The sequence below is a fragment of the Etheostoma spectabile genome, chromosome 1, assembly GCF_008692095.1.
Source record: "Etheostoma spectabile isolate EspeVRDwgs_2016 chromosome 1, UIUC_Espe_1.0, whole genome shotgun sequence".
NCBI lineage: Eukaryota > Metazoa > Chordata > Actinopteri > Perciformes > Percidae > Etheostoma > Etheostoma spectabile.
In genome coordinates this window covers 5,712,501-5,853,940 of record NC_045733.1, presented here as the reverse complement: position 1 = coordinate 5,853,940, position 141,440 = coordinate 5,712,501, and the positions used below count along the sequence as shown (strand labels likewise).

The following is a 141,440-nucleotide window of genomic DNA, read 5'->3' as shown; positions in this document are numbered from 1 at the left end:
AGATAAGCAACATGTTATGGAAGGTAACTAACATTACTCAAGTTCTTTACTTGAGGACAAATTGGAGGTACTTGTACTTCAATTGAGTATTTCCATTTCATGGCACTTTATACTTTCAGTCAACTACAATTCAGAAGGAAATATTGTACTCCATTACGTTTATGTGATGGCTGTAGTTGTATTTCATATTATTATTCTACATGATATGAAGCTTTGTTATAGATTAAACTGACTATTTCAAATCTCATTAGATCATGTGATGATTTTCTGTTTTCCCTTTGTCTTAAATTATCGTAAACTGAGTAATTTGGGGTTTGACAAATATGGTTTATATTTTAGATTCCTCAAAGTACCCACCCTTTGCTTTTTTGATAGCGCTGCAAACCCGTGCTGTTCTCTCAATGAGCTTCATGAGGTAGTCACCTGAAATAGTTTTCACTTCACAGGTGTGCCTTGTCAGGGTTAATTAGTGGAATTTCTTGCCTTATTAATGGAGTTGGGACCATCAGTTGTGTTTTGCAGAAGTCAGGTTGATACACAGCCAACGGCCCCATTGGACAACTGTTAGAATTCATATTATGGCAAGAACCAATCAGTTAAAGAAAGAGAAACAAGTGGCCCTCATTACATTAAGAAATGAAGGTCAGTCGGTCAGGAAAATTGCGAAAACTTTCAATGTGTCACCAAGTGCAGTCGCAAAAAAACATCAAGCGCTACAACGAAACTGGCTCACATAAGGACCGCCACAGGAAAGGAAGCCCAAGAGTCACCTCTGCTGCTGAGGATAAGTTCATCTGAGTCACCAGTCTCAGAAATCGCAAGTTAACAGCAGCTCAGATTAGAGACCAGATGAATACCACACAGAGTTCTAGCAGCAGACACATCTCTAGAACAACTGTTAAGAGGAGACTTCGCAAATCAGGCCTTCATGGTCAAATAGCAGCTAGGAAACCACTGCTAAGGAGAGGCAACAAGCAGAAGACATTTGTTTGGGCCAAGAAACACAAGGAATGGACATTAGACCTGTGGAAATTTGTGCTTTGGTCTGATGAGTCAAAATCTTTGAATCTGAGATCTTTGGTTCTTTGTGAGACGCAGAAAAGTTGGATTCCGGACCGGATGGATTCTACATGCCTGGTTCCCACCGTGAAGCATGGAGGAGGAGGTGTGATGGTGTGCTGTTGGGGATTTATTCCAAATTGAAGGCATACTGAACCAGCATGGCTACCACAGAATCCTGCAGTGACATGCCATCCCATCCGGTTTGCGTTTAGTTGGACCATCATTTATTTTTCAACAGGACACTGACCACAAACACATCTCCAGGCTATGTAAGGACTATTTGACCAAGAAGGAGAGTGATGGAGTGCTGCTCCTCCACAGTCACCGGACCTGAACCTAATTGAGATGGTTTGGGGTAAGCTGGACCGCAGAGTGAAGCTAAAAAGGCCAACAAGTGCTGAGCATCTCTGGGATCTCCTTCAAAACTGTTGGGAAACCATTTCAGGGGCCTACCTCTAGAAGAGAATGCCAAGAGTGTGCAAAGCAGTAATCAGAGCAAATGAAGAAATTTGAAGAAACTAGAATATAAGACATGTTTTCAGTTATTTCACAGTTTTTTGTTAAGTACATAATTCCATATGTGTTCATTCACAGTTTTAATGCCTTCAGTGAGAATCTGCAATGTAAATAGTCATGAAAATAAAGAAAACGCATTGAATGAGAAGGTGTGTCCAAACCTTTGGCCTGTACTTTACACAGCACTAAAAAAATCTAATAATATAGTTATAATAAAGTATAATTATCTCCTGTGTGGGAGCAGTTGCTTGTGTAAGATTTTGCTGTTAAAACCAACAACAATAGCTGTGTTCCTTTTCAGGATCCCTGAAGCTGTGGATTTCACGTTTTTGTTGACGTTTTAGCAATCGCTTGACAGATAAACACCACTACAACTGTTGACAGACAAATGTGCTGTGATGAAGTGACGCAGCTTCCCAATGCAGCACTGCTTTCAGAAATGTGTGGCAACCTTAAAAAGCAACAGACTGGGTTGCTCAAAAAGTTGTGTTCATGTACAGTTTTTCATTAGTACAATTTTAAAGCTACTTATTTTTACTTAAAGTAGGAACTTTCTCACATGTATCGAAGCTGCTTTACAAACAGATATCTGTTTGAAAGCAATACTAACACATACAATATGTACATAGAAAGTGACATTGCGTCTCTTTTCCATAGTGGCTGCAAATAGATTCACTCTTAAAGCAATTTATCATGTAAGTGATCGAGGAAAAAGTCCAAAGTCCTCATTCTGTGTGAAAATTACATATAATGTTCAGATTAAGAAGTTAACATGAAGCTTTAGCAAGTAGGTAAATTGCAGTCTTTCCCACTTTGGTAATCCACCAACAGAGTTTCCTTGCTGAGCACCAGCAGAGGAATAATAACACTAAGGGAATTTGGTAAATTGGTACCATAAACACAGTAAATTTTAGAGATGGTTCGATACCATTTTTTGCTTCCCGATACCGATTCTGATACCTGAACTTGCGTAGTGGCCGATACCGAGTATTGATCCGATACCAGTATGTTATATATTTTATTATGTTTTAACAACTGTATGCTATACTATCCCTGTATGGATGTGATATGATTTTTATCCTTGTTGTTGTTCTGGCTCATGTTAAACTCTTTGTAAAACATGAACAAAAAAACAATGAACGCCACAGAATGTTCTTTTATTACTAAGTTTGACAGTTAGTTATAACAGAAAAAAAAAAAAAGAAACTACTTTAACGCAGATTTTCTTTAGGGCTTTATTACACAGTATCGGATCGGTGCATGAACTCCAGTACTTCCAGTTACCAATACCAGCGTTTTAGGCAGTATCAGAGGCAATACCAATACTGGTATTGGTACAGCTCTAGTAAATTTAAAATATCCCACTTTGAGTTTTGTAACTGCTGAAACCTCTGTATATTTGGCTGAACTGCACAATGTGGATTTTGTCCCCTTAAGGTATTTAAGTTCACATTTGTTGAAGTGGATCTATTAGTAGATACACTTGAACAAATGTAAACCTATTTTTTTTTAAACTTCTACTTCTAACACAATGCTGGAGCAAAATCTGAGTTTTTTCCGATGGAAAGGTTTAATGCCAAAATTGATATGGAAATGATAACAGCTTTATGGACCTATAGCCTCTGATAAGTCATTGATTCAGTGTAAGTGACCTCATCCAAAAAGGGAGGGTCACATTGAACTGGCTTGCTGACATTTCAATGTAATATCAAGTGGATTTTCCTGTATGGTAGTTACGGGATGGTGCCCTTTTTTTAAATCGTTGCTGTGTAAGGGCTGTACTGAACATTGCAATAAGAATGTTTTCATAACAGTGCTAATATTTTCTGACACTAATCTGATGATCTTTTAGGTTATTTCATTTAAATCAATGGATCTGTTTGCTTGGCTGGAAGAATTTACTGACATTTATGTTGCCAATATAATTTAAGAAGTCCTTCATTTCTGAAAAAAAAAGCTTCCTTTGTTTGTTTAAAGAAATTAACTCAGCTGTGTAAAATGCTTTCAAAAACTATATGTTGATCATGAAAGAGTTGAGATACATTATAGTGACTCAAAACAAACAAGCCCGGAAAGCAGGTTTGTCCTGCTGGTCTGAGGTTTTCATCGCCTGAGGCAAATGTTAAGCTATGGTGTTATTGTGCAGAACCTGAGCAGCGTTACTAGTATCACTCAAAACACGAAAACTAAATACAAACTTTGTAGGTGTTGATCTACAAATAAGATTTGAGGATATGAGGTCAGACCATACCGTGTAAAGGTCACTGAACATCTATTTTTTATCTTTGCATCACATTCAGTACACCAGCCATAAAATATAATAATAAATAGTTATAACAAAAGTCTTATAGCAAACTATACATCATCAAGATGGAATTATTTAAGAGTTACGTAGGTTGTTTGAGTGGGAGACCTCCTCCTTTATGTCCCTCTGGGTCTACAGAGGTCTGATAGCTCAGCTTGGGGATAAAAAAACATTTACACTTTACTTTGTTATCAATGCCAATGCTTGTAAAGTAATGGAACACAGAACAGCAAGTCTTTTCATTGATAGTGACCACTTTTGCACTCAATTAAAAAAACCTCCAAAGGTACTAATTATCTTATATTTACTGGCAAAATAATGTTTGGATCTTCATTGAATTTATATGATTGTTTCTGTTCATTTTGGGTCTTCTACCACATTTTAGTTTTTAGGAAAGCTTACTTGTTGTTGGAAAACCAAAACCATGAAACCAGGTAACATTATTACAGCTAGGGGGCACCATGGCACTATGAGATTTTGAACAAATATGTTGTTTCTGTCCACCTACACTTAACCGCCAGAAATAGACTTGTTGAACTTGTATGGTTCCTATTTAGAAGTGTGAAATAAAGAGCTCCGTGTGACAAAGAGCAGGCTTTTTTTTTTTTAAATCCTGTACATCAGAAAACACAGTTCCCTCCGAGACTCTCAGCTGTCTATCTCTTTATTTCTCAGCAGTCACTCTGGTTGCACTCACTCAAGCACATAAAGGAATCCCAAGAATGATCACCCTGTTAAGCATACACAACTTTCCCCTCTTAAGCCGTCCAGCCAACAGCCCCTATTAGTTGAGACTTCACAGAAAAGAGAGAGAGATACTGGTAATACTGTGGCACTTGAAAGCCAAAGGTTGATTTGTTTGTTCCACACAGAATAGCAATAAATGAAGGTCATGCCCTGCCAACAATAGCCAGTGTGAAAAAAAGAAAGCTTAGTCCATTCACCTCCTTGTCCTGCTGCAGTCAGCTGTAGATACCAGTCTAAAGAAAGAAAGACTGGGACATCTACACCCCTAGTTTTGTTTAAAACATGAAATAAGAGTAGATTATTGTGGCTTTTTTGACACTGATTATTTAATATCAAAGTAAAAGCAGACATCTGCAATGTGACAAAAATTCATACACTTCCCACTGTACTCCAGCTCGACACCAGGAATTATCTTTTCCCCAGAGACTGAGGCAGGTCAAAGCTCTGTACTGAGAGGGGGTCAGGCCCAAACACAGGATTCATTTGCTTCATATGTTCGAGCAGGAAGAATACTGACCCACTGAGCACGAAATTAAAGATAAAGAGCCGCTCTTGTCACAGCTGCTTTGATCCCACAGATTTTATCACAGAGGCTGACTGAAGTCAGTGTACAACTGTGTACATTTTTTCAGTTGCTTTGTAGATTTCATATTTTGCATTGTGCAAACACCGCAAAAAATCTCATCTCCTCAAGTAGTTTGTATCTATTATTGAATTTTAAAAGTCATATTTTCTTACACTTTATGTCAGAAACAGGCTGAAACAATCAAACTAGAATGGCAGATTCTTTCACCTATTTTAGGAAGGAAATTTACAATATGATCATCACATGAAATAGTTTAAATCAACGCCACCTTGATCAGTTATTAAAAAGCTGCACACAAGTTAATAAACAGGTGATACAAATTCAATAGCTTGTTTAATATTAAAACAAAATAACTTCTAACGTAGTTGGATTACATTTTGCTGATACTTGAGTAAAACTTAAAACGCAGGATTTTTACTATTTTCAGTTGATTATTTCTACTTAAGGATCGGAATAATAAATTATATCAGAAAAATTATATTTGCATATTCATATAGTTTGATTTCTATAATGAGGGAGGAGTAGATGCGAGTCAGTTATTCTTCTCAAGAGTTCTTAAATAGGAATACCTTTTGTGGAAAAATGATAGATACAAATCATTATTCAAAGCAGAATATGTTTAAATATTTTATACATGTTTATGCTAAAAAATGTTTGAAAGGGAGCTTTACGTGTTATAATCAATGTCCAGGAATATTGAAAAAGAAAAGACACATGTAAGAGTAACTGGAAGTAACTTTATTTTAGTCTGAGTAGGATTTATGAATATACACGTGTATAGAGAGGTAGTGGCAGCAATTTGTCTCCATCCACTCTCCCTCCACAGGTGTCAGACTTACATGTCAGCGTTACATTCTGTGCCGAGCCAACAGAGTGCAAATCATCACAGTGTAGCACAATATCAAATGTCAGTTTCTCATCTGAAGAAATTCCCTCATTGAGTTCAAGAAAAATTAGAGCACACGTACATGGCATTGCAAGGCTTTATATGCAGTGGCACAAACACACATAAGAAGTTAAAGAAAAAGATTGAAACCATGTCCAGTTATCCACACTACCTCTTTCTGGAAAGAAATCCCTAAGATAGATTTTAGATCAACGTGTTTCTAATATATTATCTTCAGAGATGAAATTGTTTTGATATGTGTATCTTTGTTTGGTGCTGTAACTCTTACAAGTCTGATTCAGAATCAATAATCAAAGAAAAGACTAAATAATGTTAATTTAGGTTTTATCACACATGATTGCATTAAAGAGCCTTTTCCATTAGATGTAAAAGCAATTATATGGTGTCACGAATATTTGGAGTAACTTGTGATAAAATTGCAACAAATGCCTGTTGATAATATTTGAATGAATCTATTATTCCTATCAAACCATATAAAACTGTCTAAAAATGGATGTGTACAAAGTCCCTCATTAACTGTTCCCTAAAACCCTCAATGAGCCAGGATCTTGTGTATCCAACCGTGAATAAATATTTTAAAAAAACATCCTGGCACTGGTCACTTCATACGCTCAGATATAATCTTCAATCATAAAATGTAAAGATTTTCTTTTAAATGGAATGATATAGAACTTTGATACGTTTAACATATTTGATAGGCATAAAACAGTGAGGATTAATCACCTCATGTTGTCCACAAAGGCAGTACTGGTTGTATTGTTTTACAGTGAATTAATGAGTGCGTTTTTAAGTTTACTAATGCTAGGATAATATTGTGTTATATTAACAAAGGAGAATCCACTCAGGAAAAAAACTGAATCATTTACATAAGAATTAATGTGGGAATGTAACATTACCAAATTAAAACAGTATATACATTTATTTTCCATGGGACAGGCTAAAACATCAAAACTTTAACGATTTAATCTATTCATCTCAGAGCTGCTCAAATAATACTGATTGAATTTGAGATTGAACCCAGAATGAACCACACCGATATTTGTGTGTAGTCTTTTCAAAAAGCATGTGGCACAGCTCTCCAGCTGTTTGGTCCAACAGTGTTGTATATAAAGCAGCTTTATCATCCACTTTCCGTCCCAATTGTTTACAAAGTGAAGGTGGTCAAGATGTTGTCCTGACTTGAGGAGCGCTTGTACCCCAATGATGAGCTGAAGTACGTCTCCCCGTCGGTGCTGATGTCGTCCTCGTCGTCCTCGTCGTCCAGAGTGTTGAGCAGCGGTGCTGAGGTGCTCTTACGCCTGGATGAGAAAGAATAATATTATAGCAATTCATTACATTTATATAGCGCTTTATCATATGGCGTTTTTCCATTACATGGTAGCTGCTCGACTCGCTTCTACTTGCCTTTTGTGAATTTCCATTATAAAAAAAGTCCCTGGTACCTTCTAACAGGTACAGTTTTTAGTATCATCTCAGTCGAAGTTCCAAGCCAGCTAAGGTGACACCAAAACGTGACATGAAAACCCGCAGACTACTAATAGGTCGGAGAGAATCGTCACTAAACACTGCATTTTCATTGCTAGCAACAGACGGGGCTGTCCTGAACAAACCACGGGCATTTTTAAAAAGTTTAGCCTGCGTTATTTATTTATTTTGCTGCCTCCAGCTTCTTTTGGAACAAAATTTGTCTTCTGGCTGTGGCCAAGAATCAAAATTAACACCCTTTGGCGTACGGTGTGTGCGTTCACGGCAGTTTCCTGCAGCATCGCAATGATGACCAACCACGCTGAGACGGTACTAAAATCTGCAATGGAAAACGGAGACGTCGGGGCGTCGAGTCGAGGGAAGTTGAGCTGTTACCAGCAGTGGAAAAACATCAGTAGACACAGTAAAAGCACTTCAGGGAGGGAGGGACTACTCTCTACCACCACCAATTGTAGCACCCACTTGGATGATGTACGGCAGCAGGAGGGGAACATGTTTTAAGTGGTAGGGGAAACAGGAGCACCCAGAGAAAAAACGACGTACACACGGGGAGAACATGTAAATGCCACACAGAAAGGCTAGGGACGACCAGGGTTTGAACCCGGTACCGTGATGCTGTGAGGCCACAGAGCTAACCATTGGGTATTGTGCTGCTTATAACTAGGACAATGAATGTGCATTATTATTTTGTTTTTAAACCTTTTCTTATATTAGTCTGTAATGGATGACAAATTGGATATAGTTTTTATGAGTTTACCTGATCTCATTTCGCAGAGCTTTGAGCTGGTCCTGGAGCTGCTCATTGGCCTCCTGTTGCTCATCCAGGTCTCTCTGCAGCTTCTTCTTGCTGTGCTCCAGTCGGTCGATTTCCTCTTCAGCCTCGTCCATCTGCCGTTTCAAGGCCTTTAGACGCAGATTCAACTTCAAGAAGAACCAACAAGCACAGGGTTAAAAAAAAAAATCTACAAATATTTTCACTAGATGGCTATTAATTTAAGTAGAGTATGTAGTACATTTAGTTTAATAACGGTTACTCGGGACATGAAAGTGTGAATTACGTACTTGGTCCTTTTGATCTTGCAATGAGTTATGTTCTTCTTCACCTTGCATCATCATCTCTTTAACCTTCCTCTCTAGCCTGCGGTTCGCCAGCTGCAGGTTGGCACGCTCCCTGAAACCCATGCAACGCGATGCATCATCATATTGTACATGTAGTGCAACACATCATATTGATGTGCATAAATCTTTGAATTCTAATAATTAAGAGCTGTTCAGATTTCCCCCTGAGGATTTGATCACCCAGAATCTGATTTTTTTCTCTGAATAAGGAAATGATTCTAAAAGTCATTGTATAGTCTGATTTAAAGTCCCAATTCCAATTGATATACATTATTTACAGCAATATTAAAGTTATGATCTCCTTCTCCTATATAGGCTCCAATGTTTAATGTCTAAATCCATCAGTGTCTAAGTATAAACTTGAACTTAGTCACTCCCAGGCTGTCATAGCTAACCTAGTTCTCTACTTTCCAAGTAACTTTCCCCACTAACGCTCTCCTCTTCAGTCACCTTGACCACAGCACACCTCAACTCTATTCCCCTTTGGACCCTTCATCTCACCTTTCCTCCCCCTCCAGTCTCCCCTCCAACTCCTGTATGCGATCCTCCAGCTGGGCTACCAGGCCCTCTTTGTTGGACTTGTGGGAGCCTTCTAAATGAGCCACTCTGCTCTTCAGGTCTTTGGTCTAGAGAGGTCACAAAGACAGAAGTAGTGAGGCACATAACTGGGCAAATGTATGTGTTTATCATAATATACAGTACAATAATATTAGTGTTTTAAAAATAGATGAATGAATTGGAAACTCAATGAAAATGATGAAAAGACATGAATGAAATGAGTTGGTGATTTGTACTGAGTTTGTAGGGTTTTCCTCCAGACAGGAGAGTGTGTACCTGTCTCTCCAGAGCCATCTTGTCACACTCCAGGTCCTGCCTGCTAGCCCTCTCCTGCAGGAGTTCATTCCTCATCTGCTCCACCTGTCAAGCCGAGTCCAGACACTGTCATGGCTACAGTCCCACAGTCTGATGACAATTATTATCTGATACAGTCTCACCCACACCAGAAACTACTTAATGCTGAAAGGGCATCAGTTAATTAGTAAGCTGGATTTTCTTGTTTGGCTGCATTCCACTTTTTGTGGATCTTATGTCAACTCCTAGTTACACAGGATTATAGTAAAGACATGTTAAATAAATCAATGACAGTAGTTTCTGTGTAGATATATATATATATATATATATATATATATATATATATATATATATCTGTGGGCTTTTAGACTAACATGTAATTAAAATTAAATGTTACTTATTTAGACTTTTTTTAAACAACATTTTTGTGTAAAGTGTGCGGATTTACAACATTAAAGTAATAGTTAAACATTTTGGATTGCAAATATGAGTTGTGGATTTACACTGGCATTATGTGAACATAGGAGGATTTTGTTACCAGACAGCTGTATCCGTAGCAGTATTTACTCTAAGCTAGGATAACTGGCTTATATTTAAAGGACAGACAGATATCAGAGTGGTATCGTCTAACTCTCAGCAAGAAGGTGAATAAGCATATATCTCAAAAACTATGCCTTTAATATTAATCTGATGTCATCAAATATCCACTCACTGAACATAAAATCAACTCAACTCAGAGAGGCCTTACTGCATGAACATGACTTCTCAGTAATAGCCTGGTTCAAAAGAAGGGAGGATGAAAAGAAATCGATACAGCCGTGATGGTTCTTGCTTTGTGAGGGGAGCTTAGAATTGGTGATATTTTATGCCAATTAGTAGGTGACAGTGGGCTTCTCTGATGAACGATGGCCTCTATAACTGGTGCACCCAGCACAGTGCTTGAGGGAGCTGAATCAGCAGACTGGAACATACCGCGAAACTAATCTGCTTTGTGAAAGACGGCAGGAGAGGAGAGGGGAGATTACTCTCATTTAGACAGGAGAGCAGCACCTGGTGCCAGGAGAGACGCAGGTGTTCTTCCTGCTGCCTCTGCTGCAACCCCAGCACCCCTCCATCCCATAGCCATACACCCCCCGCCCCCCCAACAGACATTAGAGCACACACACCAGCACATACCCGCGGGTTTGTTCACTGACAAACACACCGCGAGCACTCAACCTACTCCACTCTGACACAAAGCACTAAGCTCGAGTGTTGCCCTGACAACCAACATCAGCCTCATGCCAAACCAATGTCACTTTGTCACGACGCCACTCTTTCCTCCCCGCTAGGGGATTTTTTTAAAGGAAAACCATTTAGGGAGATTTTAAATACTCTACTCAACACACACTAAGCTTCTCTTGTTGTCACTATGCACATTAATTAAACCTTGGAGTCTGTCAGTTCCACACTGAGAGGAACCTGTAGCCAAGCATTATAGGCCTGTGTTAGGATCTCATAGATTTTACATTTAATATTAAGAAGATCCAAAGGTTCCATGAAACTCCGCCCACAAGATATACACATTTGCATTTAAACAGTAGTTGCAATAAAGCAGTGTTATTTCACAAACTCCAGAACTAACATCCTCCCTCTGATTAGTAGGCACTCTTCCACAAACAAACAATCCTAAAAGCACATGTACTTTATCTAAATCTTACTTTACTGTGCCTCCGTCAGCAGCTTTAACAGGGAGGAATGAAAACTGGAGCATTTGCTTGTGAGGATATAAAAACTGACTTCAAGCACAAGAACTGGATTTGTTCTCAAGATGAAGTTACTGAGTTTAATTTCCAAGTGAACTCCATAACCTATAAACTCGAGACATTTGGCAACTCGCATATTTTGGCCCGAGCAGCGCATTAAGAGGGGTCTTTTGTGACTGATGCATGAAAATTGGATAGGCACTCTTAGACCACGCGGGCAGGCCGCCAACATGAATGATTATGCAAGATCACCTTACAAAGCAATAACACATCCCCTTTATCCAGACCAGAAATAAACTGGGAATCCTGCGGTGTGGATATTATATGTAAAGAGCACACACCTCAGAGTGAGCACATGCACCAAACACATCAACCTGCATGTAAACCATGTGAACTTACTCTTTCAGGACTATAATTGAGACCTGAAATCGTTTGGTAGAGATCACATGTTTGTTTTGTTCAGAGATTAGTAACTGCGGTCATGATGTTAGAGAGGTGGAAGACAAAGCAGCAGGTGATCTGGACATCATTCACAGGTTGAGATGGAACAGAGACATGTCTGTGTGAACTAAAGTGTACATGTGCAGCAGGTAACCGACACAGGTGAGCAGGGATAATGAGAATGTGTTGAGAGTGTGTGTGTGTGTGTGTGTGTGTGTGTGTGTGTGTGGTGTGTGTGTGTGTGTGTGTGTGTGTGTGTGTGTGTGTGTGTGTGTGTGGTGTTGTGTGTGTGTGTGTGTGTGTGTGTGTGTGTGTACCTGCTCTCTTCCTCGGTCTATCCTGTCCATCAGCTGGTCTCCACTATGACGCTCCTCATCCAGGTCCAACTCCAGCTGAGCGATCCTGTCCTACAAAAGGAAGCCGACGTCCATACGGTCAGTGAGTTTTGCTATATGAATTAGTTTTTCTATAAATAATTGACAACTGATGTATACTAAGATGTTTGAGTATCCTAAAATGACGGCCATAAGGCCTTTTGCAACGATCTGACATCACCATGTAACCTAATAATAACCATTGTGGTGTGTGGCTTTATTTGACATTATTATGTACCTCCATGAGTTTGATGTGTCGAACTTTATCATCTTTAGTGCGGGCCTTTGTCTCAGCCTCCACCTCCAGATCATGAACCTTTTTCTCCAGCGTCGTCTCCCTGAGCACAGCCTCGTCCCGTTCCCTCTGACACTGCCGCAGGTCCTCCTCCCGACGTGACAACTAAAACAAAATGCATCAACATATTTCAACACCTGAAAAATTACTGAAATAATTGCACATTGGTAACACATTTCCTTGTACAGTGTAAATATCTAGACCAAATCCTTTAACAGATTTTGAAGATCAGTGGACCTGGTCTGGTAGGGGGTTCAGGGTCTCATTAAAAAGACCCTCAGCATGGTTGTAAATACTTCTTCCAAGTCCATCACCCTGTTCAATATGTCATCTTTATTCTTATCTTAAGTAGCCTAAGTATCTTAAGTATCACAGCTGTAGCAATGACCAATAATTTAGTTGCTGCTTAGGGAAAATATTATACAGTTCCCTGAGAGTGACTAATGAATCCGGTGCAGCTAGATTCCCCCACTGTGTTCACTCAGCAGCAGTGCCCCCCACTGCTGTAAAATTGCCCCCATTGCTTAATGCCAAGACAAAGAAAATTCATAATTTGCCCTTATATCTCAGCCAGAACAAATATTTGGCCATTAGTGCAAAATTATTCCATATTTCATTACGTTAATAGTACTTAAGTAAGACCTAATTTAAGCCACAGGACTGAAGCGGAGCATACATAGACTTATTAATAAGTGCTGTTATGTTCCCTAATGTTACTGTTGCTTCTTTTTGGAAGAGAGCTGCTTGTTTTTGTGATTCAGGTCTGCCACACCTGAGTGTTTGGATCATCCCCAGCTGTTTTCCATCTGGTTATCAGAGAAGCTGCATATAAGCTCCCAGGTCCAATGCCCTGCCCTTTTTCTCTCACCACTGAGCTTCTTGTCATGCTGGTTGTAGTTGGTGAACTACTCTTTGTTGGTGCTTATTATTTGTTAATGTCTCTTAAATATCTGAAGCTGGTAAGGGTTCTGCCATTTGTTTTGACCTCCTTCTTCTCCTGTTTTGTAGACAGCCAGGGAGGTTAGCACTGTAGTTTGGTTTGACTCTGTAGCTCAGTTGCTATTTTCTTTCCGGGTAGTATGGGTTTTTATGTGTTGTTTTGGCCTTGGCGACCCTGACGCTTTTCAGTTTCTTTAATTGGGTTGCTGTTTCTTACCCTTTTTGTTTAACATGATTGATCTATCTATCTATCTATCTATCTATCTATTAAACCCTGAATAGCAATAAGCAAGTTAAAGGATGAATAAATTACTATACTAACGAATTAACAAATTAGGGAGTAAAAACCTGCTGTGACTTACTGCTGTTTTCTTGGACAGGCCTCTCTAGAAAATAAAGACTTTTAAAGAAGAAGCATGTGTGTGGCCTGCACTTGTAATTTTAGTGACAGTCAGCCAAGTCCACTTGGTTGGAGATGGATGGGGCAAGCTGGGAAAAAAGGACTCACTAGGCCCAGTCCAAAGTAATCCATTTCTCTGGAAAGGGCAAGGAGGATGTGATTCCTGCTACCACAGATTTCACAACAATGATATCACAACGCTGACATCCTCCTCTTCCTGTACACCAGCTGGACAAAGATACTTCAGCATGGATGTGGACAGAAAAAGAATGTCCTATACACTCCACTCAAGCACACATACATACAGCTGAAGGCCCATACCAGGAACATCCAGATCAGTAAATATGTAAAATTGAGTGGCAGTATGTTATGCATGTCAAATAAAGGCTAAAAGTAATGACTCCAGTAGATAGTTACTCCCAGAGAAGAAAATGTCAATATTCTTATTTTTCTTTACTTGTAAGTCTAAAATCAGCTTAGCCTGCCAAGTCCTATTAAAAAGGTACCCAGTAGTGTTTTGTTTACAGGGTGGGCGGTAGGGGACATTGTCTGTATCCTTTAAGCCTAACAAACATGTGGAATGCATTTCCTACCTCGAAAAACAGTTTCACACACCCCTTCTTTAATGTTTTGAAATCTGCAGTGTTTACATCTGCTTGTTTACAGTTGTCATCTTATCCTTCTTTATTGGCCCACTGCTTCTTTTTGGGGCACATTACCTTAAGCAACTGTGCAATCAGCAGTACTGTATTTCATTACTGTTGATTGCACAGTAATGTAACATTACTTCACAGCCCTACTAGTTTTTTTTTTTTGTTTCATCCTCTTTTCTTTTACATGACCACATCCAATCTAAACACATTAAACTTTGAACTCACTACAATAGGAAGTGTCGGGTTTATATTTGATGTGCAGCTCTAAACACATATGTTCTTGGAACAAACCAGTAGAAAGGCAGTATAATAACATTGGTTCATCACACCTACAGAAAAGCCAAAAACAGCGCCAAAGAAGCTCATTCTTTTACATTTGCTGAGTGGCAATTAGTGCTATATTATTCACAGACCCTATAACTCACATGGTCTCAGAAAAGTACAGATGGAAACTAACCTATAGGCAGCAGTGAAACCAGTGATCTTTCATGTACTGTTATCTGAATTACACCTTTGTTGCTATGGTCCTTTTCTACATAAACAATATATCTCACACCTGAACTATAAACTTGTTTCTGTGTGCTCACCATGAACACTAAATGGCACTGCCTAGTTAACTATCTACATAAAACAGCATAAGCCTTCCTCTTTATAACAAATTATTCACATTCATTGGTTCATACACTCAGCAATAACATTTCTTACATTCTTAACTTCTGAAAAAGAAATTGCTTGAATGCAACAATGCAGAGTGGTCTCAGGTTGTCAAGTTTCACCATAATGGTGCTGTGGCCACATTAAAGGATCAATAAGGAATTCTCCACATTTCCCTTTTAATTCTAGCTCGAGTGTAAACATCAATTTTAATAAAGAACAGCGATTTTCTATGGCTTTACTTGGCTCAACTGCTCACTTTAATACTATGTTTTGGGTTTAGGAGGGAACAGAAATACCTAAGTGATGACATTGCTCTCTGAAAGGAGAGGATGATGTTGGCTGGAGGGGTCAAACTAGTTGAAAAAAACAATGGCTCATAATCTGCTGTTTTGCATGGGAGGGCTCAGTTTGGCTGACTAATGATGGCCTTGATTTGACCAATCTGACCATGACAGCGGTGTCAGGATTCAAATCTGTGACTCCTTTCTGAGGGCCCATTACGTTAGATGAGGCTGACGTAGCACAATATACCTCCTCTTGCAGGGTGTTGGTAGCCAGTAGACACTTCTCCAGCTCCTGTCCTCGCTCCTTCAGAAGCTTCTGCAGATCCGTCAGCTCCCTACGGTTGTTCTCTTTATAAATATCAATCTGTTCCTGGAGCTCCAGAGTGGATGACTGGGACGCCACCACAATATCATTCATCTGCAGGCACAGTAAGGTAGAGTGCAGGGCAAGAGACCGAAAGAAATGTGGGGGAAAAGAAACAATGAATCCACATATCCAATCTAAATCCTATAGAATCCTTTAATATTTTAATGGTCCCAGAAAAGAAAATGTTCTTCAATCACTATTTCTGCCCCAATGAAAACACTGATGTTAAAACAAGTTGGCATTTCAAACCAACATGATTGACTCTATAAACATTTAATAGATAATTTCTCCTAGCTTTGCCCAAAAGTGCCCAAAGAGCAGTTTATTTTGATTTTTCATCTTAAAGAGCAATATAATTTTCTCTGGACTGACTGCATGTGAAACTGAAGGAGCACTGGCCTCTGCATTTTTAAATAACCTTTTATTTAAGAACTATTCAACAACGCTTTGCTACAAAATATGCCATCTGAGAACTACTCTACCTGCGTTGCCTGCTGGGATAAATCTTACTGTACTATAGACTCAAGTACGCTCACCTCCCTCTGAAGTTTCTCCACTGTGCGATCCAACAGCTTCCTCTCATCCTCCATGTCATTCTTCATGTGCTTGAATTGCTCCTTCTGAATCCTCTCTTCTTGTAACCTCTCCTCTAACTCCTTGTGTTCAGTGCTCAGTTTGGAAAAGTTCCTCTACAGAAGGATACGATATAAAAAATGTCAAAACCGTCGATGTGATAGAAATTTCTCTATGTGCAGTGTTGTGCAGTGTTGCTGATCTCACCTGCACATCCTCCAATCGAATGGTCAACGCTCGATTGGCACGCGACACCTCCTCTTCTTGCTCCTTAATTTCAGCCAAAGATTCTACCAATTGCTTTTTCTCTCTCTGTTATACAGACATTAAAATATAAGACTTTCATATAGTATAGTATGAGACATGGGCATTCTAGAATGAAACCAGATTATAATAAAATAAAACTAGCAGTAGTTGAGTGATCGATTTCCTCATCTTGACCCCTCACCTCCATTCGACCAGCTCTTTCCCCCTGCCTGCTCTCCTGTAGCTTGGCATCATCAATGATGCGGTTGAGTTTGGCCACCTCATTTTCCAGCTCCTGTGCCCGTCTGCGGAGCCGCTCTGCCTCTTGGGTCAGCCGTCCAGCTTGGCCCTCCACTGCACCCTTGGCTGCCTCCACTTCAGCCTTCTCACGGACCACCGCTGCGCTGCTCTGCAAATCAGACCAAGACACAAGGCTTCAGTACAAAGGAAGCAGAAGTCTGTGACACTCATCAGAATGTGGAACAACAATGCATGATGGAACATTTGAGACTCTCTCAAACACCTCATGCAACAAAAAGCTTTTTGAAGCGCTCAGTTTCTCATTGAACCTTTGTTGCTGTGGAGACACAGAGTAACAATGCCCACCTGTTATTCTCTCACACTTCATAATAAAGCACAAATGCAAGCAACTAAATCTGAGCTTTCATTAGCCTCTGTTAATTGAGGTCCATACAAAGTCAGGAGGCTAGCAAGGCAGATCTGCCTGCTCAAGATTCCAATTTTTTCCACCTGATATACTGCTGTGAGGTGGCATTTTAGACAAGTCTTGAGACAAGCACCTCCAGTGGCAGAGACAGAGTTAATGAGGAGTACTGTGAGCTCTTCCTGTACTCAAATATATGAATGAAGAGTGTGCTTTGGCTCTGACATTTCAGGGTGGAGTGTTGCGTAGGAGGCAGACGGAAATACATGTCAGTGCAACAGGAGACAAAGAAAACTGACAACCATGTGACTCAATCAGTATGAAAGATAACAAGTTTCAGTCATGATGACACCCTTCCAGTGAACTAAAAAAAACTGGTTTGTTATTCTAATAATTTGTAGAACAGCACACTGTCCTGCTAAATTACATTGTAATCAGCAGGAAGAGTAAATCCTAAAATGTGGGTTCCTTTGACATTGATATATCATATGTGTCCTTTTTTAAAAAAGCACACAGAAACAGGTTATCATAGCAGACTTTAAACTGCAGCAAATAAAAGTGTATAGTTAAGATATCTTTGAAATGTTTGCGGTGTACTTTAAATGTGTCCTTTTTGGGTGCCCAAGCAGCTCAGTTGGTAGAGCGGGCGCCCATATATAGAGGTTTACTCATCAACACAGCGGGCCCGGGTTTGACTCCTACCTCGGCCCTTTGTTGCAGGTCACTCCCTCTCTCTCCCCCCTTTCATCTCTTCAGCTGTCCTGTCAAATAAAGGCCTAAAAATGCCCATAAAATAATCTTTTTTTTTTTTCTTTTTTTTTTAAGTGTAGAGTTTTGTTAGTTATAGCATAGTGTAGTAGTGCCACAGGGTATTTATGGGTAGGTAGATAGATAGATTATGAAGATAACTTATTTACAGATGAAAAACGTAGTTTCTGCTGAAAACCAAAGTTCGCTACACCCCTCAACTCCATTTGGGACTAATTTGAAAGGAGCTCCTGGATCAGCTTGCCGTCATGGTGTGTAAATGCAGGAACCTCCTGTACTAGCAATGTGAAGAGTGCCTCCCTGTTTCAGTAGCAGCAGGCCAGTCAGACCGGTTTCCCCTGTCTCCAAAGAGCCCTCATCTCTGCCTGACTAGGTCATTTAGTTAGGTCAAAGTAGCCAGGAGCCCTGTACAGACTCAATACTGCCAAATACAGAGATAAACCTGTCAAGATTACCCAAACAAATGAGAATTCATGCTCAACAATAAAGTCAAATAATGTAAGACTTTATGGTAACTAAAACACAATTGCAAACAATGTAGATCTTAAATAAAAGATGCTGTGAATATTAGAAACAACTTCACAGTAGCAGTAATATTCCTCAGCACCACTAACTACAGTATTACAGCCAAAATTACCATCAAGTTCAATCAACACTTCTAAAACAGTTTTAACAAAAACTGAAAAGTATTAATATCAAACTCCATTAAAGTTTAGCTTGATATACCCGTTTACTTGTACAAACTGCCAACTGACTGAGGAATTACGTTTGCGCTTCCATATGTTTTTTTTTGGAGGAATGTAGCTGCAGTTTGGGCCCAGGCACGTGGGTCTCTTGTGACATGTTGAGTTACAGCAGCTTCCTCTTTTTGCTTTGAGAACTTGAATATCAAAGTGTTGGTTTCCAATGAGGTTGGGCGGGATGTAGCGCTAAACACTGCTTTCACTACAATAATATGTACTGACAGTGTGTGTCAATGCTCCATTTTAGTTCGGCCCTCACACCTCCTTGCCTGTCCCACTTCCCACACTGTGTCATACCAGTTAAAAACATGGGCAAAGCCATCCAGCCAAAACAAGGAAGACCCTACTGCTGCCTGTGAAAAAAAGCGGGAGGGGATGCAGTGATGTCAGCATCTTTTTATTAGATGTTACCTTCTGCAACTCTGATTTATTTGGAGTAATTTTAAATAACCTGCATTATGATATGATATATTTATGACAGAGCATCGGCTGTGGAAAGATCTAAGACATAAATGTCACCTCTAATATTACAATCACATACCTGAGAACCACTAATATTGCCTATTAGCTGGCTAATTTCTTATACATTAAATTTTTTATGAGGCTATACTATCTTTCTTGTGCACTCCTACAAAGTTAATCATTCATTAAAAGTGAACTTGTTATTAAAGGTTACCTAGCAAGCAATGAGGGATATGGACTAACAAAACAATCACTTTATCATCATTTGTCCATTTAATAATATTCTTGATTACTTCTTTAAATATCAATTTAACAACACAATCTGACTGTAGTGTATTATTACAATATCATAAAAAGTGTGTCTTTTCACCACTCTACACACTAACTCAAAGTTTGACTTGGTCTCTTGTTTGTATTCAAACTGTTTGTGTAAAGTTGCACATTAACTAACTTTGTTCAGTCTTTGAAGCGCTCCATGCATGCTGAAGTATGTGTCTCAGGTTGTGTGCTGTGGTGAAATCTTGGCACTCGGTTTTTCCCACCAAAGAAGCTCCCAGCATAACAAAATAGTGAGCCATAAATATGATGGCCTAAAGATAAATACATTTGCAAAAAATCTGCAACCAAATAGATTGTAGATCATTTTCCTGCACTTGTTCATTCCATATGTCAGAGAACTGTATTTTCTATAAATGCCAGCAAGATTAATCTCTTTATCAGGTTTACAGGCCACAGCATACTACTGCACATAAACTTTCATAGACACATTTGAGCTACAAATTCAATTCTGAGAGACCCACTATGAGCAGGTAAAGAAGTAAATATTATTCAGATATACTGCAAACAGACAGGTAGTTTATCCACATTAAGACATTTTTCCAGAAAGCCAGCTTCTTACATGTTGTCATTTTCTTTCCTCCCCATTCGTAATGTTGCTCTGCTTGTGCTTTGTTTTCCTTTTTTGAAGACAAACATGTTGAATGCCCCCCTCCCCCCCGCTAAATAGTATAACATCCATTGCAAAATAGGTTTTACATGTTACAGCAGCTGCAAAAACACGCTCACTGGGATTTCACTTAGGAAAAGGGCCCCACAGCATCAATGATACATTGATTGATGACTGATACCAAATGAATCTTCTGGAAAGGTTTGATGACAAAAATCTGAAATCTCACCTTTTTTTTTTGTAACACAACTGGTTAATTCCTTCTCTAAAGCTCTGACACTTTTCCACAAAAAAATCACCAATATCTGTTCATTTAACGTTCCTTTTGCACACTACAAGCCAAACTATATGATTCTCTCTTTTTAGACCAATTGTTGAGATACCATAACCTCCACCTTGCCATCATCTGCAAATTGCACTACTGATTCAACATAGGAAGCCTCAACATCCACCTGTTGTCTCTGCACTACCACAAGCATCTATAGTTTCTCTGTTTTTAGTTGCCCTCTCATTGAAATACATGTTATTACCTTACAACTTCAGTCTAAACAAAGAGATTATAGCTTTGCACAGGTGCAAAAATATGCATGGCAGGCTGTAATGAGTCTTTTAACTCTAGACCAGCAGCACTCTAAGTGTTGTAGACATGTATTTTATGTTATTGGCTACTTAGCAGCTTACTGTTTGGGTGGCTGGAGATAAAATGTCACCGATCCTGTTTTTCTCTTAACCTGGGTTTGAGCTGACAGCTGAAGCAAAGTAGCCTCGTCAAAAATTCCATTGACGCAAAGAGGCTAAAAATCTAAATGTGACATAATAAAACTGTCAAAGGTCATTCAGAGTACACGTCATTTCATGTACGGTTTCACATTACCTGAACTTAACCCTCATATCAGGAGAAGAAATATAAAAAAAACCTCCTTGGCAGTGTGGAAGACTTTATTTGCTTTGCCAGCACAAAGTGTGTGTTACAAATACAACAGCATTCCTCATTAAAGAATGTACTCAGACCTGAGGTTAACTGAACAGAAGGCCTGTCATGGAGTGAAAGGAAGGATTAAAGTAGAAATGAAAACTCAACAGTTGATAAGCTTTGGTATCTCAGGACAGTAACCAAATCTTGTCATGTACTCAGAGAAATAGAATCAAAAACCGGCTTCTAAAAGAGTCTCTGTGCAAAGCTAAACTGCAAGACTGCAGAGACGTTTGGATGTAACAGGGTATTAAAGAGACTAGTGAGATTGTGCCGTAAGAGACACTGATGTTTCTGAATTAAAAATAAAAAAAGAATTTGGGAAAATTGCTTCCTAAAAATTATTTTTGTTTTGTTTTCTAAAAGTCCCAAGTCCTCCTTAAAGTGTCAAATTTAACTCTTTGGGATCCACCTGTTGACACCACAAACACTATTTCTGCAGTCTTCAACTGCAAACGTCATATAAATAAGCATTGCTTTAAGGCATAAACATGTTTGATGTGCCTTCATCATAGTGCACCTTGCTTGCAAGATTAGTAAACTACTAATAATTTAGAAAAAAGGTGAACACAGCACATTGAAATCCTTTGAGGAAGTGGTAGAGCAAATTGGAATCCCTAGGTCTCAAATATTTACATATTTGCAATTTTGCCATCTGTTCTTCAGCACCAAAAGCACCAGAATGTTTAGCGAAGGTGTTGTTGAAAGATGGAAAAGGTCATGAGGCTTATGAGAATCATTCTATGCTTATTGTATGCAGAACCCGGGGGATAGAGCCTGGAGCCTTCAAAAAGACACGAAAAAGGGATTGGAGTATTACATTGGATGATGCAGAGCGGAACAGAATTTGTAGTATTACTAAAAAGATGTCATGTGATGCGAAGGTGCACCTCATTCTGTTCAAGATTATGCATCGCTTCTATTGGACTCCCTCTAGATTGTTTAGAATTGGTCTGAAAGACACACAAAAATGATCCTGTGATAAGGTCCAGAAGTTTTGGACCGGGATACATGATTCAGCCCAATATTATTTGTTCTGGGAGATGGGTTAATTGTAAGTGGGATGGATAAGCACATGAGAAGCTGGGTCCAGTGATATAGCTAGAGTGGCAGTGTTTGAAAAAAAAGGCTTATTTGCCAGATTGTCTGAATATACTAGAAAATGGATTGGTTTATTATTAAATATTATAATTTGGTTTATTTTCTATTTTGTCTTTTGTTGAATGGTCTTCAATATTGTAGTTACTGTGTCATCTGTTCTTGATTCTTGTATGGGTGGGTGGTATGCTGCCAAGTGCATGTTTATAAAAAAAAATAATAATAATAAATCACAAAAAAGAAAAATGTGAACATCCTATCAAAAGTGATCTGGAGCTGAGGGTATCCATGGTCTCAGGGCTGAACACAAAAGCCCATTTCACATAATTTCTCCAGATGTAGCACTTCTTAAAACTAATTGCGTTTTACAGAGTATTTATCTAAATTAAGAATGTCAGTTGAGCGTGGCTCAAGACTTTGACTTTCAGGCTTCCAATGAAATAATGTACCGCTATCCTGGCTAAAACTCCATCAACGACAAAAAGGGGAGAAAACTCCTTTTCCAATTTGTCGGGACAAAGGCCAAAAAGGACAAGGTTTGAAAAAACATGTGAGCAAGAGAAGGAACGCCCAAAATCCACATCCCCCACAACAGTTCAAGTATCAAACAACTCAAAAATGGAGATTTCAGCCCATGTTATACACATTAACAGTGTCCAAATTCATGTTCTGAATCTGCCAGCTGGCATAGTTAAAAATACAAGATGAAAAATGTAATGTAATATGATAAGAGACCGCTGGATTCTGGTTCATTATTTCATGATCATGTGGATCACAAAAAAGGCAGAACATCAAAACATTGTTAAAATAAATAAATAAATAAATAAAACAGAGAAAATAAATAATTGCCTACAACTTCACAATAAAACACACTGACTGCCTTTAAAAGCACTGCTTGATAAATGCAACCACTCAGGTTTTAACCAGGGCTGGTATAAAGTATACATTAAAATCGCAATATGGACTAGTGCAATATCCAAGTCTCAGGGGGAGTGGAGCAATATTTGTTAAAGGCAAACGATGTGTCGATTGTGGTGCTACCGAGACGGTTTAGCCTACAAATCCTATCCTGCAGACTAAAAAAAAAATGTTTGTTTGGTACAAATCCTCGCCAAATCCCATTTACATTTTCATATTTTTTAATGAAAATGAGAATGATCCAAAAATGGCAATTCCCTCTAATATCGGTAATCCTAACGCAATCGTAATATCTGTCAAAATAATCGCAATTAAATATTTTCCTTATTATGTGCAGCCCTAGTTTTAACTACTAGTCTCAAATGTTCTTGGTCATCCCTATGGGAGATGTGTATTTAACTCCTGCAAGTTGTTTGGGCATATTATGCTTCCACCACATCAGTGGTCACAGGCAGTGAGGTAAAGGAACAACTAGTCTTGCGTTGTCAGACCTCCAGATCTCCACAGCGCTGCAGAGTTGGGAACAACAAACGCTTAAATCAAGCCACAGCCTGGTTTCACACGAATGTGACCATCGTATGGCCTGCAGCAAATGCTACAGTACTTAGTTCCCCTTTTTTAAAAGTGTCATCAAACCACAAAGTTATCATTAAAGCTATTTGAAAACCAAGACGGATAAATGGCTAACTCCTTGCCAAGATGAAGAAAGATCCAGAAACTCTCTCCATCATTTCCTTTCACTCTCTTCCTCTTCTTTCCAGTCGCCTGCTAAATCACCTACTAAGGCTACACCAAGAAATATAGTGCTATCATCAAACGCACAGACTCAGAGTCTTTACTTTCAAAACAAGCCCGAGGGGGACGTCATCTCTGGGCCACGTCAGTTGGATGATCAGACAGTGAGACTTTAGTTCACACACTGGCAGAGATTGCTCCAGGGGCAGGCTGAGATATGGCCGAGAATGGCACAGGCCAGAAAAATGTACAGCGTTGGTGAGTGCGGGATCACCGCAGAGTCTTCTGTGGAAACTGTGGAGTTAGGAAATTAAAAAATACGGCAACTGGGATTGAGGTTACTGATGAGAGCGTGATAACAATGTGGCTGTGTTACACACTGAGACTGTGTAGGTGAAACATATCAAGAGCTGGAAATGGTGTGATAAGCACAAGGCTCTGTCTTTACAGTTAGGACGGGAGAGTACAGCTGAGACCTATTAAAACCTCTAACACTGAGAATCAGGAGCACTGCGGAGATGGAGATGCAACTGCAGCACCCTGATGGGGCAAGAATGAAGAGATCCAAGCCTCTCCCGCAGGTCGGAGCGGGTGCACTGTAACAGAGGTCTGCAGGGTGCACATTCTCCACTGTGAACCTGACATTCCTGGAAAAAGACCCTTCTCTCTACTCGCCGCACCTCATCTTTCCACATTCTTTGCATACCAGCACATGCTGACAAGAACAAATCTACTTGTAAATGTGCAGACGCCTTTTGTTACAGAGCATTTAAGAACTCAAGTAAGTATTACTTAAAATCAGCAAATTCATATCTCCTCAAAAAAAAGACTGAACAACATTTATCATTCTTGATAAAATTCCAGATTTGAGCTTACTGAAAACACAATGCAGCTTTCAATTTAAGACACAAAACAGGCCCCCGCTCCTTTCAGGGGGTCAGCCACGCATCCCCTTTTCTACAGCACACTGACCCACTTATTCAGCATGTCCCAACCCCCGCTGCTATTATTGTGTGAAACAAACTCATCATTCATCATCAACTGAGGTTCGCATTTACCCCCTTTTTCAGGCCACAGAAGGAAGAGGGGACACGACGCAACTCAGGAACAGCAGCTCATTAGATTAGTGATGGCTTACCACTGCAATTAACTAGTATACAGAGCAACTCAGTGCTCCAGTTTCCAGCATTCTTCTTCGCTTGGGCTGCTCTGGTCAACGGAAACACCATGGACACTCAAAGAGGGAAAGCAGCCCTTTGGTTCGAGATGGGGCACAAAAATATAAAGATGCAGAGTTCACTCCAGCTCTCACATTCCTCTATCTGACACCTTCATACAAAGTAGAAGCCTATATGAGATAATAAACAGTTTTAATGTCAGGCGTTTTCACACGCTGCAGTTTAGACTATTGGCCACATGCTGTGACCATTTGAACTTCAAAAGGCTTTGGGTTTCATGGTGTAATTTAGCTTACCATTTTGCAAGATTTCTTTTGGTATTTGAGCCTATCATGCTGTATGTTCATTATCCAGAAAACCATGTCTTGCTACTTCCAATACACTTATTTTGCAGATATGACTACAATTTGATTTATAATCCAAAATTAATGATACACATTGCCCCAACATAAAGAGCATATGTAAACAGGTAAAGCATAAATGTGCCACTGTACAGATGAATTTGAGTAAATGTTTCTGCAAATGCCTTGCAAAGTCTAACCTGAGGACAGAACATTAATCCAAGGACATACATTTAAGGCTCCAACGAATGAGAACTCTTTTACATCTTAAAAGAGAAACAAACAATGACTTCATCTTGCCAAGTGTATACAAAACACTGATGACTTACTCCCTCAGGGGAGCAGTACCTCTGTTCAACAAAAGGAAATGTTCTCATAGACTGTTGCTGCAGAGCGCTCTGTGGACCCCCAACAGGCCTGCAGGAAGCTGAGAACAAGGACAACTTCCACTCTTTGAGACAAACAGGACACACGTGGGTTACACAGCGCCCTACTGGAAACAATATGTCATCAGTCCTTTTAGTGTGCGGTCTCCTGCTTGTTTCATCTTAACTCACCTTCCTCCGTTTTTGAAACAACAGTTTAAAAACCCTCTCGGCTCTAAAAGAAAATGTCCTTCTAATCATTCTTAAATCACTCTTAAACAATGACTGGTTCATTACTAGTTGAATAAGGATAATAAATTATGATGTGCACTGTTTCGGAAGTTTTTTTCTTGGCAATGTGGTGAAAACAGAACTGTGTCCAAGTCTGTTTTGGAGAATATCAGAGACTTGCTAGTAAGCTATGGTGACCTCGCCAAGGCAGCTCTAAATATGTCATACAGATAAATGTCTCTAAATGTTATAACGGCACATCATTCTTCCTGTAAAATGTTCCTCCCTAGTGGAACAAGCTGAGATAAGAAAACACCTCCCCTCTTGACTGGCGAAAAGGACTTTCCATTAAAAAATGATGATGAGCTACATTTACCGGTTACATAGTGTTTCGTTTTCATTTTATCAGTTTGCTCTGTTGACGCAGCTCAAGTGTGTGAACTCAAGCTGAGCTCAATTTCCACTTGCGTCATTTGAAGAAGAAAAGAAAACACAAAACACAAAACTTCGTGCTGCTTCAGGTGAATATCCTATTCTATGCTGATCCTTGTGTTTAAACTACTTTGTTTATGTGTGCGATTACATCACCATCAAAAACTGGAACGTTTTATCATCAGCATTTCTCTGCAAGCCAGCAAAACCACATCATGGAATCAATGATTTGTGACTAGTACAGCAAGATATGCACAAAACATCTGCGCATGACATTATGAAATTTATTTATGTACATGGAACTTACAGGGTTAACAGAACTGGGAGCTCTGTAAATATTGAAAAGTCAACTGCCAACTTGTCTTTAACTTGTCCATGTACACAAAGCTACAAAGCTCAGTGGGGCAACTAAGGCAGATTTGAGAAACTATTATTCATCGAAGGAGACTGGAGTATTATGCTATGCTAGATGCAGGTCTGTGAAATAATGTTGTTGGATGATAATATTTAAATAAAATGTTAAAATATAATTTTACTCAGGACTTTTCTTTTCACTCTGATAATTGCCTTGTACAGTAAATGGACTGCATTTATATAGCACTTTTCTACCTTACCGGACAAAGCACTTTACAATTTGCCTCGGTTTTACCTATTCACAAACACACATTCATGCACAGATTGTAGCGGACCTGCAAATTGTATATTGCCATCTTTAATTCTACATTTCTTAGAAATTGTAACGAAGACAGTGAAACAAGGCCTCTTTGCCAGCTCTTTTTCACGCACCCACACACCCACCCCCACCCACCCCTATACCCACACACACACGATGCACCGCTTATCTCCAAACTCCTCTGTGACAGGGTGTTTCTGGAGTGGGGGAGGGCAACAGCATAAGGAAATGAGGAGGAGGGAACACAGGGAGTCAAACTGGAGGGGAGGGAGGGAGGTAGGGAGGGGAGGGAGGGGAAACAAACGTGAGGCTGATTACCTGCTTAGCTTCCACCAAAGAAGTCTGCAGCCTGCTTATTTCTTTTTCATATTGCTCCCTCATCTTGTCCACCTCCTGATCATGAGCGGCCACTTCCTCCTTCAGGGCTCCTTTCAGAGCAGTCAGCTCCCTCTCTCTCCTCCTTAGCACCTCCTCCTGCTCCTCCTTAGCCAGGAACATTTCCTGCATCTCCATCTTCAGTTGCATCATGTCCTGTGGAAAATGAAGACAGTTTGCTAACTTTTTATCACTTCAGAATTTGCAGAATCAGACTGGAGTTGACCTGCCGACTTTGACTGTAAGTTTGCTCTTGCCTACACTGACACTTCTCACTGCAACCCCATTTATTGAACTGTTTATAGATTACAAATGTAGAACTAAAGACAATATGGACTTTTTGGAAATATCAATAACAGCAATGTGGTTATTCTACCATTCCAATATTGTATTCAGCTGTATACCCATTGAGAGTTTATTCTTGTAGCGTCTCCAGAGAGAAATCTTTAAGATAAAGTCATCACCACATGGAGTTGCTATGGTTTTACGGAAATGTTTTTGGCAGACTAAAATGTATTCAGTGTTATTTCAGTGTGACAAACAATATCAATTTTGCCGTATATGATGTAACAAATCATTGAGCCCCTTCCCGACAGGCTGGTCTCTACACTGGTTGCATGAAAGTTAAAACTTTTAAATACAGTGTCAAACAAACAGGACCTTAATGTTACTCCAAAGCAACATTATTGCCATATGGGTCATATGCATGGTTTTAGTATTCAGGAGGCAGAATAGATAAGCTTTTATCTTCCATGGTGGTTTTGGTGAGGTAGTTGCCATCAGCTACGTTCTAAAAGCTTAGAGCAAAAATAGTTTTCTTCTTTTAAAAACAATGAACTGTATTACCGCCACAATGATGTCTTTTTCTCCATCTGCAGCTGACTTCTTGGCTGAGTCAAGCTCGTCGTGCATCTCTGACAGCTGGTCCTGCAGGTCTCTGATCTCTGTCTGATGTTGCTCCCTCTCCATCTTCACCTGGAACAGCCTGATAAACCACATGACATTTCACAAAATAGTACAGGCACTCTACATAATGTGTATATGCACATACACACCCGCACTTGAATTAGCACATACAAATGGCAGAACCTGTGCTGGGTCTTAATGTGAAGTCTACAGAGCACAGGGGTTAAAACGAATACCTGAACAATGGCAAACCAATAATGTCTAAACTGCCTCGACACAACAACACTGAGGGGAAGGGTGATAGTTGATGTGAGGCACCTCAAACAAATCACCACACAGTAATGTAGACTGAAGCAGAACATCTAGTCCTGTTGTAAAAATAGACTAATGATGTTGGGTAGTGGGCCTTTTGTCCTGTGAAAGAAACAGTGAAGAAGAAACTAAAGATGATAATCAACTGAAAAAACAAAACTTAGATAAGTGAAATATCCTCTACTCAATACTTTTTTGTTCATTGAATACAGGTTATTCATTGAATACAGTACAATATCCTGTATTCAATGAGCAAAAAAGTATTGAGAATAAAGGCCCAACAGAAGAAGAGGCAGAAATAGTAGATAGAGCAGCAAGGAAAGTCCCAAAAGAGTATCACAGACAATTTAAAAAAAACCTTTAGCTCAAACATAAGCAATGTTCCTTCTATTCCATCTAAAACACTGAGAACAAGCTAATGTAAAAAGGGCATAAATGGAGCCGGACAGTTAGCAAGTAAATCAGTCACCAAGCACACATTAGCGTGGAGGGAGAAAGATAAACCGAACAAACCAGAGGAGACACAAAGGGCGGTATAATAAGACAGAGGTAACCACTTCAGTAACTATCAACAGTCCGAGTGGTTTTATAAACAGACATTCTACACTGTTTTCAGGGTGACAGTACATGGAAGTCAGGTTCAGAGCAACTTTTACTTCAAAGCAACAGCTAATAAAAAAAACACATCAAGCTATTTATTATCCCTATTTATTATTATTATTATTATTATTATTATTATTATTATTATATTATATTATTATTATTATATGACCTGGGGAAGGTGTTAACAGCAGCAGGGTTCTGCTCAGATCTTGGCTGTTAACCACTTACTTCTAGCTAAGTTTAACAGAAGTAAAAAGTAAAGTACTGGCTTTGACAATGAAAACACAATAAAGCTACGCCAGTTAATTAATCTTTGCTTATCATTATTGACCTGTCATTGTCCAGAATTGCCACTGTGAACTTACTCTTCCACTGTGGTCTGGAGCTCAACCTCTGTTTTTGCTAGTTTTTCCTTCAGACGCTTGCATTCCTCCACACTCCGCTCCAGCTCCTGCTGCAGCTCCTTCAAATCAGCTACTGTCCTCTTGTCAGCCTGATTCTTCTGTTGGTGAAACACACAAATATTAATGTTGACATTTCAGTTTCAGTGTAGATACACACATGTAGTCTGTTACATCTCCTGCACCAAGCATTTGGACCTTGGACTGAATTGATGTCAAGAATTACCTGAAAAGTAAATTCAAAGAAAACCACACCGTTTTGAATTCCCACTTACTTTACTTAAACATCTATTCACTACAGAATTACAGGTTTTCAGCGTACCAATTCAAACCAGTAGTCCAAAAATATCTCTTTAAAGTCAACAAGTTGAACAGTAATCCCTACTGCCCAAACAAACCCTTTATTAAAGGATATTCTCAAATGACAAGTTCAGCAATAAACCGACACGCCAACATAAACAGGCTGGTGTCAGGCTGTTATTACCGTGGTTTGGTCCTGAAGTTGTCTCTTCAGTTCGGCCATTTCTTTCCCCAGTTCATCATTTTGCTCCTTCAGAGCTTTGGTCTGCGAAGCAAAGTCCAGGGACTGAGAAAAGGAGACAGAGGTTTTAGAGTTGCTTATTGATCCATTATGAATAAAAATATAAATAGAATATTTGGACTCCGGCATCAGCACTCAGTTATTTAATAAAGGGTAAACACTCAAAAGCTGACAGTGCAAAGTAAACAGTTGAGAGTGCTAAAGTCTCCGAGAGATAACTTGCACACAGTTTTAAAAAAAAAGGTCTTTTCTTCAGTGGTTTGAATCAAACAGGATGTAATGGAAATATTTACTCTGGAAATTCATGTTAGCACATGTAATATAACTAAATAATACAAATAACTTTGTTTGTTAACCAGTTGGGCTATACTTTGGGAAACTAAACCCTAAACATACATCTCTCACCCAGTTACTGGTAGAAAGCTAAATCATGACAATAAAACTGCACTTTTACAACCCCAACATTATGATTTCAATATAAAACAATATGTAAAGATTGCAGATGAGACCTTTTATAGATTCTTTAACTGTTAGTTGTGCACAGTTAAGATAAAACAATGTCTCACTTTGTTGTCGCCTTGTGCGCTCGCCGTGGCTCGAGATTTCAACGTCTGTATCTTCTCAAAGACAAGGTTGACTTTTCTCTTTGTTGTTTCATCGTTATCGCTGCTTCTGCGCGCACACACACACACAAAAAACAAAAACCTATCGGTATTTGGCGGATCAAGAATTAATTTCAGACTGTTCTGGGAAAAGAGTAGGTCATTCCCAGCTTAGACAAGGTCAGAAAGGATCAAATGCTTTGATGTGTCACCTCACAGCACAAACAGCTTCATTAGACCCATCCAATAAACTATGAGCCACATGAGTGGAAGAATTAAACATATGGGTAGTATACATATAACCCTAAACCAAAGCTAAACATGTTGCAGCAAGCATAAAGGGGTCATGTACTGTAATTATGTATGTCCTATATTTAAAAAAAAAAAAAAAAAAAAAAAAAAAAACACATTTAAAGTTTTGTTTTGGTCAGTAAAATCCTTCCTAAACCTAAACATCAACTTCTTTGGAACTAAGAAAAGCAGCTTTGTGTTTAGCATTAAAGACTGAGCATTTCTGAGTTTAATGCCAGACGTTTAAAAGCCCAAAGACGGGAGGATTTTCTCAAACCACTATTAATCCTTCAGTTAAAGTGAAAACATCAAAATCCACAAAAACTTAGTTACACCACTTTCACATGACAGCGATATATTATTTCAATAAATTACATGGCTGACACAGCCCCCCCCCCCCCCCCCAAAAAAAAAACTTCTCTTCCTACATATGATTTTCATTAAACTTTTATAACCCCTTTTGGTGAATGTTTGTCTTCAGAGGCCTTGGGAATGTAGCTCAGTTTCAGCTCCAGCCCTTCCATCTGGGTTTCCTTTCCTTTGTCCTGTGACTCCTGACCTGTGGCCAGACACACCCAAGCAGTTTCCTGCTCTCTTTCCACATTGTCACAAATCTGTAGCACATGCAAGATTTGTAGAAACTTGCAAATTGTTTCTAAATGTAAAATCACAAAAGTAATACAATGACTGCACAGTACCGTGTAACTGGCATTTGTCTTTCACTTTCAACATTCTCCAAAAACAATTCCTGACAATCTCTTCTACCATAGTGTAAGTAAATGACTGCAAATAATGCATAAACCATCATATCCTTTCAAATCTGAACTGCATGTAACCTAACCCAATATGCCTTTCCTTGACAGGCAGTATGTCTGATTACAGAGGAAAAAGGAACGTTTTTACACTGCACTAATGAGAAAGCAGATAGAGAAAGTGGGATTCTGCAACAACAACAAAAACCTCTAGACAGCTGGATCTCTCGCAGCCTGGATGGGAGGGTAAGAACACATTCCTTAACTTTCATCACAAACAGTCCAACTCTGATAAAAAAACAAAAAAAACATGAAACAGTCTATTCCGTTATGATGCATTGGCTTATGTTGCAATATGTTGGATTTGGGCTTTAGAGAGAATAATATGCTTAATTCATGATTCAACTGAGAGCCAAGGATATTTTAACAACATTTGGTCTTGTTCTTTGTTTTTTATCAATATGAGCAAATAAAGCTAAGACCGTTGATAAGAACAGAAAAAGTCAAGATAACTCACCCATCCTTGAGGTAATTGAACAAAATTAGTTTTGCGGTCTCTTCGTGTGTTTGTTGTGAAAGCTCCCGTTGATCTTTCAGGAGATCAGGTGTCGCCTGAAAATCAGAGGGAGAAAATAATGAAATAAGAAAGATCTTAAGAAAGCAAAATAATGTGTTCTTTTTTTCACAGATTCTTATGAGACTGAACAGATGGTCATCTGCTGGAAAATATACTAACAGTATATTTGAGGTAAAATAAGACAAGTTAAAAAAAAGTAAAAGCCAATCGTAATACTACAGCAAAGATATATTTTTACCTGAACATCTGCTTCTGTACTGGGCTTTTTGTCTGCAGTGGAAGAAGGCTTGGATAGCGATGTTGACAGCAATGTTGTCGAAACACTTCCAACGGAGGAGGCACTGTCCTCACTCTCCTTGCTCTTAAATGGTTGTGCAGAGTTGCGAGTCTGTGGCTTTTTGTAACCCTGTATGGTGCTGACACCTTTGGAGATCGTGCTCTGTGGGGAGCCGGGCGCACTCTTGACACAAGTTGTAGCCTTACCATCTACAGCCATGAGCCAGGAGTCCTGACTGTTGGCTGTTTTCTGCAGCCGCAGTTGTGAGGGACGCAGAACATGCTCCATTGATGTGCCTCTCTGGCTGCTAAACCCGTCCACGTAGCTAGAGCCATCTCGCAGGCCGAAGGCGCTATCCACACTGCGGGAGCGCTTCCTGTCCTCGGGATTGATCCTGTTCCTGCGCCCCGCCCTGCCCCTGCGCTGGTGGCTGCCATCTTTGCCATCAAACTTATCAATGAGCTCATCCACACCAGGAATGGAACCTGTGTCAATGTCTCTGCCTGAACCTGGGAGGAAAGGGATGTAGCGGCGGTTCTCGTGACGGTTGATGGTGTCTGCGTACAGGGCATCCATCTGTTCATCCACCAGAGCCTTAGAGGTGGAAGATGAGGAGGAGTGGCGGGAACGGGATGAGGACTGAAGAACTGGACCACTGGAGTCAGTCCTGCGAAGAGGAAGGACATCAGGCTCACGCCGGCTGCGCTCAAGGCTGGAGTTGGTGCTGATCATAGAAGTGGGGGATCTGCACAATGTCTTGCTCTGCTCACTTGTGGGACTCGACAAGGTGGAGGCCTGAGGCGGGTCGGAAGGCACTGGTTGCTGCTGAGCTTTAGAGCCTAACCTGGACAGAGGGGGATTCAGGTTGGCGAGACAATGGTTGGACTGCAACTGAGCCACTTGTGATTGTGGCCTGACCTGAGGCTGAGCGAGCTGGGCTGTAGGCAAAGACTGGGGCTGTGACTTTGGCTTCGGAAGGGCTTCCTCACTCCGGATCGTTGATGGAAGTTGCCTTTTCTCTTGCTGCACAGGAGCTTTATTTCGATCCAGGCTTGATGACTTGCCATTGGATGGTGCAGGTGCAGCAGATTTGGAGGAAGAACTCTGGTGTTGGTTCCCAGTCTCAGCCAGAGGAAGAGGCCTTGAAGGCAGGCTGTGGAAACTGTCAAGGTTCAGGGAGTTGTTTGCTGGATCATAAGGCTGCAGTAACTCAGGGTGCTTCTGAAAGTTCAGAAGGGAGGATGGTTTCTTTCCTTGTGAATCTGCTATGCCATTTTCAGGGCCAGAGTAATGTGTCATCTTCTGAGACCTGTACTCCATGAAGGGGCTGTTGGATCCAGCCTCCTTTCCTCCCTTGAAGTCATACTCCTGGTAGTTCTCAATGAAAGATCCCTCTGTGTCAATGTAACCATTACTGTTAGGGTCAATAAAGGATTGAGGACCCCTCTCCTGGTTGTTGAGAACTACGTAGGGATGTCCATCTATACCCTGGACACGAATGCTGAGACCGTATGTACCAGCTCCATTACTGTGGGGCCTGGAGGGACGGGACGGCTGAGTGTGGCCCCGCTGTGGTCCACTATTAGGAATCCCAGTCACTCTGTAGGACTCCATCAGGAATGCAGAAGAAAAATAAATTCCTCTCCCTGGATCAGGTGGCCCACCTCTGCAAGCAAAGATACAGACAGTTCATTAGACAGAGATGAGACACTATATAATTCAATTTTATATATATATATATATATATATATATATACACACACACACACACACACACACATACATACACACACACACTCAATAATGAAAACATTAAAGCCTCGCTGAGTCCCTGCATTTAATTATGTTGTCTGCTTTCTTTTTACTTTTCTTGTTTTGTCACAAGTCATAATGTTCCATTTCCCTTCTTAGCTAATGTGCTCTGACCAAATGAAGAATGAGACAGTAAGCTCCCTATGTTCTAACGTCTCAGAATCTATAATATCTCTGAAAATATGAGTCAACATCAGCCACATTCTTTGCAAAAAATTACCAGTTACTGTTTAGAAAACACAAGTGTGTGACTAAGAGGTATGCAGAAGGACAGTTTGTCCATGACCAATATAGGTTTCACAGTTGAGACAAAGGTAGAAAGATAACACTACGATGAGTTAGTCAGACCTGAGAGAAATGTGAGAGCTTTGTCATCTCTACAAAGCTTTTGGAGGGTGTTTATTTTAGTGTGTGTGTGTGTGTGTGTGTGTGTGTGTGTGTGTGTGTGTGTGTGTGTGTGTGTGTGTGTGGTGTGTGTGTGTGTGTGTGTGGTGTGTGTGTGGTAATTGAGCTGGTAAATGACATTGTAATTTATAGCTCATGGGATACGTCATGACAAGAGAGCAACAAAATCTTATTCAGCTCACTTTTGTCACATTTATAATATTTGCGGGGTTGTCAAGGGTTGACAGATTTGCAGCATGATTGCGAGAACACAGTTGGCAATGAATATCACACTGTGTACAAATATTTAAGTAAGCTGCTGAATGTTCTTCAGACAATTTTATGCTTGGGAAGTCAGTGAAGACAAAGCCATCAGCAGCCAACATGTTTTGCTGGACAATTATCTTTGAACAGGTTCCTGTTAGCCTTGCTGATAGTGTCCCATTCTACCTTATGTTACAATACAAAGACAGACCGAGATGGGCCTGGAAGAAGGACACTGATAAGACTGGCAACAAAGCGTCAAGCAGGATATATCACATTAGCATGAAATGGGTAAAGACAGACCTACGGACAACTGACAACTGAAAAAAACACCATGTATTGAGGCATAACAATATGTACCATAAAAGGTTTACATTTGTTGACTGACAGACTTTGCCATACTGGTTGTATTATGTCATTTTGGGGAATTTGAAAAACAAATTATTAAAAGTTTTATTATTTTTTTGAATCCATATGATAAAGACTCATCAGGTATTCCATTTGCTAGATTATTCAACACAGACATCAGTCAGTCTACACTGATTTCCCATTAATGTATGTCAGGATGTATATATCAATATTGCAATATAAAGTGACATGCATCCTGATAGAAGATTTCAGGGTTTCCCTCAGGATATTGGTTAGCTAAGGTGTTAAGCCACTCAGTTCCTGACACATGGCATTTGCTGCATAAAATAGCACCTCTACTGTTTTTCACTAAAGGTAAATGAGTATATAAATCTAATTTAATATAATGTTAGCAGAGGATGTTTTTGCTTAAGGTGAAGTGGCCAGCCTCTGCCATAAAGCACAGCCAGAAACCATTTATTGTGTACATGTCGGCTACTCTTGGCACCACATGAGAATAATTCACCTCAGCTGGATTTTAAAAAGTCAATGAGTAGGTTGACTAGTTGATCCTTAGTTTGAAGAGTGGGAAGCTGACTAATTCAGTCTGTAGAGGAAGGAAGATGAAGGCCAATGTAAAGTGTCCTGTCCAGGAAGAAGAGTGCTGGCAAAGCCAGATTAAAGCTAAAGAAAACACACAATGGACTCTGTCATCTTAAGTGTCACATGTATGCTCCAACAAGTGTGCAACTGTCTTCCTCTCATTGTATTTGTCACTGCAAAAGGTGGAAACCGTGACCGAGCTGTCCCTCATGGAGGCAGTGGCGCCTTCACTGCAGAACAGAGTAGTCAGCACAGGGCACAGGTTGGATGTCAAGGCCATGGCTTTGATCTGAAGAGGGGACACTGCAGAGATTTAACAAAGCAGATTGTATCTCCTCATGTGAACTGGTTAATTTTCTGTGTCACAGAGAGTCCAGACATTGTGGAACTATAGCTGGAGTGATTCACATGACTGTGAAGAAAACACAGCAGTTAGAGCAGCAGCTGAGGCCCGACCTTAAAAAAGTGAATGTAAAAGGTTAACTAAGTCACTCAAGACAGCAAAGATTTACACTGTGGGAAAATATGCAGTTACGTAATATGAATGGGAGTTCACTAATCTGGAGCGTCAGGTAAATGCAACGTGAGCGTCCAGGAGCGCGAACACAGTTAAAATGCACTAATGTGTAAATGACAAACACAAACAGAGATTTGGAGTTAAGTAAGTAAACAGCTAACGTTAGTCGACTGAAGTGAACAAACAGCGGCAGTTAGTTGACGCAGTTTCTGGACATTTTACATCGCGGCACAGTGCAACAGGTGGCATGAATCACACCACCAACCTGAGATTTGCTGTAAAAACGTATTTCTTTTTTCCACGAGTCCCTTAATTAAATTGTCCTTTTTGCAGTTAAATGTTCTGTTTGTGCCCCTTGTTGAGTTTAACGGGTAGTAACGCTCTCCCAGCAGACATGTAACGTTACTATGAACACAGTTAGCTTACGTTAGTTACTCACCAGCGTCGGTTTTCTCTCTCGCTCAGTTAAAGCAGGTTTTAAAAGTTTGTATAAAAGGACTTAAAAAAAATAAACGGGTTGACCAAAGTGCCCACGACACTTCTTCCTAACTTATTTGGCTACCTAGTTCTGTGTTGTTTTCTGAGTGAGAGAGTAGGACAGTTTCAGACGGACGTCCGACCCTCCGGGCCGCCCCGCCTCCTGAAACAAGCGCACAAACCCGCCCACCGACTCAAAAACCAGCCGGCTGGTCCAGGAACAGATTGCACATCACGAATCCTCCTTGAAGCAAGAAACCTTGGAAGCACCCAGCCCAGCTCAGTTTGGACCTCGATGCTCGGCTCAGCTCGGCTCGGCTCGGCTTGGCTCGGCTGAGTTTAGCAGGGTAGAGGCTCCGCAATCACAGGTTGTTGGTGAGACCTGGCACCCACACCGTTAATTATCTTGGGAACTCATTATTAACTGAATAAACTAAATAATAAACGTTTAGGCCAACTGAGAAAGTAATGAAAGGATGCTGTTTGCTTAAGTGTGTGGAGGAAGATGGCCCAACATAAAATCAAGAAATAGATCTCAAATAAAAAACGACTGAGCTCATACAATCAAAGTAGCCAACGTATGAGTAGGCTAACTATTTTTCAATGTAAAATGGGGTGGACCCATTACATATATCTTTTGGAGATATACTATACAAACAAGCCAAACACATCCTATTGAAATGTTTCAGCAATATTGGAAGATTAAAATCACAAGTTAGATAAATGGATATTAATTTCTTGAACAAACTAATTTATGAACTAGGCTATGTAATTCCCTGTGAGAACTGTACACATATGCTCCCCTCAAAGTCGATGTCAGTTTAGTTATTTGCGCTCTGTAAATGCAATTGTGAAGCTGCATGTCTTTAAAAACCGAGAGCGTCATCTAGTGGATAATAACCTAAGCTGATCTGAATGCGGTGAGTCATTAACCCTCATGTTGCCCTCGGGTCAAATTGACCCGTTTTCTAACATCAACGTTCTTTTTAATTACCCAAAATAACATGATTGATTCCACACAACGCTCTTTGGCAAGTACAAAACTCTACTTTTATAAATTTTGCGGTGTCTCTTTCAATTTTATAGCATTTGAAAAAACATTGAAGTGGTTTTGAAATAGTGTTGAGTAAAAGTTGACATATTGCAGTCTGTGATTATCCATCAACATACATTCCTTTAACTTTAGTCTAAATAATTCCTAATTTCTGCTTTTCTAACTCAAACATTAGGTATAATTTCCTATAAATAAGGTTCATTGACCATAAATTCCAAAAATAACTGTAAAATAAATAAATAAAGTTATTAAAGTTAGTTAGTGTTACGTAGTGTTGAAAACATCCAAAAGAATTGACAAACATTGGGGAAAAAAAGTGTCAAAAGTGTTGAAAAAAGGGACAAAAATGTAAGAAAAAGTAAAAAAAAACGATAAAAAGCGTCAACAAAAGTGTTGTTTTTTTGGGAAGACAACACAAGAGTTAAGAACTTAGAAGAATAAGAAGAAGAAGAAGAAGAAGAAGAAGAAGAAGAAGAAGCTGCTGGTGGTACTGGTGAATGGTTGTAACTCACATAGACCGTGCAGTAAACGCATCACCATAAGTATACTCTGGATGAGGAAATGTTGAAAAAGGCTCTTGGTGAACTGGCGAATGAGTATTATTTTAGAAATAAAACGTCTGCGGTGTGTACTTTAAGGGGATGTGCAGGACTAAGCAAACAACACTGAGCAGTGATAAATAGTATCTAGGATGGCTTGGGAGGACAGTCAGCTTTAGTGATGCTGTAGAGTAGGTGCACTGAGAGATGTATATGTACTACTGTGGCCCATACTGTGTATAAATATCTTCATAAAAAAAACCTTATATTTACTTTTCACTGCATCTTAAAATGACCATACTCCTATACCGTAGAATACATAAACTGTTAATTAAAATAAACTATTCAATACAAATTGATTAATAATAATTAAAAAAATCACATCTGCTTTAGGCAGTATCTAGTTTGTATTGTCACAATTAAAAGATTACAGTTTATGCTATACACTGAGTGAACTCCTACTAAGAGTTGGGACAGATATAGCAATGATCCATTATTTTATACAGTAAATTGATCATGTTTTGATTGAATAATCTTAATAAATCATCAAAGTAACGGTAACCATAGTTATTAAATATATGTAGTCAAGTAGAAGTATACAGTAGAATACAATTAACATACTCAAGTAAGTATCTCAAAACTGTACTTAAAATAGAAGGGTGTCTTGTTACAATTGTCATTGTAATGTTGCACTGTACACTGTATCATCTCTAAAACAATAAAAATTTAGAAAAAAAACTATACCTAAGTGCAGAACATTCATTACTTTCCAGCACTGTCAATGACAGAAAAACACAATTTGTAATGCTTATTCTGATGTACACTGAGATTTGAAGAAATTTGATAAACACAAAGTTCTTCTAATAGATCTTGCCACCTCAGCATAAACTGCATTAAAGTGGAGGCTCAGCCGACCCTGTGCCTTTGTAGCAGCCCGCTGTTTATATGTTTACTGAACTAAATTCTAAACGCATATTTTTTTTTTTTGACCCCAGTTTTCATGAGCTGAACTCAAACATCTTAGACTTTTCCTATGTACACAAAAGACTTATTTCTCTCAAATACTGTTCACAAATCTGTCTAAATTTGTGTTAGTGAGCACTTCTCCTTTGCCGAGATAATCCATCCACCTCACAGGTGTAGCATATCAAGATGCTGATTAGACAGCATGATTGTTGCACAAGTGTGCCTTAGGCTGGCTACAATAAAAGGCCAGTCTAAAATGTGCAGTTTTACTGTATGGGGGGGAGGGGGTGTAAACCAGTCAGTTTCTGGTGTTAGGGTTAGGGTTAGGGTTCATCCCTCTCTCTCGCTCTCTCTTTAGACCTGACAGCTGTTCGTTGTTGTAACCGACTTGAGTGGGCAAATGCTCACATTTGCTGGCGTCTGGCACTTTAGAGAGGTGTTCTCTTCACAGATGAACCCTAACCCTAACCCTAACCTTGTATGCAGCAATCGGCAGAGACCTGTGCAGCACCACAGCACTTAATCTGAGCTCTGTGCCACTGGGCTTGGTTACAGCAGCACACAATGAGAGCTCTGTTCTCCGTTGAGGTGCCACAGCTGGGACCTCTGGGCATGCTCAGTACATAACTCAGTCTTACCCCCTGCAGGCTGCCCAGCAACAAATCCACCTAACTTACATGCACCAGAGATGTCATAGAGGCTCTTTCGATTTCATCTTTTACCTTTATGTGTTTATGACAGGACAAACGGTGAAAAAAGTTGATGTGAATTTAATCAGCTCTGCCCCAATGTAACAGGCAAAGCCAACACTGTAGACAATGTGGTGGGGAAAGTACTGTAATTTCCCCTTGCGGGACTAATAAAGCATACAATATCATAATTATCCCCCACTCTCAGTCTGTTAAGGTGATGACAACGCATTTATAGGTTTGATTTCTAACAATGAGGCGGCTTACAGAAATTAGGTTTCATCCTTGGTGGACTGGTGTGCAGCCAACAACTTGGAGCTGAATGTTTCCAAAACAACGAAAGTAGTGGACCTCCATAAGTTAACTATTGATGGACAGAAAATTCAGCTGGTGGAAAACTACTTATCATTTGATGTAACCGTCAATTTCCTCTTCTTTTTTTTTTTTAAGCAAAGACTTTTTTTTTTTTTTTTTCATTCCAAACAGGCCCGTTTTGAACAGACACTGAACAAGTTATACTAATTTCAACAACACAGTGAATAAAGTAATATAAGAAACATAAGAAAGCCTGAGATGTAGGTTCTAACCCTTTTCTAAAGCAGAGCTGTTTTGTTGTTTTGGTTGTAATTGTGTAAAAATTATAGGTAGAATGGGAAAGTCTTTAAAGAAAAGCCTATTTTAAACCCATGTAGTTATTTAGTCCAAAACTCTGAAACAGCTTAATGGAGAGAAGATAAGAAGCATGTTTAGTCCAGCGTGCATCCTGAAATTAGTAGAGAGGCGGAGGATCTTACTGTGATCTTACTGTTGAGCAGGAGGAGCAGCGGGCTCTTTGGCCTGGATTCAAGGATGTGAGCAAAGGACTCTCTGTCAGCTGGCCCAACAGCCATGACAGGAAGTCAACCTTCAGACATGGTGGTCCCACTCCTACAGAAAACATACATCACCCCCACCAGCCCAACTCTCACACGTTTCCCCCTGCAGAGAGTATTTAAAAAAGGACATGTCATGATTTAGGTTGCATCACTGAGCTCACCACAGGCAGAACAGCAGTCAGCAGTTTTCCTTCAAGTGTCACCTCTTTCAGAAAACTGAACCGGTACCAGACCTCTCAAAACGTGATGCGCTTTCTCATGCTCACATCTGCACAAGGATAATTCTGTGCAGATGTAAGGAGGGGGTCTAAGATTTACAGCACAACAGTCTTCCAGGTTTAGAGCAGCATGCAACACTTTGGGGATTTATTAACTTCAGTCAAAGTGCAGGATGTTTATTATGCAATACAGGTTTGTTCTTTTCATAATGGCTACTTTAATTTCACGCCTGCACTTTGGTTTCGGTTAATCTATTTGTTGTTATTTAGTTTAGTTTTTTGCCTCTGCATGTCAAAACAAATTGTAAAAAATATACCATTTTGAAATTCCCACCCAGTGAAATAAGCTTTACCAAAGTTCCTAACAATATACATTCATAATCAATTTATATACAGTATGTAATAAAGATAAAATACATGTTCAAAAATTCATTTAATTTCCCCTGTTAAATTAAGTTATATGCCCAGTAATTGAATTATCATTCCCACCAGTCACAGCCATTTTTCACATCAGGTGGTCCGTTTAAATGTCTCCCTATTTATCACTGCTTCCTGCTACTCCAACACTGCTGTTGCTGGCAAAGCTTGCCCCCCCTATCCCAGCTTCCACCTTCCTGGTTTAGAGTGTCATCATAACTTAAGTCTGAAATTGTTTTAATGTCTTTGATTGGGCCCACTCTTGTGTACAGGGGGGGTCTCAGCGGTGTGCTCCCTGTTTCAGCTTAGCATGCTGCTTGGCCGATCCAGGGAGCATCATTGGAACAGAACCTTCATCGCCAAGTATGACGGTATTTCCATTTCTTGCAATAAATGGTTAAATCTATGATGAGAGTGTTCCTGAATCAACAAATATGTGTGCATTTCCTTTTTTGCATGAGTGGATTTCCTACAGAATGTGTGGCTCTAGCTCTTCTTCATCCTACGTAAATCCAAATGTGAAAAAAAAGTAGGACCACAGCACACGTACAGTACACTGCTATCACACTTTATTAAAAAATAGAAACATATATTCATAGTACTTTTCATACAGACTGCAATGGCCCACTGGTATTGTTTTCAAAAATGAGTTACATACTATCAAACACTCATTTGGCCTAAATCCACTTTAGGAATGTCTTGTAAGAAAATCTAAATGAACTCCCATGTTTCTGAGCTCATCCTACTTCACCCTTCCTCTGCCTTTTCATAAAATAAAACTTTATGGAGAGGAGAAAAAGCAAATATGAGAGAAATAAAATGCACATACAATTGAGTGTAAAAAAAGATGGCACATTTATTGCAACATAAATGTTATATACATTGTGTTTTTCTGTTGGAAAAAGACAGAAAATTCAAATTCTCGTGTTTTTGATGTGCATCCACAATAGCTTTTCATTTGACACAAGAACAAATCTTTTATCAATCAACAACGAGAGACTGAAAAATAAGATGGAGGTTGCACTTTTAGGAATCTGGAGCTCGTACGAAGCCTTTTGAAGTACTAGACTACGAGCAACAATTCAGCTATGCTCACAAGATGCCATTTGTAAATGTCTTGTAATAATGGACAGGCTATTGTGAATAACCGTACGTTTTACTATCTAATATAGTAAAATAAAGTAAGAAACTTTTTACTCAAAACTTTTGCTTTCAAAAATCTAGAAAGAGTAATATTTAGAATTCAAGAAATATTCTTACAGTATTATTGTATAAAAGACTAACTACAGTGAAAAATAAGCCAAATGTTTTTTTTCTTTTGATTTTCTGTTTTTCTCATATATTATACATGGGAAAGCATATGGAAATACAGAAATAAGTCTAACTTGGCAAACAGAGGAGCAAAGAAATACAGGAAGAACAGGAATTTAAAAAAACAAAAAAGAGAGAAGGAAGTGACATACATTATAGCCTCAATCAAAATCTGCCAATATTAATACAAGCTCATGAACACTGAAATGAAGAACAAGGCCAAATTCAGTCAGCGATTACACAAAAATGGTTTAGGTTATTTTTCTTCTTCACAATAACATAAATCTTTTATGTAAACTCTTGGTGTGACATCCTTCATTCTGATTTAAGTCACTTTTTTGTACAGAAAACTCATTCCGAATGCCTTGTTTAAGGTGTGGCTAATGACAGAAGACAATATACAAAGAAATAAAATGGATACAAAGTCTTAAGACCAAAGACATAAAACATGCACACTGATAGGGAAAACAAAATAAAGCCATGAACAATGTCTTCAAACATAAATGAAAATCCTGTTATGTGTTTTTGTTCATTGTGGTACAGTTCTATGATATTCACCAAAATAGATGAAGTACCCAGTCTGGCTTACAGTATATTGAATAACATAATGGAAAAATAATTTAGAAGTACTCTCCACTGACTGAAACTGGACGTTATAATGCTGGAAGAAATGACTTGTTACAACACAAATAAGCATAACTGAAACTTTACTTTGTACATCAGGCCAGAAGAAAGTGTGGTCGTCATTTTTCTTATTAAAACTAGGTCTTAATCAAGCAATCTTTGATTAGCTGGTGGCGGGAAAATGACGAAAAAATCCACTTCTGTGCTGATGTCAGGAGAATGTAACGGTCAGGAGGTTAAACAAGAATTTGCAAAAATTTGTCACTGCTTACATTTAACACTATACAAGAAGGACCCTTTCTTTTAGTTAAGACACTAAAAATATGCAGGGGTTGCTCATTATTGAGGGAAAAAAACAACTACATCTGAGCTTTCAGTAAACCTAGAGTTTGCCATTCGACTCTAACCTTTGTAGACAATTCCGTTAATGCTGACTTACTCGAGCCAATTCTTCAGCTGGTCAGAAAGTGATCTAAACTACACAGAAACAAACAGGTAGTTTTGGTTACACGTGTGGCCAGTGGCAGAATGAATAAAATATATATATAAATAGTATATCCTCTGTTTTTTAAATGGGGAGCTCGCGTCTTAATTTCTAACAGCTAATGAACATTTTCAGTTAGAAATAAATATCACTTTGAACTAGCCAATAAATTAATCTTCTCAGTGCCCAAATATTTCCCCTCATCTCGGACTCGCCAAAGATTTACGAGGGGGGAGTGCTCTGTTTTACGGGTGACATTGGCAAACTATAGATCAACTGAAAAGCCGCATACTTCTCTTTGAAATGACTCCACTTTCCCTTTAGACATACACTTTGTAGCTCAATGACATAATAAATAGAAGAAAAAATAAACAAAACAACAAACAAAAACAAATTGCTGTTACAATGCATTCGTCAATTCAGTTTAGGCACAAGGCAATATCCACGTACGGTTGAGAGGAGATTGCGAAGTCTCTGATTGTTCAGAAGCAACAACACTTCTTACAGACGGTGATATGTGCTGAAGATTATTTTCATTGTGGGGAGAAATTTGCAGATGGAAACTGGGAGCTGGACACTTAGCTCTTCTTCAATCTTTTTAGGATTGGATTGTGTTAGTCTCGTAGTTTTGCTTCAAGTGGTCTGCTCCGATTGGTGTCTCAAATTGTGAGTCCTGTCTGTCACTGGGAAGCAAGGTCACTGACTCAAACGGGACAGAAATGATGTGGATCACTGATCTGCAGAGAGGAAGGGGGAAACAATCACACACGGTACACAACTGCTATCGATACCTTTGGCTCAACATCATAACAAATGGTTGATTTTAAAGTGCTATTGCTACTACTTCACATATTTATAGACCCATTTCCTCATTCCAGTGAGCTTAGTAACGCTAAAACTAGTCAATTAATCCATTAAGTTATTGGTAGATCAATCTGCAACTAATCAATTCATCACTAAAGGCGTTTAATATATATAAAAATGACATTATGTAATTCTAGCTTCACCAGGAGTAAATGTGTGTTCTTTATTTTATTTATTATAATAAACTTTATGGGTTTAGACTGTTGGTTGGAAGAAAACAAGCAATTTGATAACAATAACTTAGAATTTAGGAAATCTTTTACCATCTTATAAACAAACAAAAAGTAAATGCAGTCCTAAATGTGAAAAAGATTCGTTAGAGAAAGCCATAAGGTAAAAAGGACTGACTTGGCTGAGATCTGATTAATTGTTTCAGACAATCAGCAGATTAATTAATATTGAAAAAAGTGTGTATTTGTGTAGCCCGTGAGGGGAGAGTACCTGTCTGCTGCTCAGAGGTGGCCCATGGGGTTAGACGCATCAGTCAGGCCTGGATGGACCCCCGTGTGGGCTTGTTGGGCGTCACCGGAGCCCCCAGACACTTTCTCCTCCTCCCTTCTCTTGAGGCAGGCTGCTTTGGGGTTCAAATTACGCTCTGTGGGTTCAGAGAGACGGAAATCAAGCTTTTCTGCCACTTTCACTTTTGGGCGTTTTTTCCTTTTCTCCCTTTATTTTAGATCGACAGTGGATATGCAGGGAAGGTGGAGAGAGATGGGGGATGACGCGCAGCAAAAGGCCGCAGGATGGATTTGAATCCGGGCTGCTGCAAAGGCCTCAGCCTACATGGGGCAAACGCTCTTACTGGGTGAGCTAGAGGCCGCCCCTTATGTGAAGCATTTTAAAGAATTGATTTGATGTGATGTAACATTGACATATCAGTAATTTGCAACAGTGCTCAGCTTTCACTGACCTCTGACTTGCTGCTCCAGGTTAAGTATGACGGCCACAGCCTGATGGAGGATGAGCAGTTTAGTCTGGGGCTTCTCGCTCTTCAGGTGCAGCTGGCACATGCGACCTAGCTCCTTGAAGGCCTCGTTGATGTCTCGCACCCTCAGTCGTTCACGGGCGTTGTTAGCCATCCTCCTCTCACGTTCACGCTCCGCCTTCTGCTCCGGATTCAGGTCCTCGTCCTCAGTGATGCTGTGGGAGAAAGAACTGTTTCAGAGTTAAAGTCACATAAAAAAACAAACTAACGTATGTTGTAACAGTCACTCCCACCAGCTAAAAACACTTGAATTTTAATGTATTTATATCTGACGTCATTCTTCTTTAAAATGAACTGATGACCTAAACCTGGATAAAAATAACAAAATAAATTACAGATTACTGTCTGTACTAGGGCGACTACCGCAGAGAGATGACAGGAAAAGACGTGTGAGAGAGAGAGAAATAGAAAAGAGAAAGGTTTGTGGTCAAACTCAAAGCAGTAGGGGTAGGAAAAAAAAAAATATATATATATATATAGATATATATTTTTTTACTTTTGGCCATTTTTGTATTCATATATATTACACACACACACACACACACACACGGTCTAATCACGCATGGAAATGTACATAAAAAAGTTGTTGCATCGAGATGCATCGATATTATTTAATAATAATAAAATTGTTGGCCTCTGAATGGGAATCGAATCATGAGGTGTCAAGAGATTCCCACCCCTACAAACCAGTAAAGCTGGCGGGCTCATGTTCAGCACCTTTAACCCACAACAGGCCACCAGGGTGCCACAGCCTAAGAAAATGAAAACTAATCTTCGGTGAAACAATCAACTGGTTGCATGCAGGGGCAGCTGAAAATTAGCAACCGATTTTGCAATAATGAAACCATTACACTGAAAGATCAGGTAGCAAGCTATATTAAACACTACTACACTTTGTAAAAACAACGTTAACATGTGTCAACTTAATTAACCAAAATGAATGACACACATTCATGTTAATGACAGCTTATATAGCCTAACACAGATTTACTTTTTGACCTGTGGCTATATGTAATTAAGTCTGCTTCCCTATTTATTGTTGCTGCAAGATTAATAACAAGTACAGGAAGGTTCAACTTATCAGTGTATTTTGTTTGTATATTGTGTAATATATTGTGGCAATGATCGGAAATTCAGCATTTCAATCCAAAACATTTTTGCAGCAATTCGGCACTGATGTCAAAATCCATCGTGCAGGACAAACATTTTGAGGTGTGTAGTGAAATTGTCTTTGAAATTATGTAATGCACAAATTAAGGTTATTGTTAGGAGACAACATTTCTCTACAACAGGTAGGCTACCGCTCAGGCCTTATCCTGAGAACCACAGGATCAATCCTCAAGATGAATTAGTTTAAACAGATTTAAGTTCAAATCATTTCCCCCCCCCCCCCCCCCACACACCCTAACCAACATCAGTTCTACCCAGATGATCTCACTTTTGAAAAATATTTTGTTGGTTTGTGTATCAACATGTTTTTACCTCGTGCGTGTGCCTGCTCTGGGTGTTCGCATTTCTCTTCTGTCGCTCTCATCATCAGACTTGTCATCGGTGGAGAGGTTATCGTTCATTTCATCCTTGTCCTGTTTCTCCACCTTCAGCTCCAGGGTGGCGGGCAACTGGCCAGCCAGGGCTGAAGCAAGACCTGTATTAGACAATGTAAATGTAAAGGTAAGACTGTATACACAAACTGAGCCATGCCCATAGTTGGTCAGCCATACAATGAGTTGATAAGAACGAGGGGTGGGGTGCATCAGACCTCGGAAGGTTTCCAATTGGTGGTGGAGCTCTGTGCTGGATGTGGAGCTGACGCTGGCCAGGCCTCCCTGGCTGTTGTTCAGGCTGGCAGCATCGTCAGTGTGGGCACCCCCCTGTTGCAACACAGACAGGAATCATTGTCAAGGAAGGAAGCAGACATTATCTGCAGACAATGCATAAAAATATATTTTTTGGCAGGAGGAGAGCTCTTAGTAAGAGCCTAAATTAGAGGAATAAACTTCAGGTGCCACTGCAGGTCAGATTCTGTATTATGATAGATTCCCACAAGTCAAGTAATTTAAATAAGGTTTTCACATGCTTTTTAATTAAGATTAGATGCTATTTGAAAGCCTGTATATATTGAAAGATTTAACTATTCATATGAAAAGCTATTTTTTGCAAACAGAGCATCAATATATCATATTCAGCCTGTCATTCCCAACACTGGAGGGTGCCTGAGTGATTTGCTTTAAAGTAGTTTGATGTAGAATGCATAACAAAGGGTGAAAAAAATACAAAATAAAAGCCACCTTTGTAACAATATGAAAATATATGAAAACCTCTTTGCTCCCACATGCTCAGGCCTAGCTCTCTGAAACCACAACTACGACCACGTCTGTTTCTCATGTCTTAAAGGAGACAAATGCTTCTGTGTTCTGTTTCAAAAGATGTCAAGCTAAACCCACTCAACAGTCTGCACATTTCCTTCATATTTTGTCCACATTCATAGCATAAAAATGGTCAACTCCCACTGTATCGTACCACAAAGTCCCTCCTTCCTGAGGTTCACCACATGTTCTGGAGCTATTTAATTTATCCTCTGAGAACCAGGGAAAGGCGGGGAAGTCGTCGCTGAGGGTGGAAGGTGTCCCCTCCTTTTCTTAAAGGAATGTGATCCCCAGTCACTGTTGGCCTCTGTTAACCCCGCCACCCCGAGACCCTCCCAGTCCTCAGCTCTACGCTAATCTTTGCTGTGCTCTCAACAGATGTCCAAACAACTCTTTGTCTGGAGGAGGAGGAGGGAAGCCGGGGCTTTGGCAAGAAAAGAACGCTGCCATTTTCATGGCTAGGCCTGATTACCATACAGCTGAGGAGCTCTATTTGGGTGGAGGCCATGGGTTCAGACACACGTTTCCAACGATTCAGATTTCCTGGGTTGTTAAACAGAAGTGATGAAAAGGGGTGGAAGGGGTATAGGGTGGGGTGTCAGCCAGAGTAAAAAGCCTGTGGCTGTGCTGTGCCGAGGCTGTTGAGCTCCGTCTGAGGGGACCTCTTCCCACACAGGAAGTGCTGTGTTAGTGCAGACACAGTATGTTCTATCTCACAGTCACAGTCGGTCAACATCAATGCCACAAATCAGCTCTCTGTAACAAATACATCAAACTGAGCTTTTCTGACAACCACAACAAACAGAGACAATTCAAAATATATTAATGTTGACAAAGAATATTTGAGTCCACAGACCAGAGAGGCATGGCAGGCATTAAAAAAAACCTTGATTAAAAGTTGGACAAAAATACAGTGCAGCTTTGATGATCATGCCAACAAAACCAGTGAAATCTTTTTGGTGAAAAATAAACATTACAATGTCTAAATGGAAATGTGTATTATTCTCCTTTGTGTTGCACTCAATTTGAAATGGGCATCAGAAAAAGATATTTATATTGAATATGCATTTCATGTCAACTGGATGCTTGGGCCTCGGTTATCAGGGAAAATATAACAGTACTACAGCTGAAAAAATAGTCGATTAGTTGATTAGTCCATCGACAAATTTATAATCAGCAGCTATTTAGATAATTGATTATCGTTTAAGTCACTTTAGAAGGAGAAATGTCAATTATTCCACTTTCCCAGTTATGAGGATTTGTTGCTTTTTGGTTAATGTGACAGTGAACTAAAAACGTTGGGGTTGATTGGATAAAACAAGCAATATAACAACATTATCTTTGGTTTAAGGAAGTTTTACAGACAGAACAAATACTTTTGTATCGCTTTACTTCTGGAAAACCAGATAGATCTCTGATCTTCATCTGAAGGTAATATCTAACTGAATATTAATCATGGGAGGATATTATTTTCATTCATAAAAAAATAAAATAATTAAATATGTTGTTGAATGTGTTTATGTTGAATTGTGACTATGACTTTTTCTTTCATCATTCACACATTAAACTAAAGCATCAGTTCTAATCACCTCTGGATTACAGAGCATTTTATTTTCCACTGCAGATGTGCCAAATCACTTGGCTCTTTAAAATGAAATACCTTGGATGGAGGATGGGTGAAGACATCATGATTCATACTTAGACCTGCATTCTCCTGTTTCTCAAAAGGTTTGGTGCAACACACATTGCATCCTATACCAAAACACATATTCACTCCATTCCGCCTGTTTTTCTCATTTCTCTTTTACCCATGTGTATACAGCCGCTCTCAAGAGCAAGGTGAGCCTTAGGCCAGCCATGACACTTATGGAAAATATGTCAGTATAAATTCAACTGTCCATGTGTGGAAAATGGCTAGTTTTTACACATGGCAGCAGACCTGTTTGGAACAAGTGGTTTGGGAAGTTTAACAAAAAACATTTTCTCCCTCACTTAATGAAATATCCTAAACGCAAATAAAATTAAAAATCTAAACATTTATATGAAGTTCTCATACCATCGCTGCTGTCCGACTTGGAACCAATGCAGAGGCAGGGAAGTTTGCTCCAAGGGCTGCTATTGGCCCATTTTGTGCCTGTCCCAGCAGACTGTGTATGTCGCTGGGCAGACTGGCGGTGGAGCCCACTGCATGGTTCCTCAGAACAAGGATTGCATCATCCAGTCTGTCCAGACGATCCTCCATTCGAGACTGGGAGGACCAGAGACGTTGAAGAGTGAAGGGTTAGGGAGAGGGAGAAGAGAGGAAAATAAGGACAGAGCAGCTTAGTATAAGCACATTAGGACAAAAATTGAAAACACTGATTGTATGGTGTGGACTTAAAAAGAAAAAGAAAACGTCTGAAACACAAGATAAAAAGGCAATTCAAATTCAAGATCAATTGAGCCGTTTAAGCTTGAGTCGTAAAAGTCAACAAATGCTTTTATTTCAGATCAACTGAATAAAGGACAGATGCACATCAGGAGTGCTTCAACAATTACAGTTTAGAATATAACATTTAAGCATTACTTAAGCTGATTACTGCAAGCTGGAGCGGCTAAAACATAACAGGACAATATGGCAACAAAGGCAATAAAAATGAAACTGCATTTCACTGTGAGGTATGTGGACTGCAAGTCCAAAAAAAAATGACCAAAGACGTATGGAACAAGTAATAAGTAAAGACTATCTAACGAGTACCTCGCAGACATCCTTTAAGAAAGACATGGCATCCTGGAGATGCTCATGTAACTGCTGATGAACTCTGTTTTTCTGGCAAAGTCAAATAAGAATAAGACAGGATTATGAAAAAGATCAGCATCTATAAATACTGGAAACACACTGTGGATAGAGATTATTTTTCTAAAGACACAGACAATAAGGGCAGGATTTGGAAGGAAGCACACAGATGCTGACCATTCATTTTGTAAGGATGTTTGCACATTTAATAACCCCTTCTACCATATTAACCATAAGTTCAAATCCTCCACATTTTGTTAAAAACAAAAAATGTTTCTTTACACTGTTGGTTCCAAAGTTGTGTATAATTTCTTTGTCAAAAATAAATGTAATTGTTGGTAAAAGCTGCCTTCTCCATTGTTGAGTATCAGCATTGAGTGATTTAACTTATATATGTATTATTATATTCATTATATCACAATACTCAAATGATACAAAGCCAGCTATTTTACAGAAATTTCTACAGATAACCAAATAAAACATATTCACTCACAATATGTAATTTTGACTGTAATCTGGATCCTAAACTTACATGTTTAGACAGTTCATCACGAATTCTTAGAACTAGGCTTGAAGCTTTCCAAATTCTCTAGTTCTTGAGTCAACTATCAGGAAACTGTGATCCATGCTTTTATCTCAAAACACTCTTAAACGGATCCTGAGATTATAATATTTGAACTGCTGCCAGTGGAATTATTCATTCATTAAAAATGAAAAAAAGAGTAATTGTGCATAAAGGTTACGCATTCTTCAGACTCAAAGGTATTAATTTTTACAGCTTAGACTTGAAAAAATATAAGTTATAAGTGACTTTCAGACATATGTAATGGCCCCACACATACAAAAGTTGTTGTTTTTCTACCAGCATTTCCATCACTGGCAAGATTTTTGAAACAGCTTGCCAGAAAGAGTTTTTTTCAGACTACTACTGTTAAAAAAAACTATCTCTTACCTCTTACTACTGCAAGTCTACAAGTTAAAGAAACCTATAAGATACAACATTAAATATATATAACTATAAGCACCACCTACTGCAGCGCTGCGTTGATGTTCCACAACATATCAAACAGGACATGAATTTAATTTTGTGCCACATCCCTTTTATCAGCAACAGCTAATTTTCAGGTTATCTGATTTTGTTGATTCGCATAGTTAGTTTCACTTGTGTCCTCTCATTTATCTTTGGTGACCATGAAGAGACAAAACAATGCTGGAGGCAGAGTGGGAAGAAACATCTAAATTGACTGGATGGGACTATTTGATAAGATCGCAACTGGAATGATTTTCACCTTTAAAAGTCGTATTCTGTATTTTGAGTTATTTTAAACAATGCAGCATCAAATCTTTATTTTGTATTTTAAATGATTGTAAATTGTTTTGCTACGACATAGACCATGGTCTGTATGTTTTGTTGTTTTTTGTCTTATTTGGCTTTATTGCTACATTTATATTTATCACGAAAAGCTGTTTGTACTTATATCTTCTTATACACGTCTTTTTTTCTTATAACTTACTGTTATAATAATATATTATAATTCAACACTTTTCTTTTATAATAAACCTCCAAACAGAAAATGGAAATTCATGACATTTTGCATCAGATAGAAGGCTGGATGAAAGGGGATCTGTAGCTCTGGTCTCATGGCAGCAAAGGAATCCTGGATAAGTTGATCAGCAAACAGCTGCCGCCCCCACACAAGCCCCCTAAACTAAACCCAACCCCCAACTGTCATCCCGTTCTGACCCATGACGTGGAGGACAGATGGCAAGCCCCAAGGGACAGGTATTGTTCAGTTTGGTTATTCCTTTACCCCCACCTTCCTCAGCAAAACATTTGTCAGACAGGAATCTCCCTGTAATGCAAGCTCAGTCCTTCATGGGTAACTTATCCAAAGTAAGCAACCATCATTTAAGACAGAGACATACAGGGAGCTTACCAGTGAGTGAAGGGAGTTCTCATAATTTGGAGAGGAGGGGCTCTGTCCACCAGCACGGGGCCACTGGTTAGTACCTGATAAAGAGAGGAAGAGATGTAGCGGAGGTCAGCATTAGCAATCCTCTGATTCAGTTTCCTACCAATATGGCTGATAGCTGTATCCTGCTCCACTGGGTACAGCAATACAAAAGCTAACTGACACACACAATAACAGGCAGTCATAACACACTGACATCCTGATTTTCTGGTTTCTTGTTGTTCTATGTGGGATATTTTTATCTTTTAGGGCTCAATTGCATCATTTCCTGATGGCTGGACTGCATCCTGACACATGAGCCAGCGGAGGCTTCGTCTAATACCCATTTCCACCCTGAAATGTACGCTGCATCTGCACATCAAAAAGCAAAGCAGTGAGAGGCTGGAGAACAATATAAGAGATCTGATTTTAGACATTTTCCTTCACACTGCCTCTTTCCCAGAAACGTTTAAGTCTCAAAAAACACATCAGGGGGATCAAAAAAGCAGTGTGGTTGAATAGTGTTTTCACTCATGGCTTTCATCAGTGTTCTTGATGAATATGCATCTGGATTTAAGTTCATAATCTTCCACAACAGTGTTGCTCAGTTATCTTTCTCTTCAGTTTTCTGTCAGTCAAACATCTATTTTACTGGTGATGTAGTGGTAGTACAGTCAGTTTGTGTTCATATATTTTCCAGCACTTCTGGAAATATCTGAGTGTCATTCATACTAAAACGACCCATGAAGCCGAATCTACTGCTGCACTTTTCTTCTTCTCATTCCAAATGAAAAATCATGAATTTGAATCATGTAATCTACATATATAGAGAAACCTAATATACTCTGGACTAGAGATTACAATTTACCTTTGGCTGGAAGAAGCTCACCGTGGACTTTCTACATGTACTTAAGCCAAAAAAATAAAATTTACGGGCCAGTACAGGAAAGCAAATCAAGCTGATTTGATCCGGTGTAAATTAGTGCTAAAGGAAAAGGAATCCACATCTGCTCATCACATTTCCAGTTCTGCGTTTCTTTCTTTCTATTTTCCAAAGCACAATCTTCCAAGGAACCTGCCTGCCATGTGCAACAGGAGGCATTGCATTATTTTTTATATATATATATATATATATATATATATATATATATATATGTATATATTATTTTATATTGCATTCTATCCTTTAGGGTGAATCGAAAAACTCAATAAAACATGCAGACCAGGATGAGTGGAAGCATTTACAGTATAGCAGAGGGGGCCTGGGGATTGCTGACTGTGATCAAATGTTATCTTTGCCTAATTTAAATAGTAATTAAAACGCTACAATGGTCTGAATGGCATTCTGAGTTCCACGTGTGAGTATACTGATGCAAAATTTGTACTCCTAATTGTTCACCGTTTCTTTTTACAAATCAAGGTCTGTGTGGTCAGACTAAACATAGTAATAAACCACTAAACTTAACATTATGGTTTTTAAAAGCATTACACTGACAGAGAAAGAGTAAACACCTAATGTATATTTTAGACACACCCTCCTTTAGCTCAGAAAAAAAAGTTTAAAATGTGCTTTTGCATTAAATCCTCACAATGAAATGTTTTACTAAACTTTCCCACTTAAGTTTTCATGTCTCTTTACTCTCACAGCCGCCTTGGCTAAATCAGACTTTAATTAAAATACTAGTAAAGTGACTTTGGAAGAGGAAATGAAAAATTCTCTGTTCTGCTTCGGCTTTCTCCCAGGTGAGTGAGACAGACACTCCACATGAGCCTCTGCTGGCTGGTGGCTATGAAAAATTAGCCCAGGGCTTTGGCTCCCACGTGCACCAGAGAGGGCTAATTGAACAAACCAGTCTTGAGTAATGTGCTGTATATTGGTGTTATCCTAATGATAAATGGATTTTTCAACAGCGAGGCAAATTTTGGGCCAATTTCAAAGTATCCCACTTTTTCTAACCCCAGAAGCATAATGAGGGTGAATAATTAGCAAAACCATATCCATTTCCTACAATACCAGACATATTCATCTTGCAGCATGCATTTTATTTCTTACATATATATGAATCCCATTAATTAAAAAAACACTGAACTTGTATACTTTATTTTTTTCCTATCATAAACAAATCTAGTAACATCACATACTGTTATAATATAATAGCACCCGTTCAATTTATGCACATATTACATGATAAACTAGACTATGAATTATTTTGTTATGCTGCCAGGTGTAGCATGCTGTACTGTAAATAGGTCAAAAGGGATGAACTCCCTATGTGAGGCCGTCATAGCCCTGATCATCAGCTGAGTCACATCCACCCTCCTTCACCCAGTGGCAGATAAACAAGGCCTTTTGCAGCCTGGTCTGGGTGTATGTGTGTTGGGGGGGAACAGCTGTCCATGGGGCAGGGAAACAGCTGAGGATGAGGGGGGCATACGTAGAGACAGCTGTCGTCACTCCGTTACCGCACATGACACAACTGCCTGCTAAAACAACACACTGGGCTTTCCTCTACTGTCTCCCCTGATTCACTTTCCATTACTCTCTCACCTCTGACAACACGTCTGACATATTCTTCTTATACACTTCTTTTTTTACGGTAAAAACCCAGTATATCAAAAACAGGAACCGTCTTTTTAACTACGGGTTGAAAGACAGGCTATGCACGGTTTTCCCCAGTTTGTACCATAATATTAATATAATTCAGGGGGAGGATTGTCTGTCCATAATCAAAAACCAAGCTGACATAAAAACACAAACAGCCAAGCACTTGTGGAAAAAAAAAGATTTTGTAACAATAAATCTACTCCTAAGAATTTGAGACCCACTTCAAACATTTTCATTACAAGATTTTCAAATCCTTCTGTACCCTAAAAGCCACAGCCATAGTCTTTTTCATCTACACTGTCATTCCAGGGCTTGTCAATAAAACTTAATTTCCATAACTTAAAAAAAAAGTCCTGTTTGAGTAAAAAGTTAAATGTTATTACATAACACTTGTCAGTTCAATTTATGAACATGAACAAAGACCCTCCTAAAAAGCTAAGAGCCAAAACTGGTCTGTGATGTCACTGGGAATCTATGTGGAGCAGCTCTCTCGGCCATGAAAATAAAGCCTATATCGTGGGTACAGGACCAGCAAGCGCAGATGTGACTTGCAATACTGATTCCATGCTTTTAGTTCACTTTGTTAACTCAAGGAGTGCAGATAGAATGCAGCTATTATAAATCTGGTACAAAGCGACTCTCTTTGCTTGAAATTAATGTTACATGGTCCCAGAAAAATACATTTTTTTTTAAATACTAAAAAATATGTTGGTACCTTTTAAAAGACTTGCCAGACTAAACTAAGCTTTCTTTTACAAGATCCCTGTTAAAAAATGGCATTAACTACCCTGGCATAGATAAAGCATGAAGAATGATTAGAGCTCCTTCACAACTAAAAGGGGTATTAAATTAAGTTTTAGGGAAATTTCACACTTCACTATTCTTAGGCTTTTATTAATACAACTAATGCACTGCATAGTAAAAGTAATGAAAATATTAGAAAGTCATTTTCCTGAAAGTCTCTGAATTAGTTTAGCTATTCTAGGTCAACGCCTAGTTCTAACACAATCTGATATAATTTATAAAGTATTCTATTCTACTGTTAATATCTGCACGGGAGGTGTGTACGAGATTAAAATCCAACATTGGTGCTCTACCTTGCCTTCCAGACGGGGTGCCGGCACCAGTCACCGTGGTACCTGCTGAGGCAGCACCTGCTGTGGCTGTTAGAGGTGAAGGAGAACCGACAGGTGTCGATGGGTTGGATGGAAAACTACTACTAGTGTGGTCAGGTGAGTAAATCTGGGGGAGCAGAGAGAAAGAGATATAAGTAAAATTCCTCATTAATGCACCATCAGGAGAGCAAAATAAAATATAGACAGTACATATATATATATATATATATATATATATATATATATATATATATATATACACTGGTTGCTGTTCTTTATATCTTTAACAGCTGTTACCATCTTCCAGCCAAAGTGTATCATTAATTATGGAGATTTTACTGCCAGGGATGTCATAAAAATGCTAAGTGCATACACATGAAACGTTAACAATGCCTTAACAAAATGATAAAAAATTTCACCTTTCACCTGTGTCTTGTTTTGTATCCACTTTGTAGTCAGTGGCAATCAACACCAAAAGTGAATACTGTATATCTTGATAGCACCTTTTATTTTTTTAATTAATGTTGCTGGATTAAAAAATGTGAACCTGAACTTTTAAAAACTGGACATTTGTTTTATTGTCTTATATGCAACAGTTATTCATGTCAACAAGTGTCAATTTATTGAAAAAGGTTTAAACAACCGTATGTGCATGTAACACAAATTAATGCTACACTGACACTTTACTTGGCAAATTAAAATATGTGGTTGGCTTTGTTTAATCTCCCTTATCAAGACAGGAAAAAGAGAATTGTATATAAAATGGACATTAATGATTAAATAAACATGCAAATAAGAAAATGCAGGTTGAATAACAGGTTGAATTAAGGTCACACTGTTAAGAGGTTGGTGTTGAACTGGCTCCAATTAAAATATAAGAGTAAAAAGAGAGTTTTCTAATTTTGAAAAAAAATGACTCATAGTTAGTTATAAAACTTTTAGTTGTTCTTTTTTGTTTCTTTTAGTTTTTAGTTAGATTTAGAGGGAAAATGTTTGTTTTTCACTTGTACAGAGAGTCACTCTGGTTATTATTCCTCTGTGGTTTCAAAAAGTGCAGACGCCCAACCTGGAAACCCTGTTAAGCCAACAACAGTAAATCTCAAAGGGCTGCATTCCAGCCTGCACCAGATCTTGTACTGTGGACCATATATCAACATCTAGTATGATTCAAATGCTGTTTATGTTTTCATGTTTCTAAACTCTATGAAGAGGACAACTGGAGACAAATGCCTTGGTTGATTTTGAGTTACTAACAGACAACTCACAATCACTTTATTGTGTCAATGTATCCTCTGCTAGGTTACACCGAGGTCAATGAGCTTTAGGATGACATGTCAATCACAAGGGAACGAGGAGATTATGTCTTCAAACTACCACAGGGATTTCATCTGTTTAAACAAATGCTGGATTAAAGCACAAACACATCCCTGATTCTCTGTTCCTCCTGTAAAAAGAGGATATTGTGCCATAATGGACCATGTCTCAGAGAACTCAGGGTATTACTGCTGGATCCTGTCTAATTAGCAGAGGAAAAAAACAGCAGATCCACAGAGATTTCTCCTCCAAGTTAAAATCAAATTTAGCTTGCAGGAAACCGTTCGACTTCTGCAGGGATGATAGAATGCACTCATTATTAATACTCTTCTTGTTCAATCTTGATCTCTGGGCTTTAGTTTTTCAATCAACTTGGAGTATCAGGATGGATGTTTCATTTAAGTGTGGAGGAGGGATTGACTGTTGTATAAAATTGAGGAATGACTATTTATGCTTTTCTATACTGAAATGTATCCAAATATTTCTCAGTTTCTCAAAAGCAAGCTGTTTATAACCGTGACGTCTGACCCGACAATATATATGACTTTCTTTTCTTCTCACTCACTGGCTACTAACACTGCATTCAAAGTGAAACATGGCTCATTTTACTGGAATAAATGAAAGCTCCGCCTCATCATCAGTCACGCTCCCCCAGGCGGCATGGAGCCAATAAGCACGGCCAATTTAAAAGGGCGGACAACAAAAGCTCTACAAAGGGTGGCCCGTGGAGTTGAGCCACAGCAGTTATAAACTCCCCTGTGCCCCCTGCTCCATCGCCCACCCCCACCCCAGTCCAACCGTGTCCATTTCACTCCAGCTTTGTCATGCTAATAGAATTGAGTCTGCAAATATAAAGGACTTAATTTGTTATTAACGTCCCTAAACTCTCATTTTTGTCTAGTGCAAAATATTCTTCCTAAACCTACAGCTTGTGCTAGGGTGTGTGAATTTAAAATTGTCTATACAACATTTTTAACAGTTTCTAAAAAGATTTTGGTGACATTGTAAGGTTTAGACTTGTAAAATCAAAAGCAGCTTGTAATAAAGCAGAATGTAGTCTGGTATATGGAAAGGCAGAATTGCAAATACAATCCTAAAGAAAACATGGTTGTTTGTCATATTTGAAGACATGTAAAGGCTGGGATAAGATAAGTAATGCTCATTATGTTATGCTACCTTGAAGTGAGGGATACTTTCTACACTTCTGTACAATTCAAGACATTTATTTCCATTTTGTTCAGCTGAAAGAGTTACCCTGTGTTAAGCTCTGTGTTTAGGCTAAATGTTAAACCTGTTGATGGTTTCTCCTAAATTTCCATTTTCATTTAATGGGCGAATTTCCGTCTTAGGTAAAAAAAAATTGAAGACTGAGTTAAGTTCTTTCCAATCCTACTTGGAAGCAAGTATATTGCTAAATAGTTCCTTGTGTACTGTAAATATGATATGAAGGAGCTTTAGGTCTCTGTTATACAGAATAGAGACCGAATCTAAGTAAAACCAATAGATAATCTATCAACTGATGTGTGGACTACTGTATGCAAGACATATTTCCTTCCATTATGTGAGCTACAGCAAATTAAACACTTTGATACTATGATATATTACAGGATGTCACAGATATTCATGGCTGGTTTTCCAAAGTGAAGTGTAATCCACTGGCTTTAGGAGTATTTTTTATGTACAATTCCCTTTCTTGAATGCTCTTAGTTTAAGCCCACAATTATCCGGGCTTAGCCAAAAACAAGTACAAACATGTCCTCTGGGCTTTTTTTTTAATCAGCAGTTAGTATAGCACTTAATTCCTTGCAGGAATACTGAGGTCACCTTCTTTAGAAAATAGAGATGGAAACATGCTATTGTTTGCGCTTCACACCCTGAGAGGAGGTCAGACTTGAGGGGATAGGCAGAGACTTCTGCGTGGTAGACAGACAAATCTGAATGTGTGTCCTGGTTATGATCAGGCTTTTAGAGTATGCTGGTTATGTTGCGCATATAAGCCCCATGTCATGGTTTCAAAAACCTGAATATGCTACCTGGAGTAGTCCAAAAGAAACCAGGATACTGTGGCAAGTAAACAAATTATCCAGGTTTCAGAACGTTTTTTGTTGGTACAGAACAAGCAACTGCACAAAGATTATCAGAAACTTGGATAATGTTAGATTCACGTATACTGGGATGTGAATGACCATGTTTCTCATGTTTGATGTAAACATCATTTCCTGAACCAGGACAAGACACAAAACCAGGATACTAGTGTGCTTGGAAACGCACTCATTGATGCTATGAATGAATAGTAAAATAAACTGAAGTCCAAGTTAAACTCACGGAGGCTAAAGCCTTGCCCAGTGCATCTCCAGTCTGTGAGCTTCCAGTGGCGTTCCCCCGATTTGCTAAGAAAACACAGAGGGAGGCTTTGTAACAGCAAACTCAAACAAATCACAAGTGGTAACGATATAGAAAGCAGCTGTCTAACTGCCTGCATCACTGTTTTTACAGAATCGATGTTCAGCGCTGATTGCTGTACATCTGAGGCCCTTCTGAGCAGGTAGCTGAGCTGTCAACACAAGAACGTACCCATGGCCCCGTCGGCTGAGTTGATGGACGGGGTGTGCGCTGCGTTGACGAATGGTGAAGTGCTGGCATTGCTTCGGCCGAAGCTGGACATGGGAGGAAGACTGGCATTCATGTCTGGAGAGACTGAGTGTGCAGGGTAATTCTGGAGAACATATTTAAAAAAAACAAATACATAAACACTCTATTTTCAGTCACAAGAACTTATTTATTCTCTGAATTCTAAATTCTCCTTGACATCTTCCAGGCTGCGGAGAGAAAAACGTACTAGGGCACAGGGATAAAGAGAGGGCAGGCAGCATCTGCTGGCTCCCCGGGATGCCCAGCCAGCTGAGGCAGGTGGAGATCAAACCCTGACAAAAAGGGTCAGCGGTGTCTTCACTGATAATAACCAACAACTTAAGACACACCCAGTCTGACTATGAGTGGGTGAAGTACTGAAAAACAATTGACATGCTGTATGTGCTTACCAATACCTACGTGTGATACAAGATTAAGCAACTAACAATCATTTATCACCTGTCTATATGCTTAGGTATTACCAGCTGAGAGGTGCTGCTTACCAAACGGTCGTGCGAGTGCAGGCTGCTGTAGTTTCCTGACTGTGGCATGTGAGATGAAGATCCGGCGAGCATTCCCCCATAGCCAGGCTGACTGATCCCATTGGTTGAGTTCCAAGGGTCAGATGAACTGTGGGTACCATCTAATGATAATAAATGAATAATTTAAGTGTATTATTGTATACAACATGCCCTTTAGTTTTGCCACAATGCCAGACAGCGGCTAACCTCCGACCCTACACTACTAAAGTTGGGATCCTTTGGCTCTTGGAACTAAAACATGATCCTCATCCTGAACACAGCTGAAATAACACAAAGACAAAAACCAACAAAGAAGTCACAGTGAAATGGATACTAAACACAGGCTATGTATTACTAAATACTAAACAAAAGCGGTGTGGCAACATCAAAATGTCAGTATTGAAAGTAGTTTGGTTCAATATTCTCGCCTTTGGTATGTCATTGTGATAATTGACAAAATGATAATAAATTAACGATTGAATGATTAATGATATTCTTAAAAACAAGCCCCATGAAAACAAAACACAACTTTAAACTTTGCACAGACTGGAATTTTACCTTGTTAATGAAACACAGACTTTACAAACTCTAGACAAGACTCTAGAATATAAGAATATATTTTTGGAAACCACTGCTGTATGAATAAGATACTCCTATGATCCAATACTCCATAGTAAACATGGCAACTCGCTTTTGAACTTACCAAAGAAAGTGCTTGCAAACATACTGCTGGAGGGTTTAGGAGAAGAGTAGGAAGGTGAATCTCTATTGAAGTCTTCCGAGTTTGGAGATGGTGCGTACACCTGCCATGAGAACATAAATATTAGTAGAAAGTATTATCAAGCATAATGATGCTGAAACCGATAAACAGCACCAGCTTTCAAATCTTAATTCCTATAAAGTATCACAATTACGATTTTGGGTATATAAAGGTATGTGATCTCCCACGCACAAGTAAAAACACATGTGCAGATATGACCCTAAAACAACAAAAACACTTTAATGACTAGCAAGCAATCAAGCTCATGATGCGAGCAGTGGATTATCCGCGGTATTTGCATTTCAGATCAACTCGACCTCTAATGGAAGTATAATGATACCCGCTTACATGCATAGAGTAAATGCCTGGCAAATTAAGCATTCCCAGAGAGGCAGAAATCAAATAGGTGGTACAAAAACTGCCTGCTTTGATTTCTGTATGTTTGTTGGTGGTGGTACAGTTAAAGGAGAGGCACAATGGACATGCTCTGTGTGTGTGTGTGTGTGTGTGTGTGTGTGTGTGTGTGGTGTGTGTGTGTGTGTGTGTGTGTGTGTGTGTGTGTGTGTGTGTGTGTGTGTGTGTGTGTGTGTGTGTGTGTGTGCGCGCGCGCGCGCGCACGCCTCATGCTATGCGAGACGATCAAAGAGACTGGAAGCCAAATACCAGTGATGTGGTCCCTGACTTCATCCACTCCAGATGGAGAGAGAGAGGTGAGGTTAAAGGAGATTGACAGAGCACGAGAGAGAGAAGGTTTGAACAAATTCTCCCTGCTGCAAGACAGGACTGGATGATGATGACCCCACCATGGTGTAACACTAATCAGAGCCAGACCTGCCAGCTCGATTACACCTGCACATTTCCAGCCTGTGTCTCAAACCGAAAAAAAAGATGAATCCCTCTTTTAATGGCCTCATATTGCACTCAGATGTTGGCATCATTACAGCTCACTACTCAAAGGTTGGTTGCGGATGTGAGGACAGTCACAAAAGGTTGTTTACTCGCTTAAGTTGTTTTTATGACACAGTGCTAATGGAAAATATGCCACACAAGCAAAGTATACAGTATAAATTCAATCACTTGCTCGCACACACAGCACACATGTGAACACAATATTAATATAGAGTGTAGCTGAAGTGAGATTCAGTGCTGTTGGGCTTTGCTGAGAGAGCTGGACTCCAGCATGTTGTTCTCTGGGTATGTAATTAAAGTGCTCTGGGAGGGGTGGAGCTCTCATGGGTCTTCTGGATTACACATGTGCCCAGGGTTGATAGTAGTTCCATGGAGATCTCAAGTTAGCCCCGCAGAGGAGGCTGGGCTTTTGTCTTTTGCCTCTGTCAGACACTCAATGGGCAGCATATGGCAGTGGATAATGCTAATTGTTCTTTTTACCCTGGGATAACCAGTCAAAGCATTAATAAACCATACCAAACACTGGGTGCCTCATTCCGCCAGCCTATGGAAGAGAGGGCCCACCTGGGTTTCCTTTTACAAGGCCATTAATTAAAACCCGTCACTCACACGGATCAGCACACCAGTTGTTTGAGCATCAGCAGATTTTTAATCAAAAAATAAAAATAAATTCCCTGAAAGCTTTCTCTCACCAGGGTTCACATATACTAAATGCTCCCTAGCATAACATGTGTCTTTGTATTACAAATGCACAGCAATAAAATCAGTCAACACCAAAGTTGCATTAAGTTAGCTGCTATTGCAGGCCCAGGTTTGACTCCAACCTGCAGCCCTTTGCTGCATGTCCTTCCTCCTCTCTCTTCCCTTTCATGTCTTCAGTTGTCCTGTCAAATAAAGGCCTAAAAAATGGCTAAAAATATATAATATATAATATAAAAATATATGTATATAATAGCTGCTATTTATGCATCAACAGTTATTCACATTAGGGAAAGATATTGCAGAAAAATTAATGACAATAATTGAGACTATTCTTAATGTCTCAGTGAATCTCTTTGAAGTTCATGTAAACAAGCAGTAAACTTACAATGAGGATGTAACTTAATAACAAGAAAGGAAGGGAAATTTATAAAATAAATGAAAACTGAGGAAAAATCTGGCTAATGGCCAAGAAGTTTCAAGAGAAGAGTTCAAAGGCACTTTTAATGGTGTGTCCTGTTTTTGTGCTGTATGTCATTATTTGAAATCAAACCATATCTCTGGGGCATTTATGTTTCAAGTCCAAATCTAATACACTTACGAGGCTTACTATGCACAACAGACACAATGCCTCTTCAAACAACTGCTCCGCTCAGCCTGTTGGGAGGGGCGTTGTTCAACATTTGTGTGTGATACTTGCCAATGCTTTATGCATGCATTAAACAAAGGTCTCAGGGAGAAAAGACCAACATTCACTGATGAGACGTTGTTGATCAATGAAGTTAGTTAAGTTAGTTTGGTATTAGAATGTGTTAAGCAAGATGCAATTGTTCCCAACGCTATGAGCTCGACAGGAACATGTCTTAGTTGGTTGAGTTTGAAAAAACGTCCCTTGTAAAAATCTTACTGTCCTAAAATGATATTAGCAATGAAAGGCAATATGTCACATAAACATATAGAGCTTTTAAAATTACAATTATTCAGAATTTCAAAAACCTGTTTAGTTTACTTTCATGGAACTAGAACATTTTTAATTTAAACAGTTCACAAATATAAATACAGATTAGAATAAAATAATAGATTATATAAAAAAATGTAAAAAAAATAAAAAATATATTTTATTAACTAAAGTCAAATCACATAAATATGCATGTGGATACTTTAGTAGTGTTATAATAGAAACAGAAGATCCAACATGTTTGGTTTCCTTCTTATTTAGCAGTGCAGTAAAATAAGTTATCCAAGTGCACATTTTGACAGCAGAGCAGCCTGCTGGGAGTCAGGTTCTCTAAAAATAGAGCAACCACACTGCAGAATAACACCTTCCAGTCGTTAATACCAGTATGTGTGACTGATGTGTACATATTGTATAGAGTATATACTAGACCAACACACACGCACACACAGCAGCACCACCACCACCACTCTACCCCTACTCTGACTTTCTGTTGCATATGCATATGGATGTTTCAGTGCATGTGCAACACATTTAAGGATTAGCTTCTGATTAGCTAACTTCCACAAAGCATGGTATAACCTGTTGCACTACAAAACAACAACAGGCCCCTTAAAGAGCATATTTTGTCTCTTTATTTTATGACATTCCACTTATGGGGGAAAAGCTTCCTGTTTAGCAACACAAGGGGAAAAAAGGCTCTAACAATCACTGCAGCGCTTTCATTTTCCATCTTTTTTATTTCACTAATGGAAGAAACGGAAGAAAGATCACTGAGCTGCTCCATCTGTATTGGTTCTGTTCCACCAGCTCACAAGCCAATAGCACACTGCAAATTCTCCCAGTGCTCCAGATGGTGAGCTTGCTATTAGAGCCCAACCGATATATCAGCGGGCCAACATTATCGGCCGTTGTTAGGCCTTTCTACTATTGGTATTGGCATTTCTAATGGCCAATAAAAAAATATATATATATACACATATATTAGTATATATAGTGTATGTATACACACATAAAGTATATATAATAAAGTATTTCTGATTCTGTTTCTGACACACACACACACACACACACATATACATATTTAAAACATTTATTTATCAGAATTTTGATTCTGATAAATGAATGTTTAAAAAATAAAATAAAAACAAACGGTCAACCATGTTATGAGTGTTGGTGTTGCATTGTTTGTCCATCAGAGGGCGGTTTGCAATGTCCCTGTTGGCAAAACTGATTAATTTTTTTTGTGGTTTTGTTCAAAGGACTTTAAGTTTCATATCTTATATTTGTATTTTTATACATTTTATTTATCAGAACTTTTATGTATTTTGATGTGCCTCTGTTCTGTTGTGACAATAAAACAAATTATTTTAGTACAACTAATAAATAACTACAAATAACTACTGTTAGGGAAATCTGTTTATGTTTTGTTTCTGTATTTTTTTTCTCAATATATATCGGCCGATATTTCGGATTTTTAAATCACCAAATATTTGTGTTGGTATTGGCCTTAAAAATCCTTTATCGGTCTGGCTCAACCTGTTATGCACCTCTGAATTATAAATTAATGAGAATGAAGTGGATGCAAATAATAAATGCCACCTTTTCTTTTTTTCCTTGCAAGGAACACAGAAAAAAGAGTGACTTCCAAAGTGCTTTTGATGATTAAGTTTGCCCGTTCTGTCCACGTGCTATCAATTTTCTCCGCATCACCAACTACAACACAAGCCTGTTAATACTTAATATGAAAAAGATCAAAGTTATCAGCGGGAACAAAGAGGAAATGCTGTAACAGGTTATATATAAGAGTTGAAAAACAAGCATGAGTAAAATTACCTTTTCAATACAATATCATAAAAAGTCTATCCTCTTTATTATTCCATCATGTACCCTTCATATAAAAACAAAATTGCACATGCAATGACAGGTGGCAATCTGCCTGTGTAATTTGCTTATGGCAGGCTCATCACTTAAGGATTACTGAAATGCACTACAGAGCTCATTCAGCCATTGTCAGAACTGTGTCCTTGAGCAGATTCATAGGCCCACTGGATTAATTTTTATGATAACATTGACCAAAGAAACAGGAGGAATTATTTCAAAAAGAACACATTCTAAAAAGTTTCTGCATCACACAAGCAACCTATCAATAACTTAAGTTTGATTCAAAACTCATTAAGTACAAGTGCAGCGCGCACACGCACACACACGCACACACACACACACACACACACACACACACACACACACAGAACATTTTGAGAGCAACAAAAATCAAAGAGATCATTACAGAGAAGTTCAGAAATCACATTAGGCTTCCTGTGGTGTCAAAAATGCGAATGTGATTAAATACAGATGGAATAACAGCAACACTGGTGCTTAGAGCTCAATCTGCAAACAGAAAAGTCTAACCTCAACAGGCTGCCTTTTTCCCTTAATCATTCCCAGACTCCCACTTGTTATTATTTCAACCCAGTCTCAGAACTGAAGCAACAAGCCAGTAAAAATAAATCCAAGGCTGCAAAAAACTTTTTCTGCCAAAACGTTTAATTTCTGTGTATGAGAAAAAAGTTTTTTAAATGGCATAACTTTTCTTAATGCGTTGTCCAGAATATGAACTTGTTTGTGCACAGCTGGGGTATATAGCAGCATACCAAGTTTAAAGCAAAACACTTGAATTATTAAATTCTACTGTCACAGAGCTTTAACTGATGTAATAGAAATGGAGAAAGGAGCCTCAGGCACATGCACTCACACACACAAGAACACAGTGCTTTTATGTTCAAATAAATCAAATACTAAAATGATAAACAGGACAGTCAGATGAACAAGCAGACTGAGACCAACAGTCACACACACACCACACTTCTTCTAGGTCTTCTCTGTATAATACACACACATTCTTAAAGAGACTACTCACCGATTTCCCGTTGTAGTAATACATTAAAGAGTTACTGCCCATTCCTGGGACAGGGTAGGCGCAATACATTATAGCTTTAACAGTTTAAGTGATACAAATACACTACAGCAGCACACTAGCTTGCTCTCTCATACATCCAAGCCGTTCAAAAAGGTCTAATAATTCTTCCAGTACTGGCCTCCACACAGACCCACTCAGAGGAAACTTATGCAAAGTAGGGCTGTGCCATTCCACACTGTGTGAAGGGGGTGGCTGTCAGAAGGAGTGGCTCATATGGTACATCCCTCTCTTAAAGCCTCTAAGTGCTGAGGCAAAGAGGAAAAGGAAGAGGGGGAGGGGAGGGGAGTGTAGAAAAGATAAAGCAAAGGGGGCGGGACAGAAAACAAATGTGTGAGCGGATTTTAAAAAGTAGCAGAGTAAAAAGAGATTAATTTCAAGCATAAAATATTTCTGCAGGGAAACCCCAGCAAACTGAAACAAAAATAATTTCATTCAAAGCTGGATTTCATTAATAGGTGAAATTAAAAGGAGTCCAAATGAGTGCATAAATAGTGTGAGCCTGTTCTCTTCGACACAGTTTAATCCTTCTTTGTGTCTTTGTGATGATTCAACGACTTTAGAGGCAGGGAGGAAAAATATGTCTTTTTGTAAGAACGTAAACTTCTGGCAACACATTTAACCTGTTTTCACACGTGGCTCACATGCACATCAGGAGTCATTAGTAAGAGAATGTGAAGTCTCAACATGGGCATAAGGCCAAAAATCCATGAAGCCAAATCCAAATCAGAGGAAACAAAAGATGAACAAACTGTATTTATGAAATGGGAAATGAGTTTTGGTGTTGGCAGAGTGAGACCTTTAGCTGAAGGGCCTGTAAACACAGAGTTGTAAAGCATGCAACAGCTGCAAAGGGAAGCTGGCTCGTGACGTTGAAACATGAAAATAATGCTCCATTTCCTAAACCCTGGGGGCCTCAGACGGGGGGGTACACAGGGGGCAGAACATCGACAGCCATTTTACCATGGTTTACTGTCACTGTGAGCCACACCGCTCCCCATTAACTTTATCATGTAGGAGGAGGGGGAGTAGAGGAGAGCAAACGAGAGGAGAAAAAAGGAGAGGAGGAGAGGATAGATACCATATTCCAGTGAGAGCCCGGTCTGTCCTGTCTGACTGGAGCCTTTCATGTCTGCCACTCGAAGCTTCCTGGACTAAACACAGGCCTGTGGACTCATTGAGAACATTATTATAATAGAGAGATGAAAGCTTCCACTTCCCGAAGAAAACTAGGCCTTTATTATGCTTTCCCTTTTAGTGCTGTTATTATTTATCCCTCTTTCTTCTCTAGGACTCTTTTAAACTCGTCCAAAACACAGGCTCTACATGCGGTTACTGCTTTATATCTGGCGCTGTTTCAAGTTGAGGCTTTAATGGAAAATGGTCATGATAGAAGTGTTTGAAGGGGTCTAAAACAAGTCCAGACATACACCATGGTGTTGCAAGGAAAACACATGAAAGTGGGAGAAAATAAGCATTCATTTGGGAAATGATGTACATATACTGTATCGTACCAGTGCTGGCTGACTCTGACACTGCGCCCATTCTTTTGATACTAACTCTGCAGGAGACAGAGAAAATGTTTTATTTAATCAAACTGAATGAATCTCAGTGATGGATTCAGTGCTTCAGTCTAGGAGGTTTTCCGACTGTGAGGCGAGAGTTGAAGAGGGGCGTGGAGGGTAAGGCGTGAGGCAAAATAGTGTGGGAGGTGCAGGGTGCATGCTGGTGTTGTAAAAACAACAGCAAGTAAGTTATTGTAGTGCTTTGGCTGGTTTACCAACACGGTCAGCAGTTGGAGCAGCAGCAGTGGCTGTGACACAGCTCATAGAGGCTGTCAAGGTACTTTGAAAGCCTTAGCAGCTTGACAATTCATTTGCACTCCTTGGAGTCATAACTCAGTCAACTCCGAACACACAGACATGATACACATATTTCTAGATTCAGTGTGACTGTAAATGTTCATGAATGTCATTATACCTGATGTCTATTATTAAAAAAAATCCATAAATCTGCTTAGAAAGAACATGTTTATAACTCAAGTACTTCTGAGAATCATCATGTTTTCAAGTTTTTTTTAATATCAAAGTAATCCAGTGATAGTTGCATACAGGAACTGCTTATAGCTTATGGTGGACATAGTTGTCTGAATTTTGTCTGAGGGTGGGCTCACAGGGTCAGACTTAAAGAAAAGAAAAACTCGTTTAGGAGATGAAGGCTCAGCTCCACCCACCTGTTCACACTACCCTCTCTAAAGACACTCGAGTCATCACAAGGTGCTTTTCTTGGGATTTGTTTGGGTGTTAAAAAACACAGAGCAAATCCACAGGCTGAGGTCACCCCCATCTCATCCATGGATTTAGGGATGATGTCATCAGACAGGAAGATTGTTTCCTGTAAGCTCTGGTTCTAATTAGAGAGGGCTGACTCGGAAAGTGAGGGGGGTACATGGGGATGGAGCCCCGCCTCTCAAACTGTATCATCAATGGAATAACTTAGGGTTCCTGAATGGTTCATCAAGTTAAATTTAAGATGATTGTAAGACATTCTTATTACACATATAATGCAATTTAGCTTAGTAAGAATATTTTCTTTTTTGGAATAAGACCAGAATTTTGTGTGCATGTAAACTTAGTCACTACTGTTTCTCTCAGAGAGCAGACATAGAGATGTTGTGACAGAAGATGAAGTAAAACACAATGGAACCCTGTCTGACCCTGCTGACTGTCACACACTGCATCACAGGGCATCTGAGTTTAGACATGACTGCTCTAGAAGAATGCAGTGATGTCACAGCTGTATTCATTAAGGTTATTGCTTTTGACTGATTGACGGTCAGAAAACTCCTAATTCCCCGTATATAAACGCACACAAAGACAATGCTGAGCTTGTTTGGATCCACATACAACAAGTGAAGAAACATTATGAACTTTAATAACTCTCGAATTTAAATGAACTTTACTGACTGCCACCTACTTTAGGATTCTGAGACTGTCGACCACAGCTGGCAAACACAACATCATCCCCCCTCCACCCACACCCACACACACACACACAGTAAAGCAATTATGCAGGAAAAAAAAAAGAATATTCTAAGAGTGCCCATGTTTTTAATTACACATTAAGCTTAATAACTTGTAACTTTAAGTTTTAAAAGTCATGTAAACAAGAAACACATGTTTCCATGTGCACGTGTTTGATTTTTACAAATAGCTTCGTCTTTTTTAAGACAATGGACAAGCTTTGGTACAACATGTCCATGTTGTGGATATGGTGTCATATAAATTACATTTTAGGACAGATAGTGCTATGCGCCAACGTCTTACCAATCTTGCCCCCTGTAATTTTGCTTTGGTATATTTATATATTGCCTGCATTTATGTTTTCAATCATACTTATAAGGCTGCAAGAAAAATATACACAAATTAATAATTGGGAACAGCACCTTCAAACAACGGATATTAATCCTCTAAATGTCTGAAGGCAGTAAATGTACAGTACGTAGCAACACTACTAAATACATCCTTTTCCCATGCATTTGTTGGACATCTTTGTTGGAAAAACTAAAAACACTGAGACCGGATTCTCATTCTTTACACTAACATATTGCTATTGTTTTACATTACAGAATACATGTGACAATGAAAATCAGAAGTTCATAAGAGAGATGGAGATTCAGTAGTAGGAAAGTGAGGATGTGTTTCAGCTGATTTCAAATGATGAGAAGTGATTGTTATGTTGTGGCAGAACCAGGACGGTCACTCTGTCATTGGGAGCCGGAAATGACAAGACTGAAGTCTGAGGAGCAATGACCAGGGTGATTCAAGAAAAGATATCTCCGTTTTGAAATGAATATGATTTAGTCATGCATTGTTCAAGCTTGATTTATTTGTCTACCACCTACCTTTTGAACACATTCTCTCATCTTCTTTGACACTGAAACCATTACACCATTCTATCTAGCAGAAATTAAATTCATTGCATTTTACAAAACCATAACAACCTCTTTTCATGGAAAGCTCATTAAAAAAAATATCTTACCTTCAATATTCGAGCCTATTTACAGTACAAACCTTGCCAATGAACTATGAGGAGAAAAAAAAAATCACAAAAGAATTATTAACAATAATTATTATAAATTATTGTTCATTTATCATTATCAAGTTAAAGGTGCCAGTTATTGCGATTTTGATTTTAGGTCATATCATGCAGCCCTAACTAACAAGCATAATGTTTGCATCATTTATTTCTGAATCCTAAATACTTCCATTTTGAAGTATATCGGAGTCTGTTTTTATGGAACTAGAATCAGAAAAGAACTACATGATAAGGCTCTTATGGTTCACTGGTGCTGATAAACTATATTTTTTATTTGAAAAAGGGAAATGCAAAACAAGGGAAACAAACTAACGGACACATCCTGCACACTGAGCAGGATGGTCACCCACTATCACCATTACATTTACCCCTCACACACGCCACCTTCCAGGAGTTAAGAACCTCAGGGACAACATGAGCCTCATGTGGTCCAATGATGTACTCGGTCACAGCAGCGTGGCTTAGATGGCCTCTAAATTACAAACACGGACTCTACCTTAGTGATTGTTGACAGACTGTGTTCTGAGCCTGCCAGCGATCTAAAATCAAGGTTTGCATTAATGCTGTAAACTCACGCAAGCCCTGCATGAATAATTTACAACAGGCCAGAATGTGAGTAATGACTTTAATCTGTGCATTATTTTTGTACTCTTTGTCCTTTAACTCCTTGTTTTCCTCGCAGATGAAAGGGGTCAGGCCTCTGGCTTGCTTGCCTGTTCCATTATCTGGAGCCTCTAATGTCAGTGGTAAATTTTAGCAACCCAAAACAGATAAACACAAAGGCCAGGGTCCCAGAGGTGGCCAAGACTGTTCAGCATCATCCCTGTCAAACCAAGAGTGTCTATCTAATCAGCCATCTGATGAGGTCATCTCTGGGGAGCTTACTAACTGAGGTCAGGTCGGAGCCTAACATATTGTCCCCTGCCAGTTGAACAGACTGAACAAAGAGTAATAACATGTAGAATACGCATTATAGACTTTGTAATACACAGTGTAGTCCCATTAACCTGTGTTTCTACTGCAAAACTAACCCACACAGAACAGAACCTTTTGGATAAATGACCTATCAAAAAATGTATAGTTCACCCGCAACATCTCTGAAATTCCAAACAGGCTTACTGTAAAATGAATTCCAATTAACTTACAACAGCATTACACATGGTAAATCCATCCAAAAGGAATAAAAAAAACAAATATACTTAGGTCTGCATAACAGCCACCATGTACAAGCAATGCACTATGCGAAAGCTTATGTACACTATCTAGGACCTTCCTGCCTACTTACACATCCAGAAAACACAGAGCAATATTGGTAAGTTTTCACTCAATGACAGGAAGCACAGCACTTACTTACAGCTCTGGTATGGTGTGTCATCTTGCACTGGGCAGGCAGCAAATATACTTGGCTTGTTTGCGGCCTATGATTTTATATGGGTGGACTCGGTGAAAGGAGCGAGACTCAACCACGCGGTTTCTGTGTGGACCAGATAACCAAAACAATGATCTCAAGGCAGGTGAGCTGCTTAGAACTGCAGAAGTGGCTGTTAACTTTTTGTAAGTGTGGCATGTAGTTGTTTGTTTTGAAGTTAATATCAGGTCATTCTGGCACTGACACAGGCAAGCAAGCTAAAACAAAAATGTCAAAACGTCATTGTACCAAGATCATTCTTCCCATTTTCAGTTTTCTAATTTCATTTAAGTGCTTTTCTGTTTTTTAGGCAAATTTACATTAAATTAAGTACTACTGCATAATGTTAATGTTTAATAAAACAGGACCTTTGTACTTGTACTGATAAAACAAATTGTAGGCATTTAAAAAAGACACTTTGGCAAAAGTTTAATACTAAAATAATTCAGATTAGTATGCTAGAAAATGCATCTTCTTTGCATCAGCTGAAATTATTTACAGACCAAAATAATGTAAATTTCAATCCAATATTGATGCACAAAAAATGCTATTTAAAAAAACATTACAACCTGTGCTGCAACTATTGTAGTCATTTTTTACACATTGGTTCAACGTCTAACAAAGACAGGTCAAACACCAAAACAGAATGTAATTTCTGACATTATTAAAACAAAACTGCTGACATATAAACATAGTTGAGTTTACCAGGCACTCATAATGACATAACCAGAGTAATTGTAATTTCCACAAGCCGTGGACAATCATTTTCCATGGCACAACTATTAACATACTGAACAGAACATACACTGTCGTTTCAAAACAGTTTGGAAAGTTTGACCTCCATGAAGGCACAAAAGTGCCTAATGTTTTCCTAACCTACCTGCTTTGCTTTATCACATTTGTGTAAGAATTGGCTGCACTGTGAAATAATGACACTGGACATTAAAATCACTCATTAACAATTATCAATACACTTCAATCAGTGGACTTTGCAGGATGTAATGTGAATTGCATGCATGTACAATTTCTCCCAGTGTTGATGTTAAATGCATTTGTTGTGCATGTGTAGCTTTACACCACTGTGCTGGGAGGCCCTAAAATCAAATTCTGCCTGGAGACTTATAAAGTCCTGGAGTGATCCTGGATGTTTACATAGGGCTTTACTGATGCATTTCATCCACAGTCTATTCACCAAGTCCTATTACTACGCCCTGTGGTTCAAAGGAAACAAACAAAATGCTGTGGTTCAAAGGAAACTTACAAAAAGAAGCTGCTTTCTCAGCAGCAGGAATATTAGGTTACTGTTGTAGTACAATATTATGATTGATAGATAGATAGATAGATAGATAGAGATAGATAGATAGATAGAGAGAGGAGAGAGAGAGAGGAGAGAGAGAGAGAGAGAGAGAGAGAGAGAGAGAGAGAGAGAGAGGAATATATCTTTTGAATGTCAAACACCAGGCAGCATTGCAAGAAACATCTCTTGGTCTTAAGATTCAAAGCCTAGAGCAGAATCCCTTTCGAACAGGTCACACAGAACAGATCTCTGAGAAACAAGGGTGTCTGAGTGATCTGTCAAAAGCAAATGTCAATCTATTTTGTCATCCACACTCAGGGTTCGCGCTTGAAAAAGTCCCTGAGGGGAGCTGAATCTCAGCCCAGCACTTTCTTTCTCTCATCCTGCAGCCATATCGTAACCAAAGCCAGGGAGGAAGTGTCACATCAAGCTGCCTCTGACAAGGGTGTGTGTGTGTATGTGTGTTATTTACACAAACAAACTGGCGCACGCACACACACGCACACACACACACACACACACACACACACACACACACACACACACACACACACACACACACACACACAGCCCTTGCAGCTTCCCATAAATATCCTAGATGCAACTTTCCCCCACAAGCCACAAAACCCTCTCTTTTTCTCTCTCTCTCTCCATCTTCAGTCAGGTGCCCACGCAGCTGCCCATCAGCATCCCTTAGCGTAGCAGCCTGTCTGTCCAATGACAACATGCTCTGTCCTTTGCTCTCAGCGCTCAGATTATACAGTCAAATAATGCAGGCAGCCAATTATAGCTCACGGGTCTACTGTAACAAAAATAAAAGCTTTCATGCCTTAGCCCTTTAAAGATGTTCTTCTGTCACACAAGGCGGTAAGCGATATTCCAAATTTGTTAGAAAGCACGTTTTTTAATTACTGTTCCACTCCTGCATTTGGCACGGCTAAAAAAACTAGGTTAAACAATTATTAGAATAATGGTAGAAAATAAGAATTTCTCAAAGCATGTGCATCACACAATTACAACCACATCTGCCGTATCCCATGTCTGCAAGCACACATCCAGCAATCCACAGAGGAAGGTATGTGTGTGGCTGAGGGAGGAGGGTGTCTGTATATATGATGAAGAAACATTTAAATGTTTGCAATCAGCCAGCTGGCCTGTCTAGATAGCCTTCACATCCTGGTGCACTGCAGTGTCAAAGCCTAAATGCACAGAGGATGTGCTCCTGTAAATATTTTGATTCAGCTCCATCATGTAGTGTACACAACACATCATGCTTGGGCTTGCAACTTACATTGCCAATCTGATTTAAAACTCTGAAATTTATTTTTAGAATACAAGCTGGAGGCAAAAGGGGATTTCAGAATGAAATAAATAAATAAATAAGAAAATTCCCAGCAGTAGACATAATGATAGGATGCACTGTTGATTTTTTTTATAAATCAAGCAGCTATTCAGGTCTCTGGGGAGGCTCTCACACTTGCTTACACAAGCAAAAGCTTTCTATGGCATCTGCAGCTGCATTCAGGGTTTACAGGTACGCTGCTGGCTCTTCACACAGCTGCCTCTGGCAGAGTAGCTCTGACTCCAGGTGCGCCTTCCCCTCGACACTTCTTCAACATCACCCTCACAGCTTCCAGTGCCTGTGCCAGCGACACAAACATGGATCTTGGCTGATAGCCATCCTTAGACATACAGCAATCTGCAACAGTCACTTTACATATTCTTAAGGGCCACAAGTAGCTCTTTACACCATCGTATAGGTCATGCCACCCTACCTCACCTATTCCTCCAGTACCAATATCCTAACATGTCCTAAAAGCTGCCAGACAACCTCCTACTCAAACATTTTCCACATAATACCACCTAACAAAAAAACGGCTTTATGTTTTCCTTTCTCTGTCAGCAGGTTATAAGACACTTATAGCCCTTTATTCAACACTACCATCTTTATTCTTTCAAATGGGATCAAAGACTAGCTGGGATAATTCCTCTTGAGCTCCAGGCTTTATCTTCTGTGAAGCGCTGAGTGACAAGAAGAAGCTGTATTTTATCCCATGCTCTGTCACTATTTTTCCCCACATAGCATTGTATTGCTTGATTGTACTCTTATGAGTCACAGAACCGCACCTGTGCCCATGTGTTAAGTACTGACAAAAAAAAGCCCAGCGTCCATTTACACAACAAAGAAATGTAACCCGCGAGGCAACCATTTTTTTGCCTCTCTCCCTCCGTCTGACAAATATATCACTTACTTAAGAGGAAGGCAGCACACGCTCCTGCTGCTGTCAGAGAGACTGCTTCTCTCCCTCATGCTCTGACAAACTTCTTTTCAAATACAAATCCAGAAACAAAACACATGCCAAGCTTTTATGTTGAGCAGCCTGTTCCATATTTGATTTCAGAGTAACAGGAACAGAGGTGACGATTATCAAAGCTCTGAAAGGCAAATCCAGTCTCAGACTCTCTCACCCCAAAAAATCTGAAAAGAAACCCCTTTCCATTGTTTAAGGAAATAAAAGAGTGGGCTTTTGGTAAACCAGTTGCTTCTTATTAAAAAGAAAAGAAAAAAAGAATTGTCTTTTACCAGTTCTAGGAATTTTAAGCAAGGCTTAATAACCTTTGCTAATCCACCAGGTTTTTAACAATGAACATCTGACTTACTGATTTATGCATATTAATGAACTCCAACACACCCTGTCTAAGCGAACGCAAGCTGAGCTCGACACTTCTCTGCATCCTAATGGGTCCTGCTCCACCGGGATCATTACCAATAGAAATTTCAGATATTCTGTGCTATTAATCTCTGTCTGTCCTCCTGTTCGGCTACGTAATGACTAATTAAACATCAAAAGAGCAGAGCTGGGGATTCGCTCTGACAGCCTCTCTTTCTCCCAGGAGAGGTTGTGAGGAGGCTAGACTGTGACAGGGCAGCACTGAAAATCAATCACCTCAAAGTGCACGCACACACATTCATGCATGTACACATACACACATACAACCATGAAAAATGTGCTCTACAGAGACATGTACATATTAATATGAAACAACAAACATAAAAAGTCAAAACTTAAAATAAAAGGCATCACTGGTGTCACTGAGCTTCAAAAAGCAACTGAATTCCCATCCAAGAAGTGTGTTAGTGATGTCAAGAGTGTTCTCTGTGTGCAAGTGTTAAGAGGGAGGGAGGGTGTGTGTGTGTGTCTGCATAAGTAAGCTCACTGTGAAATCTATTTATATGAGAGGTAGATGATCTTCCACTCACGGATGAAGGCAGGCCAGGAGGGACCTTGCGAACCTTTTTTGTTTGTAGGGGATCTGTGGAGAGATGAAAGCACATATAGTCATTTGCAGGCAAAAAAAGAGGTAACTATGAATCTGCTGTAATCTAAAACTCACCAACAAACTCTACTCTGTGGTATTGTTCTGTATAAAGTAAAGTATTACTTGTGATTAAGTCATGATTTTCACATAAACAACCTTTAAAAATTCCAACTTCAGATATTTACAAATTACATTTTCATTCTGTAATGGAGGGCTGAAATGTGTCTTTATATACACAGTTTCACTTATCTATCTAGTCTAATTCCACTTTGATTATACTTGTTTTTCACTGCATTTACACCGTTGACCTGGAATTTAATAATAGTTCTGATTGAGAGTAGGGCCAGTGACTATCTCAACCCCAAACCGCGTTGTGTGTCGATATTGGTAAAAAAGAAAGAAAGTGTGGTCAAGCAGTGCACTAAAGAGAACTAGATTTTTGAAAGACTTTTTTTGCTGGGTTTTTCCTGCGTGGAGTGTTTAGGGTGCCAGCTTTGCTGCCAGCTTTACCAAAAAACTGACCATGTGTGTGGTAATCAAGGCCGCTTCAAGAGGCCTGTGTCAAATGCATCCCTGCCAATTAAACTCATTCCACAGTGGCACTAGGTAAAAAGACAATGTATCAAGATTATCCAATTGCTAACATGAAGAATGAGATAATATATAAAACATAATGTCCTTTTTCCTTAATATAAAAAAGCATACATTTCATAGTTTTTTGGAGTTTAAACCTTGAGTGACTGTGTCACCAACACAAGTTCAGTTGGATTCTGTTTATTGTGAGGTTCTGATTCTAATTACATTTACATTTGAACTTATAGAGAAAACTATAAAAAGTGATTTTCATTGCATTTCTTGTTTTAATCCTTGAGATGGCACTGACCGATGGACAGGGGATCTTGTAGAGGACGTCTTCTAGGATTGGCTGCAGTGAAGGAGTAGAAAGGAGCAGCTGACTTCCCTGATGGAGTCACTGGACTCGGACTCACCAACCCCACGTCCGACCTTACAGAAGACTGAAAGAGAAAACCAACACCCAAATGCTTAAAATTCAAGGATAATATTAGCTTTCCTTGTCAGAAGTGTGTTTACTTCACCTGTTTATGGTAAAAAAAATAAAAATAAAAAATATAATCTTGTGCTCAGCTAGTAATTTCAACCACCATCGACTACATTTGTAGTGTGTACTTAACCTCAATAAAACAGTAAAAAGCCTGCAAGCATTGACATAGTGTTTACTGTAAATATTTTAAGATCATTATAAAGATGAAATAAGAAAAATGTTTTGTGATTAGGTGATATGTGACCTGTTGTTTATTCTGTGCCAAAGGACCGACTGAGGCAACCTTTGAAAGAGCACCACGTAATCCTATCACCAATATCTATGTAACCTCTACAACCCCAACAAACTGGGCTAAGAGGCCCATTAGTTTGGTCTGACAAGGGTAATTGGCTGCAGACCTAAAATGTAGGTCAAGAAAAACTGTTACAGGCAATGTAAGACAAATGTAATGTAAAAATATAAATAACCAGGTTCTGTAAAATGACATGTGTCACTGGTGCCAACAGTATTCACATGACACAACAGACGCACTTTTGCTGTTGCCTTTGTTCAATGGTTTTGAATCCCTGCAGCAACATTCACTAGCTCTGGCCTCTTTTACACTATTGTAGCTATTTAGGAAGGAACCCTTAAGGACACGTGAAAATTTGGATGCTTGTGACTCTTTTTGTGAATATATTTTATTACTGCAAGAACGAGAGAATCAAACTCTATCTAGCTGGAACAAAGGGGTGGGGGGGGGGGGGGGGACGCTATATAATACCTCTACCTCTGTCTGTAGCTGGTACCAACTCAGACGTTGGGTCTTTTGAGCCCTAACTGTTTTATATTAACACACTTTTTGATACATTCTTGCTAAAATAGGACTACCAATATATAATACTTGAGAATGTGTTGCTTGATTTGTTTTCAGATCAACACGTTTTATGGTATTGGAGAATATAGAAGCTAATTTATGACTTAAAAATTGCACATAGCTCTGCTTTGAACTCACCTGGCCACTAGATGCTCCAGGACTCTTCCCATAGACAGGAAATGGAGCCCTCTCCGATTTACCTGTAATAAAACACACAAAAGACCGTAGACAGACTGTTATATTTTATGATAGTTGAGCACACACCTGGATGTACACTGAATAATAAAATGTACATACACTGTTTTGATTGGTTTGTTCTGCAGTGCTTCTTGCAATATGAACACTTACTTTGCTCTTGTAAAGTGTTCTTAACTTTATTGATAATGATTGGTATGTAATTGTGCCTATGGGGCTGGAGGTTTTTTTTCTACACTAATAAAATACCATTGGAATATCTAAGAGGTGTGGTTCTTTTTAAGCTAGGTAAGCAGCTGAGTTGTGTTTGTTTTTTTGGATATCATCTGATGCTGGGTGGAACCAAAGAGACCCCCACAGGTCCTGTAATAATGGACCATGTCGTACTAGCCAGCAAACATACGGTAGTTCAGTTTCGACCTTGGCTCTCAAGAAAAAACAAAACCTTCACTTGTGTAAAAACAGTGTCATGTGTCACAAAGTTTTCAGTATGCAGTCAATTTCAATGTGAATTACTAATAATAGTGTCAATTGTCAGGGAGTCCTATCCTAATGTGTCACAGTCCCTGTGCAAAGCTGAAAGGAAGGCTCACAAGCAGCCATCAGGGGAAGAAAAAAAACGTACAGCACACAACACACATGAATCATACACATCACAATATCCAAACTCAGCAGTTTTAGTCCCCTGGAAAAACAAACAAACAAATGAGAGCTCCTTGGGGAGAATGATGAATAACTTTAACAGCGGCGTATATTATTTTTGTCACGCTTCCAAATGTTACAAGCACAGACACAAGCATTGAAACTAAATTCTGTTTACTCTGGGGAAAAGGTAAATATTTCTTTGCGAGTTAAAAACTTGCATACCCTGGATCTTTTGTTACACCATGGCTGATCTGTTTGAACGTTGCGTTCAGAAGCGCAGGTGAACAGAAGCAGATCTAAGAGAATTCACTTGTGCTTATCTGCACAGTCCTGCGGGAGACAGTTGTTCTGCATCTGTGCAGGCTGCGTCTAGAGACGAAGAAGCTGAGGAAATCAGGAAAGATGGTTCAACTGGCAAAGCTGCTTCTCTTCTAACAATAATGTGATACAGTTCTGAGCCATCGCTCTTGCAAAAAGAAATAGGATTAAGTTGTCGGTTACCACCAACGTTCACTATCGTGGCAGCATGAAGAAACATTTCCTTTGACGGAGAATTTGAATTTCTTTATTTTCTCTTTAATATCTAAAGGTGGTTTAGTGGAATTCATTTTCAATCCAAAAATGTCTTCTGAGGAATAAGAGAGTTAAATATTCATTGGCAGCATGTGTTCTGTCACACACACTGTGTCTGATGTGAATAATTGATGGTCACTGTTGTAGTTTCAGGACCCACCGGGACAGACAGATGTGTTTGTGAAAACAACGTCTCAGTCCACACTATGAGACAGAGAAGCCGCAACACAGCGCCCCCAAAAACTGTGGAGCCTGCCAAAAGAAAGTCTACAAAGATGCTCGATCAACAGTGAAGCCTTAACTTTGAATACACCAGAATATATAGTAAGGAATCACTCAGGAAATTACCTTGCATAAACATGTACTGCATTTGTAAGTAATGAGATCCTTCTACTTTCTTGACAATGCATCTACAAGGACGCACTAATAGGAAAACACATGTATATAATGAGCGAGCAAAGTTGTATCACGTCATTTTTCCCTTACTGCAGCCATCATGTCTGCTTATTTTATGCAACATAAAAACAAGTTCTTAACAATGTATAATACAAAAATACATTGACAAGTTATCAACAATGTATCAATTTAACTTGCCTCTTTTATAAACACAGTATTGAGTGTATTCATATCATTGTGCAAATAGTCTTTAGTATACTACATGCCATCCTTTCGGTCTCCCACCCTGCAATAATCTCTCCAAAAACACATAATTGAAATGTAATAAAAAATAACATTGTTTTTCCTTTAAAAAAAAAAAACTGACGGAACCATGTTCATCTACTGGGAATTGGTCTGGATTTGCTAAATCTGAGAGCATGTGAAATTTGACAGACAGAATTGGTTCAGGAGGCAGAAATGCACATTTTTAAATTTAATTGCGAGAAGCTAAAGCGTGCATGCAGCGTATTTAGAGGAATAGATCAACACCACTGTATTACTACAATTTGAATGTGTCTGTCTTTCAATATGACACAGAGTCTGTGATTTAGCATTGAAAGGCTCCCCATCCTCCTTAGGACTGAAAAGGAGGATGCTCTTGGTCTATTTGAAGCATCAACTTCATGTCCAATGTTTTTCAAAGATAACTAGTCACTTGTATTTAGTTTGAAATATGGTAAGGCAAAATTCAGTTTTACTCATGACCTTGATTTGTTTTGTAGATTAGAAGAAGATGAAACAATAACCAAGTTTATAACATGAGCCGCATACACGGTCAGAAATCATAGGGCAAAAGTCTGTCAAAAATGCCATCACCTCTCACAGCAAACAGCACCAAAACGTTTCTGACAAACTGAAGCCAGCTGAAGCACTTGTGTGATGACTAGACAAAACTAGACCACCCACCCACACACACCCACAAACCCACACACACCTCCAATGACCTGAATCAGCCAGTAAGAAGAGAAGGATGCTGCAGTGCTCAGGTGACTGGTGGCCACATGGCAGCGTACTGTGGAGATTTAACTTCAGTACCATGTGCAGAGGTCATGGATAAACAGGTCGCTCTTTGTTTGGACCACATGTGTCAAATTCAAGTCCACCCCTTGCAGATTTTGATATGGTCCACAAATCAATTTAGGTTCACAATCAATTTTGGCCTACTTAGTTTTTTAAAACTTTTTTGGGTGTTTTTTTCTATTATGGTGGAGGAACATTTTTGCTGACTTTTTTAGGGTATTAAGTCAACCAAACTATAAATGAGAAAGCTATATGAGACGTGCAATAATACAGTCAAATATATTTCACTTTTTCTCTTAAATAAAAGCATGTCTATAAACTATTCATGTCTGGCCCTTGATGTGATTCTCATTTTCCAGTGTGGCCCTTAGTGAAATTGAGTTTGACACTTTTGTTTTAGACTGTCCAGCATCTCTGATCTGAGATGTGATCATGTATCTCATCTCTGGCCTCAGCAGTGCGAGAACATTAACTTGTCACCTCCATCTTCTTCACCTGCTGGAAATGAGTATTTTTCCTTCTTTAGTAGATAAAACAGATATTAAAGTAACAATCTGACAAGAGTCATCACTTCAAGATAATCCCTTACGTCCTTCTGACAGTTTAAATCCCTGTTTAGCCTCTTAAACTCTACAATAAAGCAACGACCCGCGAACAACTTCTGCTTATAAAAGGCTCAGTAAACTAAGACTATGTGGCTGAATTGCTTTTCAAATTTCAGGAGAATGCATATTTATGATGCTGAAGTTAAGTAGAACAAAGTGATATATCAAGTGGAACATATCGCTGGGTTGGCCAGTTCCAAAGCCAGGAGCCTAAATTAGCTGAATAAAATATACCCTTATCATGCAGTGACACAATCTCCTGTCTGACGTACATAGACTGTAACTCATTTAGAGGAAAATAGGTCACTGTAAGAATCTGTATTTCCCAATAAAAAATAAAAACATATCATAAAGTTCCACAAATAGAAGTATTTAAGTTTTAAACACTAGCTTAGAAATCAAAGACTATTCCAACTGCGAGGAAAGAAGAAACAAATAAAAGCAGAATTCATTTTATAAGTTACTGGCTTGTTATTATCAATGCTTTGCTTTGTTTTCCCTCTTCTGAGCTTGTGTGATCAAAGCCTTACAACAAGAGCAACACTTTTATTGTTATTGTTATTTCTTGAGTAGACCTATTTGTTCTGAGCAGGGCTATGCAGGTCTACTAATGAGCCCAAAGTGCAGTGATTGATAGGAACACAAAAATGATCATCTGCCTTAAAAAAGCAAAGCATGCAAAATATATAAATGCAAAAAGAAAAATGAGTAAAGTGGCTTATTTACTGCACCATACGTCATTTCCATTTAGGTATGCATACTGCCGTCACACAGTGTATTCCAAATGCAATGAAAAATCTATCTAATGAGGGAAAAAATCCATCAATTCTGATTAAAACATTCTGTGAAGCTGCTTATTAGCATATCACTCAGATGTGTGAAGGTGTAACTATTACCCCGTTCCCACCTGGTTGTAAAATCCAATCTGATCTCTCTCAGGACCCATTGAGATCCAATCACTAAAACCACACTGAATTGTGGTCTAGGCCTCATATGTCCACATTTTTAATACTGGTGAGAACGGGAATGTTTCCTCAGCCACATTAACAACTTTGTGAGAGCAAAACTAGCACTCAGAGTAAATCAATTTACGATTGAGAGTGAATCATGTGTTTTGGATGTTTGTTTTTATTAGTCTCGTTTTGCCAGAGCTCCACAGTGATGTGTTAGCTCTGAAGACCGGCGTAACAGTGGCTGTGAAACGATTTCATTTCCTATACATTTTTCACAATAAAAGTCCTGCGTTATTTTGTTATTTAAATACTTTTATTATGAAGCGCCAAAATCAGGAAAAGTTGGGTCTTAATTAGCAGTAACACGACTCCTAAAAGGTAACATAAAAGTAAATAAGATAAGATATAATATTGAAACTAAACCACAAACCACAAAGATGCAGTTAGAAACTACAAACTGAGAGCTGACACACAGAAAATGTATTTTTCTCATGCACAGGTCCCGCCGCCTGTCAGTAGACAATTATATGTCGGCACCCAACTAACATTTATAAACACACACAACCAGCCTATATGCAAACGGAAATGATGTACATCTTTATTTGCATATAGAGCAGGGAAGTGAGATCTGATCATAAGTGGTCACTCAGAAGGCATTTGGAAAGACATTATACGACCAGGTGGAAACACCCGTACCAAGCTGTCCGCTTGTGATCCGATCACTCAGATTCAATTCTAAAACCAGTTTGGAAAGGGCCTAAGATGGGGAAAATTTTCACAAGACGAATTTATAACAATCTGTCCTGGCAGACAGATTACATTAGTTCCTAATTTTCCATGGAGACAAATTGTGGCAAAAACTAAATGGTCATGCTTTACCCTTTCCATCCCCTGAGTTAATACTGCTCATTCGCTGTTAAAATTATTTAAAAAACTACAGTACAGTATGAGCAGCCATGTAACCAGCTAGAAGAGGATGTGCCAGCTACATTCAAGCAAACACAAACAGTACAAAGATCTGTCAAGTGTCAAGCTAAATTACACAATACCATGTCAATTCCAAGTAAAATACTTAACTTAAAATATTTTATCCCAAGTCGATACATTGAAACTTTTGACAGCGATTATAACTTTGTGTCTTCGGGCCTTCATTATCGTATCTGCCACATTTGCACTGGTTTGTTCAAGCTGGTTAGGGAGCATCGGTGATTTTAACTCTAAGCTCAAAATGCCAGAGGTTAAGGTTTTGTAAGGACATAAATCATCATTCCAATGTAAGGCACTCTGAAGTAGGATATGCTAAATAATATGCCTGTATCTGGCAACTTAGTTGTTCAACAAAGCTTGATAACATATCAGTGATGCACTGTGCCCAGTTGCTGCTAAAAATAGCACTTTGTATTGGACATCAGCTATTGTTTAGCCAGACCCAAAACTCTCATGCTTTCAGTCTTTCACTGTTTTTTTCCATACTCCAGGCTGCTGTCATGTGCCTTTCATCAGGAGAGGCTTGTTTCTACCCATTCCGCCCATACAGCCAACATTTTAGTAACACTGATATCTTATTTTTCATTTCTCATTGCTGCCAAGGAAGAGCATTATTTCATTTTTGTTTGGTTGTCCAGTTTGGTTGGGATGAGCGGCTCCAGGTTTCTTGTTCCACATTTTATTTCTTAATGATAAAACCTGCTGAGCTCTTGCAACACTTTGCATTAGACTGACATTCACTGCTGTCCCAGACACCCGGTACACAGCCAAACTACACAGGATGGGGGTTAGGTGCTTTTCTCAAAGCTAGTTTAGCTTAGTGTATTTGTTTCACAGAACATAAAATAAAAGTTAAATTGAAACACTAAAATACATGTAAGGGTGTGGTAGAAACTTGTAATGGCTTATATAAAAAACCACAACCAAAGGACAAACACCAAATGTAGACTACAGATTTAACATTAGAAAGGACTTTTTGTCTTTCACTTTCCTTACCCAGATGTTCTCTACTATTTCACAAGATTAAACCAGCAACCTTACACACATTAGCTTGCTTTTTAAACTGCATTCCACATGCTTTATTCTGCAATAACCACAGTATAAAATACGAGTGGTGTCAGACCACAGGCTTGATAACCCTAAGAGTGACATTTAGTGAGCACCTTCTTCACAAGCCTGTGCAAACAAAACAATTTGGTGTTGATGTGAACTTAGTAATATTGAGATTGTTCAACTCATTCCAACTAACAAAACACCCCACACACTTTTTCACCAAGCACAGAGAAAACACAGGTACACCTGTTCAATTTCCATGATTATAAATTCAAGTGTGAGCAATAGTTTTTCATTGTGATGCATCCTCGTACTTTATCAGTGATCACTTATTATTATCACATCAGCTGTAACTCTACAAAAGATAATAGTTTGAATTAAAGAACTTAAAATAATTACAAGAATCTGGTAAATTGTAATCCAGTTCAACCTCAGCTACCAAAATGCTGAGCTCGTGAAGTGAAAAAACAACATTGGGTGCTGAAATCCTACTGAAGGAAAAAGCAAGCTGGCCAGTCATTCATAGTGTGCCTCCTTATTGATCACAGTGCTGCAGTATAGCCACTTATTCTGATAATGTGCGAGGTAGTGACCAAAGCGTCTCCAGGGATCAATTCAAAACCCTCGCCACAAAAACAGCCAATTAGTGAGCGTGCTTCACAAGCCTCGCAGATGCAGTCCAAGGGCCTCTTTTTTCCATCCAGATAACAAGTCCATTTTCCTCACTCAAAGGAAAGCCAAGACCATGAAAACAAACACATAATACAGGATGAGGAAATGTTGAAACCACACGTGTTTGCTGTTGGTGTCCGTGCGTCTGTGTTCATGTTCTCATGGGATGCCTTACATGGCACCAAACCACAAAACATTAATCCTTTAAAGTCAATCGCCCATTTCTTAATGGGGGACCCCTAGCAGGACTAATTTATGGCAAAAATAAATTTTGATGAATATCTATTGCGATCTCCAAGACCTAAATACTGTCATACAGATGTGTGTTGTTTTTCTGTTGAATAACAACACACATGAAAGGGAGAGAAAATGAAAGGGAGAGAATATGATTCTTATTCTGTGAGGATTAAATCATGAACAGGATACCCTATCCTATATAAAGTCAGGCTTTGGCCTCTCTGGATGGCTTGGAAGTACAGCAAGACAAGCTCCATGGTTACTAATGCATTCATCTGGCAACAAGAGACGGCACACGGACAAATCAGATGTACACTCACTCACATTTTCCCCATACCTTTTAAAATACCTCCTTTTGTTTCCTTTTCTCAAGAGTTTGTGTACATCCATCCTGTCAAAGCCATTTGATGCTTCCACCAGGTTCTTGTTGACAGTGAATGAAAGCTGGCTGGGTCAGCTTTCAGGTCAGTGTGGATGAGGAAACAGGGAAGGGAGGTAGTGTACCACATCAGCTTCCTCCCTGGCTGGGGGTGAATGTCTACAGCCCAGCATCAGGAACAATAGTAGGACAGAGAAAAATGATAGAGCCACAAAACACTGAGGAAACATGTCTCCCCTGCCCTGAGCTCAACATTAATTCCTGCATACAGCCTTGTCAGCAGTGACATTATTCAAAACAGCAAGAGCAAATGTTAATGAGTTCTTATTTGCATATTTATTTTTTTCTTTGTTGAAATGTCACTGATTATTATGTACTATGATGATAAATGCATCTGCTCATGCAGCTTGATGTGTAATTAGCCATTAGGTGGAATAAATAGATCAATTAAAGGAGAGGGGCCAGGTTTAAGAGAAATCAAACCAGGAGGAATGCGGGAGTGAGAAACTAACATTACACATTAGGCTTGGGAGGGCGGGAAGCTTACCTCTATTGCTTTTAGATTTGACTAGAAATCTAGAAATGGATACTAATCAAGAGCTAGATCAGAAATATCAAAGATTTTACAACACATTTTTTTAGCCCTGACTTAAAAAATAAGAAGCTGCTGCACTTCGCAGGTTTATTTTCTCCTAAAATCCATCTCTGTGTGAGAGAGGAGATGTGGATTTCCTGATTGTGTTTATCCCCTCCTGGGACAATCAGGTGCCACGGCTTGGTCTATTTGAATTTTTTCTAATTTGGTAAAAAGGATAGAGGGGGAGTGGCAAGGGGAAAATGTTTTTGCTTGGCCTTTGCCTTTATCCGAGCCCAACTATTCTCCAGCCAGCGCTTGTTATTCACGAATGAGGGAAAAAAATGCATTACTGCAGACCAGATGGGAACATTCCACATGACCAAACCAATCAATCACCTTGGTGGGACACAGGTGTGACACAGCCGTGCAGCAACACACCATTTCACAGTCTATCAGGCACAAACACATGGTCACCAATCAATGGCACCCTGAGGACCCATGAGGAGGGGTGTTCCTCCGCAGCCTCACTGGTTCATGGCTGATGACTTCATAATCACACATCCATCCTCTCAGAGGAGGAAGGCGATGAGCTCCCTAATAACGTCTCCCACCACAAGAACACCAACACTGTAATGGATGCTGCTTTGATAGGGATGCTAACATGCTCCCCATGCATCACACATTCACATGTGGATATCCAGAAAAACAAGAGCACATTTGACAAAATGAAGAAATGTCCCCCAGTCGGATATTAGAATCAACTCAGTGTGTGACATCAAAGTGTGTGTCGATGTTTGGCAAACAACTGTTGAACAGTGAAACAACAGAGATCCGACGCGAAGGACATGTAAGGATACACACATGGGTTAGGAATGCTGATCCATCTTCAAACACTGTAGGCATATTTCCTAATTTCATGAACAAGAAAACCCCTGCAAACCCTTTAGGAATATAAGCCTGCATTAAATAAAACACCCAAACAGCCTGAAGGGGATAAATCGTTTGATGAGTGCTCTCTGTAGAGATGGCACTGTATTGTAGGCAAAAACTATAGCAGCCATTAAAAAGAGTTTTGTTGATACTAAAATAAATGTACCTCCTCACCCCCATATTCCTGGCTGTGAAGAAAAAGTCTCACAGTGCCATGCTTCTCTCTACACATCCCACTCCTCACACTCTCAGGCCTGTGCCAGGCATTGTTAAGTGGGTGTAAAGGCAAAACAAATGTTTGCATTTTATTAACCAATCACAATCCACTACAGCCCAACAAGAAGGGACAGTAACATTATCTAGTGCTCTATTTGCCAGCCCACCCAGCACACATAGAAGAGCATTTATGACTGTGGAAAAAATGGAGGCGTGGGGTTAGGAGTGGTGGGCACGAGAATTAACCAGCAACTGTTGGCCAGGTTTTCTGGGGCTCGTCAACAAAGGACTCAACCTTAGATGTGTTTTTAAAGTAAGAGGCTTTCAGTGAGTTAAACTCTACAAACTTAAACCTGAATTAGTCCATGTCACATTGATGTCAAGTTGTTCTTAATTGGGAAAAAACGGTAGCTTAGTTTTAATGCTCTCACCTGTAACATCTGTAAATTCCAATAGCACCAAAGCCAGGGTCAACACTACATAATGCATCAAAGTTTACAATACGTTTGCTATGTGTAGAGATCATATGAAAAATGCGTCCAGCCAAATAAATACTGAGTCACATACTCACTGGCATGATTTTTGTTTACAGTTCTATACAGTAAATAAGACTTTCTGCAAAGAAGATTCAAGATGAAAAATGTTAAGACTTAATGATTGTAGTTCTTTTTTTGTGTATATCGAAGTTAAACAGTGATAAGATATTCAGTGCAGTTGGCAATGGAAGCGCTGAAGTCAGCAGACTTTAATTGTTCCACTAACAGAAAGTGTTTGGAATGAATCTTTTTCCTTTAAGCTTTGCGCTTGTATTAAATAATCTCTAACATTCTTTTTGGCATCAGCTGTCGGCAGCATGAGGCGAGAGAAATTAAAGAAAGGGGGGAGGGGAGAAAGAAAGGAAGAGTGGAAAATAAAGCGATATGTCATACGTACAAGAAGGCCAACAAGCACAGTGGGTCTTAGTGACAGAATTTGGATTTATCTCAACTTATTTTAACCACTTTTTGAAAATTTGTATTTTCAGCACAAAATAAAGTTAAGACAGAATTTGACTCTTTTGTTGTGCAACATTTGTGGGCTCACATGTACATGATTATGCACAAGTATCCTGGACCCTTATAACCAACTGCTTTTGGTCTTTCCTACTAACATACATAACAAGCATTCTCTCATATAAAAGGCAGTGAAATGAGCTACACAGCTACAGAGACAGCTTTTCCACTGATTATAAACACAATTGTGTTGTATGATGACTTATGTCATCATACCTTGGCCTTCCTTACTCTTTGGAGAGACAGCCCCTCCGGGCCTACTGGGACTACAGCTGATCCTCTGCAGCTGGGAAGCCTCGCCAGTCGCATGCTGGGGGCCAGGGTCTAGGGAAGGCAAGGCCTGAGCTGGGCAGGGCCAAGATGGGCTGAGAGCAGCACAAGGACAGGGAGGGCTGGGATGTGTGGGGAGATGTGGGCGGCATGTGAATGGAGAAAGGGGATTTACGGCCTTTCAGCTCGTCTTTAGCTCTTCAAGCTCCACTGGCCACGGTAATAGATAAGCACACCCTGCAGCTCTGCATAATGACCGGCTACATCCACTTAACTGTACTGCAACACATCTCCTTGTCTTCCCTTCTCTGCTCTCTGTTGTGGTCATATATACAGTACATATATACATTTTGCACTCATCACATTTGAGGGAATGTGCAAAAACGTGATTACCGTCAATTAGTACTGTAAGTAGCGCTTACTGTGAAAGCTTGCAGTATACTGAATGTGTGGGTGAATGACAGAGTGGGGTGAGGGAGCAGCATTGGCAGCACCTGTGACCCATACTCTAGTGGAAAGTGGAGTGCACACCTGAACAACACCTGGCCACAATCAAAGCCTGGGTCTGAGGAGGGTCTCCCATGGGACGAAGCATTAGTACATGACACCTGCCCCGGTGAAAACACACTGGGGATGCCAGTGGGATGTGAGATTGGACACTTCACCAAAAGCCTTGAGGAACAATTAGAAATGAAAAAGGAAAAGACTGAATGAGATTAATTTTGTTCTAGTGAAAAAGACAAAAGATAATGCCTTTTTTGTATCCTAAAAATGTAAACAACTCCATTTTGAACTTAATTCTTTAGTTTTAAAAGAAACAAAACCAAGACAAGAAGTAGAGTTTTGTTCCCACAGTATGTAGACAAGGAGAGGAAACAACTGTGCAGTCAAATACTAAATATGAATGCTAATAAGATTCAAAGTTTAGTTTCCAGCAGTGCATTATTACTTTACCTTTACCAGATAGCATTATGGCAATAAAATATCTAGAGAGCACAGACAAATACACAGCGTATGATTACCATACGTGGTCATTGATTATATTAATCCAGGCCAATAATATTGATCTGAGGTATTTACAAAACCATCATATTTCAACCATAACGTTAGCTTTGAGTAAGCTAGTACAACAATGATAAAATAAGGAATAAGCAAACAAACACACTAAAAGTGGTTACATTTTTTTTTTTAAGGCCTTTATGAGATTGAGCTCTGAGGTGCCTTAGTTTATGCTGACTAGTCTGAAGCCTACTGTAATATAACTCACGGCAAAAACTCCACCTAATGAATGGAAATAGAGATCAATAACCAAGGTAATTATATAACAATGACAGAACGTAGTCAATTGTGAATTATTATGTTCTGTTTAACTGGCATGTGGAGTTTTTTAAGATGGTAATACTACTTGCAGGCACCTGCAACAGCCAGTGAAAGGGGATTTACAGAGGTGGGCAGGGCTCGGTGATATGACGATATACTGTATATCGTGAAAACAATATAAAAATGTCTCATATGTATGTTTCTATATCCCTTCAATGTCATGTAAACAGCACGTTCTGATCCTTGCAGGTTTTTCATTTTGCATTAAAGTTATTAATAAAATTTAAAAAAAATACTTTTATACTTAGAATTTAATTCACACAGGAGTAGACACAAATAGGTTTATCATGTGGTTATTTCATATAGACTATTTAGTAATTTATCAAATTAGCAGAAAACACGCTATATTGTGATACATCCATCCATCCATCCATCCATTCATTCATTCATTCATTCATTCATTCATTCATACATACAGTACACATACAGACATACATACATACATACACACCTGGACTTAAATTCACAACTGGTCACTTCTTCAACACTGGACTCAACACTGACACTTTAATAATAATTTATGGTCTTTTCTTTGTTTATTTGATGAATGTTCTTATTGTTGTTATTATTATTATTATTGTTATTTTGTTGTCTTTATACTGTCTTTTTTATCTATTTTTTATTTATTTTTTCTTGCTAAAACTGCTGCTGGAATTTTCAATTTCATCGCGGGAGTCATCCCAAAAGGATTAATAAAGAGAAGTCTAAGTCTAAGTCTAAGTCTATATATATACATCATTCTTGAGATATGAAATTACCCATGTTGGAATAAAAGATTTTGGCCAGACAAAAAGACAGGTACACATTAAGGTCACATGTGGCTGGGAGCAGGATGCATGCGACTGTATGAGTGTGTTGATGACAGTGTTAAGCTGATTAGTATTCATGCCGGACTAAAGCTGTATGAGTATTATGTATGAAGCACACCAGAGAAATGTGAGAATTAAAGTAGTTGACTAAGCAGTTGTGATATCACGCCCTCAGGCACATGGCTGGATAAAGGAATGATGCACAAGCAGTCATCACCACACCACAGGTATGCAGTCAATGTGAAACCCAAAAGGAAAACATCAAAAGAAAAAAGGCAGCTGTTTGAATTTCTAAAAAACTTAAAAGTTATATAGGCTATTGGGCTATGGAGTCATTTATAATCAATCAAATTTCAGCATTTTCAGCCTTTATTTTTTTTTAAGACATGAAAGGGGAGAGAGTAAGTCAGTTTTTAAGTATCAAAAATTAAAGACAGCAAATTTAGCCTAAAAACTGTTAAATGCATGACGGCATAATGGAATTCATAGTTATTTTGATGTCCCTATAGACTTTTTCCTTCTTATTACAATGAAGGGCCACAAACTGTGACTCTTGACAGCTGTGAATAGCTGCATCAACCTTGTCTTGCTAATTAGCATAGCAACTAAAAGCGTCATCCGAGGTTAAGTATGGGAATCAAAAGGCTTTTTACACTTGGCAAAAAACAATATCAGTCCATTAAGTAATAATGACAAAAAGGCAACACTAGGTAGTATACACACACAATCATACACAACACACACACACACACACACACACACACACACACACACACACACACACAACACACACACACACACACACACACACACCACACAGGTCCAATCACTATACAGCATGAAGTAAAGGAGCAGAGTGCAGCTCTTTCAGCTCATCGCCTGTGTTAATTGCCCAGATTGCTTGAAATCATCCTCCCCCACTGGCATCCCATCATCGAGCTAACACCACGAGAAAAAGTCTTAGCAGGTAATTAGATCTAACCTTTTTTTTAAGTCAGGGCCATGAACTGTTGACTATCCCTGTGGCTACACAATTAGACAAACTGAATGAGAAACAACCCTCCACTATAAGCCCTTAAGTCAAGTGTTACTACATATGGTGAGGAAGGAGCGATACAGTGAATTACATCGATTTACCTCATCAGCTGTGCAAGAACATCGAGAATAACAACTGCATGAGTTTAACAGATTAATGAGTAATCCTAGAACAGTTGGACGATAAAACATTTATCTTTAGACCTTGGATTCATTAGTGAATGTCAAATCATTAAAAAACAATATAATGAGAATTTAAATTACCAGCTAATCAGTGATGTACAACTATTACACAGAGATACTTGCTCTTTGGTCACAACAGGTAGGAAATGGGGAGGGTGATATGGCCGTGAAATAAAATCTTAATATTGAAAGACATTTCTTTGACAGGGATCTTTTTCACAATATATATTAATCAAAATTACAATACAAATACGACTATATGATATGATTGTTTAATCATTTCAGCTAAGCTGTTTGTGGATTCACAGGATGTTGTGGGGGAGCAAACGAAGGCCGAACTATGGTTCTGTGCTTTGATTTAATATAACTCTCTGATCAGTCATTTTTTCTATTTTTCCACCCACTGCGTCTCATTATTAAGACTGTACATCTGTGTGACACCCTGACCTAGAGGTGGGAAAAGTACTTGTGTGTCTGTGAGGCCACAGGAATCACACTTTATGTAACTGCAGATCACTTTGAATGATTTGTCAGTGGACTTAACAAACGCAGCCTCTTGCAACGCATGTGATGAGTGGTGGAGTCAAAAGGACTCACATGGCTAAGACTGAAAACGTTTGTCTATGGTGCCCGATAATATGCATGAACAATGTCGCTGCCACCTGCACGGCAGCATTCAGTGGATCACCTGCGTGTTAGTAAGAGGATTGTAGCCCAGAGGGTGGGGCTTAGAGCATGTGAGGGCCAGACTAGCTGATGCATACTAACATGGGAGTATGGAAAGCCCCTCCCTGGAGAGAACTGTGTCATTGTTAAGCAGTCAGTGCATTTAACCCAACCCCATCCCTCAGTCTGAACCCCCACACACTTCTCTTGTGAGCTCCCCTTGTCAGCCATCTGATACCCGCTATGACTGTTGAACTTCTGCTCACTCAAACCTTTAAATCTATGGAACCAAAAGCTTGCTTTTTCAAATCAAAATGTTAGTATCATAATGTTTACTGTAGTTACATACACACTGACATAACTTATGTTTTTTATTGTCCCACTGTGTATAAGGGATTCCTGGTCACTGTGAGTCACACCATTCTGAACACAGTCAGAAAATACTGACAGTATGAAATAATGTACTGTATATATTAGTCATGCATTAGTACAAGATTACATTGAGTATTGATATTGTCCAGTGCTTTTGTGGTATAATCATGTGTTATTTCAGTTGTGAAGCAGTGGCTGAGAGTTTTAGCAGTACAGAGGTCCACTGTTGGTCCAGTGTTTCTAGAGTACATCAAAATTCAACTGCATGCATTAATGGTATACAAGCTCTGAACACTATATAATACATAGTTAATGATTGTTTGTCTCTGGCTTCTTTGATCAACTAATACTTTGACTGATAGACTTCAGTATGTTTTCTCCAAAGGAAATTTTTAATCATGTTGCATTTTTTAATACAAAGCAAGGTCAAGGTCAAGCATGGTTTAGATCTACTGTGCTGATAAACTAAACCATGTAAACATGGGAAGTATGTCATTAGGGTTATGAATTGGGCACTTCCCATCAGGAACATTATATTGAATAAGAGGCAGGAAACATGAAGAGGTTCTTAGTGCCCTGACACACCAAGCTGACCGACAGCCACTATTAGATTTAACATTTTAATCAAACATATTTCAAACTGGGTTTCAATGCTTACATTTAAACAGAATTACAGTTGTAAAATTGATAGGCTAGTTATTTTTTCTTTTCTTTGTTTTGATCTTTCTGCAATCCTGGGTCATCTACTTTTCTTATTGCATTTTACGAATACACAGACAACTGACTAGTTATTTTGTCTCATGCAGGTGGAGAACCTGTATCTGGCGCTCTGCTGTAGTCTTTGCAATGTGTTCAAGTGAAACTTTAAACAGAAGACATGAGGTGACTTAAGGGGCAAAGCACTTGATCACGTTTCTTTGTCAGCAGCATTTTTTTTTTGTTGGCATGATGTGTGAGAGCCGTGATTGTAAATTCCAACACACAGCCTCAGGCAAACCTTTTGCTACATCTCACATAAGGTTTTCACACAACTGATAGAATAACAGCAACAACAACCAGAGATGGTGAGATGCTACCTGACTTGAAACCCACTATTCAGAGTGACTGACTGGATTCATTACTATAAGAAAAGATATGGTACAACTGTATATTTCACTGTTGTGTGGTTGTTTTCACCTCTGTTCATCGATAAGTAATAACCCCTCAGACATGATTTAATATGGGTGCTGAAAATTCCATACATCTATGTAAGTCCCAGATATTACTCTGGAAAATCAATTTAATAAGACCATACTCATCTTGAATTCAAAGCCTAAGATAAGCATACGCAATTCCAAGTTTACAATCAGGCTGTCTAAATCGGACATATCACGTCCATATTGTGCAGCTTGTAAGCATAATTACAGACGCGGTTGTTTTTGTGTGTGTGTGTGTGTGTGTGTGTGTGTGTGAGAGAGAGAGATATCAATTACAAGAAAGATAACATTTAGTTTAGTTTAGTTTAGTTAGGGTCATTACGTAATGAACATGTAGTTAGTCATAAAACTATCAAGTGGTTACAAATCACAATGATGCCAAGCCAAAGAGCTGGATAATGTACCTCATTCAATAGAGTGATAACATTTGAAACGGATGTCTGTGTGAAAATGTAATATATAGTGCAAATATAGAAATCTTCCCATTCTTATCAGGAAACATTATCAAGCATACAAAGCATGATTTGACAAATTCAAAAACTAAAGACAGTAAAAAAACATAGAACACTGTTCAATAATCTACAATAAATTCTATTTGATTGTTATGTGAGAAGGTCTTTGCTACAACAGCCTGTTTAACCCCACACTCCAAAACCACTACCCTGCTGCCAGTGGAAGTTGCTTAGGGCAGTTTGCATGTCTAGGAGACAGCTTCTTATGACAGAAAGCTATACTGATGGCGTGACTTCTAGCCTGGGGGAGGGTCATCACAGGAGGAGGAAGAGGGAGATACAGAGAGAGGGGAGGGGGATTAAGGGAGGAAATAAAGACAGCAGGAGATGGAAAGAAAGTACAGCCCCGCAGCCTGGCAACCCTTTCCCTACTGCTACCTTGAGATGCATGATGTGCCTTAACCTCAATCAGGAAATTTTCTAACTCAATGTCTTTCCCCTACTAAAGGGCATGTGACGGGTGAGTTGAAGAGAATCACTTACTTACCCATTATGTTCGAATTCATGAAAGGTGTTGGGGACAATCCTTCATGGGACACTAATCGACTGTCACTCAAATGATCGCTGTAATGAGGGCTGTCAGCAAAACCCTGGGGGAAGAGATCAGAATATTAAGCACATTACTGGGCAACTTCACTAATTGAGTGATATGGCATACCTACTAATTATAAGAGAGCCCAACTGGTCTGTTATGCTAATAAACATCCCCCTTTCTTGTGTAATTGTCCAAATTCATTAAAGAAAAAGTAAAGATCTTTACATCTCATCTCTTACTTACATTTAACTGTTGGTTCAGAATATTAATGGATTCACGTTTATAATCCCAGTATTTGCCATTAAGATACAAGCATTGAGTGGACAAACCAACAATGATATGTATTACACTGTTGTTTTTTTTCCCCTTATCTATTTTCAGTCGTGCCCAGTTGTGTACTTTGTACACCAAAGCAAATCTACGACGCAGTTTAAATTGTGGCTCGTTTCAAATGTTATTCAACCACTGTTTCTATAGTTCTCAAATTCCATACATTAGTCAAATACTAGTGAGTGTTATGAGTGTTAAATATTTGTGCTGGTTTCTTGGCTCTTAGAAAACAAGTCGACCTGTAGAGCTTAATCTTTATTACAGTACATATACAGTATAAGACAACATCTAAAACCCTAAATATTATTTTGTGTTTATCTTAAAGTTTTACTTTTAATCTACTATTTTATCTATTTGATAACAGGTTTATATATCATCCCACAGCTCATAAGAAGGCGTTGTTAGAAGAAGAAGAAACAGAGAGCTGCAATCCTACATCATTCCCAGGTACCTGCAGCTTAAAAAAATTGCCTTTTTCTCCTGCAGCTTAACAGTGCCTTTTCATGACAGTTATCAGCTTCAGGGGCTTAGGTCTAAATATCGGTCACAGTATGGTTTTTGAAACTCCGGGTCTCATGTAATAAAAGATACTCCGTTACAGCGCTAATCCCAAGCCCTGTGAAAGTCCTCATGTGCTCCAGTCAAATACATCTCCCCAAACTACATTAACTCCCACCAGAGGGACCGAGCAGCAGTGGGCTTGCATTTCTATAGAGGTATTTTCACCAACTCATATCTTTTGCATTCAACATACAGTAAAAAAAAAAAAAAAAAAAAAGTAAATCTTATTATCCATCTTTTTTTGTGAGTGGATGGTGATGGAGTAATTTCAAAGGCAGCGGAGTGTTGTGCTGTGTCGAGGGAATCCTCAGAGATTCCCTATTGTGCTCCTGCCAGGCCGCACACACTGTTAATCACACCATGAACAGACTCAATAACAACAGGCCTGTGAGAGAGGCTCTAGCAAACTAACACACAAAGACTTACACATACACGGCTAACGTGAGCAGTAAAAAAACATATCCTCTGCTCTGTAGCAGAAAAGGGAAAATTCTTCAAACTACAGACTTAAAGGAATAGTTCCACGTTTTAGAAAATACACCTATTCACTTTCCGGCAATGGGATAGATGAGAAAATTGATCCCCCTCTTATATCTGTCCATTAAACATAAGGCTACAGACAGCAGCCGGTTAGCTTAGCTTAGCATAAAGACTGGAAACGGGGAATCAGCTAATTAACAGGTTGTATCTAGTTTGTTTAATCAGTTTAAAAGTGTAAAAACTTTTAAACTGACATTTTACATGGTTATGCTCAGGACTTTTTCTGGCTAATATCAGTAACCATCTGGAGTCTCTGCTCGTTGCCTGGCAACTGTGATCAGTCAAGAGAAAAAACGGCAAATTGTCATAATTTTTCTTTTCCAAATTAGACAAACAAAATTACTGAGATTTAAAACTACAGTTACCAGACAGATAAGAGAGTGGTATTCATCGTATTATCTAATTCTCCACCACAAAGCAAATTAGCAAATTTCCCAAAATGTCAAACTATTCCTTTAACTAAATATTAGAAAGCACTTGGAGGGGATGAACACTTTGATCCCTTACCAAGTCTTCTTTGATTGTTACAACTGTGTCAATGCAACCAAACTGTGTTTGCTCCTCTGGGACTGTTGAATCATCAATCACAGGTCTCTCATCATTCCCGAACACTAGTGGCCTACATCTATCCGAGACACTTACACCCGCTGTCATCGCTGCCACAGGCCTACGTTGGCTAAATAACTGTCAGATCACTGTAGCCCCCAATCACTTGCCACCACGTTTAAAAAGTCATCTCTCCCACACTCTGTGCTGTGTCCCAGGTGAATGTGTGGCTGAATGTGGCCGCTTGGGAAGTGATGTTATGGTTATGATGGATGCGTGTGGAGTCGAGTATCAAGTCGGAGCAGGGCACTGGGGAAGTGGGGGTTGTCATGCAGTGGCAGTGGGCACATCCCCGATTGTCAGGCCGCCAGCCTAAAGCTACAGCTGCCCAGGATACAGCGGCTGGCTGGGAGCCAAGGTCAGCACGGCAGGTCTCAGGACTGTTCACAGTTGACTGATCACACACTCATAGCTCACCAGCTCAAACAAGCTCAGGGACAAGAGTGAATTCCCTTTGTAACAAACTGAAAGATGAAGCACTGAGAATTTCTTCCAAGAGCCTTGGACAAATGTTGTGAATAAAGCATAATTTTGAAAAAGCTCTTATTTTTTTTTAATCAATTATTTGATTCTCATTTAATAAAATTATGAGTAAAGAAATGAAATGAATAAAGAAATGAAACTAGTCATTCATAAAAACAACTTATGACCAAGGGCATTTTCTTTGCTTTCGAAAAAAATAATACCAAAGCTGTCTGCAATGCTGCTGTTACCACTGACTTTCAAAATCAAGTAGAGAATGACAAGAAGACACATCTCAGGGACCTCAAGTATGCACGAACATTTCAACGTGGAAACTTTATTCAAACATCAAAATATTCAGTTCAATTAGGAAATCCCGGCTATTAATCCATACCTTTACACATTCAAATAAATAGAGAGAACATTAAGAATTTAAACATTTCCACTCCATATATTCTCAATCGTACTTTCAGCTAGAAACTCTTGTTTCATAAATTCTGGTTATTGTTCAACTTTCAACCTCATGTTATATACAACACACACAAGTCAGCTAATTTTTTAGTAACTGGACACTACAGATTAATGTTGCAACAATTTTGAGGATTATGAATTAATATATTACATAATTATATTCTATTGGTGATTTAATGGTCATAATGATTGACAACCATAATAGGATGTTTCTTTTCTCTGAATCTAATTTTGCCACAATTCACATGGGTTATAAAACATTTTTTATTGAAAAAACTGACATAATTTAAAGGTCCAATATGTAGCTAATACTGGCAGCTAGCATTAAATGGTTACTGCAGTCCAAATTCAAAATACTGAAAAGAGTTGTCTCCACGGTGTCGATGTTCACGGGAGTAGCCAGGTTGAAAACGCTAAACCCAACACCACATTGCCAGATGCTGCTATGTTGACGGCTGTCACTGCCCAGTGTGAGTCGAGTGCAGATTTAAGTTGCGCATGCGCCTGTTTGCACGAGTGCAGATGTGAGTTATGCATGCATTGTACCATACAAGATGCTATTGAGAGACTTCTGTAATGTCAATACAGTAAAAATGGACCTACATAATGAAGTTTGTTCACTGCTGGCTACAAAATAGCATCAAACACAACAAAGGCTGTTAGCTGAATGGCGTTTTGAGCTAACATTAGCAATCAAACAATCATAGATAGCTGAAACGTTTTTGAAATGATTTCTATCTTCTGTTATTGTTTGCAATGAGAAAAATATATTATTTCACAGATTTCACAAATGTCAGTATGACACGTTGCCGTAAACCGTTTAAATCTGAGCAACTCACATCTGTAGTCGACCACAGCTAAAAAGAGTTAAGGGCTGCGACCATGCGGAGCTTTCTGCCCGACTGGCAGCCACCTTTTCTGGGCTTAACATCACTGCAAAAGCCACTAAAAAGAGCGTGACCTCATGGCCGTCTGTACCCAGGGCACAGTCACTGTCTGTCGGCTATGTACGTTGAACAGAAGCAGGGGAACAATTTTGGCAGGGGGGAGATTCTTGGTGCTACTACTTCTGGACCTGTCATACAGTTTGTCTATACAGTTCGTATATTACACATTATGGTTGCCAGTTTATAATAAAATGGGAATCATCTAGCTACTGTCCAACATATAACATTAACCTTGAAGCTGGCAATGTGTAACATTAGCCACAATGCATGGCAGCGTTAGCACTAGTCAGAATAACTTCACTGACTGTGTAAAGGCTGTGCAATTTTTTTTTACGAGTAACTAACTTGAGTACATATAAATGAATGTGAGCACATGAATGTTGAAACTAATGAAAATGACTATCCCTACATTAGCTGTGATATAGCAAAATGAATGAAACTCAACCCTTAACGTTACCTGTTTAGGAGGAAATTAGTCAACTCAGTGTCCTTTTAGGATCTAAGCTGACTCCTTTTAAAACCATCTCCAATATTTACCCACGTTTTACCTCGTCTCTGGTTATGCAACCTCAGAAACATGGTTTTATTTTTTAGGTCAGCTAGAATAAATCTATTTCTGTTGATCCCATAAGTTTGTTTGCTGCTTCCATGGCTGTAATGCAGCTGTAACGCGCTGGGTTTGCGTTTTTACAGGCATATCTGGCAACAGGGCCCGGCTGTCAAAATGGGCAGTTGACACCAACACACTGGCCAAGACACATTCTGTGAAAAGGAAATTTTAAAGGAGAAAATATTGGCTTTGGTATTGTTGTCAGAAAACATAGTATTTATTTAGTAATTTTTTTTTAATTAAATACAGTAAATATATTACATATTGCACCTTTAAACAGCTTTTACTGAGGTTCTATAAGAAATGCCACTCACTTCCTAAAGCATATCAATATAGGTATATGCAGCTGTGTGTGTGCCATGTGCTTGTTTGCGTGCACGCCTTATGGTGGTGCAGACAGCTGTCTGCTGGCTGATGCTGTGCCTTGCAATGTCAGAAACACTCATTTATATGCACCTGGAGCACATATATCTCAAGCGTCTCTGTCTTATAATTCAAATCAAGCTGCCTATGTTACTATAGCCTGTAGATGTTCATTCGGGAAGGGCACAGAGAAATAAACAAGGTAACGCACCCGGACTGGCTCTGACATTTAAATGAAATCTAATGGAAAGTGACAGGAGATTGACATTAAATGAAATTCATACAGGGCATCTAGAACAACCAATGTGTGAGGGACAAACAAACAGAGGGAGAGCTGTTCACACTTGCTCACACAAACAGTGCGATGTTCTCACTTTAACAGAACAATTGAGATGCAGATTAATATTCACAATTTCTTCTATATTATTATTATTATTATTATTATTATAGAAATACACACTTTTTGCACTTTTTGGTGCAACAAATGTATTTTGCATTGTCCCTGTTAAATATCAATAATATAGTCAATATAAATAATTTGCATTGCATTATGAAATTCCCATTTTCTTTTTTTGTGTACATTTGTGATCACTAACACAATGTCATATTATAACCTGGAGTATTGAGGCTGCACAGGAGACATGCCTCCTCCTTGTATAAAGCAGGATAAAATAAATTGTGACAAATAAGGGTTTAGCTGTGCTACAGAAAACTACAATCTATGTGTCGGTGTATCCCCTCTTTTTCAGCATTGCTCATACTTTTTTATGACCATGAATAAGTTGGTGCACTGTATTGCCTCTGGGTGCATCCGTTTTCTTATTACTAGTGCATATAGTGGAACCATGTTACCCCGAATCTAACAAGAGTCATCAAATAGTAGCGGGGTGCCATTTGCAGTGACAGATACAATTTATTGTAAATACTGCAATATCTACAAAGATACTGAGCATGTGTAAAACCTATGAGCCCAGGATTACCAGTGGAAAGAAGAGCTTTCAGCCATCATGGTTTTACTGTAGTTTACGGCAGTTTACTCCCGCTGGAGGTTTACAGGACGACTGGCCAGTAGAGGAACAAACCAATGGAGATCTACCAAATGTAGGTCAGTAAATCCCATTCAACCCCTGATTAAAAACACAATCACCTGCAGTGTCACTGCATTGGCTTGTTTACCCACTGTTGACAGACAGTGTTCAAATGCACAAACAACAACTGCTTTTTACTGCCAGTGCCTGCCTAAAAGATACACTATTCAAGGTGAAACTAATGGTCGGTAAGTCAACAGAAGAGTAAACTATTTTGATATTATTTATTTCAGCAGGTTTCTATCAAAAACACCAAGAACTCACTGGTTCCACATTCTCAAATGTGCTGCTTCTGTTTGATAAGTTACTGTAGATTAATTATCTTTCTGTTCTGGACAGTTGGTCATACAACATAACACTTTGGGGAGGTTGTTTAAATTAATTATTCAATTAATTGGTTCATCAAGAAAATAATTGGCATATTAATCCAAAATGAAAAAAATCCTTAGTCAATATAATTCGTCCAAAATTATCAGTGATGTTTTAAAATTGAAGACATTTTTTGGGGTTTAAAAAATCCAATAGAGAGCTGGGATTTAATTTTGGGGGTGGAGGACCCTTAAATTAACTTTTGTTTGTTCATTAATTGTCCTTTTTATTAACACTGTTTACCCATTTTACATTATAATGATCAAGAGTGAAGACAATCCCTCAAAGGCACCACAACTGATCACATGCTAACTGCTGAATTTGTTTTACAAAATGTAACAGTATCAACATATAATTTAAGCAAAAACCTTTTAACAGACCTCTACGACTAAAAAGAAGCTTGTTCCCACTATGATATCAGATTGCATTAACTGATTTCCCTGCTAACTGTATAACATATTTGGTTCCACATATACAGTATATCTATAAAAATCAATTCTACCACCCATGGGAACATTAACTTTCTGTTACAGAGAACTGTTTCTATTACAGGTCATTCAACATGACTGGTAGTCTGGATAAAGTGGGACTATAACATTGTAAATGTACCGGTTTAACGTAATGAGTGTTAAAATGATGTGCTGTGGAGCATAAAAGTCTTTCAGAGGTGTTAAGGTGAGGGTCATCTTACCCGGGAGGACTCATAGGAGGGACTGGACTCGCCACCTGGGGCCCAAGACGCTTGGTTGGTCCGCTCATCTATACCTGTCAGAGAGAGAGACGCACGACTCAGTCAGCAAGTCAAGGTTACTCAAATAGTTCAATGTACACACAGCATATCTATATTCTCTGTATTTGTCTCACACACACCCTGTGATTGAGTTCACCGGTGTGTTTTCAGTTTGAAACATTTGATATGGAGAATCCTACACTTGATACAAAGATGTGCTTTTCTGTTACCTTACAAGATAACGAGTGAAAAATGCTTGTTTTTCTATATAAAATATTTTTTAAATAATGACAGTATAAGTAAAATCAGTCAATCACTTGAAAATTAATTGGCAACTATTTTAATAATTAAAAGAAAAACCTTAAAGTCAAAAACATTAAAGACGTGTCAAGTAAACATTCGTTTGTACCAGCTTCTTAAATCTGTGAATTTCCTCTGTTTATATTATTGTAAATTAGAAATCTTTGGGGTTTGGATTGTTGGTTGAACAAATAAAGATGAAAGAAAGATGACAGAAGAAAGATAAAAGGTGAATTTGTCATGTTCCACTTTTTTGCCCCCAACTTTCTGACATTTTATTTTAAAAAAATAATAGTAATTAAGTTGCAGCAATAATTAGCAGCCAAATCAAACCCTGAAATCCACTTGCCTTCATCAGAGGTGATCTGCATACAAGTCGGCAATGCTACAAATAACTAGAAGGGCATGCTTATGTTAAGGTCTGATTAACATCTCACTCAAGTAAAAACTGTTTAAGTAATGGCATTATCTCATGATAGGGATTTTACTACATTTGGTAATTAATAAGAAAAGTGACTAATCAAAGGTTAAGCTTCATGTCCAAAAACATATATATATTAATTAATAATAAACAGAAACTGTTTTATGTGCTTCAATGTACCAAAATGAATTTAAAACCCAGTTTGGTTGATGATGCCAGGCTACTTCAAAAGCTGGCAAAAAATGACAAATTTATGTTTTAAATTAAAAAAAAAACCTCTATCTTCAAATGCCCAAAACGAAAAAAAAAAAATCAAAACTAAACTAACGCCAAAGCAAGCCTTTGGGCATTTTTTAAATATAATTCTGTTTTTAAAAACAAATCTATGAATAAAGTTGAAAAATTGTGCCTAAATGTTGTTGCGTTGAAACAATATTGTTGCAGTGAAAGCCAAAGAAAGATTGTCCCTTTTGAAAGTCACGTCTTCGAAGCAATAGTTTGTATATTTTTTACTTCCCAATAAAATATAAAATTGAAGAATTGTGTGGAATATAACAGTAAAATAAATAAAAATAATAATAAAAAATAAAAAAAAAAGCAATAAATGCCAAATTCAATGTCAAGTACATTTTTTACCTAAATCACAAATTGGTGCACTGGGGCCTCTAGTAGCAGGGTAAGGAAACAACCCAAAAAAAAATATTAACCGACGAAAAAAAACTTTAATAAAGCAGAAGTCATCTGCACTGCAAAGCCTTAAATTCAGTAAAAACTCGTGGGCGTTTTCCGATTTAAGCAAAACAAAAGCCACAAGCAGCTTTAACGAAAGTGCTATAGATTCCCTTAAGGGTTTAAATGCAGTTTATGGTCTTCTTTCTTCACTAAGACATTAAAAACAATTTTGAATTTTAATTCAAAGAGAAAAAAAATGAAAAGGGGGTTGATGTGGTTTTAGGATTGTAAAGGAACATGTCCAACGAGAGTATAAATTCCATTTTGAATTTATCATTTGTAAAAATATATTTTTTAGTATTTTTTAGATTTATTTTCCCAAACCTGTGCCAAACAATTCTTATCAAAAAAAAAACATCACTGAACCAGAAAGTGTGTGACAGTTCTCTTAACCAGGAATCACGCTCCAGTGAGCAGAGATAAGTTTCATCCTGACAAAAATGTTGTTTTGCTGTTAGCACACAGCAGATTCATTTCCTCTTTAAAAAGTCTGTGATAGAGAAACTTGTGTTACTAATTTTATTACACTTGTGTTACTAAATAGCACTTGGGTCTACACTGTGGTACTGTGACAACACCGATGTGACATATTGTAGCCCAACTGAGGCCTTTTTACACACTGAATGTAACAATGGTCAGTGTTTGCTCTCTGGGCCACTGGCTGTCATCTGGTCTGATTACCATCTCCTACCACGGCTCAAGGGTCCCCTCTCTTCTCCAGGCACAGACAGGCTGCACAATAAGATTACTCACTGACACAAGAGGAAAAAGGGAAAAACACAAATACACTGTCTGTAATTTTAGGTCTAATGAATTGGAGAGCCATTGCTGCTCGGCTGTGAAGTACTCTGTGACAAAGATGCACAAACTCATACACTAGGACTTCCATTTCCTTCTCACACAGTATGCTCACAGCTATAATCAACAGTTCTATGAACACGCATTTGTGTGTGTGTGTGTGTGTGTGTGTGTGTGTGGGGGGTTTGTGTGTGTGTGTGTGTGTGTTGTGGTGTGTGTGTGTGTGTTGTGGTGTGTGTAATGTTTAATAAAAAAACAAGGAATTATCTTCAAACTCTGGGGCTGAACTTTTAGCCTAATTTCCTTACTGTTTTGGTTTTACGTCAGACATAGAGTATATAGTTTGTCTAACTATTCTCAGCAACCATGTTTTTAGTAGAAAACTATCAAAAGCAAATTATCATAAAAAGCTCAGATAACCCAAATGTACCTTACAGTAGGGATAGGGGAGAAAAAAAGAAAAAGAAATCAATACAGCCTAGTATTGCGATATTTTTAGTGGCAACACTATCGATACACAGGTGCCAAGTATCGATCTTTTATTGTATATGTGTTGGTCAGTTTGTCTGCTTGACAATCCCATTTTGCAGCAATAAAATTGAAGTGAGACGAACAAACAGAGGAATGTATCTTCTTAGAGAAAACAGATTTTCCTTTTGGGGACATCATTTGAAATTGGGAAAAATTAGAAGTTGGAAAAAAAGTTATAATTGCAATATATCGTTGATATTGTAATTTGTTTAAAATCGCAATAATGTCATATCGTAAGTATTGTGATGATATCGTATTGGGAGGCGTCTGATGATTCCCCCCCCCCTTACATGCCTAGCACCAAACTGCAGGTAGGTAGTGTTGCTGAATATTTGATGAGCGTACACTAAGTTGCCAGTTTATTAGGTACACCTTTAAAAACGAATGCAGTCTAATAAAGTAATGCAACATATCCCATCTTCATGAAGGTTGTAATTTTTAAGTTTTTGATGAAACGGTTTAAGAAAAGTGTTGATTCAACTTTATAGTGATGTCAAATGATTGAGTATAGATCAAATATCAGAAACATCTTTCAGTTGTAGTCATTCTGTAACAAAGATTCACAAGAAACATAAAAATGTATACCGAACATCTGATGGGTATTTTTTAATTAAGACGAATAATAGTGAACCAGTATGGATTTGTAGAATTTAAGGACAAAAAAATTCCACTGTTGGTAGAGATATTTGGCTACATTTTGAGTTCGTTCCAGAGGGCAAACGGTGAATTAGAGGATGTAAGAAAGTCTCTCATAAAAGACAGCTGCACTAGACGGAGACACCTGAGGGAAATGTTCTTGCTTGGTCTCGGTCACTCCCCACACTGCTTTAAGATTCAATATTATGCATTTACTTGACTTGTCCGGACATGCAATCAAGTTTGGGTTGAAACTTATAACTAGTCTTGTAGAGAGCATGCAGATGATTAAAAAAAAAAAAAAAAAAACGTAATTAGAAAAAAAATATATGAATTTTATTACAGGCTATATGGTGGATACATTTTGTATCCTTGAACGTCCTGAAAGTATCATGATCCTCAAATGTTTATTTATCCGGCATTATAGGTCTACAAGTATTTGGACTGCTGGGATGTCAGGATTCAGGACACACAAGCAATTTAAGTCTGATTGATTAAGTCTGTCTGTGTTAAAACATCAAGATGAATAAAGTTGGCGTAATGATGCCACAGTTGTAAATGTCCTGTAAACCTGATCTAATGGTTTGATAAACAGAGCAAGCACAGAGATTTGCTATCATAACTGACTCTTACTTTTTCACCGTCTCTGCTGGGTCATTCATAAACCGGTGCACCTTCCCCAAGGAAGCTCCCAATTCAGTAAAAAGTCATCCAACAGAAAGACCGAGGTCTTCTCATGCGACACGGCTAAAGCATTGCAACACCTTACCTTACAAATATTTGGGAAAAAATAAAGTCAAATCAGGTTCATTCATTCACAATGTCACCAACAGTGATCGTGCCATATCCAATAGAACACACAGTCCCACACTGAGAAGACGATCTATTTTCTCCATTTACTGTCAGGGGCAATTATACGTAACCTGTTGGTTCAATTAAAATGAACTCTGAGACCAGAGTAGCAAAATATACACATAAGAAGCATTAAAGTGCAGAAACTGCTGTAAGTCAACAGAATTTGATTTCCCCACATGGGTCCATGACGTAGCGCAGATGACGTAGGGTGACATTAACAAAACTGTCCAATCAATGAGTTACCTGTCCCGGTCAGTCTGTGTAACTTCATGTGTACTCCTCTTGGTTCGTTTATATAAATTCAGTCAGAACATGCAGATCACCAGACCAACACTCAAATGTAACAATGCAGAATATTCTGCCCCTCTGTTCGGACCAAAACTACAGGTGTGAAAGCAGCCACAGAACACATTGTGTATTAAATTATGAACTTACCAGTGTCTTTATTGTTGTTGAAATCAATCATTACATACATGGAAAGTAGAGTGATTATCTATATATTTATTTATTTTTAATTCATGAGAATCAGATCTGATTATTATTTACCACAAAACACCTCTTGGATGTTTGGTTATTCTTTTGGAAGCTGAACTGTATGTTTTATATTAACGAGAGACAGAGAAAAATTACAGACAAACACTAAATTGGCTCTGAATAATACAGAAAAGTATAATAAAACATAAAAGTCAAAAGCCCCAACAAGATATAAAAACTATTACATATTCATACTTAACATAACTATGAATGTGATTACATCAAAATTCAAAGTGGCCCAACTATTTTACTCAGGACAAACGGTTAAACAAACTTCACAATATAAACACAGAAACCCTACTCGTGTTTTCATTTGCCTCCAATAAGCTCTGAAACAACATTGAATACATTCACAAGGAAACAAAGATCAACTTCAGTTTGATTGGGGAATCTATGAAACCCCATTCCTTCTGAGATCAAACACTTCCCGTCACTCAAACACTGTTGGCAGCAAAACTACAGGGGTGAAAAAAATAAAAAGGAAAAAAGAAGCTTCTGGTCCGGGCGGCATCTTGAATAAAATGAGAAATGAGAAACGTCAGACATTTCAAAACTAGTTAACCTGATTCGAAGCACGAGTTTCCTATGACCAAAAATAAATGTAAAACCCTGATGTAGCGTTATTATATATATTTATGAGACTATGGAAATACATAATGTGTAACTTCTACTGCAGTGTAATTAGTTCAAGACCTGCTTCCCATGCCTTTAAAACAGACCACATTCACAATCTGGCAAACGTTTAATTGATGTCCATGTTAATGCAAACAAATCCTAACCACCCCCCTCCTGCTTTGCTGACTTACAGAGAGCTTTTGACCTAATTTAGTTTCCTGTATAAATGAACTGAGAGCAGTGCTAATGGTAAAAGCAATGACTGCATCAAACGTCTATACAAATAACAAATGTGATGTAAAAGCTAGACTGAGAAGAACCAAACCGTTTTCACAAGGTCACATGGCGTTGAGATGTCTCAGCCCTCCATTACTGTGTATTACATTTTATTTAGAGAAATATTCTGCACCAGGTCCTACATTCCTGGAGAAAGAGGCAACATTCCTCTTATTTGCAGAGAGACAGAGAGAAAATGCCCACTGATGTGTATGTCACAACATTAGCTAAGAGATAAACATGACTATTATGATCTATTATGATGGGCAACACTTAGTAAGAAAACAATGGCCAGTAGCCTATATCAACACTATTATTGACATTTTTACACAAATCACAAAGAAACAACATCAGAATACAGGCAAAGAGATAAAAAGTGTTACAAGAATCAATAGAAAATGAATGTCCATGCATGCCAAGAGTCACTGTATCTCCAGTGTCCATAGCCACCATAATGTACAGTAATAGATTTGTACATTACAGCTGGAAATCCACAAATGTGACCCAGGGACGTGTGTGTTTTAGAGCTTAAACAATTCAAATAAATTGTACATAGAGCCATAAAGGACTACACAAATCAACGTGTACTGTTATTTACAATAAGCAAGTACAATGTTGTTGCTTTGCGGGTTGGAGAACTCATTTCACATACACATCACTTTCCCGTAATGAATTTAAGCAACATATTCAATTAAAGCTATCTTTATCTCACAAACAAAAAGGTGAATCTGTCAAGTAAGATCCCCAAAAAGAATATTTTAGTGATTCAAATCTTATAATGGATCATTTAATAATGTGTTACTAGTTTGAGAAATGATTCACATCAGTGATCTTTGGTTCACCCATCAAGCTGAACTCAAAGTGAGGCAGTAGAGAGTAGCTGTGCTTTTTAATTTTGGGATCCAACTGACTGACAAACCAACCTACACTCACTGCTGGTCACAGCTAACAAATGCACCACTGCAAACCACTAAATGAAAATCACCCATTCAACAGCAGCCATCCACTGCCCCCACTACAGTCAATGGACTCATCAAATTTGCATCATCAACACAGCTGGAAGGGAGAAATGATGACTCTCTGTTAGAGACACTTTGGGTATTTTTTCCAATCCATCTCTCTCTGGCACACTTTTGAAGGCTCTTGCCTGTCCCTCTCTGCCTCAATTATCTGGCTATGCCCAGCTGAGATGCAATAATCCAAACTCTCATTCCCTTCAATTTCCACACTTGTGTCTGCACACTCACTTGCCTTATGTTCACAATCACTTATATAGGTGCTCCTTCCCTTTCCTTGAGGATCAGAGACACAGGAGCACATACTGTGGGCTGAAGGAAGGAGGGGTTTTACCCACTATCGGCCTGTTACCGCTGAGGTGAAGCAGTTCATTTACACATTAATATGTGATTACGTGATACAGGTTTGGTTTTATTGGATTGCATCAGATTATACAGGTGTCCCTAATAAACTGGTAACTCAGTGTATGTTTTCTAATAATGAATAATGAAATGTTTTCCCAAGCCAGTACTGTATGTTGAGTGATTTCTGAAACACATTGTGTGCAGATAACCAGATTGCATACTGACTGTATACTAGAACAACCATCGATCTCATCCATGTACTGTATTTAGAAGACATTGTGGTGTGCTTTATGATTTTAAAGGGGCACTATGCAGGTTTTTTTTGCTTATTTTATTTTAACTGAACAGCTTCGGAGTCATTGGAATGGTTATATGACTTTTTTTTAGTTGAATGGTTGTCGTCACACTCCCCCCTAGTGCCTGTGAGCGGAAAAAACCACCCTTGCAACTTTCGGCCAGCGAGTCGTCGGACTTGGCGTCAGGAAGTCTCGCAATATAACGAATTGCTTCACGGCACTGCACATATACGCCTACTCAGGAACTGGCTAACAAGGTAGCGATGGAGTTTTTTCCCGAGATTTTCTCACTATCGTCATGGCTGAGCCAACAAAAAATAAACAGAAACTTAGGAAAGCATTGTAAATTTTAAATTGGAAACAGCAGATTGCCCGAGTGAGGAGTCAGATCCAAGTAAACATAGGAGCTGCCAAATATCTATTCCGAAGCTGTAAGGGGAGCTCGATAGAGAAATCTGCGAGCAAAAAGCGAAAAAATGGTCAAAACTGCATAAAGTCCCTCCAATACAGTATAATGTGGACATCATGTGGACAGCCACCTTTAGTTCCGGGCATTGCACTCTGTGACTTCTAAAAAAAGACAACATCAGCACGACGCTTTTTGTGTTTAACAGAAAAGAATTGGGGACTGTCAGGAGAATCCAGTGTTACAGCCTAAGCTTACTGTCAAGACTGTGTGTTGTCTGGTGAGCAGCTTTGTTCTTAGGTTAATGATTTTATGTATACATTATATTTATAATATCTTAATTTCCTATAAAGATTTTTGTTAGAATTTTACTGTGATTTGTCTTAACTGTTCTTTAGTTGACACTATTGTTGATGTCATCCATAGAGGCCTGAAAAAAAATGTAGTAAAATTAGTTTTAGAAGGCAGTCAAAATACCCAGATTGTTTTTGCTGACGCACAATATTGTATCCACATATGATGGTTAGTATGATGGTGGATACATTTAGTTATAATGGAATGATTTGCATAACTTTTCATTCTTAGACATGACCATTGTCTTAGACTACATTGACACTACGTATTAGTTTAAAAAGAAATATCTTTTGCTATGTTCACGCCTCGCGTATACACTACTCGGGGGTTTCCGAGCTCCTAAAATGGAGACATTTGGAAACACTGCTGCCCCTGTTTTGGTTTGATACGCCAGGGTTGCTTTGTAGTCTGGACGGGCACAAACGCAGACCTTTGGAAACAACGCCGCATCTCAGTCTTATTTGTTAGGTAGGCTTACATACAGTCCAAGCAAGTAAATTCCTGGTCTTACTTTTCGCCATTGTTGGCCTTTCTCCAAAGAATATTCTCTATTTTCAATTCATACATCCTTTCAACCGCAGAGTAAGACAATCTGTTTCCTGTTCACACCAGCACACGCACAACATATATAACATAAAAAGACAATTTTGATACGGATCCCTGAGATTAGTATTGAAAAAGAATTGTTGTGAAGCTACATACCGAGTGGGACATTTCACAGTGTAAAATTAAACTTATAATTGCTGTATAACTTGTGACAAACTATATTAGTTTGACATTTCTGTACTACAATTTCTCGTCACTTATTGGCCAACATACATTTCATTATAAACTACAAGGGGCTGCAGTTAGTGGTGTTACTAAGCTGCATTCATATATATATATATATATAGTCCACAGGTGATTAAAACCACCTCTAATATGATTCTTGAAAAACAAGCAGAAACATGATAGTATGAAGCCTTTGTGACATTAATACAATCATCTTTGTGGGAACCTCACCAGGAAGGTGTGACTTTACAGTACAGTTTCCTTGTTTTACTCAAGAGATCACACACCCACACACAACATCCTCCTCACTAGAATGATTAGGTATACTAAAATGAATCCTCAAAACTCCATAGTTCATGCGAGACAGCTCTGTTTTCGTTTCTTTGTCTTTTTGTTCAGTTTCCACTAAGAGGGTTTTTCCTTTCACAGATAACTGACTACAACAAGGCTTTGTTGATGCACACAAAACATGCTCTCAGAAAACATAATGCTTGATTGTTGACTTTCTCTAGTAGCATATCAGACATTAGATGTGCTTCGGATTAATGCCCTGTAGCATTTATAGCTGGGCAGCGATCCAAGAGCAGGAAATCTGACCTCTTGTTGTTAAAACCAAACTATACACCAGGAGGCTCATAGATCAACAAAAAAAGACCAGTAATTTGTGGAAAAGACAACTGAATGTGTGTTTGTGTATATGAGGGCTATCAGAGGTACTGGCCAATTATCAAATTGCTACACAGAAAGAAAAAAACACTACAGAATAACTCAATGAGAGGATGTCTCACCCATTAAAACTACAATTCAATTCATAGCTAGCTCCACTTCTGATGCATCTCACTCAGACATATGAGTTAACCTAATAATAATTGCCTCCAACACATCTTATAGCAAACCATGATAAGAAAAGACTATCTGTGAACACTTGACACTTAATAACACACTATGATCAGAGCAGCCAAACCATGCAAGATTTACATCTTATTGCATCTGACAGTAAACGGTAAAACATGATTCACCGTATTACACCATGATGCTAATTAGTCTATGGCCTGATCTGTGTTTTGTCCTACATCTTTACTACACTTTATTCCAGGTGGAGAGCCCATAGAGGCGGGAAAAGCATCACATGCAATGCAAGACTTGAAACTATAAGAGCAGAAACTATAGGAGCAGATCAAAGGGTTTATTGAAATAGATTTGATGGATCTTACCTGATGCAGTGAACTGACTGCTTCCAAGTGTGGTGGGCCTGTTCTTCGCTCCACTTACAGGTGGAGAAAACATCTAAAAGGAAGAATATGGACCTACAATTAGAGCAAAGTCTCAACAGTGTACAAGCAACCACTCACAGAATCTGCTGCAAATATCCTGAAAGCAGGTCATTATTTTCAAAAATCAAGGATAGTTTGTCAAATCATATTAGCCCACACTAATAGGAGTTGATCAATTAGTCATGCTTTAGCCTATTTGTTCCTCACACCTGTAAAAGCCCTCAGAGCAGCATGGCACCAAGAGGTAAAGAATAAAAAAAAAGAGAGAAAAGCGTTCCTACCGCACTAAAATCCAGCAGATCACTTAATTCCTTGTCTGTTCCGAGAGCGGCAATCCGCTGCTGAGGATTCATCCTGGCGATCTAGAAACCTGAAGGAAACAGTGACAGTCCATCAGGTCACAGCGTGGCTGCTTTATTCAACAGCGGAGTCACAGGAAATGACCATGGCCACGAGCTAATTGTTATGGATGCAGAATAAAAGACCATCACTTGGAAGTAAAGTTGACTCTGGCATTGCTGCAAATAGAGACAGTGACCGTTCAACCAGATTATAATAACGCTAGATTAAAGTAGTGCAACCATTTTGTGTACACCTTTAGTTTGTTCATACACTGCGTTGATTAAAGACAGATGAATGGATGGCACAGCTTGCAGGACCTGCAGCATCGCAGTAACAATGTTTCTCTGTAGTAACACAGACATTTATGTAACTCGCTAATGAGGTTGTCACTGACAATGTTAATGTCAGTGGTTTCTGTGGCGGACTCTCCGACCATAACGATGGTTAACATTTGCTGAGGGATAGGGGCATTACGTCCCTTAACGTTAGCTAGCTGGCTAACGCTAGCTGCAGTTTCTGGTTCATTTGTATGGAAAATGGCTAGCAACCTCTTGCAGCGGTGTTAGTCAATGCAGACATTAGTGTAGAGAAGACCGTTTTCTCCAACGAGTGAAAAAAAATAAAAAATAAACTGTGTAAGCTACTGGTTCAAAATAAGTAACTCTAAAAAACAAATATTTCAAATGACCATCTGAATCTCCAGTTCCAGAATACAAAACGTAGGTCTTTCTCAACTCCCAACTTCTTTCACTGGTCCGAAAGCTTTTGGTAAACTCCGACTGATATTTTACCTTTTTCCGATTAAAATCCCGACTAGGGTGATCTGGTGAAGACTCCCTTTCTTGCAATACGCCTCAAAAGAGCGAAATTTGGGTTTAAACGGCAATACCTGGGTAAAATATCCTCTATATATATCAGTTACGAGTTTCCCTTAGGCAGACATTTTTGGTTTGCAAAAGCCTCGGCACCACGATGACATTGGTTGTTGTATCCCTCCGCCAAGCACAGTGACATGATGGTCCCACACAGCAGGAGATGCTGCGGGAATCAGAACGCACCGCCTGTGTCTCAATGTATTCATTTTTGAATAAGTTAAATTCAAAACTTGCAATGAATAATTGTTATGTTTGCATCTTAATTCTCACAAAGCTGTTATTTCTTCATACTGTGAAATAAGATACATGTAATATATTTGTTGTAGGCTAAATGACTGACATCATCACCATGGTCATTAGATATGGAAACATGCTTCATCAAGTTGAAAGACTTTATTCTCTTACAGGCAATATGTTCTGATTTGAAATTTCCATTCCGGTCCAGAACGTTTGTTTTTGTTGGGCATCACTACCCATTTACCCACAGAACACAAACACAACATGCTGCAACCATGGAAGCAGCAACCGAACGATCTGGATCAACAGATAAAGATTCTACACGACTTAAAAAACCTTGGCATCTTTCTAAACTGTTGCATAACCAGAGACGTTAACAAACCAAAAAATATTGAAGATGCATTTGAAAGATGGAGACAGCTTAGAGCCCAAAATGACTTTAAAACGGATGCAGAGTTGGCTACTTTCCTCCTAAAGAGGTAATGCTAAGCATTGAGCTTATTTATCACGGATAGGCCTACTCACAGCCTACTCGAGAACTTTACTTGCAAAAATGTCTTTTTGAAATACAGCCAATGAAGTGATTCTAACGCCCGTCATCATAATGACCAGTTGGTACACTTTTTGCATTTTCCATGACCACACCAAAACTAGGGATTGAGAAGACGTGATTTTTCATATGGCATTTCCTTTACTTGTAATAAGTAGTTAACATTTGACACAGTTAGTTCATAAACACAAGAAGCGTTTTTGTATCACAGTAGGCCTTCAGTTGAGACACCCATTCCAAATGAAAATATTCTAAGTGTCTGACAACATTATGGAAAGGATCCTTACAGAGATAGACCTTTTTGTAAAGATCCTTTATGTTTAACATGAAACAGCTCAGAAATCACCAACACCAAACTCTCCAGACTCCATTGGACTCTCAGGCTCTCCTCAGGCTTTAAGCTTCGGACGCAGAGACGGTGCATCTGCAAAATGGTCTCGGGAAGGAACTTGTTTTGGTGGAACATTTGATCTCTGCAAAAGATAACGCCACGTACAATATTAAAAGAGGTTAACTGTTCACACAATACAGCAACGTCAGCTATTAGCCGGATACATGGTTAAATGTAGTTTGCTTTCATCAGTGTATTGCCGTGTGTAGCTTGCTTCCTCAACAGAAATCCCTCCAAACGTTGTGTTAGCCGTTGTGTTAGTCGTTGTGTTAGTCGTTGTTAGCCGGTTTGTAAGCCACGAGTGAGCCATGAACATGATGTCAGTCTTCATCCTGGAAATGGACTTCCATTAATCCAGACTAGCCCATTCTTAATGGAAGTGAGGTTTGTATCCAGTTAGTCTATATTGACGTTTCACTTCCGGGATAGTTCAAGTGCTGCTGGAAATTCCGCCTGATGTCCCTCTTTTCAAACTGGATGTCCCACACCTTCAGCTTTCTTTGTGTTGGCTTTCCAAACTCCAGTCGATTTGTGACTACAATGGTTAACTGCTTCTCAGATCTCTGCAGGGTAAATCGAGACAGCTTGCTAGACTATCTGTCCAATCTGAGTTTTCTGTTGCACGACTAAAACAACTTTTAAATGTACACACGTTCCACCAAAATAAGTTCCTTCCTGAGGCTATTTTGCAGAGGGAGCAACAGTGTATCCAGGGCTTGGCGCCCCCCAAGACAATCATAATTGGTTTAAAGAAATGCCAGTAAACCAGAGCGCATCCTGTGTGGACTAGCCAGACCCTCCTCTAAAGTGCTGTGAGGGAAGGTCTGGCAATGTAAGACTAGTGTCCAGTTAAAGGTCCATGACATGGTGCTCTTTGGATGCTATGTAGACCTTAGTGGTCCCCCTAATACTGTATCTGAAGTCTCTTTCGCAAAATTCAGCCTAGGTGCAGAATTACAGCCACTAGAGCCGGTCCCACAATGAGCTTTCCTTAGTATGTGCCATTTCTGAGTCTGTAGCTATTGAGGAAAAGAGAGGGGGGGCAAGGTGGAGGCTGGGGGTGTGGCCTTGACCAACTGCCACTTTGCTCGTTTGAAAGCCATGATGTCTCTCCCTCATGGGTGGGCCAAATTCTCTGGGCGGGCAAAGCAGAGAAAGGGGAGGTAACCAGATTTCAGATTGGCCCACCTGAGCTTTCATTTTCTCAAAGGCAGAGCACGATCCCCAGGGCTGGTTTACACCTATCACCATTTCTAGCCACTGGGGGACCATAGGCAGGCTGGGGGAACTCATATTAATGTTAAAAAAAAACTCATAAAGTGACATTTTCATGCCATGGGACCTTTAACTTATATTGAGATTGTGCTTGTGCTTTTATTCTGAAGGGTTCAGAGCACAAGTGGTGTTGTGAAAATAATCAGTCTGCGTTTCTAACATAAACTACAGTCTATGGTTTCTAATCCAATAAACTTTTTGTCAAATTTAACCAAAGAGGGGAAAGTCTGAAGAACACAAATTAAAAAATAAGGTGGAATGAGAGGTGGAAATTTAAGTAACTAATTACAATTTACTCGCATTAGTGTAGGCGAATTGAGTAGTTTGAATGTACTTTTAAAAGTAGTTAATTAAAATCAGTAATTTTATTTTTTCTTAAAGCTTTAGTGTATAACTTTTTAAATTAATAAACGTCCGTTACATTCAAGCCATTACCAAATGAGTTGCTACAAAGCTAATTAAGACCATCAGCTCCACACAACTCTCTCTGTATCAGTATGGTTGTTGAAGCCATTTCTATGGAAATAATCTTTAAAGTTTATTTTTGTAATATCTGACAAAACCTGTGTTTAAAATAGAACGTAGCACTCACAATGGTTATGTTCAGAAGATTGTTCGCTCTAAGGCTCTGACTTATGAAAACTTTATAAACAGCCACGCAATTGCATTTTATTTTCAGATTGAAAATACCGCCTTACCAGCACTTGTTGCACTTTTTCCAGCACGGGTGAGACCAGGTCGCCTCAGTAGGTCGGTCTCGCAGGCACTTTTTCCAGTTCCCCCATACAAAAACAACTTTGGTCAGAAATCTTTTTTTTATATATATACAAAGATTTGGAATGACATTCCGTATCACATCAGAACACTATCATCCATCACATATTTCAAAAAGGCATACAAACAGCTCCTTATTAACAGTCACACTTGCACGCATTAATTCGTTTATGTATTGTCCAAGCCTTGTTTGCCCTGTCCATACTTATCTAGCCCAGCGGATGTCTTATATAAATGTCTTTGTCTTTATGTAACTGTATTGTTTTCAATTTATTTATTTTTTTTACATTGATGTCTTGAATTAATGTCTGTCTTGACGTGCTGTACCCATGTTTTGTTTCTGCAGAACAGGAACCTGCTGAAAACCAGTTTTTAAACTGAGTCAGGCCCGTTTTTATATTGTAATGTAATGTTACTTTTTCTAACTTTCCTGTACAATAAATATATGAAATTAAATGAAATGAAAATTGTGGCGTCAGGTGATTTTAACACTCAGAAGCTCAAGTGAAGATAATTACCACTTCAGAAGAGGTCATCGTGTTTTTTTAATCCTCCGTGTCCTCCTTGGCTACTAGCAACTGCGTGGAGGAGGGGAGAGGGGCGTGTGCCGATCCCGCTTGTAGGCTGTTATGCATCTGACAGTGTTGTTGTCATCACATAGAATTCCTCATGGGGCGACAGAAACTATACACTATAGCTTTAAGTATGTTTTGTCTGAAGTCTTGTAGGCTACAGTTTAAATCGCATCCATTAGGCCCTACTGAGTGAATAAAAGTCAGACACTTGAATGTGGCTTGGCTTGAATGTAGAGGGCGTTACTATGACATAGTTGCGCACTATAGCTTTAAGATAAAGTTCATCCAAGTAATAGTACTTTTACTTAAGTATAATATTTTTGTACTCTTTCCACCTCTGGCTATGAATAGGCAAGTTGAAATGTAGGCCATGAATACAGTTGCTCTTTTTCTGCTTAACAGGTCGGAAACAGTTTTCTTTGGGAAACGGATCTCCTCTCTGCCTGTTAGCTTCGCAACAGCAACTGTAGCGACAGTTTGCCCACAACCTGACGTTGGCTAACATTGCATTGCTTGTGTCGTTATTCGCTGTAGGCCTACTATCATGGTATTTTCCGTACACATTTGCGAGTTTGTTAAGATTGTGCTTTTATTCTGAAGGTTTCAGGCCAGAAGTGGAGTTGCTGTTGGCGGAAATCAGGCGGGCATTTAAAAACAAGCCATTTCAAAATGATTGATATGCAAAAAAAAATGAAACCAGTTCATCGATTTAAAGAAGGTCTGAGAGCACGAAAGGCAAGCGACCGTCTGCGAGTGACAACAAGGATAAAAATGTCTCACAGCTTCACACGGTGGAGAAAGTTAAAGGAGTAAAAGAATCTACGAACAGATAGAGACGTCGCAAACTACCGCTTGAACTTGTAAGTTTTTGGTGCAAGCCCCATTAAATCAAGCTTCGGATATAATAGCGCTGCGGTACCGCGGATGTAACTGGAATCGACGCTTATAAATATAGCAAAGGCTTGCAATATAAAACAAAAACAACACTAAAAGTAGATCCTGTAGTTGTCACATAACTTATGTCTAACTTTGAAATGCATAGTCGACATGTAGCCTATACATAAACTGTTAATTTAAAACAGGAATCACAGGATATGGTTAAAGTAACGTTAGCGCTCTGTTTCTCATGACAGCTCAGTATATCTACAGGTGTGTTCAGGGTCACTAGTGCGTATTTTCAGCCCGACCATGCGATGCTAAAATGTGCCAGTGCCTACAAACTTCAAACTAACAGCCTGTAAACATATGTAATATGTGTAAATACAGCACCTTAGTGTACTTAAACACTTCCCATTTTTCTTGAAATGCTCGTCAAGACCACCGTAAAACACAGTACAGCGTGGTCATTCCACTGTGTGGGGACTACTTTTTCCTCCGCGCTGGCGAGAAACCAGACAAGAGGACTGCTGTAAAGTTGGGTTCACATTGGCTGTCGCTGTGGCGTGTTAATGAAAAATTGCCTTTTAGTAGTCTGTGACAAATTTAACCTTTCATTACCTCCAGCAATTGCTTTGTGGATTTTTTTTTAGGTGGTTGATAATTAAAGTAGCATTGCATAGAGGCTAAAAAGCATTAGTGCCCCCCCTCAGGTGTATAGATAGATAGATAGATAGATAGATAGATAGATGCTAAAATTTGCTTATCTTTAGGTATGTGACCATTTTTTAATGAAGACACTTACATTTAACATCTGAGGATGCGTTTAACCAGACGTCTCATTTATAAACGTGGCGTACGCACAAAACAGGGCTGAAAATGTTCTTAGGCCTACGTCACTTCCCACGCAAAGGTTGTGATTTATAAAAAACAAACTTGACGGGAGAATGTGCGATCCTCCACGCAAACTCTGACCCATGCCTACGCACATTTGACAGACAGTGGGAATTGGCAACGCAGATGGTGAGGAGGTAAACTGATGTCAGACTGCTGAAAGTAAATGGGGGAAGAATGATTACTTTTAATATTTTAATAAGTATGCCTCACACGTTTTTCTCTCTCCATGTCATCCACGGTATCATGAAGCTAAATCCAGCTGTATTATTTGCACTTGTACTAAGTGATAATTGTTCCATGAACACCTTGTAAAATCCAACTCAAATCTTAAATCAAAGTGTGTTTCTATTCTCCAAATTTATTAACCAAAGCATTTTCAGAATTTTCAGAATTATCTTTCGTCACTGGCCATGGTGGGTGGTGACTTTAATGGTATAATCAATCCTCCAATTTGATAGATAGATCATGCAATTCTGTTCCTTGAATTGTCTCTTGACATAGAATCTGCAAAAACTAAATGCTGGAGATTTGATACGCGTCACCTGAAAGATGACAAATTCATCTCTTATCTGAAAAGTGAATTTAAGATATTTTTGTCAATGAATTCACAATCTACTAACAGCCCATCCTTACTGTGGGGAACTTCTAAAGCATACATCAAGGGTTTAATTATAGGCTATTCAGCCTCAAAAAAGAAAAGACAATTAGAAAAGCTACTAAAACTCAAAAATTCAATTCAATTTTATTTATAGTATCAATTCAAAACAAGAGTTATCTCAAGACACTTTAAAGATAGAGCAGGTCTAGACCATACTCCAGAATTTACAAGGACCCAACAGTTCTAGTAGTTCCTCCAGAGCAAGCAACAGTGAGAAAAGAGCTGAAAGATATTAAAAGTACATTTTGCTTAACATGCTACTGCTGCAGAGGAAATGCGCACAACAGGCTGCTCTTAATATCTTTGCTAACCCAACAAGCTAAGAGTGCTCTCCTCATCTCAAAGCAAAGGCTGTACGAGTATGGGGATAAGCCCAGTAGGTATTTATCTCATTTGACCAAAATTATTTATCTCATTTGACCAAAATTAGTGATTCCTTCAATTTTAGATGGGAATGGCACCCGCCCTTTTGATAACAAAAAAATACTGGCTGGGTGTTTTCCAAGATCTGGAAAATATTTTTGGTGTTACGTTGCACATGGACCCTCTTTCTGTAATCCTGGGTTACCCCAGTCAAGATACTATTGTGGATGCTAACTCTACCAGACTGTATAATATCCTCACATGTGCAGGAATGAAGAACATCTTTCTGTCTTTGATAAGTGACAAACCCCCTACTAAATCAAACTGGCATAAGATTATTATGAAATGCTTTCCTCTTGAGTACCTGACCTGTCTGCTTCACTCTTCCAGCACCACAGTGGCTTCAGTGCTTTTGAGTGTTGCCCTTGGCCAGCCTCTGCCTCTTTCCCTATGTCCCACTCATAGCACTCTACTTGTAACCTGACCATTTTGAACTTCGAGAACTGAGAAGTAAGTGTGTGTGTGGTGTGTGTGTGTGGTGTGTGTGTGTGTGTGTGTGTGTGTGTGTGTGTGTGTGTGTGTGTGTGTGTGTGTGGTGTGTGTGTGTGTGTGTGTGTGTGTGTGTGTGTGTGTGTGTGTGTGTGTGTGTGTGGTGTGTGTGTGTGTGTGGTGTGTGCGTGTGTGGTGTGTGGTGCGTGGTGGTGGTGCGTGTTTCTTATTTTATATATTTCCTATTCATTGTACTGGTTGGGTGCATGTGAAATGTAAAGGTGTATAGACCAATGTTGTACTGAGTGTTGTTGTTATCATATTGTTGTGTTTATATTAATATGCAAAAAAGTTCAATAAACTTTTTTTTTTATTAAAAAATTACAACTCATCTAATCATCTAAGGTGGCAGTATGGTTATTTCAGACAGATTTTGTCCACACTTTAAGAAACAAAGAGCCATACAAAACACCGATGCAAATATATTTTATCCTGAATAGGTTAAAATCAACAGGTTTTTGTCTATATTGTTGTGTACAAACTTTTTAGATGAGCTTTGTTGGTTGAGCATGTTGTAGACAGTACTGCTATTGCCGTGCAGTATATGTTGAAAGGTAAAATTGTTGCTGTTTTTTCAGTTTGTTCTTTTTGCTAATTCTACATCGTTTTGAAAATGGCCCACTCACTTTTGTACTGGCCCACCCAAAGTACTATTCTGCCTACGCCACTGCCCCAGACCAATGCTCAATCTCAAATCAGTTGAGCTTGGCTCGGTCTAGCGAAAGCCAGACCAAAATATCAGCCAATTAAGATAACAAAAAATGTTTAAACTTTTACATTTCAAGAGGAGATCTTTTGTCATATACGGAAACAAGGATTTATGGGGATCACCTCTGACCTGTATTATTTATTCCAGACTGCCACCTGTTGGACAAATTCAGATCACACAAACTTCAGCAGATGTTCTTCACTAATGACCCACCCAGATAAGCAAATTGTTTTAACCATGTTTTAAACATGTATTTCCAAGATTTCACAGATATTGGAAATAAACAAATTTAGTAAACAAGAGACAAAATGCAAACCCATGTTTCCCAGCTATGCAGTAATTTTACAACATTATAAATGTAAATGCTTATTTGGCATTTTTTGGCCCCTTTAAAAATGTATTTGCCCTATTTATATACCACCTATATCCACCATTATTCAAACTGTGTGGACTATACAGTGAGGGACATGGTAGCCTGTCAACATCGCAACATTTTTGGGGTAAAATGCGACATCTACTTAATTGTGGGCAGCGGTTAGTGGTCTTCCAAACTGAGTTAAGTGTGACAGTTTAAAAGTAGACACCTCTCAGTACAACACATTACAATTCCAGTATCTTAAAGTTAAACCAACACCTCTCTAAAACAGTTTCAACAAAAAGTGAACATTATAACCTTCAATATGTCATGGAGTTCAGCCTATTTGGGGGATTTTTATTTTATTTATTTGAACTTGCCCTCAGACCCTGGTGGGAAATCATGGCAGGTTCTGCTCTTGCTCGCAAGTACAGCCACGCTTTACACTGGAAATAACGGGTCTGCAATTGTTCATGTGGTGTGAAACCAAAATGCACATTGGCACAACAACAAATTGAAGCGGCAGAGATATCCAGACTCTAATATGGGTCAGGCTGTAGAATCACAGGATTCTCCATTTCCTAAAGCAACAAATAACCTATTTTTATTGGAGCCTCCCAGCCCGGTAAAATCCAACATCTTTTAAACTTCATGCTGCCAGTTTGTCTTGAAGCCCAAGATGAGATAACCTTGATGACATCACTATGACTTCAACAGGGTTATTTTCTCTAAATTGAAAAAAGCTCCTCCACAGCCTCGGAAAGCATCATACAACACTGTTCACAGGTTGAGAAGTGCTTACAATGAAATAAACCTTTACGTGTAATATCAGTGAAAATCTCTTGTTGTTGTTGTGTGGATGGATGAAACCTTATATTTGTAAAATGTACTGTTATTTTTATTCTCTAACATTAGATATTTACACAGCTAAAAGCCATATTTAGCATTATGAAAATTACTTTTTTTTTCTTTCTTTTTTTATACAGCGTTCCCATATGTTGGGTGATGTTAAGCTTATCAGTTTGGCCAGATCTCAAGAGAGTTTGTTCCTGAGACAGAAACAGGTCTCAAACAAAGTTAAAATTTTCTCCTAATTTGTCTGTCTGAAAAATGACATTTTAGTGTCAAAATGTTCTGGAGATTGGCTTTGTGAAAATGGATGGAGGATTGACCATAGCATCTACGACCATGGCAGAAAATCCTATGAAGAGCCCAAGAAAAATTTCTAGTGTGGATGCTCCACAAAAAAATGACACTCGCTGTTCGGAAGAAGGGTTAAGTCAAAAAGAAAGTGATTAACGGTGAGAACAAACACGGGTCACCTTTGGTGTAGCTCTTTCTCGTTGGAGAGCACTGGAATAAAAGAAGGCAGACATGGATGTCACATTACTGCTGTTGGACAGGTTGATATTTCTAAAATACTAGTGGATATTTATAAAACTTGCCTGTTGGCCTTGTGGTGACTCAACCACTTTTCCTTTTCTTTCCTTCTGCCCTTATTTGTTCAGGAAGACTTGAAGAGAGCCCTCCTGTAGGCGAGCTGAGCGATTAGCGCAATGCTCACCTGTAGGCAAAGACTTAAAAAGGACATTTTAAAATAAAAACAAAACATCTATAATTTGAATAAAAATGAAGTCTAATTCGATGCGTACTATGAAAAGCAATAAAGGTAGCCTTTATAATGCACTGTCTCTGCCTTCCCATACCAACTATTTTATGTTGTGTGTAGTTTGGTAAAATTATAGTGGGATACACATTCTTTCAGACTGCATTTTCAGTTTGCCATAAAAATGTATTCCCTCTCTATAATGCACAAATGATATATAGTATTTTAGATGCTACTGCATCTCTTCATCCTGGCCACTTTATTTTAGCCTCTAAAAATCCACGAGTAGGCTACTACGTTTCCCAGAATGCAAAGCGACAACATATTTACGCTCAGCGGTCACGCTCACCAATTGCTGTAGCAGCACGCTGGTGGTCAGTGTACTAAACTCAGAAATGGTGGCACTCATTCGTCTGTAGTTCCTCGTTTCTTTGACCCTGGTTGGTTTATATTTTTGTAACAATGCCGGGGATGTGCTCTGTGCCGGGCTGCAAGGGCTACAAGAAGGCGAGGTCCCGGGGAGTCGTCTTCCACTCGCTCCCGACAAGAGACCCGGGGCGATGCAGAAAGTGGTTAAAGGCCATTCAGAATCCCAAATTTGACGAAAACACACCTGTACGTAAATACGGCAATATAAGAGTCTGTAGCCAGCATTTTAAACCGGAAGATTACGAACCGGACATACAAGCAGAAGTTATGAAAACAACGCCCCGAAAAATCCTCAAATCTGGCGTAGTACCAACCGTTTTCTCTGGAAGACAGCAAGCGGACCTCAGAACATCCATGCCAGCAGATGACAGAGGCCGAACAGAGGTAAAACATGTATTTTACTTGTGGTTTTGTAGGTAAAGTTAAGGAGTCGATGAGGGATGAAGGAAGTAATTATATCGTTCGCTAAGCAAAAGTTGGCTCCAAATTATGCCTTTCATGTACAGATTAGTCACCCAGCTTTTTTAAAAAAAAAGACAGTTGCCCTCTTTTCTCAATGTAGCTAACACTATGTTTTTATTTTTATTTTTTTACTGAAGGGTCAGAGTACATCTTCACAGGCTTTTTTTCTGGGTGTCGAAGGCACTGGTGTTGATTCTGCATCATCTCCCGCCCTGCCAATTACTGTAAGTATAACATATGACATTGTAGCTCTTATTCTGTGTAAATGATTATTACATGTTGTCAAAGGTTATGTGTGTGGGCAGGGGTTATATTGAGATTTGTTATGTGGGGGGGGGGAATAAAAAATAAACCATCTCCACTTTCTGGAGAGTTTTGTACAAAGAAATGGAGAAATCAAGTCTTGCATGATATGTGCAAAACTGCAAGGTAAGGAGCATATACTTTGCATAGTATCAACAGGTATTAGGACATTTATCATTTACATTACTGTTCATTAGCCATTGCTTGATTGACCTAGATTGATTGACCTTCTTATTATATATAGAAGTGACCCATACAATGTGCCAAACATAATGTCCCACATGAAGAGACAACAGCTGAGCAGATTTGGGTCTTTGGTGACCAGGGGTCTGTTTCGGGAAGGAGGTTTAACAAACTCTGAGCCTCACCCTGATAGTTGATTTACACTAAGATGCGAAATTCTTGAGTTTTTGGTTCCACAGCAGATTTGAGTTGGTTCAATCAACTTGGAGTAGGTTGACTCAGAGCTATGCATACAATAAAAAGGCAGCATGAATGGAGCCATGATACTACGATTTACCATGGTAACAACCACAAACAAACTGGTTGGCGGAAATAGTCATGTGCACATACAGCGAGTTTGAACATGTATTGAGTTAAAAAAGCATCACAGCGGCTGCTGTAAAATAGCGAGAATTGGTCTGGGAGAAAATAGCTGCTTGAGTCAATGCATACGCTCTACTATAGGGTATTAATTTCATATTTAATCACAGGTAACCTATAATATTACTGGTGAAAACTGGCATGGTAGTAGGCATAGGTTATCATTTCATTTAGGTGCAATCCTGCAACCAAAAAAGGAAACTACTACTAATCCCATTCTGAGTTTACAGCACCATCATTATCACAATTATTATTTACAATAATTTATTTATTTTTAATGTCTTAGTGGTTTGTGTCCAGGGAACTCTACACAAATGTTAAAACACGTTTAAAAGTGAGTCACGTTCTTCTGAGGGCGCTTTTGCTATACAGTGGCTTTACTAATATGCACCGAATCAACAATGTTGTGAAGAAAATGTGTCAGAGGGAGGAGACCTGAGAGAAACTCAGTTTGTTGAAAAAGAAAAGAAATCCTGCTCCCGTTCAGGTTAGGTTCACAGGCTCAGTTTCCATAGTAACTGACTCTGAGGTTAAGTTTCCTCTCTTTGTGAAATGGGCTGGAGTTACCCCTCTCTCTCAGGTTTGATTAACCTCTCTTTCTGAAACGGAAAACCCAGAGTTTCGCTCATCTCAGGGTTAACAAACTCAGACTTTTCACTAAACCTGCTTTGTGAAACGAACCATGCCTCACACATTTATTGTCAGATATATGTTTTCAAAAGCATTACTTTCATCAACTTTTGTGTGACATATTTCCAGTAGGCAACTGACGGTAAGCCGGCACATTCAGACACAAATGAGCAGGCTTATGTGCCAGGGCTGAGCCCCAGCCCAATTTAACCACTGTGTGTGGGTATTGTGAACCCTATTTAGAAGAGTTGCACAAACAGCAACTTGTATCTAATTTCAAATTTGGCATATGTCTCTGTTATCCCAGATTGCCTCAAGAGCTGCAAGCATCCCCTCCCAGCCCCCTCTTCCAGCTGAACTTGGTGGAAGTTTGTGCCGTGTGGCATCTGTGGATCGTCCAAAAGAGAGCTTCCACCAAGATACTGAGTTGAGCTCGACGGTAACATCAAAATCAGATGACAACACAGAAAAGGACTTGAACCAATCAAGGACTATTGTAAATGACAGATGTTTGATGGAGCTGTTTAAGAAGTGTCAGACCTGTGGACAGCCCATAACCAAAAATAAGGTGTCTCGCTGTGGTGCACAGACAAAGGTGAAGTGGAGCTGCCTTGGTGGACACAGGGGCATATGGATGTCATCCCCTCACCTTTGGGAGGCGTTTCCTGAAATCCACTTCCTTATAACTCTTTCTGTTCTTTTTTCTGGAGGCACCTTTACACACTTTAAAAAATGGGCCAAACACCTGCACCTGAATTTTATGGGGCATAAAACCTTTTTTGAAATTCAAAAGGCATACCTCAACCCAGAAATGAAACGGATGAACAGGACTGAGCAGGTACAGATCTTTGCAAAGAACGTCCACAAACCGCCTGAAGGCATTCTTCACATTTCAGGTGATGCTTTGATTCTCCTGGTTTCAGCTTTTCAGAGAACAAAAAGTTTCAAACTTCTCAAATGTCTAACTTTTTCCGGGTCTAGATACATAAAACTGTGTAGGTTCAATACTAAAAGTCTGTGGACGCACAAATATGCATATACTGTTCAGCTTAGTGAATCTGTGATCTTGCCATTTCTGTGTGGTTTTTCATGTCAGCTAGCGCAAAGCAATAACTTATGGTGCCAGTTACAATTTTTTATTGGACATAGTCTTAATAACTAACCCTAACCCAGAAATTGAAATCTCAGTACTTGTTACTGAATGTTTTCTTGTTTTTACTGTGAAGATCCTCTGAAGAAAATGAAGGCCAAGTCAAGGAGAAGAGAGAAAGAAGCTCTAGTGTCGAGGTGAGGCAGCATTTACATATTACAAAGAGAAACCAAGTTTACTCTGTTTACTTTCAGTGGAAAGTACTAATCAGCATGTCAAACGGTTGTATAAAGTAATAAGTGGATCAAAAAGAAATTATAGAAAGCCAATACAGTTACTTGACTGACATCAATCAGGTAATCTGATTGTGGTTGGGAGAGTACAAATTTGAAATGGAAAGCTCACCTTGAACTGGGCGTGTGGAGTTTTAAACAAAGTGAGCAGGGCAGCCCTATTAATCAGCAATTCATTTTTAATGTAAAAATTGGATATCAATTCTAGAGAGATAGGCAGTTGGATTTGATAAAACGGATAAAAGCCATAGTTGAAAAAATGTTCCTATGGCTTTTTTGGATAAACTTCTGAGTTGCACCTAGTAATGGAGTATGAGGGCACTATTTTCCAGGAAGTGTAAAACGTGTTTCATGCTTCTTGCGTTCAGCGCTGTCAGGGTGGTGTGGATGGCAATATGACGGAACTGCGGCCTAGGCAACTGTGTACGGATTGTCTGAAGCCGAGCCGCGTACCTCCCCAAGATTTTGTAACAATCTCCTAACTCTTTATGCAATATGTTTGGTATACATATTAGGAGTAGTCCTTATTAAATTGATATCTACCATGCTTGATATATGCATTGCTGTGTCTTTTTATTTTTATAAATGGCCGGCTATGTATCATCTGTTGGCACAAAATAAAGTGAAAAAAAATCAATAAAGGCATTTAACATTTTTATTTTCACAACCAAACTGTGCCTTGTGCCTCCGGGGAACCTCCTGACTCTTATTTGTTGTCATATTTTGCAACATTAGTGCAGTGTCTGTTCAAAACATGTCTGTTTGGAATGGGTCGATTGCTTGTCCTCCTGTATTGCTGCTTGTAGCTTTCTCCAGAACCATTGTACTACGAAATGCAACTGTAGGCCTATACTACTGACTTACTGTGTACTTGTACTGCAGAGGAAAACGTACATTTACCTAACAGCAAACGTTACATTCCTATTCAACTCACAAAATACCACAACTAAAATATAATGCGTGAAACTATCCAGCATTTATTAGAGTTGAACATCTCCACCTTGAAGTAGCCTATATTGTGCTAAGTGATGATGCCTCTCTTTTTGTGAAAGCAGAACTTGCACTGTTTTCTATGGTATAAGTGAAGCGCCTCGTGAATGTGTTTTTGGCAAGACACCTGGAGCCGGTGCACCTCAATCAGTGAGCCTTGTAGGGATGCAGCAACTCCCCGCCCCCGCTGCTGTACTGTGCATGTGTGGGGGGGGACACGCGTAGATATATCTTGATTATTGTGATATCTGGGATATGATCATTTTTAACAACTGATTAGTCGACCGATTGGCTAAAAGCATTAAACTTTAAAGTATATTAAGAAGTAAAAGAGCTTTAAAAAAAGACGAAGCTCTTTTATTTTGATGGCTACTGAGCCAACCGATATGATTAAGAGCCATTTTTCTTTATTTTGGGGTCATGAGGTGGTTCAACATATAAGCTTGTAATTTGCCAAAGCATAATGAACCCTTTTTGGTTTTAAATTTGGTATACTAGTTTTTTATAATATCCTGTTCAAGTAATGTTTAATACAGTCTATATCCTTGACGTTCCATTTCCTGGATTCCTCAGTTGCCGGTGGAAAATCCGCCGGATTTCACTCATTAAGACCGTATAGCCATAGCCTTGGGCTTCTTTTTGTGTTGGCATTTTAAACTCTGGTCAATTTATGAGGACTATGGTTAACCTTTTCGCAGATCTCTGCAATGTAAATCCAGACAGCTAGCTAGGTTATCCAACCTTCAGTTTTCTGTGACATGACTAGAACAACTTTTAAACATAAACATGTTCCACCAAACAAGTTTCTTCCAAGGCTATTTTGCTATTACACCGCATCTTTTCTCCGGTGCTTAGCACCGCCCAAGACTATTGTGATTGGTTTTAAGAAATGGCAGTAAACCAGAGCACATTTTCCTTCCTATATGGAGCAGCCGGACTCTCCTCCAGCGCACTTTGGAGGATGGCCTGTTTAATCAAACTACCATCCAGGTTGTGTGTAGTTTTACACTCTAACTGGAGCACAACTAGGCTTCTACACATAAGAGATTTTTGAGTCTATGCCTACACCTTATCACTTCTACTGTATACAGTCATTTCAGCTCCAAGTGATATTGCTCCAACCAGTTGGTTTTGTGGTATACACTGTATGTATTTTAATCTGTACTGTTTTTTTTTCAGTTTAAGGACAAACACTTGTGCTGGTATTATTATGTGGAGGGTTGGTTTACCTATATAGACATGGCTGTTTGTGTAAAAAAAAAAAAATCTATGCTGAATCTTGGTTGCAGTACCTGATGTCACCATTGTCTCATTCAGACAAAATCTGCCAGATAAAGTTGAAACAAGTTGACCTATAACTCAGGTTTTTTTTCAAGCCAAGGGTTAGTTTACATGTTTAACATTTCAAGATGAGGTTTTGTGTCTTATGACAAGGTTTTTGTTTTGTTTTTACAGTTATGAGAAGAGATCCCCCATATTGGTGTCTACTAAAATGTGTCTGCGAGAGCCAACTGCCCAATCAAGTCTTGGGCGTCTATCAACTTCTGAAAAGTAAGCAGTCACAACCTTGCCATTTTTTCTCCTCACACCAGTTGTACGAAGAGAACTGGTATGGTATTGTATTGCTTTGCATGCTCTGCGTTTTTCTCTGGCTTCTGCAATTGATAACATTATAGATTGATGTTGATTATATATACCGACAGTTGTTCATGTTGTGTTCACTGCATGGGTGTCACACTAGGCAGTCAATGTCCACATGATGGAACAACTTTTAAACTGTCAGAAAATGACTTTTAACTTGTCTGCAGAGGTAAATGGAAACATGAACATTGGAGTAAAACCACACCTATGGCATCAGAGGTGGACTGTCTCCAGGACAGGTAAGAGGTGGTCTTTAGTTCCATAGTGCATGTCTGTCATAATTGTATCGACTTTCCTAAGATACATTTTCACCCTCTCTTTTTCAATGTCCTCTCCGTGATTTGTTATTTTCAGTTTTGAGGAGATGGAGGTCACCATTGAAGACGACGAATGCAACCGTGTGAAGAACAGACTGTAATTGTATACTTTATTATACAGAATATATTTCTTGATTTTTGTTTCTGATGCTCATTTGATTCTAGTATGATTTTCATTTTATATTTATTTTTATTTTAAATATCTCACAGATCTGACTTGACTAGTGACATGGAAAATGTTGAAGAAATAACTGAGCTGAGTGCTCCAAGAGCTGCTGATAGCTGTGATGAAGATGTCTACGTACCAATAATTCCTCAAAGGTACGTGCTTTTTTTTTTACCTTCCTTTAGACGACATCTGTATATTGGAGTATAGATTTTAAACTTAGTCCACAATTTTTGATATGCAGAATCTGTTTCCTATATTTCCTTTCCTTGTTTTTTCTGAAAGAATCCTATTAGAGCAGTGCTCTCCAACCTTTCTTCATCTAAGCGTTACAGAGAGTGGCCAAGAGCTACTTGCATCACACACAGCTTACATTTATTTACATAACACACATAAGCTGAATGAAGCTACTGTTTGCTGAAATTGAAATAGCCAAAGCTTATGAAAAATCTTCACTGAAAGTATTACCATCAGGGTCCAAGAAAAAAAATACCACTTTACCCGTCTATGGCCCACAAAGTTAGCTACCTCACTTTTAATATCGGAGTAATTTTGTGTCTCAGTTTGTCAACCTATCCGGGAGCTACTGGACACCTGCTCACAAGGTACCAGTAGCTCAAGAGCTACTGTTGGACACCCCTGTTGTAGAGGGTAAAATTGGAGTAGCCGTACAGTGACAACTTCACAGGTACACCTATATATTAGGGACACAGATTAACGTCTACAGGTTTGGGCGCCAACTCAAAAGAAAGAGTGCCATAATACTAGAATTATCAATATCAGATGACTCATAAATAGCCTATTTAAGAAGGATCCACAAGCATATTGTTTACTATTTAACCATAAAAGCACCTTTTAAATTCATTTTTTTAATGCTTGAATTAACTCTTTTGATCAGTCTGTCAAAATTTAAGGCAGCTGGTCTTTGGAAAGAGAGTATCAAGATGGTACGTTAGGAAGTGGGCATCATGCAGTTATGCTGCCACTATTATAAGAGAAGGTAGGACGGCTGCAGTGGTTAATAGTTTACCTCTTGTTAAAAGGTTTCCGGTTTGATCTATTGAAGGAATTTAGATTAAAAGAATAAAGAGTATTTTTTCCTTCCAGGATGAATACAGTAAATCAAACTTAACTAAATGTATTGCTTTGCAATAAGTCCTGATACTGTATCAGTTACTTTTTTCCTTTGGGCCCAAAAACTGATTCCGATTTGGTGTCCTATCTCCCAAGTGTAGGTAAGAATAGAAATCAGTTTGATTCACAGGACACTACACAATATGGCCATTAGGAGATTCATTTAATTAAGCCATACATCAAACCATCAACCACTGTATTCCAGGGAACAGTCAAATCAGCATAATATTATGAAAATATGACTTTTTGAAGCCAAGTGCAAACATCTCAATTTCACAGGGAGGTTTTACTGACACTGTAGACTTGATGCCAATTGTAGGGCTGTCAAACAAATAATTTTTTTTCTTAATCGCGATTAATCGCTGAATTTCTATTGTTAATCACAATTAATCTCATGTTTTATCACATGATTAAAATTCTGTTATTTGGCATTTCAGAACTGTTTTAAGTACATATGTAGCAATGGAAAGCAATTCTTACCAGTGTATCTTGATTGGGAACCAAATGGACGCAAAGATGGTTACATTATGAACTTGACTTTAATATTTATGTTTGTTTATTCATTTACTGTAAACAAAAGAAAAATGTGTGAATCTGTCATTATTGTGCAATTCATCCAAGTACCTAACTAAAAAACTGAAATCCCTGTCCTTACACCACAGCAATTAACTGATGTAACACTAACACTTTGCTAATACAAACAATCCACAGGTCGGCAACAAGCGCTCTCCAAAATAGTGCTTTGCCTGAGCCCGCTAGCATCAACCTGAGTCACGTAAACTGTATTATGCTTAGCTCATAGGCGGTAGCTAAAGCTTGATGTGTGTAAGTGAATATTTTAATTCAGCTTTACGCAATGTGCATATTTTGATATTTGACTTGTCTACTGAGCCGTCAGGGAGTTTTGGAAACTAAAAAGTGGCATTCAGAATTGGGTTGCTGCTGTCTTTCTCTATCATGCCTGCAGCAGTAGGATATGTGTGTTACGAGGAAGTATGGCAGCTTGATGATAAGTACAGGTGCGGCAAAGCGTCAAAATGTTAGGCTTGATGCAAAGCTGAATGAAGTGTAAAATAAATTAATATATGGCGGCATGCGATTAAAACCAATTAACGCGTTATGCTCTGCCCTTAATCGCATCCAGATTAACACGTTAACGCTGACAGCCCTAGCCAATTGCAATCAAACTTTGAAGTGACTATACCCCAAAACAAGTTTATTTTTATTTTGAAAGAAGTATCCCAAAAAAACAAATATTTAATCTGGTGGGGATCTTTGGCATAAAGGGGCAGCAGCTTGAGTCATCCCTGTTGAAATCACAAATGATTTGCTGCAACTCTGTTCCTTCACCCTCCATTACATGTCTGTAACTGACACATACGCTTAGAAATTATAAGTGTAATGTAAAAAAAAAAAAAAAAGAATACGAGGAATAAGAATTCTCTTTGGATTTTTTATATTACTTAGACCAGGTGTGTCAGTTTGTTGTCTTCTGTTACAGGTCCAAAATATCAGAACTTTTACTGGAATGTGAAGAAGAGGAGCTGGAGCCATGGCAGAAACACACGCTACATGTTCGCTTGAAAGAAGAGATTGATGTTGAAGAGGAGGATGTGCGAGAGTTGAGTATGTCACACACACACACAATTCTTGAAGAACATGTCAGTGTTGAAGTTTTAAAACATCCGAGTTCTGTACGCTTCTAAAACTCAAATAACTGTTGAGTCGAAACATGTCATTATGCATTTTAAAATAACCTGCTACTGTAGGTTGAATTATCGTTTCTGATATTAATGATAATTAGAAATATTATATTTCTGATATTTAGAAAAAGTAAAGGTATTTAATTGGATCGAGCTAGACTGCTAGACTGTCTGTGTGCTGTTGCACGTATTCACACCTGTGGATTTGCCATAGTTTACTTGCATCCTGTTGAAATTCTTTTGTATGTTCTTACAGATGATGACCAAACAGACTGTAAACCAGATCCTTCATCTCTTCAGAACTGGTCAGCGGGTCAGCACACCCTAAAACCTGAGGCAGATGGTTTTGTCCACACTTCTGAGGTGCATCAAATCAGCGACAACCCTGTGTCTTTATCCAGTGTCCAGAGTCCGGTAGTATATGCAACATCATCTAACCAGCTACAGTCAGAGCAGTCAAACTCACAGACCCTGTCTGCACTTTTGTCTGTGCCATGCTTTGCTGAAGTCAAACTTAAGTCAACTGGCACATCCGACAAACCTAATACCTAGAAGGATACTCAGAGTGTTGGCCTTTACCAAGGCCATACCATGGAGCTCTGCACTGTATCCTTACTTTCGCTCCCGATTGTGGTGTGTGCCTGATCCCGCCGACACCCGTAAAAAATTTAATTTTTATGTTTCCAAAAGTTCTGTGAGAAGTTGATGAGGGGAAAGCTGCTAAAATCAGGTAGACACCACAGTAACTGTAGAAAGAGCTGCTTTTTCTTACTTACCATTTCACGTTAATGAGAAACACAGTCAGAGCGGTCGGTTCATAATCTACTTTAATCTTGTAATCAACTTCATTTGTTGACTCCCTCCTTTGTCTTCAATGCACAAATGAACAACATGGCGACAGTCTGGGAAACCATGCACACAGAACCTGTTACCTCATTTTCTAAAATCAACAACTTTTTACCGGCCAGTCAGTTACATTCCATCTCAAATGTACATGTTTCATTGTAATACTATTGTACAGTAAAATAAATTTGTAAATTAAAACACATTTTCAAGTGCTTCATTGCTTTATTATTTAAATGCATGGTATTGGTTCATATAGTTTTTCTACAATAGATTAACATGTAGTTGGATTATTGTAAAGCCAAACAGAAGTATTTAGTTTGCTACTGAGGGCTAACCATGGCTGTTTTATTAAAGATGGTCTAAATTAGTGGTTCCCAAACTCTCAAGCACCCTTTTGGAAGCCTATACCCACCATCATGCAGATTTGATTGCAATGTTTATCAGCTAGTAGCAATACTGGGAAAATAGTCAGAAAAGGAGCTGAATAAAAATGAATATGTTTTGCTTTCTGAACATTTCTTATTTGCTGGAATCTTTATAGACTTGATGATACATTGGAGCTACAAGGGTGTTGGACAATGGAAGCCTATGCCTGTTCAGGAAAACTGTTTGTCACACCTCACTGTGTATGTGGATCCTTGACTGCCTGACAGGCAGGCCCCAGGCGGTGAGGGTGGGCAAACACACCTCTTCCACCCTCATCCTTAACACCGGAGCACCCCAGGGCTGTGTTTTGAGTCCCCTGCTGTATTTTCTATACACCTGCGACTGTTTAGCCACTTCCAACAACCATCATCAAGTTTGCTAATCACACAGCTGTGGTGGGCCTGATCACAAACAATGAAAAGGCCTACCTGAAGAAGTAGAGGATCACAACCTGTATACGTATAAGTATACAAACCCATTACAGCATAATTAATATAATGCAGCATGGGCATTACTGCACTAAAGATAGCTATTCAAATTTATTTTGTCTGTTGTGTCATTCGCACATCCGTTCATAAATCATAACCGTTCATCTGATCTACATCGCACTCTGTCTATATTGTTTCTGTTTAGAGAGTGTATATATTAGTGTGTATTTGTTGTTTGTTTGGGCGGGGGGGGTGTCGTCTTGGCGTGGCCATAGTGGGATTCATAAAATCCATAGACAGTTAAAGGTAATATCGCGTGCGGGGGCGGCTAACGTTAATGCATTAGGCTTTTTGTGCACTCCCGGTGTTTCTTACCGCGAGCAGCGTCGGCTTGGTTGTTTTTTTTCAGAATCTTAATGTCATTATACTCAATGAGAGTTGACGAGAGAGTCGGCACAATGTACTTAAAGCTATAGTGCGTAGTTTCTGTCGCCCCCGTGAGGAATTCTAAATAAAGACAACAACACTGACCTGCTTGTCCACATGGTACGAGCCTTAAGGCCGTTTTATGCTTCTGCATCGAATTAAGGGCGTACCCCCGCAGACCCCTCTGCGTCTCCACCGGACCGTACGCTGCAGCCTGACATGCACCTCTGCCGTGGCATCAGAGTTTAACCCCTGACTGTGACCTCTCATCTTTGTTGCAGACAATCTTTTCTGCTGCTAAAATGCCTAAAGGTAGCTGTGCAAGGCGGGAGCGGATGCGCAAAGCTAAGCGACATGCACGTGCAGCCAAATCAGACGAAGCACAGCGTGCACACCTGGCAATTGACGATGAACGTGTGGCTAAAAAAAGATGGCAGAAGAAACGCCAGAGGTGCGAGCGGAGTCCATGGCAAGAATCGCTGCATGTTCTGCTTACTTGCATCAGGAAGTGCACCACGCGCAAAGCAGACGTTCCATGACAGTCAATAACCCAGCATGTTATGATGAAGCTGACTTCTTCCTAGAGGAACTTCATGGTAATTACAAGCCATCTGCACTCAAGGCGTACGATGTCCCCTGGCAGAGGCCTTTGTCCATCCGTCCTATCCATAAGTTATTTACTGTGCAGCCTAAAAACTGTGGTATGGTATCCAGGCTTTATCAGTTCTTGGTGGTATCTGGCCGCTCTGCCCTTCCTATTGAGAAGATCTGGCCTTGCTCTCTACTGGCATGATGTCTTGCATTCCAGACCACCAGCAGATTCACTACAATATCATTCATAGGACATATCTCACCCCTGTGAAAATTCACCACGTGAAAATAATTAACTGCCCTTTGTGCACTTTCTGCCCATAAGCACAGGCACAATTTCACATGTAGGAGTGCTCTCTTTGTGCAGTTGTGGAACACATTGCATCCAAAAGTTCTCGTTGTTAAATTATTGTGCCTGTATTGTCAGTGTCTTGTTCTGAATGATGTCAGCTTTCAGCTTCTGGAACAAAACACGATTTCTACACTGCGAGGAGAATGATTGCACCTGTTGGAACAACCTCACAACCTGTGTTGCTGCATGTGGACATGTTCCTATTTGATGTATTTGGAAATCCTTATATGGAAATATGGCATGAAATCTCACGCGTGATGCTGGAGTCCGGGAAAGACTCTGCACACTTGGAACAGTGCTGAACTGTGAGGCTGGAACTCTATTGTGTTGTGTGTGTGTGTGTGTTTGTGTGTGTGTGTGTTGTGTTGTGTGTGTTAGTGTGTGTGTGTGGGTGTGTGTGTGTGTGTGTGAGTGTGTTGTGTGTGTGTTATGTGTGTGTGTGTGTGTGTGTGTGTGTGTGTGTGTGTGTGTGTGTGTGTGTGTGTGTGTGTGTGTGTGTGTGTGTGTGTGTTGTTTAGTCTCCCTCCCTTCCATCTTTGTATTTCTTTTTATATTTTTTTTTTTGGCCCTGGGACACGTTCTCTGTCTCAGTGTATTGATTGTCATTGTTTGTTTCTTAAATATAAAAATTATATCACAAAAAGAACATAAATGCACAGCTGATGGTACAAATTATCCCAGGCACTGTATCTGTTAGACCTGGCAGGTTTCAGTAGATATACCACCTTCCTGATGGTAGGAGGCAAAACTCAGTCAATTAGGTGAATGGTGTTTGCCAAAAAGGCCATTGCCCTTTGTGTGGCGCCGGACTCATACATATAGGCTGTTAGGTCAGTGCCAATTATTATTATTATTATTATTATTTTATATGTGTTACAGTTTTTCCTGTTTTTGTTGATTACACTTAAATTGCCGAACCAGCAGATCATAGCAAAGGTTAAAATTGACAGACCAGAAAAAGAATGGAGTTGTGCATGTGACCTGTGGAGGGCAGCAATACGTCTTTGCCGCGTCTAATCCGCCGCAAATTTCATAAAGTGAAGAAGAAATGCGACTGTAATCTGATTGGTCTGGACAGTTTTAGCATTTCCGCCGTCTTTGGGCAAGCCACAGACATATGTCTATGGGGCAAGCGAATGTGATACACTCCCCCCCCCTTTCCTGCGTGTAGCTAGATTCCTAGAGCCGCACTGTGTTCCTGACCTGCGACTAACGTTAGTGCTGAAGTTGGTGTCTAGACACGGCTCTGCCTTGAGACAAAAGGCTGGGTGTGAGAGAGGTAGGCTGAAACACAAACCTTGTAACTTTTCCAATAACTCTGCAGTCTTTGTCTGAATATTCACCTCCCGAACAATGTGAACATGCTAACGGAGCCTAGCTAATGTTATTGTTAACCGATAACGTAACGATAGGATGAATTGGAATTTTTTTTTTATTGAAGTCTTATAATTCTTTCTAAAAAAAACACTTACTAACTACGTACTGCAGCATTATAAGAGCAGGAGCATTGGAAATCAGAAAGGTTAGCTACTTAGCATTAGCTTCCTGGATGTTGAAAGGCTAACAACATGATAACGTTACACAGCGCAGTAACGTTAACTATAACTACGCTACATGTGCTAATGGTTCACAATTAAAGTGGTGACTGTTAAGAGGTTTGAAGGAAATAAGGTAGTTATTGTTTTCATTTTATTTGTTTTTATACATTTTGGGTTGGATTACGAAGGGAACCATGTTGATAGCTAGCTCAAAAATAAAAACGCATCTCTAGTTACATTCTCAAATTAATTTAATCAAATTGTACTTTATCACTAGTAAATAGCTTGTGTCTAAGTCCATTTCCTGTCACACATTAGCAAACAATAACATGCCATATTATAATGTTTGGTATCTTGTTTGGGCCTAGGTTTGACTGCTAATGTTATATCAGTAATACTGACGCCATCTTGGAAGGCGATCGAAAAGCTTTGTTGACCAATTATTGCTGAATGATGGTGCTCGCTGCAGAACGCGGAATGGGGTCGGGTAAAAGGCGTGGTTAGATGTCCGACCCCGCCCACTTCCATATGACGATCATCGGTAAAACCGCTCTTCATTGGCTGTGCCATTGTTTTCCTAATGAGAAGAGCAATGGAGACAACTTGGAGAAAGCGCTACCTTTGACGTGGTGCACCCCGCAAAATTGCAGCTAAATACTGCTCAAAGTCAGAATTATTTAAACTTTGACCTTGTTGCCGCTGACCTTTTCAAGGCGCAACCAAAGCCAGAAGCAATGAGGACGTACACCTGCGCGGAGCTTTGTCTCTGTAGTGCCTGCCATTTGCTCTGCACCTTACCTTGCAGTTTTTCTTCTGATTATGTGTAGGCATCTTTAAACCGTGATCAGAAAGAGCGCGTTTGTTGAAGACCCCCAATCCGACCAGTTGCGTCTTTTTTTATTTTTCCTAGGCAGCCATCCACCCATCCACAGCCAATTTACTGTCTGTAGCAAACAAAATGGATGAGCTTTGGCTGTGGATCACCACTCACACATTTATTGGGGACTGCATCATGATTTTCACTGAAACATGCTAACAGTAATGTGCAACAGCATGTGGGGACAGTAGGTTTGGCGCCACAAAAGCGAGACACCCAACTGTTGCTGACAGGAGCCCTGAACACTACCCAGATAAAAACATGATACTTCTTTATATTACAATTACAATTAACTATTATTTTGAACTGGAGAGCCCATAGAAAACCTCAAATCCTCCTCACTAGTGTTGTGTCCTGCAAGTTAACTAGTGTGCACTTGGGCTTTTACTAGTTAACTAGTGAAGGAACCTGACATCTATCATGGATATGGAATAAATGCTCAAACGGCTTGCCGTACTGCCACTCTGCACTGTGCCCTATCCGGCCCAGGCTTCAGTGGGCGATCAGAGGCAGCCACAAGCTAAGGTTGATGCTTGAATGGATGGTCCAGAGGTAGCGGCGAAGAGGTGCGTCATGCCTTTCGCCTGTCCCTTCAGACCACGCATTCTACCATCAACAAAGAGCTAGTCATAGAGGTAACAGAATTGGGGTTAGTAAGCTCACAC

General features: G+C 39.1%; 4 protein-coding genes across 13 annotated transcripts in view; 2 read left to right on the top strand and 2 right to left on the bottom strand.

Moving 5' to 3' along the window:
* Nucleotides 1–5,933: 5,933 nt before the first annotated feature.
* cgnl1 (cingulin-like 1) lies at nt 5,934–37,352 on the bottom strand. Of its 3 annotated transcripts, none has more exons than XM_032523043.1 (19): nt 37,085–37,352; nt 32,679–34,383; nt 32,381–32,475; nt 30,785–30,890; nt 30,162–30,263; nt 29,642–29,778; nt 28,302–28,440; nt 27,399–27,611; nt 16,756–16,962; nt 16,515–16,619; nt 16,271–16,423; nt 15,615–15,785; nt 12,378–12,539; nt 12,083–12,172; nt 9,562–9,645; nt 9,229–9,353; nt 8,671–8,779; nt 8,366–8,529; nt 5,934–7,421 (listed from the first exon to the last, which is right to left on the bottom strand). In XM_032523043.1, the coding sequence occupies exons 2-19, from the start codon at nt 34,329–34,331 to the stop codon at nt 7,268–7,270; spliced, it is 3,969 nt and encodes a 1,322-aa protein (XP_032378934.1). In that variant the 5' UTR covers nt 34,332–34,383; nt 37,085–37,352; the 3' UTR covers nt 5,934–7,267. The 3 variants fall into 3 exon arrangements, with proteins under 3 accessions (XP_032378934.1, XP_032378938.1, XP_032378947.1); XM_032523047.1 differs by having other exon boundaries at nt 37,072–37,272; XM_032523056.1 differs by lacking the exon at nt 9,562–9,645.
* Nucleotides 37,353–42,718: 5,366 nt separating this feature from the next.
* Nucleotides 42,719–115,824, bottom strand: tcf12 (transcription factor 12). Of its 4 annotated transcripts, none has more exons than XM_032523071.1 (20): nt 115,632–115,824; nt 114,780–114,868; nt 114,439–114,511; nt 104,300–104,373; nt 97,214–97,316; nt 79,910–79,971; nt 78,736–78,868; nt 77,794–77,846; nt 62,132–62,231; nt 61,411–61,550; nt 60,851–60,992; nt 60,602–60,666; nt 56,945–57,089; nt 53,228–53,301; nt 50,571–50,762; nt 47,908–48,019; nt 47,631–47,793; nt 46,074–46,318; nt 45,605–45,758; nt 42,719–45,036 (listed from the first exon to the last, which is right to left on the bottom strand). In XM_032523071.1, exons 2-19 carry the CDS (start codon nt 114,849–114,851, stop codon nt 45,616–45,618), a joined length of 2,091 nt encoding a protein of 696 aa, XP_032378962.1. In that variant the 5' UTR covers nt 114,852–114,868; nt 115,632–115,824; the 3' UTR covers nt 42,719–45,036; nt 45,605–45,615. The 4 variants fall into 4 exon arrangements, with proteins under 4 accessions (XP_032378962.1, XP_032378980.1, XP_032378972.1 ...); XM_032523089.1 differs by having other exon boundaries at nt 46,074–46,303; XM_032523081.1 differs by having other exon boundaries at nt 114,780–114,954; nt 115,632–115,815.
* A 10,054-nt stretch (nt 115,825–125,878) lies between these two features.
* LOC116688243 (uncharacterized) lies at nt 125,879–136,335 on the top strand. The gene is made up of 10 exons (XM_032514126.1): nt 125,879–126,343; nt 126,559–126,645; nt 128,265–128,853; nt 129,184–129,244; nt 131,786–131,881; nt 132,139–132,210; nt 132,326–132,385; nt 132,499–132,609; nt 135,090–135,214; nt 135,548–136,335. The coding sequence occupies exons 1-10, from the start codon at nt 125,993–125,995 to the stop codon at nt 135,841–135,843; spliced, it is 1,848 nt and encodes a 615-aa protein (XP_032370017.1). The 5' UTR covers nt 125,879–125,992; the 3' UTR covers nt 135,844–136,335.
* Nucleotides 136,336–139,453: 3,118 nt separating this feature from the next.
* znf280d (zinc finger protein 280D) overlaps nt 139,454–141,440 on the top strand; it is a 15,540-nt gene continuing 13,553 nt past the window's right edge. For all 5 annotated transcript variants that reach the window (XM_032514098.1, XM_032514088.1, XM_032514108.1 and 2 more), the window contains exon 1: nt 139,454–139,639. The gene's annotated coding sequence lies outside the window, so the exon portion shown is untranslated. The remainder of the gene's footprint in view (nt 139,640–141,440) is intronic.

Coding starts and splice junctions, on each gene's coding strand:
- tcf12 (XM_032523071.1), bottom strand. CDS start 114,851: ATGAATCCTCAGCAGCGGATTGCCGCTCTCGGAACAGACAAGGAATTA. Junction 60,993..61,410: donor TGCACTCGCACGACCGTTTG/GTAAGCAGCACC, acceptor TATGTTCTCCAG/AATTACCCTGCACACTCAGT. Junction 50,763..53,227: donor AGAACTCCCTTCACTCACTG/GTAAGCTCCCTG, acceptor TGGTCCTCCCAG/TCTCGAATGGAGGATCGTCT.
- LOC116688243 (XM_032514126.1), top strand. CDS start 125,993: ATGCCGGGGATGTGCTCTGTGCCGGGCTGCAAGGGCTACAAGAAGGCG. Junction 132,211..132,325: donor GTGGACTGTCTCCAGGACAG/GTAAGAGGTGGT, acceptor TGTTATTTTCAG/TTTTGAGGAGATGGAGGTCA. Junction 132,610..135,089: donor GTACCAATAATTCCTCAAAG/GTACGTGCTTTT, acceptor CTTCTGTTACAG/GTCCAAAATATCAGAACTTT.
- cgnl1 (XM_032523043.1), bottom strand. CDS start 34,331: ATGGAGTCCTACAGAGTGACTGGGATTCCTAATAGTGGACCACAGCGG. Junction 16,424..16,514: donor TTCGATTGGAGGATGTGCAG/GTGAGATCAGCA, acceptor ATCCTTCTGTAG/AGGAACTTTTCCAAACTGAG. Junction 8,780..9,228: donor AGACTGGAGGGGGAGGAAAG/GTGAGATGAAGG, acceptor CATGGGTTTCAG/GGAGCGTGCCAACCTGCAGC.